We start from the raw sequence: 112,096 nt of genomic DNA, 5'->3' as shown, positions 1-112,096 counted from the left end.
AAAAACAAATGATATATTGATCTTCAACAATAATGCCCCAAATGCTTTCTGTTTGTGATGTGGTTGGTGATGGTTGTTGTCAAGACTCAAAATCAATGCATCTTGTGTCATATATGATATTCGGTTCTAGGAGATAAAAGAAGAATCAACTCAGCATCAAGACATTCTTTTAGTCAATGTCAGTTCTGGTTGGTTGGATTGTGTAGGTTTTAGGGCTTGTTTGGATAGAGAAACAATCTCATTTCCTCTCATCATTACAAATTTTTCAAATATACACAAAATATAATAAATAATTCGAACTTTTTCAAATTTTAAAATAATAATAATATTAAAAAATAATATTTTAATAATATTTTATTCAACTCATCTAAAATAATCTCATCTCATTTCACTATTTGAACAAGCTCCAGTCGTTCTTAATTTTAGTGTGACTGAGTAGATTGGAATAGAATGCTGCCTGAAATTCTATCATGTTGCCCCGGATGAAAGTGATATTTGGTGTAACAATAAACAAGTTCCAAACTATATGTTTTCTACAGCTTTAGGGAAAGACCAACCTGAATTGAGACGAGCCAGAACAAGTTAAGGTTAGCATTAAGTTGAAGGTGCCAATATTAAGACATTTGTGCACCAAAGTTTCTCATTGAGTTTGCATTGTCAAACATCCCCATTTTTTCGTTGAATCGGTAATTTTCAAAACCTCAACTTACAAAAGCAAAAGAGTTCTCAGAACCTCTTTCTTTTCCGGATGAGGGTTGTCAATGAAATCAACTGTTCATGAATAGTTTGAGATGGACTCAAGTTATGATGATTTGGTTAATAAACTCCTTTCTTTTGGGTTATAGGGTTCTGTTCAAACTAAGTAGAAGGAGAAACATCACCTCGTCAATACATTAGACATAATCGTTTGCAAGGACATGAACGCTTTTCATGAAACATCACCTCGTCAATACATTATCCACCAGAAGTATTTCGTAGGAGATCCAAGATGAAGCAATCTCTTTTTCTTTGAATTCAATCTGAGATCAAAGCTCACAAGCCATATTTCATCCAAAGAAGACATAACTGGAAGACTTGGTTTTTCTTCCATTGAAAAGGTTACAGCTGTACTAAGAATTTTAACATATGGAATAACCGGTGACCATAGCATGAAGTAACTATTATCTTATAAGCAAGTGTATCTCAAGATTTTTGGATATGACATACATTTTTTGGATTGCCTGGGTCTCGTAACAAAATCAAGATCTTAGAAAGTTATTTTTGAATTTATTGAGCTTGCTCAGCGGCGTGTCATTATGTAATATTTCTCAAATACATTTTTTCATTATCCGTCAACTTGCACGAATGTTCAAAGTCTATGATCAAAGGCAAAATGAAGGAATGCATCATTATTCGAATATAAGTGAGATAAGCAAGACATAGATTTTTATTTTTTTTTGACATATAGAGCACTTTCATTCCAATTTCATAAACATCCTTACAGGACAGCATGATCAAACCACATGGCCTGACCAACAAACTCAGGGATAGCACCCCACCACATCTGAACATCCAATACATTCCATGTGTACCTAGCTAAACAATGAGCCACACCATTACCTTCTCAATGTACATGCTCAATGATCACTTTCTGGAAAAAGGCACATTAGACTCTTTACCTCCATACTTAAATCACTATTAAAAGATGAAGACTCCCGGGCAGCTTTCAATTCTTGAACAATCAGCAAACAGTCAGACTCAACAATTAATTTAGGGATGCCCAATGGAAGGCACATTTGCAATCCCCGAAATACAGCAAATAACTCAATGGTAGATAGTTCATGCACTGCAGGTTCAAAGACAGCTGCTGCCATCACCACCTTGCCATTGCTATCATGTAAAACCATTTCAATTCCAGTCTTTTTATACTCTGTGAAGACCGCCCCATCAACATTGAGCTTCAGAAAATCAGAAGGAGGTGATATCCACCTACACAGGTTCTTCCCATCTGCAACATTAGAAACCTTTAAAACTGAGAAAGATTTGTACAAAGAAATAGCCATATTTGCTGCTGCTTAGGGAGTGATGTTCTCACTTTCCATCTTCAACTTATTCCTTCAATACCACATGCCCCAACACAGTACAAATAGGTGGGTAAAATATGCTTCACTACTAGTAGTTAACACACCTTTCACATTATCCATAAAACTTTTATCATGTTGGAGCCTTAAACCTATTGGACCAAACCGCCGCCACATCTCACTTAACTGAGGACAGAACAACAATGCATGAGTAACATCTTCATCCCTTTCTCCACAGAAACAACATCTTCCTTCCACTTCAATTTTTCGATGCCTCATATTTTTTAGTGTAGGCAAAATATTCCTACAGGCTCGCCATGCAAAAGTTTTAATCTTCTTTGGCACATTCATCTTCCATAACTTCTTCTACATGTGTCTATCTTGCACCCAGCTGGAGGGTTCAGCTATCATCTCAAACTCAAAGCTTGAAATAGCCTATAAGTACTTTTTACAGTAAAACATCCACTTACTTCCTCTGTCCATATCTATTTATCACTACAAGACATAAAAGGCAATCTAATCTTCAAGATTTCCTCAGCTACTATTGTATCAAAGAGAGCTCTAACAGTATCAAACCTCTAATTTCTTGTGTCCTGACAGATAAGGCTATCCATAGTTGCATCCTCTTGAGAAGCAGGAAGCCCATTCTCAACACTTCTTCTTAAGCTTTTATGACTTGGAACCGAATAATCCTTCCAAATAAAAATAGAGACTCCAGACCCTACCCGCCATCGACATCCCTCTAGTAACCATTTCTTTGCTACAAAGATCTCCCTCCATGCATAAGAAGGATGCAACCCCAACTTTGCTTGAAAGAATGTACTATTGGGAAAATATTTAGTTTTGTAAATCCTTTGCAGTAAAAACCCCTCATTTTGTAAAATTTGCCATCATTGCTTAGCCAAGAGAGCTATATTAAAGGTGTGTAAACTTTTAAACCCCATCCCCCTTCTGAATTTTGAAGCACATAAATGCCTCCAACTTAACCAATGCATATTTTGTTCATTTCCCCTCTGTCCCCATCAGTGCCTAGACATCATTCTTGCAAATTCCATACATAAACCCAAAGGTAGCTTGAAGCATGACACAACATATGTAGGAATCGATAAAGCTATTGGCTTAATAAGGACTTCTCTTCCTCCTTGTGATAACAATTTCTCCTTCTAGCTTTGTAATTTATTCCATACTCTCTTTTTTATGTCAACAAAAGCAAGACATATATTTCAATTAAAAACAAATAGATGAAATTCTCCTACACCAGCATCACGCAAATCAAAAGGATATGCTTATGAAGTTGATTTGTGGCCATCTTCACATTAGAGAGAGACAGATTCCCAACTCCAATCAAAACTCGTTTCACCTAGGGCAATCTTTTGTTATTTTTTCTTTTAATTAGAAAGTCTAAGAGTATGTTTGGGTAACATCAAACAGTGCCAAAATTTATCGTAACATCATTTTCAAATATCATTCAAATAGAAAATACTTATTTATTTCAAATTTTAAACTTTACATTTAATCATTACTCAAATATAAAAACCAATATAAGTTTTACAAACTTCAATATAACTTTTATAAACTTTAAAATAAAAAACATATTAAAAAATTATATTCAAATAAATTTTTTTTTCTCTTTTCTCAAAACTCAATAAAATATTTTCACTCAAATCATTTTACTACCATTCACATAATTTTTTAGTTATTTTAATCATTCCAATTACGTGCTATGTCTGGTTTTAAATAGAGAGATGCTTTCATCTCATCTCAATATTCAAACACTATAAATATAAATACTTTTCAAGTCAAACACTATAAAATATTTTAAGTCAAATTATTTTAACTTATCTCATTTCAACTCAAATATTTCATTACTATTTATAAATTATCTTAATTTATATCCTCCTAACTCAATATTCAAATACGTAAATCTCGTAACGAGAATATGCATTGGGGACTGTATAATGCTGGCAAAAGATTACATGCACTGTAGCAACTAGGCAATTCTTAGGCTATTATTGCTAGCAGGCTAGACTTGTTTTTAAGTGTCATTTTTGTCCAGCCCTCAAGATATATCATGTGTGTATAGTGTATGATGTGTGATGGTGTCATCTAGTTGTATGTGTTTGGATTAATGCCCTAATAATCCAATTAGAATGAAATTTTGCAATGATATTTTATTTAATTCATATATCATTTGTGTATGGGAATATTGATTTTCCAGATGAAATTCATAGTCTCCATTGAGATACAAAATATTGGGTTGAGATGAATTTAATGGGAATTCATTATATGGGTAAAATAATAATGAAAAGAATAAATTGGGTACTCAAGGAATTAAGATGTAGGAAAAATAAATTGTGACAATATATTAATACTTTATTTCTCTATAGATATTATAAGGGGGTTATAAGCTGCAATATTTAGTAATTGGGAAGAACTCTTTTGTAATAAAATAAAATTTTAGGTTAGTTATGAGTTAATTAGAAATCCAAGACCCTTTGTAGTCAAAAAGAGTTTGGGGTGGAATTTCTTTTCATGTGAGTGAGGAGCCCAGTCTATTTTTAGCTTATCTAAAATGAATTGAAGAAAACAAAAATTCTATATATAGTCACTTTTACGTACTCTTTATACAGTCTATTAATGTGATTAGTTACGTCATTTTTTTTTAATATAAAATAACTGTTTTGGTCAATCACATCACCAGAGTGCACAAAGAATACATAAAAGTGACTGTATGTAGTAGAACTCTTGAAGGAAAGAACTTAGTGGTAAAAAGAGCATTAGATTATAATATTTGAATATCTCAAATGAATAACTTAGAATCTTTACATTACATACCATTCACATGATATAATTTAATTTAGAAAATAAATTTTATAATTTGAATCTTACAAATCAAATTATACCATATAAAATACGAGAGCAATCCTACGTACAGTCTCTAAATAGGGATTTCATTACAAGTTTAGTTAATTTTATCTTTAAATTTTTTTTAAAATTACAATAATGTCCTTATCAAAATAGTACTTTTTTCCATTTATTAAAGGACTTACACATCTAGTCTCCATTTGAAGATTGTAAATAGAATTTCTCAAAATACGAATACTTACAAATTTACGTATAAGATTTGTTTTATCAAATTTTTTTTAAATTTAAATTTTGAATTTCAAATTTTATAATATTCAGCATATCAATAACCGACGTGTTGATACATATTATTATACAAGTAAAAATTATAAATATAAATAGTATTTTTCATCTTATTTCTACATAGTATACTTTCATTACGAAGACATGACAAAGGTGTGATCCATTTGTTAAAAAAAATATGGGCCTTCGTGCAGCCGCGGAACTCTAACATGTGTTTTTATGTATTTATTTTATTTTTTCTTTTATATATGTTTTGTTAACAATTTTAAATATTTTGAAAAAATAAAAAAATTTACAATATTATTAAAAAAATGCTTCTTTATTTCATGATTAAAGAAGTTTTCTTTAATAATTTTTTTTTACTTTCTAATTAAAGAAGTGTTTTTAATAATATTCTAAATTTATTTTATTTTTATAAATATTTAAAAAATCTATATAAAAAATAACTTAAAAAAAAAAAACATATGAAAACAAGCTTCAGCGGGAGGGAGCTCTAGCATTGTCCATTATCGAATGAAACGCATGAGAAAATGTTGCCAAGTCCACGTGTAAGTCATGTGGGTAGCTTATTTTATTGTTGGTCCACTTCATGATTTTCTCGATCTGGTCCTTTCTGTCTTATTCGTCGTTCCATAACTGCCCGCCTCTGCCCCCTTCACACCGACTGTTAATTGTTACTAAAATTCAACAATTCCAATAATTTTTTTATTTTGTTTGAAAGTTGTATTTTACTTGTTGGATAAGAGCCTATTTGGTCTTGAGAGACGTTGGGGACCGGACGTACATAAAATTGGAAAAAAACTACTTCGTCCATCAATTCTTACCGCTCTACTTAACCGCTCAAGTAAATTTTTTTTTTATTTAATGATTTTAAGAAGTGATTTTAAATATATTGATATATTTTTTTATTTTTTAAAAATATTTAAATATATTAAAAAATATGAATAGAAAAATAAAAATAAAAAATTACAAAAATAACTAGTGATCAAAGTGAGTGGGTTACTCTGGGCACACTCTTTAATAAGAGAGTGACACGTATGCCGTCACACATATAAAATAAGAAAAATTCTTCTCATCAATCACTATTCACTACTAAACATCCAACATCTTATAAAAAATACTTACACACCTTATGAAAAATACCTCCACTCTATGTGAAAAAGTTATAGGTGTGAGGTGAAGAGTGAATAGTAGCTGATACATAACATTTCTCATCAAACAAATGTTTATATAAAGTAGTATTTTTCTGCTCAAGATTTAAAGACAGTTCTTTTTCAATAAAAGAATCTCTCCCTCAACAATCAAACAAAAAAGAAATTGCAAATTCAAAGGTCTTTCCTGATCAATAGAGTATGAAAAACTTCTCAACAACCAAACATAAATCAATGATAAAAACTATAGGATCAAGTGGTTTCGTTAGAAGACGAAGGGAGTTTTGTTCAGAAAATCGAAATGGAAAAGATAAATGTCAAATAGAGAATAAGTAAAATCTAAAATAGAGCAAAATTAATTTTTTTGTTGCGTATTGGAGGAGTAAAGATCAAAGGTTAAGAGCAAGGCTAACTACTAGAGAGGTTGTTGTGACTCATAGCTTATAAATGTTATACTCTAGTGCAGATTGGTTTATTTGGGCAACTAATTAGAGGCTTATGTGTCAACATCCAATTGGTGGGTGTAAAACATGAGTTGACATTTTGAAGGTTTTCCACTTGAAAATGCTTTCCACTTAAATTAACACCTTTGATCCATCATTCACCACATAGTAAATAGTGATATGAAAAAACGGCCTCTTTACTGGTAGACACCTTAGTACTCATGAATTATGGATCAAAACATATTCCTAAAAGATTTTATAATTTGTAAATAAATATTTTAATCACAAAGAAATCTCATGAAAATAAATTTATAAATTGACGTTGTTTGATATTTTTATTATAAAATAAATTTAATATATTATATAAAATTATATTAATTTATAAATTTATTTTTGTGAGGGGAGTGATCCCCAAGGGCCGGGCCCAAGAGAAGGCCCGAGCCCAGGCCCATGGATAAGGGCTGGGCTGGGCTCAGCAGGCCCAAAAGGAGGAGGGAGCACTGGGTAAGGTACACTAACAAAAGGACGGGAGATACGACAGGACAGCCTAACACCATAACTGGCCGACCGTCAGGGACATTCCCGTCCTTGACCCTACTGTTCAAACAACACAAGAGTATGAATATACTTGACCAGGACTAAGCCGCATTTAATGGAACGGGAGTGGGCATGTCATGATAAGAGCCACACTGCATTTAATGTGTCCCGGGGGTTGCCACGCTATAACATACCTCCTAGGTGTCGTGGTCAGGCCTAACAGGTCTGTAGGGAAGCAGGAAACTGGAAAGGACACCCAATTCCAGTACGGAGCCGCATACCAGCTACCATCACCTTGGGGTTCATCTCGGCCAAATATAAATATCTCATCTCTTAGTCGAGAAGGGAGTGACTCACTCTCTTGAATACTTCTACTCTCATTTTCTTTAAGCAATTATTTTGCTTCATCTCCTATTAAATAATTTGAGCGTCGAAAGTGCTACGATCCCGAGCCTAACAACGTAGAGTTATCCAGATTGTTAAACACGACATGAACAATTTTCATGACTGACTGCTGTAATACATACAGTAACAAGGCCAAGGAGAAGAAGGCAAAGGTAATAAAAGACAATGGGGATTAAAAAAAAAAAAAAGGGTAAAAGAACTTTATTACTGCCAACAAAAGGATCAAAATTCAGATAGGCTTTTTGATCTCTTTTTTGTTTTTTTTTTTTTTTCAGAGCTGAGTGTCTTTTCTTTCACACTTTCTTTTATTCAGGGACGCATCAAAACAAAACTCGCTTTTTAATGCTCTGTTTGGTACGTTAACCGAACGGTAGCCAGCACCACACTTCAAATTCTGGTGATTGTTTGTAGGGTAATTCGAAAGAGTTTTGATATTTATAAGCAAGATTGCGTATCAATCTATATATTAATATTATTATTTTTATATTTTAAATTTAAATTAGTATTATTTTTAATAAAATCTATTTTCTGACTAATCATATTGAATAGGTGCGCGTATTAGTACATAAAATCACTTACAATTAGATTTTTTCAATTCAAAAATTCTAATTCAATTATGTTTTCGGCTCTACTCCGACTACGTTGGAGTCGAGTGGAGGTAGCGATGTACCGATTTCTATTTTGATTGTCCAACTTTGACTTCGTTATTATACATATTTTATAAAAATATATGTATTTTTTATAGATTAATCATATAAATTTTATATAACTTTAACTTATATAATTAATTAAATTTAATAATATACTAGTATGAACAAATTATTATAAAATAATATGCTTATACTATAATATAAATCGACTAAATTGACTAATAATAGTTTAGTATATGTAAACACCATACTATTAACTATTATTACCATGTAACACTAATGTATAATAACATTTTATACTAATGTATTGTGTATAAACACAAATATATAAATTTATAATAATATGTAATACTAATATATACCAGTAATGTAATAATAATCAATGTATAATAACATGTAATATTAATGTATAAATATTAACATATAATATTAATGTATAATAATATTAATTTGTATAATGATTTTTTTTTAAATTTTGATTATGTTCTAATAAAATTGAAATTGAAAAACTAATTTCGAAAAAAAATTGAAATCTGGAGAAATAAATCCGATTAGGGAAAGTTTAAATTGAAATTTCAAATTAAAAAAAAAAAGGCTCAAATTCGATTTCGTTTGGACAAATAAGAGTCAGAGTGTAATCGGAAGATATGCGAGTTCGAGCATTCACATTGGTATATGTATCTGCATATGTAAAGTCATATTTATATAATATAATTTTAAATTTCTCTACATTAAATTATGCATATCTAAATATTTACATAACAATAAACAATAACTATGCAAGTTTGGAGATCTACTATTCATTTCACAAAATATATTTTACTAATTCTTTCTCTCTCCTCCCACTCTCTCTCTCCAACCGCCAACGGAATTATTTTCATCTCACTTCTCCATCACTTCTCTCCTCTCACTCTCTCTCTTCGAACGTATTGGTTGCTAAAATTTAGACAAAAAATTAATAATAATAAAATTACAAACTTTATAAAAAAATATAATAATAAAATAATTTTTTTATTTTTATTTTACTTGAATGAGTAAGTATACAAGGGTGATTTTGAAAATGAATGTGAATGCTCTTAAGGGTATGTGTGGATGTTAAAGTGAGTTGAGTTAAGTTGAGTTGTGATGATAAAATATTATTAGAATATTATTTTTTAATATTATTATTATTTTGAAATTTGAAGAAGTTGAATTATTTATTATATTTTGTATTGAGATTTGAAAAAATTATAATGATAAATTGAGTTGAGTTAAGATAAGTTTGATAACTAATCGAAACCTTAGAGGTCGAATCCGACCTAGGACATGGTGGTCAGTCGGAGTCAAGGTAGGGCAGACATGGTGCTCAGCCCTAGTTTGGTACCAAACTCTTCGTTGTTAACTTCGTCCACTCGTTTTTACATTGAATTGACAAAGCCTTGAACGGTAAATTTCAGGGACATTGATTTGACAATTATAATTGCTGTCCCATGTACAATCCTCAGACCACTTGTTTGCACAAACTCATGTATACACGCGTGTATTCTCACAAAGAGACGTGCTATATATAAATCTATAAATTTCCATTTATAAATTAATATAATTTTAAATAATACATAGATCTATTTTATAATTAAATTTACTTTACATGACTTTATGCTTTAGCAGAGAGATGTATTCATAGAGTATGAGAACTTATGCTGTGTTATATATAATATCCATGAATTGTCTATGAACGGTATTACGGTAATGCTGTTAATGCCCACCTATTTTTTTAGTTGATAAGTACTACAAGCTATATAAAATTTTATAAAAATAAATTTATAAATTGATTTGATTTTATCTAATCTGTAAGATCTATTTTATAATAAAATTAATTTTATAATCTATTATATCATATCAAATTATATCAATTTGTGAATGAATAATATTAGATACAGTTATGAGTTTTGCAAGCGACGTGCACTACTATTAAAAAATTAATTTTTTTTCTTATATAAATTTTATATTTATTTATTTTTTCAAAAAAAATACGCGTGCTTGCCTACTTTACTATTATAAATATCATTCAATTTTTTCCTACAACCTCTTATGATGGGCCAAGAGGAAGTAACCAAGAAATTTCACGTCAAAACAAACCAAACGAGAGTAAAAGTCAAATAATTAAATTTACTTGTTTTCATCGGTTTGAATCTTTTAGATATATAATAATTTAACACCATAACGAAGTAGTGATTTAAATTGTAATTTATCTTTTTTATTGATTTAAATTTTTGAGATAAATATTTATTTAATAAGGAGAACTCTCTGATAAGTCAGTCAATCAAACCAAAACAAATCATTATTAGGAATGAAATCTCTGCTAAACAACGATTGTTGTTGGCAATAAAAGGCAAGAATTACAACACCATATTAAAACATTGATAATAGATGATTAGTAGTGCTAGATATAGTTTTAAGGTGTGCAAGACTCGATTATTTTTCTTTTTATAAAAAATAATTTTTAATGTGAGTTTTTTTTTCATATAAAGTGTGTAAGGTTAGCGTTTGCTCGTTTTAAAATTATAAATATTATTTTTCTAGAGATATAAATGTTAAAGAAATAATAAAAAAGTATTTGATTAGAGCAGAAAAAATTAAAGAAAGTGACGTAGTAATTAGTGTTTTGAAAATGTGGACGATTATAACACACTTATGCTTTATACAACATAAAAATTTTCCTAAACTTTATAAATTTATCTAATTAAAAATATTCAAAAGCAATGTAAAAATTAAAAAAAAAAAAAAAAAGAAAAAAGTAGTAAATACTGAAGTCTCCAAAGGGCGGCCCCACCATTGCGGTGCTGCTCATGCTGCTTTTCTCCCCATGTTTTGTTTGTAAATTCGAATGGACAGACAAATTAGTCCCACCAAATCGTATGGAGTAAATGGAAAAAAGAAAAGCAAAGAAAATCTGGAACTTTGTTTTGTTTTTTTTTTTTTTTTTTTGTAGTAAATCATGCATTCTCAACTCAAAAAATTGAGGAAAAATAATCAGTTTTTTCTTTAATATATTCTCAAATACTTGTTAATTGAACTTGGCCTGTTGATATATGTCGTTTTACCAATGAATATCATTATGTTGTTTTTCTATAGATAATTAAGTGGTATTAGTTATGAGTAATGCTAGATAGAGTATACAAGTCCCGCATATTTTTTTTAAGAAAAAGTGAAGTCCACTTTTAAAATAATTTTTTTTATATGAGTCTCATGTTTACTTATTTTTTTCAAAGAGATTGAGTGTGCAGGACTTAGAGCATGCACATCCGAATGAGTAAATTTTTTCCTAAAATTTAGCTAAAAATCATCTTTCTTTAAAATTTTCTTTAAATTTTACTCATTTTTTCAAAACATCCTACATCTCACTTCTTATTCTTTCTCTATTCTATTAAAATAATTTTTTTCTATTCTTTTTTTATTATTATTTTTCTCTCACTTCCCTTTATATTCTATTAAAATATAAGTTTAGAATAAAAAATATAAAGAATAAAATCAAATCTTATTTTAGGGAATGGGATGTAGCTCCCATTTTTCCACTTTTCACCTAAAATTTGGCTAATAATTGGTTATAGGGAATGGGTTGTTGGTGCTCTTACATATTCTAGAATTGCAAATATCATTTCTCATTTGTCATAAATCAATTGTCAGACAATAATATATCTATAATTTATTATTTTGGAGTATTAAGACATAATTAGAATAATTAGAATTACCTTTTCTTAACAAATTAAAATTTTGAGGCAAAAGCTTATTTAACATGATATCAAAGCAGAGATCCTGAGTTCAATGAATATTATTAGGTGCTCCAAAACTACGAATGACATAGTACTCTAATTCTATTACTATATATCATGCATGTAATTAAAAATACTTATGTAAGAACAAATCTTAATTGATATTACATTGCATGATAAAATGAGAGGATCATGTATCCATTGTTTAGAGTATCGGATAATTATTATGAATTCAAATATTGACTCTATACTTTATTCCTTATAACACTTTGATTTTGTCGACCTACCCGAGCCTCCTCGACAAGCTCTCATGCATGCATGATTTGTCCTGTAGGCATGTTAATGATATGCATTAATATCATTCTTTAACATAGAAAGTAATATGATTTACATATCTAGCAATAACAACATAATATATCACATGAATTTTTTACACTTGCGTATGGACCTAAACATGCATGCAAATATTGTAACCTTGATGATCACTTTAAAGATTCAATTATTCCAAATGAACGTGTGAATTCAAGATTGCGAGATTCCTTCACATTGAGTTGGATAGTTTCATTGCAAAAGTTGTAGCAGTTGGAGGGAATTTTGATCCAATTTATAGGAAAAGATGTTCGTGATATTGCTGTCGATGATACTTGATCACATGTTTGCATTTAGAGAGAGCTCATGCTCATGGAGCCATGAGCTTCTCTAAAAGCCTTCCTTAAAACTCTAATCAAAATTCAAGAATAAATCGAGCTCGTAATACTGCAGATAATTAGTTTTAAGAGTAATGTTAGATACAGTTATGATTCGAGAAGCACTTTTAACATTCCGAATAAAGAATCATTAAACGTGACTTTATTTTTCTTAATAGCATTTGATGAATAGAGGTTTTTTTAAATTATACCATAGAATCATAATCTTTTAGATCGTGTGAATTCTACGTAAATATTTAATATTATATTTATTATTCTCTGAATTAGATAATTCAACTTGAATAAAAAATTGAAGAGATCAGTATATGCAAGCGGGGAATAGATTCTAGAAAATCAAAATCTGGTTGGAGACACAATTGAAGTTTCTCAAGAAACTGATCACAGTCACAGGACATGAGCATCAAACTTGGAAACCCTAGACATATATATCTATACATTCATCGTACGGATTTGAATCATGAACACGTTAATTCCTTGTAACGAACATCAACACAACATATATATATATATATATAGATATATAAATATTGCAAGGTTTGTCAAACACCGTGGCGAGATTCCCGGCCGGCCTCCCTACCCTCCCTTCTCCTCCAGGGCCAACATCCTCTGTTTTCCCTCTCCTGTCTTCGTCTTTGTTTATTCTCAACTAGTACGTTGCAGCTAATCCCGCACATGCATGCCCCTGCCGGACTGCAGCTAGCTAGCTAGCTTCTGGGTAATTTTGACCTTTTACACTGCATGGTCGTCCCCAGCCTTTGCGATCTGTACTGTATCAAATCATTTGGAATCATGTGAATAGAAAAAGTTTACCCACAAGTGATATGTGTACGTATCGTTTTACCCACAATATTATAAGTATGAGGTATTTACCCCATTTTATTATTTTTCTTTATTTTTAATTTGAAATTCAAAATGTTAGTAACTGACGTATCAGCACGTATAATTATGTACATAAAATTAAATTATGGATAGCATCTTTTAAAGTTTAATGAATAATGTTACTATATCTTATAATTTATATCATTCACTTTATTCATTGATAAATTTAAAAAATATGTATTTAAAATAAAATGATGTTTGAAAGCATAAAAAGAAAAAAAAAATCTTAAATTTTTTCTTATTATTTTATGTTTATATTTTTAATTTTTTTAACAAGTCACGTATGAGATGTTAATAGGATAAAATAAGTGATATAAATTAGGTAGATAGTAACATTATTTAAGGTTTTTATATGAATGCATTTGAATGAGAAGAGCCACGTGGCATTGTCCTTTCCCCCACCAACTGCTAAACCGTGTCACCGACGTGCAGAAATTTCAAATGCAGCAGCAGCAATGTAGCATCAGCAGCAGCAGCTTGGAAAAGTAAATAGGAGGTCAAATTACGATAATCGTGTCTATTTGTTCAATTCCATACAAAATCAATATAAAAAAATATATAAACAAAAGTGAGCCGAGTAGCATTTTCATGCTCTGTTTTTAGCACGTAAACTGCAACTTTGTCCATTGTATGTAATCACGTGGGCCACTGTGGGGACATGAGGCTCCATCTTCTCATGCCCTCTCCCCCATCTGCCCATAATAGCCGTCAATTCTTTTGCCCATGAGTCATATCCTAGAGAGAGAGAGAGAGAGAGAGAGAGAGAGAGAGAGAGAGAGAGAGGGTCTGCTTGCTTGTTTTGTCAACAACATTGCAGCAAGCAAGCAAGCTAACTAGCTGGCTAAGGAGGTTTCCTTTTAATAAGTAGAGCTTGTGTTTTGAGCTGAGTTGAAGTAAAGGCCATTTTTTTTTTATAGCTTTTATATATGCATGTGGGTCTTCGATCTCTGCAGGCAATGTCTTTTTCTGGCAGCAGGAGAGTCTTGTTTTCTACTACTCTGCTGGCGCTGTTGATTATCTCGGTGTTGCAGATTTGGGTCTGGTGCGAATACTCATGCCAAGCCGGGGCAATTCGGATTCTCCCAGGAAATGGAATAGCAAAGGTCATGAAGGTGGGCGGCAGCCATGGCGGCGGAATGGTTAAGAAGAGCAGCAAGGAGGATCTGGTTAGAAAGCATTTCAATGGCAGAACTGACAACCGATTCGAGGAGAACAAACGTAAAGTACCCAGTTGCCCAGATCCTCTCCACAACTAGCAGAATTTATATTTATTTTTCGTTTCAATTTGTGATGCATGAATCTGATCCAAAATACCCTCGTTTTTCTCATCATTTTTTGGTCTGGTATTTTGATGGTAATTATTCCTAGTTCATGGGGGAAAACCGGGTGTATTTTGGAATTTTAATCTCTTTCTTTCCAATGGAAGATCCAAGAAAATGAACGTTTAATTATGATCATGTTGTGTACAGCTTCTGAAAGTTTGATTTTACAGTCACTAAAATGGCCATTTCAATGGCGCTTTCTATTTCTAGAATCTCTGTTTGTCCTTTGATGAGAAACTCTTTTGGGGTTTGCTTTGCTCTTGAGAACACATGGTGATTGGCAGAAAAGAAAATCAATCAGGAGCAGATCAGATTCATATCTTTTCATGACTGCAGTAATATACGTACAAATACTTTTCCTTTTCTTTTCCTCCATCACCCAGTTGTTGTTGCTGTCTTTGACAATTATTGTTTACCAGCCTATAAATGAATATCTAGCTAGGTTGCTTGTAATTAGTAATGAATATTCTGAATTTATTGTATGTTCATTCTCATATTCATACTTTTGGTATCTCTTTAAGTGCTGGAGTTTGATGCATTAGGTGAAGAGTATATAGAGCACTTCCAATAGATTTTCATCCTATCCTTCAAAATACATCACTAAAACTCTATTTTTCTATTTTATATATTGATTTTTATAATATAACATCTATCAGCTTATCTATTTTTTTCTTTTATATCATTTAAATATTATACTTTTTAATATATTTTATTCATTTTAAATAAAGTAAAAAGTTGAAAATAGATAAATAAATGAATAAAGAGTAAAAATTAGAGAGAGAAATGAATTAAATATTTATACAAGTGTGAATAATGTTCCATAGATGTAGAGATGATATTGTAGCAAATTAGATATTAGTTATAAAATACATAATCCATTGCATAGACTATATCGAGCTAGTTCATTCAAATTTTACAAAAACATGGGTTTTACATAACCCATTCATGGGAATGCTCTATTCATTTTAGATTTTGTCATCTTCAATTACACATATCGCAAGTATTTTTATAGAGTAATATTAGATAAAGTCTTAAAGTGTGCAAGTTCCGCACACTCTATTAAATAAAGTAGGTTTTACTATTATTTTTTTTTTCATGTGAGTGTCAGATTTACCTATTTTTTAAAGAGAGAGTATACGGAACTTTCATATCCTATGACAAATATTATTTTTTATTTTCATATGTTTACCACTTAAATAAACAGCTCCTTAAAATATACCAAATAAATAGGTGTAATTAGAAATGACATAATTTAAGATGATAAAAAGCATGGAGAAATTCAGTTTGATTACACATGTTATTCACCTATTTTGCAAAAGATTAACTATATCTCTTTAAAATCTAACAAAACTAATAGAAAACAGCCCACATGCACACAATACAGTAACACTGCCTTCGAATCAGTGGACTTAAATAGTAAGTAATGTTTAACCAAAAATATTATAAATAGTAAGTTGCGTTGACTCATCATAATAACAGATCTTGTATTAAGAATATGGACCAACTAGCTAAAGTTTGTACATATTTTATTGGATTAGACAACACTCAAACACATGGAGCCTATCTTTCTTAACACACAACTCAAAACAAAATATGGTATACAAAAAGTAATGAGGTTAACATTGTTGTTTCTAGCGACGAGTAGATGACTTTTAGGCCTCGTTTGTTTTCATAACCATTCTCGTCTCATCTCATCTTATTTTATCCCAGTATTACAATTTTTCTAAATTTTTATACAAAATAAAATAAACAATTCAACTTTTTCAAGTCCCAAAACAAAAATAATATTAAAAAAATATATTCTAATAATATTTTATTCAATTTTTAACTTTTAACTCATCTTATCTCATATGAGAAAACGAACGAGACCATAGGGTCGGTTAGCATGGTTTCTCTAGTGAGGAACTGATGACTTTCTGACTCTCGGGTCATACTGGAAAATACGAAGAATCCATTTATTTTCATTTCTTATTTGCACACAATTCTGCCATTGTTGTTATAATAGGATTGTTGTTGGGATAATGCAACATCTCTACTTTTGCCATTATTAAAACATATGATTTGCTTAAGGGAAAAAAAGGGGAATCTAAGAAAGTCAAGACACATGAATAGTTTTCGATTTAGGATTATAAAAAGGTTGAAGTACTACTAGACATGAATGTTAGATGGACTTTAGTCTTTGTACGTTTTAGCAATCTTGGAAACTTTACAGGATAGAGTTATTTAATTGCATTCTCTAGCTAGCAAACCATTTTTGTCTCTTTATGGGGGGAAAAAAGGTGAAAACAAAACAGCATTGAGTGGAGACATAAAAAGAAGAAAAGGGGGTTTGAATTCATGGAGAGCTTGATGATTTAGCAGTAGGGATAAGTGTTTGATATTTTTCCCATTTTTTTTTTTTTTTTTTTTTTGGTGTTTTGTTGTTTGTAGTTTTGGAGTCTCGAATTGTGGTTGTTTATATGAACTTAGGAACAAAAGCAGCGAAACCAATGGGAGAAAACGCCACGTATTGTGCGGCGACGAAGATGTTTGCAGAAGCTCTCTGCCAGTGATTTTGTAGCCCCGGTTGTTTGTCTGCAAGTGTTTTGGATTGGGAATCAAATTGACTCCCTTTCCCATCTTCACCTTAATTCATGAAAACTCCAAAATATTGAAAAATATTCTAAATTTTATATTCTCAAGGAAAATGCTAATATGACTTTTAAATGTGTTTACTTATATATTTTAATTTTAATTTTTTCTTACATATAGTTAAAGAAGTGACTATTAGTAAATTTATATATTTTTAAAAATTTTTTTTAATGGTTAAAGATATTTAAAAAATACTTAAAAAATAAAAAAAAATTATTTGCACTGGTGTGCATATTTGGGATACACATTTAGTGTGTGCCCTAGCATTGTCCTATTCTCAATTATATTTGTTGACGAGATACATTTCAAATTGATTCTTCTATCAACTAATTAAATGGTAATTGTGTAAGATGTGCCACATTATTGAGTATGACTGTGGATGGTGTTGGGTTTGTAGAGCATGGTTTTAATGGTGTGTCGGCCCAATTTGATGACCCGACTCGATAAGAATGCATTATGATTGTTTGGAGGAAATTTCAAGGAGGCTTGACACTGTTTGCAATCGAGAAAATGCCATGCATAAAGTTTGCTAGTCACTAGCTCGATAGGTCGCTTGAGCGAAACTCGGGCAAGGAGTTCACTCGAGGCAAGCTCGACACTCCGCTCTAATAAATAATGTAGAAAAGTAAAAATTAGAGTTTCCAATATATGACACTATAAATATGTACTTAATAAACATTTTAGTACTCCCCGAATGTTTTGAACATTGAGATTTCACCTCAAAGTACATTTTGTGATTCCTCAATATAATAAAATCATCTGCAGCTCTGTAGATGTAAGCACATTGCTGAACCATGTTAATTTTGTGTTGTGTGATTGATTTACTTGTTTGCTTTCACTTGTTTGTCATCGCCACTATGTTTTTCACAACAAATCGATGGTAATATTTATGATGAAAAAAAGTATTACTCTATTTGTTGGAAAATATAGTTCTTTATCATTGATTCCATCTTTATTAGTTATATTAATTGATATAACATATTTTAAGTTAATTTTTATTTGCATACTTACATACTTCGACATAAAAATGAACTTATACTACACCAAATCAATGATACGTCTAAGATGAAGAGTAGCATCACTTGAAAATATTACCATTCCCCTTCCTTCTTCCTCTCTTATCTTTCTTTGGATGGTCAGATGGTTGTACTTGTTGCTTAGATATAATTTAAATAGGTAAATGTAATATTGGATCCTATTTTATAAGACTGTATATATAGTTACTCTTTCAGCCACATTGATATGTAAGTTACATAGAATGGGAAAAAGGATAAGGACTGCTTTCATCTTTGTCTATTTTGCATTGCTGGCTATATCTTTCTATTTATAAATGAGGCACGTGGGTTGGTGGGCTGGGCTAGGCCAGGCTGTGGTACAAGCATCGGATTGCCTTCCAATGTGGAAGGTCTGCAGTGGAGTTGTAGGCAGCCATACTTATCAAAACAGCTGTACTAATTAATGTCTACACTTGTTTAATTAAATTTTTCAAAAAAGGTAGTCGGATTTTGAGTACCATGGTCGTCCTTCTCCTTGACAAAATGATTGGAGGATACACAGAGGAGGAACCGAATTCACAGGAGAAAAGTCAAAAGAATTTATTATTTATTTAATGAATAATGTTATACACAGCTTTAAAATGAACGTAGATTATGCTGTTATGTAGTTTGGACAATATCTTCACCTTCAGTTCCTAATGGAAGAAGGCTACCAAATAAAATATTTTAATCTTATTAACGGATAAAAGAGTACAATTCAAGAGAAATTAATTAATTTAAGAGAATATCAAACGTATTGAATAGATTTTATGTAATTGATCATATTTGATTTTTCATAACTCTCTTTTTCCTTGTTCTTTTATTTTTATCCGGTTATTTGGGATTATTTATTTATTTATTTATTGAATTTCACAATTTACGAAGCCTAGTTATCGAAAAGGTACTTGTTGTGTATAAAGAATTAAGGGCAAGGATAAGGTGAAGAATCAAGCTCAAAGATAAGACAAGTTGATTCAATATAAAATGAAAGTGTTTCATAAACTAAGTGTGACTCAATCACTACAAAAGAAAAAAGAGACTTCTATAAAAAAAAAAAAGAAATCTCCTTAAATTTGGACAATTACGCATGATGACTTCTCTAAACTCCCCTCTCCAGAAGAAAGCCATAATCTTTAACCTCTAGATCTTCAAAAAATTTCTCTATTATATTGAGAGATATGCAAGGTTATGAGAGACTATATAATCACCAACATAGTAGATTTTGCCTAAAACAACTTGTGGACGTAGGCCTTTACGCCGAATCACGTAAATCCGTATCTCTCACTTTATTTATTATTTATTTATTGCTTATTCTTATGGATGTACGTAGGAGCACCGTATCGACGCCCAAACCACAATGTGGGCATTCTGACTGCACCAGTGTGGCCCAAATCACCTCTATGGGCCAGGGATGACTCTATCTTCCTTCCTGGCCCATTGTGCAAATTTACTCCATTAACATTTGTCACTGCATTTGGGATTGACTTTTATCTATATCGGAAATAGGAGAAGGATGATTCCCCGGTGTAAGGGGATTTTCCCCTCACTCATAAACCCATTGGATGCTCAGCCAAGAGTAATGGGCTTCGCCCCGATACCCGACCCCAGGGCTCAAACTTGTCCACGAAATAACTCACCTGCAAGGAAAAGTAAACAATGATGGCTGATGGGATGAACAGGCCTAACGTTGCTCGGCTTCACCTTGCTCATGGGGACTCGTACAAGGCAGAAAGGGAAAGACGGATAACCTTTGATCTTCTAATATGGAAACATCGACGGACCACTGAAGATACCAGCAGAATAAAGCAAATTGGAAAACCACGCCGCATTAATGACACTACAATCCGAGCAACACGCCATATTAATACCACCGTCATAGAGGCACGCCGCATTTAAAGGATTGGGACATGGGCACCACAGGGGTAGGCACGATCTCCCCCCCAAACTCCAAGTATAAATAGCAAATTCCATATACGGAAACGCTCTCTAGTCTATAAACTCTCTCATTATTTACAAACTTCTAAAATACTCTATTGACTTTGGCATCGAAGACTCCCCGACCCTAAGGCCACCCTCTCCAAGCTGCTTTCTTCTTTGTCTTTGTATACCCATCTTTGAAGACCTGAGTTGTTGGAACCTGGCTCAAAGACATACAAAACATGACATTAACAGTGGCGCCATCTTTGGGATCTTTATAGATCTTACGTGTACTTTGTATGCTTGCGACAATCTGTTCCAGACAACTCAAAAGCTCACCAATAGTACTGACGAACATGGAAGCTCACCAACAAGGAAGCAAAGCTACCAGAATTAGAGGAGGAGGCACTGCGGAAAGGAGGCAAGAACGTACCTAGGAAGGGGTGCCTCCGAGTGGAGGGGAGAACGGATATGCCTTAAGATGAATGACTGCATCTTACCACCGCCGCCCGTCTGTGTCCCAGCAGAAGGTGAAATCCGAGATGAACAGAGACTTAGAAAGGTGGAACCAAACGAGTCGTTGGAGTTTGTTCCCTTAAACTCGAATCGACCAGAAGCCATTGTAAGGATTGGTAGCAAGATGACACTTGAGGTGTGGAATGCCATGTAACAACTCCTCGCTGAACACCAGGACGTATTCTCCTGGAGCCATGAGGACATGTCCTAAATAGTCCCATAAATTATATAGTACAACCTTAGCGTGGACCCAATGGCCAAAGGGGTGAGGCAAAAATGCTGAAGTGTCAGTGCAGAAATGAACGTCGCCATAACTGAGGAAGTGGACTGCTTGTTAGCCATCAGATTCATTTGATAACCCCATTATCTAGAATGGCTATCCAACGTGGTATTAGTGAAAAAACTAAGTGGCAAATGAAGAATGTGTGTCGACTTTACCGACCTCAACAAAGCCTATCGGAAAGACAGCTTCGCACTTCCCCGCATCGATTTGATAGTCGACTCCATGGTGGGCCATCGTATGCTCAGTTTCATGGACGCCTACTCTGGGTATAACCAGATTCGCATGAACTTGGAGGACGAGGAGAAAACCTCTTTCTTCCCCTGCTGAGGCCTATATTGTTACACAAAATTGCCTTTTGGGCTGAAGAATGCGAGGGCCATCTACCAGTGGTTGGTCAACTGTATGTTTAAAATTCAGGTGGGAAGAAATATGGAAGTCTACGTGGATGGCTTGTTGGTTAAGAGTGGGACTCCGGAACAACACTTGGACGATTTGAGTGAGACTTTTGCAATACTGAGGTAGTACCAGATGAAGTTGAACTTGACAAAGTGCGCCTTTGGTGTCAGATTAGGAAAGTTTCTGAGATTCATGGTGTCAGAACGTAGAATCGAAGCCAATCCCGAAAAGGTGGAGGTCATCCTCAACATGGCCCTACCCCGAAGCATAAACGAGGTGCAAAGATTGGTTGGGCGAGTGGCGGCTCTCAAAAGGTTCATGTCAAGATCCATTGACAAGTGGCTGCCTTTTTTCAAGGTCCTGTGAAAGGCACAGATATGAGATAGCGAGTGCGACCTGGCGTTTGAGGTGCTCAAGAAGTACCTCACAAGCCCATCTCTCCTCAGTCAACCCAGCTGTGGGGAAACACTGACCCTGTACTTATAGGTCTCCCCCCCGGCAGTCTCTTTAGCTTTAGTGCGCGAAGAAGATGGAGTCCATAGGCCGGTCAACTACACCAGCCGAACATATCATAGGGTTGAAGCCAGATACCCTCACATAGAGCAACTCGCCTTTGCGTTGGTGGTAACCACAAGTAAGCTATGCCTGTACTTCCAAGCTCATCCAGTAAGGGTCCTCACAGAGACCCCTCTGAAAAAGATCCTACAAAGGCCGGACGCTTCGAGCCGGCTCATGAACTGGGCAGTAGAGCTGAGTGAGTTTGACATTGACTATGCACCGTAGAATACTATCAAGGGGCAGGTGCGGGCGGACTTCGTGGCTAAGTTTACAGGTTTCCCGGCAGAGAGCAAATATGCACCTCCTGTAAAGCCCTGGCAAGTTTTTGTGGATGGTTCGTCTTGCCGGGCTAGAGGGGGAGTAAGGGTGCATATCGTTACGTTTGAAGGAGAGGAGGAGTACAATTACGCCATCAAGTTGGCATTCAACACCATGAACAACCAGGCGGAGTATGGAGCATTGCTTTCAAGACTGGTGGTAGCAAGGTCTTTGTGTGCCGTAGAAATTGAAGTGCGAGCCGATTCGTAGGTGGTGGTCAATCAAGTACGAGGGGAATTCGCCGTGAAGAGCAAAACATCAAAAAAATACTTGGCACTAGTAGAAGCCGAGTGCCCTCACTTCAAGTACTTCCAGATTCAACAGGTGTCGAGGGCATAAAACTAGAAAGCCAACAAGCTTGCGCGCGCGGCATCCGGGCAAGAAGACTCCCCCTGCCAGAGCAGGTGGTGATCCAAACCGTCGAAGTACCTGCCATAGGAATCAAGGTGATGGAGATACAGCCCGGAATCTCAGATTGGGTGAAGGACATCCTCAAGTACTTGGACGCCAAAGAGGTGCCCGATGACAGGCAAGAAGCCAGAAAGATTAGGAACCAAGTGGCACTCTACACTTTGATTGAGGGAATTCTATACTGAAGGGGCTACTCGACGCCTTTCTTGAAGTGCATCTCTCCTGAAGAAGTCCAGTATGTGTTGGCAGAAATACACAAAGGGATCTGCAATAGTCACTCAGTAGGTAATGTGCTAGCCAGAAAGGTGATGAGGGCAGGATATTACTGGCCTTATGCCTTGCGAGATGCCTAGGACTATGCGCGGAAATGCCAGAAGTGCCAAGAGTACACCAAAGTGGCCCACTGCCCGCTGGAAGAATTGACGTCGATCACCTCACCTTGGCCCTTCGCCTAGTAGAAAATTGACCTGGTCGGTCCACTCCCTCCTTTCAAGGGAGGAGTAAAATTCGTGGTAGTAGCTGTGGATTCCTTCACCAAGTAGGTTGAAGCCGAGGCCCTAGCAACCATCACGGTGAACAACATCAAGCGGTTTCTATGGAAGGTGGTGGTTTGTAGGTTCGACATCCCATGCACTATCATATCGAACAATGGGAGACAGTTTGATTCTAATCACTACCGTAACTAGGGCCTGGAGCTGGGGATCGAGTTCTAGTACTCTTCTCCGGCTCACCCCCAATCTAACAGGCAGGTGGAGGGAACCAACAAGACGTTAATTAGAATGCTAAAAAAATGACTTGACGATAGGAAGGGCGCGTGGGAAAAGGAACTTCCCGGTGTCTTGTGGGCCTATCGGGTCACAATAAAGACACTAACATGGAAACTCCTTTCACCTTCACTTACAGCCACGAGGCGATGCCGCCAGTAGAAATCAGGATCCCTACCAAAAGAGTTCAGCACTTCGAGGAAAACTCCAATGACAAACGGCTAGAAAAATAATTTGATTTGTTGGAAGAAGTCAGACTTGAGGCAGAGGTAAGGATCATTGCCAACAAAAGGAGGGTCGAACGATGTTTGTAACACCGCACTTAATTAACTCTTGATTAACACTTAAGTACTCTAGATTAGGCTTTTAATTATGGGTTAATCACTTTTATTAAGGTTGATAGTGAGATTAGCATTAATGTTGGTACTTAGTGTTAATGAGTTAAGGATTAGAGAGGTAAGCCCATAGTAATTTTGGTGAGGCTTTTTAGGACCCAAGTACATTCATGGGCCTAGCCCAAGAAAAATCTTGAACCAAGCCCTTAGAAAATCAAGACTAGTCTTGGCCCAAGTATAGGAAAGCATAAGGCTTTGGTGTAAATTGGATCCTTGGCCCTTTTCAAGCTCATATGGCCCAAAGCCATGTTTGGACTCATTTTATCATTCAAAGACCAAATACTCAATACACCATACCATTAGTTTCCTTAAGCCCAAATCACACTCAAAGTACCCAAGTTAAGTTTTAAAAATTGGCTAAGGCCATTAACCATCATACTTGATGTTAGTGCACTTTAAGCTATGTTTTGAAGCTTAATCATGCTTAATCTTTTCTTAAATTTTGTAATTCAATTTTTTTTGAATTAATACTCTCTTAAACCGTGATTAGACATGTTAATAACTTAGTTAAACCATTCCACATGTCATTAAGAAAAATGACATAACAAGCCCAAACCATGCTTTAATCAGTTTTGTGCATTGCCCTTTGTAATGCTTGGACTGTTTTGCTCTTGGGTCCAACATTTTTGTGGTTTATCCTCAAGGGTAATTTGGTCCTTAAATACCTTATGAAATCCTCCAAAACTCAGTTTGAGCCTTGGACGAAATTGGTTGCATAAAGAACCAAACCGGGTGCACCTTGGTCTAGTTTGTGTAGGAACCATTTGGATTGAATTTGAACCAGCATCCTGCCATGGTTTGCACCACCCACCACCACCCCACGCCACCTCCTTCTCCACCAAATCACCAAGAAGTCTCATGACCATCATGAAGGATTTTGACTCATTTTTGCTGCCCAAAAAGATCCAAAACCGAATTGATTTTCTGCCACCACAAAACCACCTTCATCCACCTATTTTCAAGGGTGATTTGAGGGATCTTCTGTCATCCAAATGATGCTCCAAGACTTGGATTTATCTACAGAACCCTTTCAGCTACTGTGGAGAGGAAATGATGGTGGTTTGGGGCACTATTTCATTCTGCAGAAGTGACCTAAGCTCATGCAAGCAAATCTGGAAATTTTCTAGATTTGAGCACCTCCAACTTCACCCAATCACCAAGCACCCAAGCCAACGTCCCTCACCCCTTGACCACCTATAAATACTTCCTTCCTATTCTCATTTCACCTATACCATAGCTTCAAGCATCATCTTGAGCCTTGAGAGCATTTCCCCCTCTTAGAGATCAAAAGAGTGCAAACTGAGTGAGTTTTGGTGAGTTTTTTAGTGTTCTTGTGTAAGGTAGTCTAGAGTGCTTGGAAGGCCACGAAATTTGTAAGTTTTCTTCCTTTTGATCTTAGCTAACATTTCAAGTTTTGTTTCCAAGTTTTGGTATGAAATTTAGTTGAGCTTTGAGAAGGTTATGATGCTTAATGCAAAACCGGGTCAATTAAAGGAAGGTTTGAATGATTAAATGTTTTTAATTGGAAATTTAGCTATGGCATGTCCTAAGCATGATTTTATATGATCTATCATTATCCTAACATCATTATGGAAGGTTAAATTTGTGATTAAAAGCATGTCATGATAGGTTTTAAATCTATCTTGTTTTGATCATCAAGCATGAATCGGTTTTAAGCATATTGGTGATTAATGATTTCTTAGATTTGATTAAGTGTTGGGATAAACTTTATTACTCAATAATTAGACTTCATAATGTCCCTAAAGATGTTAGTGATCATTAATAATTAAAGAAAATCTCATATGCATCCATTCATAGGGATCGATAGTTGAAATACAGATAGGCATAAACTAAGATGCATGCCATGAGTTGGGACTAATTGGACAAGTTCCACTTTGAATTTTGGAAATATAAGGGCATGGATGGTTTTAGAATGCCAAAAATATAAAGTCCATGACATTTGGTTAAATTTGGAGTTCGTTTGCAATAAGTGAAAATTTAGGGCCTAAATAACAATTTTTCAAAGTCTAGGGGTATTTTTTGTAAATACCCAATTTTTTTTGAAGCCTTTGATTTTGAACCTATCCATAAGAGTATTAACCCTAACTTAGAATACACACGATTTATGTAGCTACGATGCTAATTTTGAATTTTTTCGAAAGCTTGTAAGTTGGCCTCTAACTTACACATTGATAAATTTCTTATGAATTATTGATAAATGCTTCATTTATTCTTTAATTATCATTTTGAACATAAATTATCATGTTATATGACACATCGAGTGCATACTTACATAACATATGGCATTTTCACCATTTTTACATATTACATTTATAAGTGTCATTTTTGCATGAAATTTACTATATATGTACATGTAAAAAAAAATTTTTTAAGCATAACATGAAAATCATTTTGTCAAGACCTCAAAGGCCAGGATGGGAAATTATCCTGGTGAAACTTCTCTGTCCACTCTGGAGTGTTTAATAATGGAGTGGTAACCCCTGGATTGACAAAGAATAGTTAACAGGCTTCGAATGGGTTCTTTTTAAAGAACGCCAGAACGAAGTCAACATGTTAAGACACCTAACATTGGCAGGTGTACACGTTATGAATTTTATGATGTTATGTTATATTTACCAATGCATTGAGAATGAGTCTATAGATAACGTAGTTTCAGCATAAGTTATACTACGGTCACCCAAAGGTAGTCACAGTGCATATGAGGAACTGTGACATTATCACACGTTATGTTATTAATTAAGATAATGATGTAAGTCTATGATGATGAAAGTTTATGATGAAATTTTTATGAAAAAGTTATGTCTTTTCAAAAATGATGATGAAATTATTTATTGAGTAAAAACCCGTGTCTCCATAGTTTTAAAAAATGTTGAGGATTCTGGATGAGAGACATGTATACTGATTTTCTACATCTCATGTATTGCATATTTATCATTTTCCATAATTGATTTATCTTTGTGTCAGTTAGTTGTTTAACTTACTGAGATTTTGAGTGAATCTCACCTTTTTATGGGGCCACTATCATTCCACTCAGAAAAATAGAAGTTATATCAGGAATCGACCAGGACAAGATTAATGGAGCACTGGATTCGCATGATTGAGGAGGAGTCGGATTTGGAGAGAAAGCTGGACTTAATTTTGATGTTCATAGCTCAAATCCTTTATGCTTTAGATCGCATTAAGAGAATGTTGTGACTTTGTATATAAGTCTATGCTACTTTAGTATTTCGAACATGATGATTATCTAATGAAGTTGAGATGTTTTAGTTATTCTAGCATATTTTTCACCTTAACCTTTTATTTCTGCTGCGATTATTGCATACTACTAGTTGCATACTAGGATGAATTGCATATTAACTGTCATGAACGGGGGTATGTAACATTTGTTACATGTCCCGACGCTCTAAGTCTCCGTTCCATCTCAAGTGGGGATTGGGGATGTCACAATGTTTCAACAAACGAGTGCGCTCGATAGCATTTAAAGTAGGAGACATCGTACTCAAAGAAACAGAAACAACAACGCGACAAGGGAAAACTGGGCCCTAATGGGAAGACCCCTACGTGGTCACCGCCACCAATCGCCTAGGCTCCTACAGACTCTAGAACTCCTAAGGAAACGAGCTACCACACCACTGGAATATTGAACACCTATAAAAATTTTATTGCCAAAGCTAGCTTAATTATTGTAAATTTACATTTTTATGCATGCACTACAAATCCTAATAGAAGAGGTGTTGTGTTTCAATGTTGAGTTTCAGGAACATAACAGAATCTTCATCAACGTAATCTTTATCAACAAAGTCTTCATTGACTGTTAACCTCCTCGTGGGAGACTAAAGGGACAAGTCACGCTAGAGACTGCTTTGTTTCTCTTGCAAAGGAGTGTGGGCCGGCCCTCGGCCACCAGAAGAAAAAATTTTACCTTCCTCGTGAGCATCAACAGGAGGGAGCAGGTCCAATTACAGATTGCCTGAACAACGTATCTCCCGCGGGGCCAAAAGGGTTGGTTGAGCCAAAAGCCACCTTGTCCCTCCCGCGACGAAGAGTGGGTCTAGCCCCGAGAATACTCGAAAAACTAACCCCGACCTCCGCCACGACGAAGTGTGGGATCAGCGCCAGTCTGACCCAAAATTACCCTTTCCTGCGATGTCAATGGGCGGGAGCAGGTCTAGTCCTAAACAGCCCAAACAGCCTATCTCCCCACAAAGGATGATAGGTGAGCATGAGACTCAACCTCCTCATTTGGGAGAGTGGGATAAGACCCCTCGACGGCCTAAAAAACTTACCCGGACCCCCATCGAGGTGAAGGAGTAGATCAGCCACATTATTGTCCGAATTACCTCTCTCGCAAGATACCATAAGGAAAGGTAGGCCTAAAGGTTGCCTTATCCCTCCTACGGCGGAGTGTGGTTCAGTCTTCAATTACCCGAATGGAAAGACTTACCTTCCTCGTAAGTGTCAACTGACGGGAGTGGGTTCAGTAACAGATTACCCTAACAACCCACCTCCCTACGGACCTAGGAGACGGGTCGAGCTAGAGGCCGCCTTGTCTCCTCGGGATGGATAGAGGGACCAGTCTCACGGCTATCCAAATAACTTACCCCGACCTCCGCTAAGACGAAGAGTGGGTTTAGTGCCAACCTGACCCAAAACTTACCATTCCCAGCAGTGTCAACAGGAGGAGCGGGTCCAGTAACAGACTGCTCGAACAACCTACCTCCCGTGGGGAACAAAGGGACGAGTTGAGCTAGAGGTCGCCTTGTCCCTTTCGTGATGGAAAGCGGGTCTAGCCCCGAGGTTGCATGAATACTTACCCTAACCCCATTGCAACGAAGGGGCGGACTAGCCACATCACAGTCCGAATTACCTCCTTGGGGGTGCAAAGGGGTGGTTTGGCTTGAGGCATTCCGAGTCACCCCTCCTCGATGGAGTGCGGGTAGTCCTCAGCTACTCGAAGAAGAACACTTACCTTCCTCGTAAGCTTCAACAAGCGGGAGCGGGTCCAGTTACAGACTGCCCAAACAATCTACTTCCCCAAGGGCCAAAGAGACTGGTCAAGCCAGAGGCCACCTTGTCTCCCCGCGACGGAGAGCGGGATCAGTCCCTGACTACCCGAATAACTTACCTCGACCTCCGCTATCCTTCACTACGATGTCAACAGGGGGAACGACTCTAGTAACAGACTACCTGAACAATCTACCTCTCACAGGAAACAAAGAGACGGGTTAAGCAAAAGGCCGCTTTGTCCCTCCCATAATGAAGAGTGGGACTAGCCCCGAGGTTGCTCGGACACTTACCTCGACCCCGATCGCGATGAAGGAGTGGACCAACCATATCGTTGTCCAAATTGCCTCCTCGAGGGGCAGAGGGGCGACTTGGCATGAGACATTTCGACCCTTCCCCAATGGAGTGCGGGTTGAGTCATTCGACCGCCCGAATGCTACACCAAGAAATGTGGACATAAACAACATGCTAAAAAGTAGCAAGCACATCCCGTCATAGGCCAAAGGGCCCAGGTTTACGAAGTCCTAACAACTACGAAGCTAAGAATAAAGTTATGATAACTTGCTTATTTTTCAGTGAGTAATTACATACACAATGTCAACGGGCGGGAGCGGATCCAGTTTAAACTATCTAAACAACCTACATCCCTGCGGACCAAGGGGATGGGTCTAGCCAGAGGCCGCCTTGTCTCCCTGTGGCGTAGAGCGACACCAACCTCACGGCTACCCGAATAACCTACTCCGGTCCCCATTGCAGCAAAGAGCAGCACAGATTATTTAATTCGACTCCACGGCCACGGTGCTACTCAGAGGGACATAGAGGCGGGTTAGCAAAAAGCTTCTCAACCTCTCCCCCCCTGAGGAGGCAACCAAAGTTTCCCTAATGAGGCTTAACTCTTAGGGGGGATTTCCATCCCCTCCAAGCCGATGACAACAAACGAGGGCCGACATACGCTGATGACATTTCTTTCTTTTTTTAGTTACATATCAAAATAAAGCACAACAACACAAAATGGAAGAATTGAAGGACTAGACGAGGGTAAAGCGCATCCGAGAGATCGACGTTAAAAAAAAAAGAATAAAAAAGAAAGGGGAGACCCCGAAAGTGAATGGGTACAAAAGATAAACAGAAAGCAAAAAGGATAATGTTGTTCACATCATGCAGTGACAAGTTACGACATGAAGCACTAAGCTTACAAAGGACAAGTTACAACATGAAACGACAAGTTACAACAAGAAGCCGTAAGCTTACAATGAACAAATTAAAATGTGGAGCGACAAGTGAGAACATGAAGCCGCAAGCTTACAAAGGACAAGTTGCAACTTGAAGCAAAAAGTTACAAGCTTACAATGGCATACATCATAAGTCAACTAGATACAATTGAAAGTAATGGAGGCACAAGCAAATCGAAACCTGATCAGATCATATTACCAGTAGAAGTAGCAGATAGGGATCTTTATCATTATGACGTGCTGGTAACGCCAAAGGTTACCTCGAAGAAAATCAATAAAGGATGTAATGAGGCAGCTAATTAGGCCTTACGGTGACAACAACCACTAAGACACTACCAAGAGTCACCCACTTGCTATGGAGAGGTGCGAGAAATTTTTGGAGGGGGTGAAGACAGGAGGGCGATATGATGATAGGAAGGTAATTTTGGAGCTTAAGACGAAGCGTCGTGTGCTCAAGTGTGCGAAAATGGAGGCTGAAGGCGAGGTTGAGCTTTGGAGGAGAAGGTTTGGAATTGAAACCTCGAACAACAGAGAAAAGCAAGACTCATCAGAGGAGCCAGTCGAATTGCAGCTCAGGAGAATCAATCATTAGCGGGCGAGATTACGTCTGGCAGGGTTACCCCTAAGGGCTACCTTGATGTCTCTTTTCCATGCCCTCCCTCCTCAGTACCTTCCAATTCCTCCCCTCTATTCAAATCCCAAATCCATCTCACTCTCACTGGACTCAACAAGATCAAATTATTCTCAGCACTATCTTATCCTCTCTCTCTAAAAATCTTCTTACTTAAGTAGTTGAACTTCATACCTCTCGGGATGTCTGGCTCACACTAGAAAAAATGTTTTACTCCACCTCCTTTGCTCGCAGCACAAGATTTCAATTTTCTACATGCAAGATAGGATCTCTCTCCATTATTGACTACTTCACAAAAGTAAAACAATTAGCTGATATGTTATCTGCCATAAGCCAACCCCTTAGTGACCGCTCAATTCTGAAGAGAGGAGAAAAATGCTATTTTAATTTATTTTTAGTTCTTTCATGAAGAACTAAATCTTGGGTAAAGCCTAGGGTGAAGTTGATCGGTGAAAATACTTTGACTTTATTTCAATTCATAGATTAAGCTTTATTGTTTTAACATTCTACGATTCAATTCTCTATTTGTTTTTGATATTATAAGTTTAAGACAATTACATTAAATCTTGCTATGGTTTGATTTTGTTGAGGTATAGGATATGAATATATGATTGTGACTTAAACAAGCTTTTCATGTCATTGATATGATCTCTTGCTACATTATTGTTTGAAAACATAGTGTTGTCTTTAGATCTGATATTTATTTTTATATATGAAAATTGTGGCTTGTAAATGGAGAATAGATTCTAGAATTAAATTTGAGAAAGTAAATAAATATAACGCCGTATTTTTCAAATAGGAATTTGGTACTATAATTTTTAATTATGTATATAGTTTAGATTGAAAAAGTCAGAGTATTGAATCCGGTTGATGGAAGCCCAAGGCTTTACTTGTCTTTTTATCCATACCCTAATCTCATTTTAATTACATACTTTAGACAGAATTTTAGATTCTTGTCATATTATAATTTGATCTTTTCTTTCAAGCTTGAGTCCTGCTGTGTTTCTACCGACTCCATGTGAATTGACACCTTGAACTATACTATAACATCACGTACTAGTTTGGGCGTAATCAGGAAGCTTGGGCAATGAGATGAGGTAAGAATTTTGTGATAATAGTAAAATTTTTTGTCAATAGTAGTGAAATTATTTGAATTAAGATGTTTCATTGAGTTTTGGGGAAAGAGAGAAAGAAAGTTGAATAAAAATATTATAAAGTTCAAATATTGATAAAATATAATTTTTGTTTTGAAATTTGAAAAAAATATTATTTTGTGTTTTGTTTGGAAGTTTGAGAAAGTTGTAACGATTGTGCCATGATTATATAAAAAAGTTAAAGACATCAAATTGACAAGTATTTGTGTCTGAGTGACATTTTAGAAAGAAATTATGAGAAATTGTTTAGATGAAAAGAGATGAGATGGAATCATCTCACTTCCTAAACAAGTTGTTAGTGTCAATGCATACCGTCACCTTGGTCTCTAAGCTGATTATCATGGCTGCCACCATTTTAGTCAATTAACTTCTAAGGGATCTTCATCTAGCGAGACAATGAATTTTGCACCTTTTATTAACTCATCACTCACGTTATTGTTATTGAAAATTATGTACATAAATTTTGCACCCTCGCATCCCAGCAGTGTGGTAGTCAAATATAAAGATTTTCGAAATTTTTTTTGTACTTCTTTGAGTTTTGCAATTGTGTATGCCTCTTGAAATTGCTTCTCAAGAAGATAGTGATTGATGCATGAAATGTGGGTGTTAAATAAACTGAAGTCAGCAAGAGCTTCATTCTCTACCTTCCTCTGAAGAGCTGAATCATATTGGTCTACAAACTGCTTCAATGTTTTCTTGGAGTTAACGTAGTCATCGAAGAATGCATTCATGCCTTCACTCCGTTGTGTAGTTGACATTCCAGCCTAAAATGTGTATTAAATGTACGTCAGCACCCAAAACACCTATCACTATGTAATGATCGCAACCATGCCTTCACATGAAGATGATACATATCAAGTAAATTGAACCAACTCTCTTAGATCTCCTTCTCACTTAAAGAGTTATATATACATTTCTGTAAACTACTCTTGATCTACTTATATTGAGAATGTGATCCAAACCTCTCAGGAAGTTTTTTTATAATGTGCCATAAGCAGAAACAATGACTAAAAGTAGGAAACACCCTCGCAATTGCAAGCTGCATTGCCTCGTCTTGGCCTGTAATAATTGCATTTAGTGCTTGGTTGTTCATACACTTCAACAATGATTCAAAACAACCAATCAAAAGTTTATGTATCCTCATTGGATATCAATCTACACTCAAATAGGATTAACTGACCATAATGGCTGACACCCACAAATGGTGCAAAAGGCATCTTATAGGCATTTGTCAGGTATGTTGTGACAAATATAATCACATCCTCAAACAATTTATACACAACTCTACTTCGAGCATCTGTCCAAAATACATTCTTTAACCTCAAGTCATTGTCCACATCCATCTCATAATTAAATTCTATATTTTTTATGCATTTCTTTCAACTAATGATGAAGAGCTTCAACATCTCCAATCCCGAGGTGAAGTTGTCGTGCTTTGTTGATATAGCTTCAACACTCATTCTTCTCAAATGACACATTCTCGTACCCCCATTTCAACAACTAGAGACTTGAGATTCTTTGTATTCCTGCCTCATCATTTATTTCAAGCATGTTAGCCACATGAGCATCTATCTTCTTAAGTATTTGAAATGTCATGTCTTTCTAGAACTACAAACATGCAGGTGGTCCAATAATACACAAGACATGGTAAAGCAGCATTCATCGTTTAAAATTGCATTAAACCTAGACCATTTTTTTTTTTTAAAAAAAAAAGAGCTGAGGTCACATGTAAAATAATGAACCCTTCCCACTTTTATTAAAAAAAATTTCACTTATGACGGAGGAATACCAAGGAACAAAGTCTCTGAGAGCTTAATCCCTTCGGTATCAAAAAATCCCCAACAAACCCAACAAACAATCCCTCAAACCCAAAAAACCAATCAACATCTAAGGAAATGAATGCCAACTTTATCCATACGAATAATTCCCCGAATAGGGCCTTGAACGAAAGTATCATCACCAAAATCTGAATTGACCCCTCGCGTCCCCTGCTTAGCTACAAAGTCAACCACCATATTTGCTTCTCTAAAAATATGGTGAAATTGAACATTGAGCTCCTCAACAATAGTTTTAATTTCCTCCCAAAAATCCCAAAGAAGCTAATATTTGTACACACCCGACCATGACCATTGAATCAAACTCTACCAATACATCCCTCAAACCCAAGTGCCTGCACAACCGAAGCCCATCAATGAGAGCTCTACACTCAGCGATGGTATTAGTAGCATGACCATATGAATGAGCAAAACCAGCCACTACTCCGCCTTGAAAGTTCCGAATAATACCACCTCCACCTGAATTTCCCGAGTTATCGCAAGATCTTCCATCTACATTCAACTTCACCCTCCCTCTCTCCGGTGGTCACCTTGCAATTAACTTAATTTTCCTTATAACAATAGGAATAATTGGGCAAGCTAATTCCTCCAGATCGTCCGCTTAAGGGCGCCTTGCCACCAAAATGGTTTTATCTTGCTCGACATTTCTCTAATTAAAGTTTTAACAAATCAAGTAATAATATTTGGATTAAATTTCGTACCTTCCATTATGGCCGCACATCTAGCTCTCCATAATGCCCAAGAAATTACAAAAGGGAGAAAACTAAGCCAACCAACTTGCATGGACATGGAAGCTCGTTGCCACCAGAACCTCATCATCCTCTCCTAGTTTCGAATCTGTGGTACTCTCATTCGACATGTATCTGCAAAAAATTTCTAGACTTTTTGAGCTCCTCCTCCCCCACATAAAATATGATGCAGAGTCTCCATTTGTGGCTGATCACAACACTCGCACTTTGATTCAATCGGAATGCCTAACTGTTGAATAATGCCATCCACCGGTATTGCCTTCTTCTTAGCATGCCAAACAAAGAATGACATCTTCTTTGGAAGCCAAATCTTCCAAAGCCATTTTTTTACAGGGGCATATTTCACTGTGTTGATGAACCAGATGCCAAGCGGACTTGGTGCTAAACTCATCACTAACTGTTGGCTTCCATACACGTTTATCCACTCTCGAACGTAGCTTGATGTCAGCATCACATATTTTTGCAATTATCTATTTTGGAACGAGCTCCCGCAACACATGAATATTCGGCCCTGAAGCCATGAAAACATTCGCCACCTACAAGTCAACACTTCCAATAACAGGTATATTAGCAATTAAAGGCCCCTCTCCTAGCCAATTGTCCAGCTAGAACTTTACTTGGCCTTCCCGGATAATCCACTGTGAGTTATTTAAAACCTGAGACATGAGGTCCATGATCCCTTTCCAAAAACGAGACCCTTTTCTACATTGTCTCACTGAATAAATATGGGAGCTTCCCATATATTTGGAAGTAAAAAAGTTTGACCACATCGAATTATCATTAATTAGCTTCCACGCAAATTTCATAAGTAAAGATGCTTGCACCTCATGCAGACCCAGAATACCCAGCCCACCCTCGTCCACCGACACACAAACTTTGCTCCATGAGATCCACTTTTTTTTTTTTTTTTTTTTCCAACAACAAGCCCCATAGAAAGTTTGAAAAAAATTCTCTTTATCTCTTATATCACTCCTTTTGGTAAATTCAAGACATAGAGCATATGTATAGGCATACTATTCAAAACATATTTGATTAGAATAATTTTACCTCCAAAAGAAAGAACCTTGCTCTTCCACCAAACCAACTTTTTTTGGATTTTTGTCAAGAGCAAATCAAACACTTGGATTGTCATGCAACCCACGATCAATGGTACGCCCAAATACGTGCAAGGCCAACTACCTTCCTCAAAACCCGAAATCACGTTCAATTCATTTTTGCGGACAGCCAAGATAGAGGAAGAGAAAAACATTGAAGACTTGCTCGGATTAATCAATTGACCAGACATCAATTCATACCTGTGCAATACTTCCATAAGATTCTGAATAGAAGACTTTCCCCCATTAACAAAACTCAGTATATCATCCGCATAGAGCAAATGAGAAACCAAAGTACCTCCACCAAGATGGAACGGCTTAATCTGACCCAAACTAAACTCTTTATGAAGCATTCGAGAAAGGATCTCCTCCGATAAAATAAATAAATAAAGAGAAAGAGGGTTACCTTGACGTAGCCCACGCAACGGCTTGAAAAAACCTTTGGAGCACCCATTTAGTAGAACCGAATAAAAAGGGGAGGAAACAACATTAAATACAATATTAGGGCACTTATCTGAAAAACCCAACCTGCATATGATCTCTAAGAGAAAACTCCAGTTGACTCGATCATAAGGTTTGGCTATATCAATTTTCAGCAAAACATTTCCCCTTTTGCCTTCCTATTAATGGTTTGAACAAGTTCCTGAGCCAACGATATATTCTCAAAATTGCTTTTTCCTGGTATAAACGTTGCCTGCTCAGGGGAAATAATTTTATCCTGTATCGGCGCCAAACAAAAAACCATAATCTTCGACATAATTTTGTAGACAACTGAACATAGGCTGATCGGTTAAAACTGTCCAAAACCCAAAGGCTCATCGACCTTTGGAATCAGAACCAAATTTGTAGCCCCAAAGAAAGTAGAAATCATCTGACCTTCAAAAAAATCTTTAGCCATTTCCAACAGATTGTCTTTCACAATATCCCAAGCCAACATGAAAAAACTAGCTGAAAAATCGTCTGGACCTGGGCTATTATCTCTCGGAATAGACCATAAAGACTTCTTCCTGTATAGTGGGAGTAGCACACAAGGCCTCGTTATCCTTCAATGGACACCACTAGCTGTATCAACTCCATCTCATCTATATTACTCTCAATCGGTGTCACCATAAGCAAACGCTGGAAGAATAAAATTGCCCCCTCATGAACCGCCTCTCCTGAATTCAGTGTGTTGCCATCGTCAAGTTGCATCTTCTCATGTTTTTTACTCTTTCTTTTGAGTCGCAAGGAAGCATGGAAGAAGCTTGAATTAGCATCCCCTTCGTCAAGCCATTTAATTCGTGACTTTTGACATGCCAAACTTCCTCTCCATGAACCCACTGCAGGTGCTCTTGTTTACACATCAACAACTCATTCTCGGACTGAGGCGAGTAAGAACTGGACAGAGTTGATTCCAACCCAGTGATGCGATCCTCTAGAGTTTTGATCTCAACCTCCACTCGACCAAAGACCTCCTGGTTCCACATCCGTAAAATGCGTATCATCTTCTTTAATTTTTTGCTTATTCTCATCATAGCACACCGTTCCACTCTCTCATTCCAAACCGCCCACACTAAAGGGAGAAATACTTCTTGGTTCGGATTTTTCCAGAGCTTCCTGGTCATCTCCCTCATCCTCCACCTCTGTAATTTCAAACTAGTTTTCTTGTTGCTTAGATGGCGTCCTTTTCGACTTATCAATAACCTCCAACTCCTTTTCAATCAAAGGATCGTTAGACATACACACCGCCATCGCCTCAAGAAGCAAGACCTCTAAAAGGTCAAGTCGGAGCTCTACCATAAACTTATCAAATAATTGTCTCTTTGGCAAAACGGACCAAACACCAATGACCTCCCCAATGGACTCTTCCCTTCTCACCCGGATGGACTCTAAAATCATCACTCTTCTAGATTTTGAAGATTCCCCCACCACCTTCTCCTTAACAAGAATGGGCTTCTCACCATCATGGTTGCCTACCACTTTCCACTGATTTTTTTAGGACTGTTTGTTGCCTTTATCCTGCATCAACACCTACTTATTTTTCTTTCCAACCACGGAACGTGCCTGCTTGGAACATCTAGCCTCAAGATGCCCTTTTTTTTGCAGAAAACACAAAAAGAAGGAGTTGATTCGAAAATAACCTCCTGAAAATGGCTGGACACAAGGCCCGAGGGACCCAACCAAAATGATTTACACAAAGGTTGAGAGACATTTACTTCAACGCAAATCTGCGAGGCCTCAGGACAAGTCAAACACGTCGTAGCATTATCCCTCTTCAGGTAACGACTGAAACCATTCCCCATGCTTCGTAACATTGATTCCTGAAAATAATTTGGCAGCAATCTCGGCAAAGTAATCCATACTGGAACCCACGGAGAATCCTCGTCTTCCACAAAATCGGGAGTCCAGTGAAAAACCCGAAAAGGAACTCCATGAATCTCAAAATTGCCTCTCGCCATCACACTAATAAAATCTTCCTCCTTCGCCATCTGAACCAGCACATTCCGTGGGTTACGCAATTGCCCAACCACTGAAATTGATCGCAATCCCCGACAATTTTTTATAAAAGCACGAATATGATCGAGGGAAGGCCGTCGATGAAGGAATTTTAGATCCACTGAAAATTGAATAGGCTCAGCCGACTGTTGAATCTCAGCCTTCGAAGAACATAGTGCCATCCTAAAACCGAGGCTCCCTCGGAGGTAGAACCACCTCTGGCAAAAACTGTGGCTTTGCAGCCACCACGTTCGCAAACCCCATTGCACCTGCAGCAGACGCACGCTCAATGCGCGGCAGCAAACCCAGCGTCCTCCCCTGATCCATGGCCACTCTAGCCTCCTACCTTGCCGTCAAAGGCAATGCGCCGGCGGCTAGCGCCATCATGAAGCCCTAATCGCCTCCCAAAACGTAGAGAGAAAAAAAAGACCTTAATTAATCCTAGCCTTACAACCAATCTTCTTTATTTTTCTTGGCTTGAGAACATTGGTAGCCTAAATCTTTAATGTGCCTTATTGTGCATATACTAAGATAAACCATCTAATCTTTCCATCTTCTCCCTGTCTAGAATTCCTTATTCACACCCCAAGGTAAAACATTAACTAAAAAACTTTTTTCAAAAGTTTGTTTCTATATTTGAATCTTAAATTGCACATCTAACATGTATATTTATCAAAAGCATTGAGGTTTCCATTTGTCAAAAGTGTCCCAAAAGCATCTGACATGTATATGTATCAAAAGCATAGAGCAAGATGCAACTTTACATGCCAATGCACTATTAGGCAATGTTCCATTCCACTATGAATTTTTTTTTTCTTCTTCTGTAACTAACTTTAAGCTATGAAATATGGCAACAAATGAAATGTGTTTGATTGGAAAATCAAGATGTAAACCCTTACAGAGGATTCCTTGTGGAGACTCAACGACAAGTTCAACAACCTCTTTGTACCTCGTTTGGGCAAATAATTCTTGGAAATGTTGGACAAACCAAGACACAAAACCTTAAGAGAGTTGTACAAACATGAATAATTAAAATCGTTAAATTTAATCATCTGAAAAGATTTTTTAATATTCATATAACTAGCAGTTAAATGCTCTAGGGTTCAGGTTGTTCAATACCTCGGACGGAGTGGGAAGGAAGAATCACATCTGGTGAGGTGTCCCGATACCTTAGACAAAATCATAGTCGATAAGCTGATTTAGTTTCAAAAGCTCTAGGGTTTCAAGCAAAATGGGGCAATTTAGCAATAATGTGTCTGATCTCGATAGCTTGGGGATGTAGTGGGAAGGAGGAATCATAGTCGGTGAGGTAGCCCGATACCTTGGATGGAATCAAAGTCGATAAGCCGATTTAGGTTTCAAATGCTCCAATTTCAAGTAGAAGGGCACAATTTTGAAGGAGTTGTTTGGTTCTTGTTTTGAGCAGTCTGGTGATTGGTCTCTAGATGTTTGTTTTGTTTTTTTTAAATCACTTAACCAACATGGCCACCCTGTCTCATTGCCACGTCGAGCGGTAAGATTGAGGTGGCTCTGTAGCTCCATAAAATAAAATGAGAAATGATATAATGAAGTCTTACACTACACATCTTCATCTAACCAACATGTGATTTGTCATTTTTGTCCTTCTATTTATACACACACATATTTAAGCATGAAAATAGGTAAAAATTAGGGCTGTAAATAATTCGGTCCGGACCGGTGTCGAACCGAATTCTGGATCGGTCGGTCTCAACCCCAAAATATGTGAACCGATGAAATTCGGTTCGGTCCCGAGGTCTACAAATTTTGGACCAAACAAGACCGAATCGGACTAAACCCCTATATATATTTTTAAAAAATATTTTTAATAATTAAATATATTCTTTTTATATATTAATTATATTAGTTAATGATATAATTTTTATCTAATTTATTATCATTGACCACATACAATATAAAATAATATATTCTATCAATTAATAATAAATCATAAATTATGTGATAATTTATATTATTATATGTAAATAGTTAATACATCATACATTCATACATACTCTACTATTTACACTTAATTAAAATAATTAGGTAATTTTTTTAAAATACCTAAGTTGCAAGAGCATGAATAATCTATATATAATGAAATTATTTGATATTTATTAACCATATATAGAATGTTTAATAATTACAAATACTAAAGAGTAAAGTCTAAGTTAGTAAATGATAACTCTCAATATCATAAATATAATTATAGTAAAATATTTTTTTAGTGAGTTAGTTACATAATCTACATTAATAATCCACTTAATTTTAATTTAGTAATTTAAATAATTTTTTTTATTAATTTATTTGAAAAGAATATGAAAAGAATAATAAAAAAAAATAGGTCGGATCGATCGATAGCTATCAGTTTAGTCCAGTCTCTATGGATGTTCGGTCTGGTCCTATCCGATTAGGAGAAAATGATGGATCAAAAAATTACCGGATCAAACTGATTTATACATCTAGTAAAAATTATAAATCATATATTGATTAAATAAATATGTGCGATATAAAGCTTCCGTATAGAATTTTTCAAATAGAATGGGTGTTAAAATTTCAAGAACTATTTTTTTTTCCTCGAAAAAGAAAAAGATAAGAAAAGATCAAAAGCGGTGGGTAAGGACGTCATTCAGAAAACCCAATGGGCAAGTAGGGCAGCTGCGCTCTTCAGCAAGCGAGACGCGCACATCCTTCCCGTCGGAAGATCGTAGAGGCTCGTCTTTCTTCTGCAGCTCTCCGTCTCTCCACAGCCCTGTAAGTTATCCAATGTCCTCGTCTACAAGGATTACCTTTACCTAATATAGTACCCCTTATCTTGTTTCCCATAAATTTTATCTCATGTTTAGTGTTGTTCTCGTTTGAACCGTAAACTAATTGGTATAATGCTATCATTTTTAATCTTTCATGTTGCTATTGTTAATGGATTTCGCTCTCTGCTCTTTGAAGTTCATGTGTGTTGCAAATATGTTTAAAACTTGGGCTGTGCTTGAAAATCATTGCCCAGAGTTTTTTTTTTTTAATTTGCTATTTGATAGATCAAAAAATTATATTATTGTCGCTGAAATTGTTTTTTTTCAGTTTAATTTTGGAGGGAAAAAGTTTGTATTGCAAATGCTATGGTATACTCTAGTCTTGAGTGGAGCGTACTTGTATATTAAACTCTGTTTGCATCATTAACTTACTGAGAAATCTCATTTTATCTATTCAAAGGTCTTTGCCTATAGTTAATGTAGTGATAATGCCGTTTTCTGTTTTTTCTAAAGAGGCCGATTGCATTGTTGTTAGGTTCGGATTTATTCATGGGTTTGCTACCAGAAATGTAGTTCTACATTCACTTAGAAGATAAATGAAAATATGATTATAAGAACTTCTTCTGGTTATTGGTTTGATTCGTAGAATGAGTGAAAGAAGTTGTTAATAAAATAGTAGTCAGTAGGGTTATGGAAATGATGGAAACAGATTAATGGTACCCAACCAAGAGTAATTGGTTGGTTCATTACTCTTTTTTTTTCTTTTTTTTTTTTTTTTTGCATTCATATGAACACAAACATTTGGAGGGTTTTCTTTCTTTTTCTTCATTGAGGGAGATGAATCATAAATTATAAGTTAGACACTAAGCAGGGATTTTCATATTGATGAAAGATTATGTTTCATAAATGTTGGTCAGAAGGTTAATTAGGGTGATGCTATTGTCCTCTTCTTTGGACTTTCATGGAGTATGGTTCCATGTTTACTTTTGGCAGACAAAGATAAAGAAGGGCCATTGATAAAGATAAAATGAACATAATATTGGTTGGAAGTTTAACTAGGGTAATCCTGTCATACTCTTCCTTGGACTTTATACTTGAATGGAGGCAAGTTCCATGTTTACTTTTTTCAGACAAAAGATAGACGAGACAGGGACTGACTGATAAATATTAACTACTTGAATCGTCTTTACAAGATATTGGGAAATATAAGGGTTGAAGACATGCATGAGCTCCTTTTTAAGATGCTAACTATAATTCTGGTGGTCTACAAATATAAGAGGCCATTTTTTCATTTTTTTTTAAGTTTATTTGCCTTATGGGAACTGTCAAATAAGTCAATAGAGAAGCAAGAATGTTTCCAAACCTTTTATGTATAAATATGCCTTTCTTTATGAGTAGCTTGGATTGCATGGAAAACATGTTATATCCTGTAGGTGATGATAGTGTTGTTTCTGCAGGAAATCGAGTATGGCTGGGAGATATCATATGCCTCGTCAACCTGAAAACTTCCGCAGTTCACGTGATGGCCCTCGGCTTGTTGTGAACCGAGGACCAGGACCCCTGCCTATTCACCCTTCTGCTTTGGAAGAGGAATTTCAAATGCAGCATAGAGAAATGAAGAGAACAGTTGTTGAGAATCGTCTTGTTATTAATGATAATACACATCTTCAAAGGGAATTAACAGCTGCAAAAGATGAGATTCACAAACTGGGGCAGGTCATACACAAACTCCAGGCTGAGAAAGATGCACACGTCAGAGAGTTGATTGAGAGAGGATTAAAGCTAGAAGCTGACGTCCATGCTTCTGAGCCTCTGAGGGCAGAGGTTCTGCACTTAAGAGCTGAAGTTCAGAAAATGAATTCTTTAAGACAAGATTTGTCGGCCCAAGTCCAAAGCCTCACACAAGACATCAATCATTTGCAAGCTGAGAATCAGCAGCTAATTGCCATGAGGGGTGATATTGATCTGATGCACAAGGACCTTATTGAGGCCAGGTTTGAAAGAAGAGTTTCAGATATTATCAATTTTCTGCCTATTCATTATCTGTTAGGGAGGTTGAAGGTTGATAACAGAAACTAGGACATTTACAAGATATATTTATTATTTTGCTTTTCTCAATAGTTAAATTTATCATGTGACACTTCTAGGAGGGCTTACGAATATGAGAAGAAAGCTAATGAAAAATTAGTTGAACAGAAGCTAGCAATGGAAGAAAACCTCATTTCTATGGCTCGTGAAATAGAGAAGCTGCGAGCAGAGCAGCTAAACACACAGAGGAGAACACGGGCACCAGGTGAACTCTCTCTTCTCTCCCTCTCCCTCTCTCTCCCTCAGTCCCTCTCCTTATAAATTAACTCTTTTTTGCTCATTAGTCCATGTGTTGGGTCATTGTAGTGTTAAAAAACTCTGGAAAGTAAATTAGTATGACCCCTTCTTATATTTGTATAGATGTTCGGGGTTATGGAGTGTTGAATAGAAGCCATGAAACCAGATATTCAAGTGATGCATTTGCTGATGGCTATGGCCGTAGTTGGGGACATCACGACAAGCATAGTTCTCTTCGACGTTGATTCTTCAAAAAGGTGTCTTGAGATGCTCTGGTGTTGGGATTCTTCATGATAACCTTCTTTGCTTCTTGGTGACTGAGCATAGGGTATTCTTGGTGAGAAGAAGAAAGCGATAGGAGGCTCATGTAGAATGATTATTTTACCACTTCTCGAGTTGAAATTGTATCTCCTGCATTTTAAATTCAAGAAACATTTTTCTTTTAATGCGTAACACAGATTATACAAACTGGAGAAAAAGTGTATTATCGAATGCCTCCTATATTAATGTTCTCCCAAAAATGGAAGTTTTGTAGAGTAATTGTGTTTAGAATGTTAACCGTTTGCAGTTGATTATACATGGGGTTCGAGCCATGCACTTGGTCGATTGAACTGCTTTATGTTCATGCCTGCCCTTGTTAAAGCTCCCACCTTACGGCACTATATACTTCTGTAACACCCGTTCCCAAATGTCAGGAGCTTGGTCAAGAGATTTGTTATCATAAAAATCTTGATCAGCATCTTATTTTATCATAAAATATCTTAACCTGAAAAGTCTTATAAAACTAAGGTAGGTCTAAGACTGACTTTGTAAGGACTATCTGCCCCATTGTAACGAGAAATAAGAATTCCAGGTCATCCTTCCTACCCCCATCTTTTATTTGCCTAGCAATCTCATATAAAGCCTTGATGCTACCAGAAACTTGTATTGATGACAAATATTTCTGCCATATCTGTTTTAGTAGGACAATATTATAGAGCATGAAATGTATCCTTGACTCTCTCATTACAAAGTTGGCATACTTCATCTATGATGACTTTCTTCTTCTTTAAGTTTTGTTTTGTCGGCAAGCAATTTTTGCAGGCTTTCCATGCAAAAACTCTCACTTTATTTGGGATTTTCAAATTCCATAGAAACCTCAAAAAATGCCTCTTCGTGTCTGCATTTGAGCATTCTTCTTCCTGTTTATCTTTCCTATTGCTCTGAACAATCTATAGGCACTTTTCACACTATATTTCCAACTTTCTCCATTGCCCATATCAGTTTGCCTTCTTGATTTCCTGGGCTGAGAACAATATTCAGAATTTCTGCTGCGATATGGGGGGAGAATAGGGATCTAATCCTATCTTTATTCCATCACTTGGTATCATTATCAATAAGGAGTTCAACTCGTTCCACTCTTTCCCCTTCCCCCATTCCATCTCTCTCTTCTTTCAAGCTCCTGTAGCCAGGAATCGAACCATCTTTCTAGATATCAATTGATTTCTTATTCCCCACTCTCTAGTTGCATCTTTTTTGCCAGTCCATGAATTGCCTCCCATATACCTCATCATACATAAGAGGGGTAAAAGAACTCAACGAAGAATTCACAAAAGAAGAGGTAAAAGTGGCATTACACCAATGTGCCCGACAAAAGCTCCAGGGCCAAATGGAATGGCACCATTAGTTTTCCAAAAATATAGTCATACCTCTTATGTGCATCTTTCTCGTGGTGGAAACAGAATAAGAGGGAAAGACACGGCCGACTAGCCCAAGACTCGAGGTCGAGTCTTATTTAAAGAGAGAATGGGGGAGTGAATCAAAAGGCTTCCATTTTTGTTCTTGGTTTGCGGGCTTTTGGACCCCACTAGATCTTCTTCATAGTTGAGAAGGGGAAATGAGTGTAATCAATGGACATTAATGAACTATCATTAGTTCATTGAGGGAAGTTGCACATCCTACAAGAGTTATCACTCTCCATTTGGATATTCACTTGTGCCAAGAGAGGAATCCCTTTAAGTGTGTCAAAAACAGGTCCATATCGTGTTGTAAAAGAACCAATTAGCCTCTTTTGGATGGTTCAGTTGCCAACGCATCAAGTTTTGATCTCCCAAAGACTAAGGGACAATGATCAATCCCATGGAACAGATTAAGCATCACACACACACACACACACGACCAACAATCTGCATCCTTAAGAGCATCCACATCCCCGTTGGTATAAATTTTTCCTAGATTTTAGCTATAAAATGTTATTCCTAAATTCTTATCCTAAATTTTACTCATTTATCAAAAACCTCGTATATCTTATTCCTTATCATTTTTCTCTTCTATTAAAGTAATATTTCTCTAATATTTCTTTATGTTTTTTTTTCTCTCACTTCCATTTATTACCTTAACTACTCACTCTTTTGTATTTTTCCTTATGTTTTGAACTATCACATTCTAACTATTATTTTAAACACAAAGCCGATTGGTTTTGTGGGTCTGATAATAGTTTTGAAATTATTACAATTTTAAAATAATAAAAATTTTCCTTTTGCAACGGTATTTTATTTGTAACAGATAAATAAAAATCAAGATTACGATTTTTGCTGAGATCAAACGATGATCAAAAGGATTTAAGCTTTAGGCACACCCGATAGAAACAAATAGATAAATTTGCTTTTGTCATACGTGAAGATAAATTTGCTAATAATGTGTACATCCATAATATTTTCTCAATTATTCGTACAAGTACTGAAATTACCCATACACCAGCCCCAAAAGTTCATTACATGTGCCCATAATATTGCTCAGAAACTTCCAAAATAAATTCTCAAAACAGTTAACCACAACAATGAAATTGCTATAATGAAACTGGTTTTCTTGAGTTTTCTCTTGCGCCTCTCTTAAACAATTTCTAGTCGATGTCAACTAGTTTGGATATCTATTAATGATTATATCTTTTGAAGTTCAGTTTTTAATCAGTTAAATGTATTTTGGCGATATACTGGTATTTCCGGGTTATACCAACAAAGAAACCTGCAAGGATGCCCAGCCTGCAAATTGACAAGTACATATTAGTAAACAAGACTACCAACACATATTAGCAAATAAGACCACCAACAAATTACGTACCTCACAGTTTTGGCAACCGAAAAGTCGGCACCCCTCATTATCCTCCGTACGAACAGTTATTCGACTTGCTTTTTTAATACCACAATAACATATTGGGTACTCATTTTGGCGATAGTTTCCTAAGCATGAGATATTGCTAGTGTTACTATGTGACCCAGGCATTGGGTAGTGTTGTCTTTTCTTTTGCTTCAAGTTTGTACACAAACAATGAGCATATTCTTATCTTTAATACAAACTATATTCCAAAGTTTTTTAGCTTTTTATTATAGTTTAGAGAACCTTGATGATGTTGGCAATGTCCTCAATGGCTACAACAATCAGTTGCCAATATTCACTGGTCATCCGGGTTACCCTGCCAATAAGTATGTGTCAGCTCTCCTTTTCCTCACCCAACTTTGCCATCATCATAGCCGAAGGGTATACAGTTTAACTTCCGACAACTCAATCCAACCAACAATCAGAATGCATGGGGAAGAATAAGAACATGCCAAATGGATGAAAAACAACAACAGATAGTGACACTAAACAACTTGCTAAATGGAAATGAATAACATGGTAAATGGATAAAAACCAGCAAGCATTAATGATAGAAAACAGTGGGCTAAAACAGCATGCAAAAAATACTACTAATAAAAAACAAACAGCATGCATGCTAAATGAATAAGAGCAGCCTCATCTGCTTCCCTAAAGAACAACGTAATTTAAATTTATAGTATGTTAACCTCAAATATCAACCAAGTATTTAAATATTTTCCCATGGAGCATAGAATGATTTTATTTATTTATTTACAGCATGCTTCAAAAACAGGAGATCAAGCTCGAATGGTTGCAAAATCTTCAACCCCAGTTGCCTTTGTGAAAACTATCACAATAACAAGGTGGTCATCCAGGATAGGATTAGTCTGCCATATCGATCGAGCCCCATTGACAACACTTGTGATTTTACACTTCGAATAATAATTAGAACCATAATCATAGCCTTACGCTGGACATGTAGCCCTAACAAGAGCCCTAAATCAACACCAAAAGCTGCAAAAGACAAAGGTCGAACACAAAACAACAAGGTAATTGAAATAGGTGTAGAAGAGAACCAGGTAAGCCATCAACACAAAACAAGTGTAGAAAAATAGAGTGCTAAAATATCAAAATAGTTGAAATTACAGAGGCATAGGAAGAAAGAGTGGCTGAACTCAAACTCAGAATAAGGACCACGTATCTCATTTAATAATTCAACACATAGAGGTAAAAAATGACAGCATGGTTTTAAAGAACAATGGTTGAACTCGAACTTAAACAACATAGAACAACAGAATCACCAAGATTGTCAACAATTACTGACATTACAGAGGCACAAGAAGAGGTTTCCATCCCTCACAGAATCAACATAGCAAGTATCCCATTCAATTCACAATAAACATTTGAATCACAGTGGCTCAATAGAGATTACATAGGCTTGAATCCAATCCAACCAATATAGAATGACAGTGCCTTAACATCAAAGCATCATAGTAGAGGCAAAAACAGAAACACTAGAATTACAGTAGCAACCGAGGCATAGAACCAACGAGAACCACATTTCAAAAAATAGAAAATACACAAAATCTCATAGCCTCAAAATCTCCCAGATTTATAGCATCACCAAATCTCACAATGCCTAAACATCGAAGCATCACAGCATCCCAGATTCATAACATAAAGGCTAAAACATAAACACCAAAATTAGAATAGCAACTGAGGCATAGAACCAACTAGAGCCACCTCTCAAGAAACAAAAAATACACAAAATCTCACATATTTATGACATGAACGCATCACAGCATCATAACATAGAGGCTAAAACAGAAACACCAGAATCACAAAATCTCAGAACCACAACGAGAGCCAAATATCAAGCATCACAGAAAATACACGGTGGCAAAAACTATCTAGTAGCTCACCAAATGCATTTTCCCTCAATGTGATTTCGAAATATGTAAGAAAGTCTCAGATTCTTGAAACCTTAGAGAAGCTCACAAACAGAGAGATCCGAGCCACGAAATCCAACTATACAATGGTAGGCCTCGGTGTTCAGAGAAAGGCCTAAAGCCAAATCCCAAGTATCAAGGATGAGGTCGTTACGTGAAGATCTCATTGTAGGCATGCGGCGTGGATTGGGTCATTACGTGAAGATTTCATATGCATGCTTCGGAGACTGGGTCATTGGCAGTTAGAGGATGTTTTCTGCATATTTACTTCGTTAGTTCATGTACTCTGTTTTTTACATGTTTATTTCGTGTGCTCTGTTTTCATGTTGTTACGTGCATGTCATGTGTTTCGGTTACTAGCTACTCAGTTGCATGTTGTCATTTATTTCGACAATTTGTTTGTCATGTATTTTCGGTATTCTTGTACGTGACTTTGCTTATTTAAGCAACCAAAAGTTATCAATGAAAGGCATCAAGAAATCATAGTATCCAAAATCGTGGGGTACTTTTATAATACCGAATCCTACTACATGGGTTCTTACGTCATTTATTAATTCTTTAAGTTAAATATTTTGAGATAAAGACTTTTATTCATTTTTAATTAGTATTTTATTTTAAAGATGGGTTTGTTTTTATTTTCATGTGGGTTATTAAATAATTCAAGGGTATGATATTTTTATGACCTTATAAAATTTTCTTTCAAGTTCTTTAATTTTATTTACTCAAAAAATGGCCCAAACCCTCTCTACTATTGAATGGGTAAGTAAAGAAAATATCTCCACATATTTGATCTCCACCAATCATTCCCTAGCTTATGGGACAATTTTGATTAAATCCCTTTGACTATTCTCCCCATGAACCCATAGCTTCCTCCATAAGCCAACTACAATCCCCTTTCCTTCTCCTACACGTCGGCTTCCAAGAGACAAGAAAACAAATCATTTTCTTCCTCTTACACTCACCGACAGCTAGAACAAGGGAAGGAAGAAAACTCTCTAGCCGTCACTGTGCGACCAACCCACTACTCTTCCATTCCATTTCTGTTCCAATCTTTAGCCAAGCATTCATTTTCCTTCTCCTTAAGAGGAAAATAACAAGGTAAGAATACCCTCAATCTTCTCCCTTGTTTATTTTGAAATATTAGCCATGGTTTAATCAATGGGTTTTTCCTTTTTGTGAATGTTAATGCTTCGGTTTGAACTTTCAACCAAGGGATTCGTGTGCCCTCTGTTTCCCTAAGCCGAATCTACCTTCTTCTTCCTCATTTTCGAGTTTTGGGAAGGATTTCACCAAAGGTTAAAAAAACCTTAACTCGACCCACTCAGTTTTAGTTGATTTTGGGAGACCCATTGAGTTGTTTTAGCTTGGATCTTAATTTTTAGTTGTTGTTTATGTATTAATAAACATTAAAGCTCTGTTTTTTTGGCCAAATCGAGTATGTTGAAGTTGTTTGCCGTGTATCTCCTATCATTCGAAAATGGTATATTTTCTTATTTAACTTGTTTAGTCTCAAAGGATGATTGGTTGATCTTTGATATGTATATATAGATGTATGAAGAAACCGTGTGTGTGTATGCTCTGTTTTGTATGTTCCAGCCGTGTGTTTGCAAGGCAGATTTTGTAGTCATTTTCTTGTGTTTTCTTGAGTCTAAGCCATGTTTTAAATTATGCATCAGGGTTGAGGTTTATAATTTTAGATATACTTTCCTAAAGTTTATGGCTAAGTAAGCCACTAAGAAATTCTAGTTAAACTAGTAAGCTTGCTTTAGGATTTTAAATTGCCAAGAGTTGTAGCCATTTTTATTATGCTATGTTTTCAGAAAATATAAGAGGTTTTCTTAAGTTTTCTACAACTCTTGTATTATTTAATTGTATAGTTGAGATTTTGGTTAAGAGAGAGATGTCTAAGACCATGAATGTACTAAGATTTGCTAGCTGCACATGTACTGTAAAATTTCTGAAATATGTTCTATTTTGAAGTGTAAATTAGCCCGTTTCATCCCTTGCTCAACTTCACCCTTTTGTTTACCAAAGATAAATTTAGTATGAAAAACCTTTGAAGAACAAATGACAAAAATCAACTCTCTTGTGAGCATTGCCTTTTGTTGGTTTTATCTTCCACATGATGTTACAAAGCTGTTAAAATGCCCTCCTTGATGAAAGTTCCAGATTTGTAGCAGTTCTTTGTTTCCTTCCCTTTTTTAATAAATTCCTAGCATCTGTATATTTCTAACCTATGTTTCCATCTATCCTTTATATAGAAAACAATGGCCTTTAAAAAGGGACAGCAAGCAAGTTATGTACCTTCATGGGTTTCTTAAATATTGGAATGAGGATACTAATGGTTGACTTAGTGCCATGTATGTAGCTAAATGGGTTAAGGAAAACACTCTAATTCCAATTTGAAATTTAAGTGAGCAGATAGGGGTGTTGGATAGTAAGGCTTAATATGAAATGAATATTAATATGTTTATTGAATAGGAGTTTATTTTCAAGATTCAAGGAACCTACTTGTAAAGCATCAAGGTAAATAGCTATGACCATGCTTCTTACACAAAGCTTTCTTTTGAAAGAATGTCTCTCTCTCTCTCTCTTCAAATGTTCTTCTAGAGAAAGAATAAATGTATAAATATTATGTACAAGCCTTTCTTAGTAGCCCTTGTTAAGCACCGTTTTGATTATAATTATGTGTATGTAAGGTAATGCGTCACGAGATTTTTATGCATGCTCTCTCTTAAATAGCTATGCCTTACTTATATGTAACATGACATGAAACACTATTTTCAAAGAAACGCATATGCATTTAGACTAAGGAAAAGATAATGAAAACATTTGACTACAAAGAAAGAAATGAAAGCATGAAAGTACATAACGGCCTTATGAATGAAAGGGTACCAAAGGAATGGACAGATTGTAATACCGGGTAAGTAGTACTGGTAGTGCACCCAGTGCTGCCATCCATGAAAGGGATTCCCAACCTGTGGTCGCGGGAGGAATTCGGGTCCAAAAGACCACTAACCCCAATACACGAGGCATAATCGTGTGTACCGGCCAAAGAAAGCGAAACATAAAGTAAAGTTATTTTTTAAAAATGTTTATGCATGAAAGTATAGCTATTCTTTAGACTATTTATGCATGAAAGTATTGTCAAGAACTAGCAAATGTTTATGTATGCATGTTTTCAAAAGAAATATTATGTGATTAATAAGTTAATAGCATGGTGTACTGCTTACTGAGTATTAGACTCACTTTGTGTTTATGTTTTAAACGTCCAGGTATGGATGAAGAGGCTGTGGAGCTAGGCACTGCTGTGGAGTGAGGGGCCAATGCTTTGGGTTCCCTGTCAGTTTGACTTTGATGATGATGGTTTATGTTTTATGTTTTTATGATAGGTCCCATGTTAGGGTGTTTTGTTGGATTAACTTTAAACAATATGTCTTTGGGCATGATGTAAATACTATGGTGGAGTGATGGTAACCCCACATACGATGGTATAATGCCTTTTTGTATGTGTTGTAGAGACTGAGTCCCCTCTTATTTAGGACTAGTTATGTTTGGTGAATTAATGATGGACTCTGAGAGTCCTTTAGTTAGAATATTGAACAGATCGTTTATCAGGTGTTTCTTTTAAACTAGAAGTATAGAGTACATGCATGACATGTTCACACATATCCTTTATTACCCTCATAGAGAAAAAAAAAAAAAGAAAAAAAATTAAATAAATAAATAGAGTACAATAATAATAAAGAAAGAACATGTCATGGGTCACGGTCTTGTCCTAGGTTAGGGTGAGGTTGTGAAAACTTTCTCACCTGAAGAGAAATCAATTCACTTAGCCTTTGAATATCTGTGTTGGGACCTATCATACAACATTGGCTGGGGTTTTGATTTGCATCTCACAAAAGTTAAATCAATACATATCGCAAAGAAGCCCAAAGTTCAAAGCCTAATATTTATCTCAGAGGAAATCCATGGCAAAACGTGAGAGATTTCGAGTATGTCAAGATACTGTTTGAGAGAGAAGGGCATAGACTTAGCAAAGGTGCAGATCGAAGGGGCTGCCATCGATGGTGGTAAACAATACGAGAGAGGGTTAATACGAACGACGGAAAGTCGAGAGAGAGTTTCACGCATGACCAACAAGAACCAAATAGAAAAAATACGAGATGAGGATGTACAGTTGGGAGCCACTGTACAAATGCTAAATGAGATCCCTAATTTAGGGATCTGAATGGGAGGAAAAAACTGGGTTTCTTCCAAATATTTTTTTTAAAATTTGGAGCATATAGGATATTAGGGAAACGGATGAGACTGCTCTAAATTAACCTAAGACCATGCTATCGAAGTATCAACAATGACAATGGCTAATATAGATAAATTTTGTTGTAGATGATGACCATGCATGCATCTCCATTTTATAAAAATATCTTTGAACTTTAAATTTGGTCATGATGATGCTCCGTAGAATGTGAAGATCATCATCCATATACATTCCTTTAATATATCAAATAAACGTACCTAACTTCTTGAAAAACAATAAACAAAACAACGTTACCATTTATTAGTAGTACTCCTGGCTGATGATCCCTTTAAAAATACCGTGAAGAAATTCATATCTTGTCCCCACAATTCCTTGGCCTCATATGCATGTTGGTTTCATTATTTTGTGTCACATGTGCATACATACATACATGAAAAGATCCTTTAACAAAAGACTCTGAAAAACACAAAATATTCCTTCTCTGGCCCCGCTAAGAAGAAACCACCCAAAAAAAAAAAAATGTTAACTTTATTTAAAAAAAAGCTTACAAAAAACTTATAAAATGTCAATTTTTGCAATGCTAAAAATTATAAAATTTAAAACTCAAATTTTGAATTTCCAAATAAAACTGATAAATGAATTTTGTACGTAAAATTTTAAATAAAATTATAAATATATGTAACACTATTTTAAAACAAAAACCACTGTCTGATTTCAAAACCTTTTTAATGTTCGGTTGGAAGAGAAATGATATTTGTAGTTATATAATACGTAAATATAGCATAATTTGTTTTTAAAAAAAAATAAATACGAAATTTATATAAAAAAAATTAATTTTTTAATAATAAATTTTATTCTTTTTAAAAATAAAATAATAATTTTATAATACTTATCTACTTCATAACTGTACGTAAAATTAGTAAATTTTGAACCAGCAAACTAGCAAAGGGTTTCTTAATTTAAAAAAGATATATGTGGATCCTACGTTGGTTTCTGGGCAACGATTTAAAAGCTTGTTTTTTATACGAATTCACTGATGATGAACAAGCGTAATGAGTACATGCGGTCTCAGTACAAATTGATGACTACAGTTAGCATTGGCTGCAATCTGAATGCACTCTGCATTCAAATAGGGACACATGTCAAGCTGTACTAATCTTTTAATTAATAATTGAAAGCTATTCCCACCGACCAATGTCCTACTTCGGGGGATATCGTTAAATTCCTGATGCCCAAGGTACTGTTTGCTTTTATGAGTATTTGATACATTTTTTAGTCACAAAAAATTTTTTAAAAATAAATTTATAAATTAATGTGATATAATATAATACATTAAATTATAAGATTATTTTTATTTTAATATAAATCTAACATATTTTATAAATTCATATTAATTTATAGATTTATTTTTATAAATTTTCTTTATAGCTATAACAAGAAATAAAGTCAGGATTATAAGTTTGAAGGGATTGGATACTTTAAATATAAAAGAAATAGTTGAATCGAAAATTTTTAGAAATACATTTAATAAATTGATAAAAAATAAACAAATTTCAAATTTACATTCTTCCATAAATAACGTTAATTATAATTTATACATATAAGCTTTTCATCTATTTGCAATTAAGAGAAGTTGGACTATCGAGGTAATATATACAAACCATAAAGTAAGCTTTGTATTTTGCTAAATAATATATAGTAGTAACGTCGCATATTTAAAAGTTTTTTAAGGAGCTCAATTATTACATATTGCGTAGCTAGCTATTCAATGAACGTGAGAGATTTTTTGTTAAATATATTTCACGCAAATAATTATAAATTTTAAAAGAGAAATAATTTAATTTGAATATTAGATTCGAATTTAATTTCTTAAAATAAAACAAGAAAATAAAATGTATTTAACATAAAATTTTAAATGAGACCAAATTCTAATTTGGTGATTTATAAGAAATATCTATTTAAAAATTATTGACAATTTGTAAGGCACCCCTGTAAGAGTGACCATTTAAGAACATTGACCAATGCCAGTTATGAAGTGTGGTAAAAAATAAGAACAAAAGTATAAAAAATTAAGGAGGAATGATATAAACACAACATATTGTATAATTTATTGCATAATAATATTATAAAATGAAGATATTTTTATAAAATGATGTTATTTTTATAAGATGTTTTATAAAAATATCTTTCATTTAAAATATAGTTATATAAAATATTATAAAAAATATTATGTATAAATCATTTTCTAAAACTAAGATAAACAAGTAACACTAGGTTAATATATATACTTCTTTTTTTTTATTGGTAAGAGCCTTGGGGGGCCAAGGCCCCTTGCCCATGCCCTTGTCCTGGCTGTAGCAATTTCATGTCATATTCTACTTGTGTCATGGGTTTATACAATAAGTAATGTTATATACAGTCGTAAATTACATAAATGTCATGTAATAATTTTAAAAAAGAGCAGGATCCATTATTAAAAAATTAATTTTTTTATATGAATTTTGTATTTATTTACTTTTTTCAAAATGATTGTACGGTACTTACAGATTCACGACTACAATTATTATTTCTGATCTTATACAATACTTGATCAACTTGACTATCTGTCCATTTTTATCCCATAATCCCACTACGTAGAATGATAAGAAAGAAACGCATCAATGGATATTCATGGAGATCTCAATAATCATTTCAAAATAAAATAATTTTAAAAAAAAATCTAAAAATGATATGGTCGATATTGTTAGTTGGAGCAATATTCTATATAAAATAATTTTTCTCATCATTTAATATTCACTATCTCATACTTTACATTTTATAAAAAAAATTATCAAATATAGAGTATAAAAATAAATAGTAACTGATGTATAGATAATGGTCGGATTGCTTTGAATCATCTATTGCAAATGATCCCGCAATAAAAAAGTCGATATTCAATCTAACCATCATGTTAAGGTGATCATGTTTAAATATCTCCCGTCCTACGTACATTATTTGTATTCTTTAATACGATAGAGTTAGACTAAAGTCAGTTAATTTCCAAAAAAAATATAAAAGCATCTGCGAGCTCTCGAAATATGCTGTAGCACTACGTCCGAGCATCAAAACATTATTTTACTTCCGTTTAGATATTTAGGATATCTCAATATATTTATAAATAGTAGTAAAATAGTTTATAATTATATAATAATGAAATGATTTGAGTTAAGATATTTATTAAGTTTTAGGAAATAAGAGAAAAAAAATTAAATAAAAATATTATTAAATTAAATATTGTTTGATTATAATTTTTCAATATTATTTTGGTTTTGAAATTTAAAAAAGTTGTATTGTTATTTGTGTTTTGTTTGAATGTTTGGAAAATTTATAATGATTAGGTAATGATCAGATAAAAATGTTGAAAATTAAAAATTGAAAAGTGTTTTGTATTTGATTATATAGTCAGGTAATAAAGATCCATTTTGTTTATTAATTCTTGGTTTAAATAGGATGATAGGATGATCCAATTCAAACTGATAAACGCATGTATATACATTCTATAGTATTGTTTAATATTAATATATATAGGTGTCAGGATTTTGAATAAGAATAATATTATTTACAGTCTTAGATTGTGTAAATCCAACGTACTCTTTTTGAAAAAAAGTTGGAGTATACTATTAAAAAAATAATTTTTTTCATGTAGGTCCTAAATTTAATCACTTTTTTTTTAAAATGGGTGCACATGGCTTATACATTCTAAAACTGTAAATATCATTTTTTTTTTTAATAATGTGAAGTTTACATAAGTTCATATTCCACATTTGCCTCTATTTGCACAAGTCAACTTGGAAAACAAAAAATATAGAGGATTTAATTTTTTTTTTTTTTTAAAAAAAAAGAAATTGTAAGCACAAATGATATTACGTTTTCATGGTTTGATAAGGCATGAATTGGTGAGTGCAGCTAGAATATTGGAAGGGGATCATTTTATGTGCATATATATATATACCATCATCTTCATATACCATACTTATTTTTATTTTTTATTTTTTGTTTTATTCTTCCTAAACTAATTAAGTTATTCTACTCATCATCCATACACTACACATTTGATAAGAGAAAAAAATTAAAAAATCATATGTAGTATGTGATGTGAGGATATTAAGTAGAATTTTTCATACACATACACACACACACACACACACACACATATATATATATATATATATATATCAACATCTTTTAATTCATGATACTAAAGAGAGCGGGAGCAAATCCATTGCTTTAGATTTTGGGCATGTTTGAGAATACAATTGTTTTTAGATATTATCAAACTATTTCACTACTATTCATAAATTATTAACTACTTTATTATTATTATTAACACACTATTTTACTACTATTTACAAACTATTTTACTAATAGTCTAAGATATTTTTATTATCCGAACCAACCCTTCCTCTTCTATATTTTGGACAGGGATTAGGGTTTGAGTCCACTACATCGGCCTATTTCTTGTCCTTGGGAAAGGCTGCAGGTGGGGGATAGTGGAGGTAGGTTTGCATTTCTATTGTAAGGGGATTTTTTCCACTTCACAAAGCCCACTAGACTTCAGCCCAATACCTGGCCACAAGGTCCCAAGACTACCCATGAAGCAAGGTGCCTGCTAGGGAAAGGGATCAAGTGATTGATGAGACGAACCAGTCTGACATCACTTAGCCACGTTTCGAAACCTGGGAACTGATACGAAACATAGCGGGAAATACGAAGAACCCTTGATCCACTGATATGGGGACATCAATGGCTCACAAAGGATAAAAGTAAGGTCAGGGAATCACACTGCATTAATGGCATCACTACCGACTACACGCCACATTGATGGTGCCGTCGCAGAGCCATGCCACATTAAAGAACTCTAACGGGAGGAACAATATGAAGGGCACGAACTCCGTAGAGACAAACACGACCTGTCCTCCCCCCCCCCCCCTCCCCAAAAAAAAAAAAAAACTCATGGTATAAATAGTAAGCCCCAGGTACAAGAAATTTTCTCTGATCCCTACACTTTCTTATTTATTTACAAATTTTCAAAGAATTTAATAACTTTGACATCGGAGATTCCCCAACCCCAAGGTTGCCCTCTCCTAGTTGCCTCATTTCCCATCTTTTCTAGGCCTAAATTCTGAAGACCTGAGTTACCGGAACCTAACCCAAAGGCGTATAAAACACGACATTTACATCTACTATTTTAGTCTCTTCACTACATGCAGAATTTAGGATTAAAGTTATCTAGCCCGTCTTTCTTTTTTTGTACGTATGATATCATTTTTTTTTTAAGAAAAAAGAACTTCTTCATTATATCATTCATCAAATGTAATCAAGAATACAAGAGGGAATACTACCTACATCAACAGAGGATGTAGAAGACAAAAGAGCATTCTTGGCAAGCACATGAGTTATCTTATTACCCTCTCTTCGAATGTGTAAGACTAACCATGAATCATAAACAATTAACTAACCCTTAATATCATCAATGATCATACCAGCTGCAGACCAGTTCTCTACTTTGTTGTTAATAACTTGAGTAACTAGGAGTGAATCCCCTTCTAGTATTATCCTTTTAAGTCCCAGGTGAGAACCAAAACAGGCAGCTTCCATAACCCCAACAGATTCAGCTAGCTAGAAAAAGATCAGGATAAAGTGACCTAAATTGTCTTGATGCTACCAACACCAACCCATTCCAATCTCTTACAATCAGACCAATACCAATTTTGCATCTAGACTTGTCAATTGTTGCATCCCAATTAATTTTGAAAACCTAAAGAGTTGGGGGTAGCCAAGTTGAGATTATCTAATGCTGCTGTCGAGCCTTAACTAAATCCTAGCCTATGAGTACAGATCCAACAAGTCCGATCCTTTAAAATAGACTTGCCATGCTCAGCAACTGAATTTGGACCCTTAAATTCTTTTTGAAAAACATAAGCATTAATTCCTTCTAAACTATTCTAACTAATACTAATAACATAATAGCTAGGTGTTACTGTCGTTGTTAGATATCAAATAGTAATGAGGATATTCAAGAAATTGATTGATGTATTGACCAAAGACTAGTAATAAATAAATATATAAACTAAATATTTTTGATCCATCTATTTTTTTTTTCTTTTGAAATGAATGCATTGATTCTAGTACGGCAGTTCCTCCATCAGTTTGCCTTATATACATAAGAGAAGTGTTATATCTACAAAAAAAATTTTATAAAAGTAAATTCATAAATTGGCTTGGTTTTATGTATTATATAATACATTAAATCTACTTTACATCCTGATGTAAAATATCAAGTCATATTAATTTGTGAGTTCACATTCGTGAAATCTCTTTGCAGCTAAAATATATCTCTATAAATTATATCATATAAATTATAAAAATTCAAGAAAAAATTATTACATAATGGCATGCATACATGTATTATCTTGCTCTTTCTTTCTTTTTTCTCTGATTATAATATTAAGCCTTCAGAAATATTATTCAAGCTTCACGTGGATATATACAGCATATTCCAACTTCACATAGATACATGCACAAGACGTAGGTCACGGATTGATCTCATGATCATTTAATTTTCAGCAGAAGGCTAGCATGCAGCTCAATCCTGGCCTCAAACGTTTTGTACTGGCATTGTTGTTGCTTCAAAGTAATTAATGTATTCGCATTTGTGGATCACATACAGCCATGAAATTCATGAATATATAACCTTTTCCAGCTTGTTGCGCCTGTCATATTATATATGTAGCTCATCAATGGAGGAACAGCAACATTGGCCTATGATAAAGCTGCATTCACACATAGAGTGGGGATCAAATTAAGATCAATAAATACTTGCTAGCATGGAGGTGGACATGAAATTAGGTAAGGTTTTTTTTAAGTTCATTTTTTTTTTATCAAATAAAGAGCATTAATTAATCTGGATGTATGACTAAGTACTGATTATCAATTGTATGTAATTTTTTAATGAAGGGTTTATTGCTAATTAAGCTTGTAAAAGCTCTATTAGCTAGCTAACTAGAACATGCATCGATCATGTTTTGAAAGGTCAGGGATTTGGTTTTAACTATATAATTAACTATATAGATCTGGCAATATTTATACATGAGCCTTTTTCCTAGTGTCTTAATTTATTTGCTACATTTTAATGGACCTATATATACAAGCCATGTGACTCATATATACTTGGATGTTCATTAGATGATCAACATGAAATTTTAAAGTCCCAATATAATGGATCTTTACTATTCTAAGTAGAGCATGCATGACTATTATGAGTTATGATGAGACAAACACCCTTCTAGGGTTTGTGGCACTTGTATAATATTTGATGATGTTCTAGCTAGTGAGGTAAAACTCCAAATTTCCAATGAGTTACTCAATATTTTGGTTATCTAATATTGAAGTGCCATTGCGGAGAGCGGAAAGAAGGTTGGATGAGTAAGGTACGAGATAAGATAAGATTGGGTGGATAGAGTTTTCGGCTTCCTAATAGGTTGGAGATATTTTTTTCCAACACATTTTATAAAGAGTAATATTGCAAGGTACAAGCTCTAAATATATAAGTTTTGTGCAAGTCCTTTGTAAAAAAATGAGTGCTCACACTAATTAAGAATAGTTTTTTTTACACTTTTTTAAGGTGAGATTCACTTTTTTACAAAGGCGTGTGCAGAACTTATCTATTTGAAACTTGTACAAATCATTTCTCTTTTAAAAAACTTATATGTATCACCTGAGCATATGACCACCACAATGTTTTAAGAAAGGGACACATGATGGTCAATATTTTGTATTAGAATTTTAGAAAAACATATTCTTGTCATATGCTTAATAGATACTTCCCATATTTAGAAATACAGGAAAACTTACTCCAACCCATTTCGGAGAAAAACTCTCTCTAACAATTAGATTATAGGGGCACTAATAAGTAGGCAAAGTGAAGGACAAATAGAACTAACCTTTCTATTAAATTAATAGTAAAGCTTTAAACACAACGGAAATTAATCATAAACATGTTTATAAATCAATTGTAGCATTTCCCACCAATTTATGCTTTATTACAAGACCCACAAACCCTCAATTTGTATCAAACCCGAACGTTAATAATATTTTCCATGTATTTTCCTCGCAATATCTAAGACATTGATTTTTCATTTCTTTTTACTCCAAATCAAAGGCATTGGGTTTCTATGCAAGTAGACAAGAAATATACATTTTAAAAAAAATAAAGATAAAAAGCAAAAACAAAAGGCGAGAGAGGGAGAAGGAGAAGGGAAGGTGGCAGATCAGAAATGAACAGCTATGGAGGAAACAGTACTGTAAATGCCAGAACCCAGCAGCCTGTTAAAAGCAAGCAAAATGACTTGAATCAAAGAAGCACAGCACCATCACGAATCAGAAGCAATTCGTACGTAGAGCGCCTCTAGAGCTTCACAACCTCAGGAATATGAACTGGGTATCGATCAATGCAATCTGCCCAAGGTCCATTGATGGGTGTTTTGATGGTTCTGTTGCACTTCCACACTGCACTGTTGCACTTGAACCCACTTCCGAACGCAATCTGCCAAACTCTATCCCCTTTCTTCATCCTCCCCTTTGCCTCTATATAGCTCAGCTCGTACCATAGCGACGACGACGACGTGTTCCCGAACCGGTGGAGTGTCATTCTCGAGGCCTCAACGTGCTCTGCAGAGAGCTGCAGATTCTTCTGCAATTCATCAATCACTGCTCGGCCGCCGGCGTGGATGCAGAAGTGCTCGAAGGCTTGCCTGAAGTCGGGGATGTAGGGCTTCCATTTGGGGTTGAAGATTTTCCGGCCAATGAGGGTGAGAAGGAAGAGGAGTTGCTCGGAAGCGGGAAGGACGAGTGGCCCGATGGTTGTGATGTTAGATTTCAAGGCCTCGCCGGCAATGGCCATGAGATCTTTGGAAAGAGAAATCCCGACTTTTTCTTCTCTGTCTTCTTCCTCGAAAACACAGCGGAAGGCTTTGTCGTCAGCTCCTTTATGCGTTCGAACGACGTGAACTAACCGGTACTTGGCTCGTCGTCGTTCCGACCTCCGATTTGTTAGCAGAATTGAAGCTCCGCCCATTCGGAAAAGGCAGTTGGGAAGAAGCATAGCTCTCTCATTTCCTTGGTAATAGTTGGGAGTAATGATCTCTGTGCTCACAATAACAGCATTCGAATTGGGATGAACCTGAAGAAGATCACGAGCTAAATCAATGGAGATAAGCCCCGCACTGCACCCCATCCCAGAGAGGTTAAAGCTCTTGATGTTGCTTCTGAGCTTGTACTTGTTGATCACCATGGCCGACAGCGATGGTGTAGGAGAGAACAGACTACAATTCACGATGAGAATATCGATATCTTTAGGCTTGAGCCCTGTTTTCTCAAACAAAGAATCCATGGCGGAGAATATAACAAGCTCAGCCTCTCCTCTCGCGGCCTCCATGTTAGGGGTCGGAGGGATATAATGAATTGCAGGAGGCAAACACGTCTCTTCACCCAAACCAGACCGCTCAAGGATTCTCATTTGAAACTCAACGCTCTTGGGTTTGTCCTTGAGAATAAGCCTCGAATGCTCCATGAACGTAGCAAAAGGAACCCTGCACGTAATCGGCGGCTTGAAGCAGGCGTAATCCACGAGAAAGATGCTGCGCGGCTTTGACATGAAGTAGAAGGTGGCGATGAAGATGATGAGAAAAGAGCAGCAAAGGATTTGAACAAGGTCAAACTGGAGCGACCTCCATAGATTCAACATCTCCTCAGGCCCCATGCTGAGAACCTCAACAAAGATAGCAGCCATGATGGGTAAAAGCGTGAGTGTCAGAATATGGTTGACAAGGTATTGGTATCCAAGCTTGACATACTTGAGCTTGACTGAGTTGGAAAAGTCCGGCAAACTTGGAGGCATGTTTACTAATTACAAAGAGATCAGATCAGGTCAAGAGGAAGAAGAAGAACAAGACGAAGATGAAGATGAGGATTAGAGTTTGGTTGGGGAACTATTAGTTGGTGGGAGGAGAGGAGGGAGTTGGGGATTTAAAGGCAAATGGGACCAGGGTGCAATGAAGGAGGCAGATGAAAGGATTAAATGAAAGACGACACGTAGCTCAACGCTCACATTTAACTTTTATTTTAATATGATGCATAACTATCCCTTTCCAAATGTAACTAATCCCAAGGCTACTTATGCAAAACTTGTATGTTTTCTTTTTGTTTGTTTGATTTAGCTAGCCTTATCAATTCATTTTAGACCCTTTTTTGGGTAATTATCTTCTTGTTTATTGGCCAATAATGGGCTTCTTTAACTTCTTTTGCCCACTGTCATGATATGATTGAAATACCCATTGGAGAGGAATATATCCATATGGTTGGGAAAGACTGACACATGCATGCAATATCATAGGTTAGAAATATAGATTGTTGGTATCAATTTATCTTTCAATTAGACAAGTGTGGCTTACATTCTTTTAAAATCTTATTGTATACATCATATTTAATAAAGAAAAATCCTATTTGTAGTCCTGAATAGAGGACTGCATATGCAGTCTCATTGATAAATTAGATAAAAAGGTAAAAAAATCATTTTAAAAAAAATATTATTGTAATTTTAAATTTTTTTAAACAAAATTGTATGGGTTTGCATATGCAGTTCCCATTTAAGAACTGTATATAGACTAACTCTTTAACAAATAAATAGACAAGATTATTATAGGTGAAAAAATAAGTTAATTTTTTTTATCAATCTTTTAATATTGTCTATTCACTTTTTAACAGGACATATCCAGTAAATTTTTAATTATAAGATGGTAAGTTAACTCTCCATTAGATTACTATACCAAGTGTTTTTAGGATATTATTATAGCAATTTTATACATATTTAGAGTATTCTAGATCAAGAAATTTTGAAGATAGCTTCCGATCCATCAATCTATGCAAAGAAATGAAGTACATCATCATAACTAACGTTGCTAGGAGCCACTACCACGTGTCACCCATGTGGGGGCAGGAATTATTAACTAATTGACTTCATCCAGCTATATCGGGAAACTATGGAGAGATAGGTACGGATCATAAAACTCCAAAATTTAAAAGTCAAAACGTTTTTTTTTTTTTTTTTTTTTCCGAGGTTAGGGTTAGTAAGGGGTTGGGAGCTGAGTCTTTAATCAATCCGGTCTCATTGGTTTTTCTTTTCCTTTTTCTTTTTTTTTTCTTCTCATATTTTTCTTTAATAGAAAAATAGACTACTACAATTCATTAGACAAAAAAATCTATCGCTGCAAAAGAAATCAAAGTCGTTGTGTCCATTGCCCGGCCCTTGCCTATCCCATGTGGGAGCGAGGGCCCCTATTCGCATGAAAAAAGAGTGCAGGGGCGGGGCGGGCTTGACCTAGGCCCGCCTCCTTCCGCACCCCACACCCTAATATATATATATATATATATATATATATATATATATATATATGAAATGACGTTGTTTGGAGGGTTAAGCTAACCCTCATTCCCCCATCTACATGAAGTCTATTATCTCTTTAGTCTCCAACCTCTATCTTTCCTTTTTGGCTCTTTATCCATGCTGCTACCCTCTCATAGTTGTCACTGTGGCACGGCCTGCGTCCTTTTCTTTTTATCCTCCTCGCCTCTTCTTCTCAGTCTCTTAGACCCTCTCTCTCTCTTACAATCGATGTGTATTGTGTTTAGATTTTTGTTTTTGCTAGTTTAGATTTTTTTTCTTGTTTCCTTCGTTCCGATTTGATATGTATTATTGTGGATTTGATTTCTATTTCATAACTTGGTTCATTGTTGTGTTGTGGTATTTTGTGTTGTATTTTGTATTTTGTAACTTTGTTGGTTTGTTCATTGTTTCTGATTCAATGGTCTGAAGGCTAAACTCCCCCCCCCCCCCCCTTCCCTTCCCTTCCCTTCCCTTCCCATGCTGGGGTGGGGTGCGGGATAGGGGCAGCCTCGTCCCAGTAAGGTGCGGGTAGCACCCATAATTGTCACAAGATCTATTCATAAAGGCTGGATTCATGTGGGTTTAGAACAAATAAATAAATAAAAATAAAAAATAAAAATTGGGGTGGGAGGACATACAATATTAGATAATATACATATTTGAGATTGCTCTAGAAAATAGAGTTTTTTATAGCAACACTATTAAATTGTAATTTTACTAAAAGACTAATTAAAAAGTTGATTACTGTTTGGTAAACAAGCACTTTCCTAAAGTGCTTTTAAAGTTAGTTGATGTGGTTTTTTTAAAATATAGCATTATTTGCAGGAATTTTTCAACAAAAGTGTGCATTTTTAAAAAGTGGATTTTTAGCTTTTTTGAGGTACTTAAAACACTTTCTATAAATTTATTAAACATACTATTTTAAATGAGCTTTTTAAACTGTTAAAAGCACTTTTTAAGCTCCCAAACTCAAATCGCACTATATTTTTTTCTCAAATTGCTAGAATTTTTTTTTTTCTTTTGTAGGAATAGAGACTCTAATAAGAATTACTAAAATTTCTTATAAGATGTTTATTTCTAGTTGTTACTAATTTGCATTTTTATCAATACAGTTTAGATGCCAAGGACTCGATCGCCTTCTATCTTGTAGAGTGGTCCTGCGCAGCAAATAAATCTTGCTATGAGTATTACTGTTTGATGTGGGGAGACTCCAGAAGCACATGACTTTTCTGTTGTTCGGTTTGATTCTATCCAGTAAGGACATTGAATGATTCTTCAAGATCGGCAGCGTAATTTTGTGAACTTTCCTTGCTTTTGTTTACCAACCATTAGTAGATCTCCCATGCAGTCTTAACATTACTTTATAGTAACATAACTCAATCTCTATTGATTATGAATGTAGTCTTCTCCCGATTGCCGACCACAACTCCTCAATCATATATCTGCTTGCTCCTACAGTACTGCAGGTCCAGCTCGTACTCCTCCCTTAGTAAATGGTTTTCAAAATATACAGTTCCGACCGATAAAGGGTTAGAAATGCATAATTAAGTTGTTTAAGTGAATGATATGTTTCATCAAATAAGAGTTAAGCAACTTAATTACACATCAAATTTTAGTATCAGACTCCAAATCAATCAATGCCCATAACTTGCACACAAAAGTTTCACATTTGCCTCCAAAATAATTAAACACTTATATCATACTTATATGTGCAGGACATTTTTGAAAAGAATGAAAGCAGAGGGCATTATTGGAGTTAAAGTGTGCTAAGTCAAGAAGGATGGAGAGTGAGACAGCCAACTGCATTGTTAGAACATAGTGGGATTCTCGCAAGTACGAGGGCATGGAATGGAATAACGCTGAGCATGTCTACGGGGCTACATGCTGGAAATCAAAGGGTAGGCACTTGATGGAAGGGAACGTGCAGACGTGAACCACTCAGCAACTCTTAAAGCTGTGGAAATCAAGTGACGTGCGCTGGACGTGGAGCACGGGACCCAGCAGCAGAATCAAGCGAAAGAGTAGCACGTTGAGACGGTTGGAGCAATTTTTATTTTCTTGCATTATTTTTCTGTGGTTTAAGTAGCACGTTGAGACGGCGAGACCGGTTTTTCTTTCTATCGGCAATTGTTTTGGAACGTGCCCAGTTTTTTCTTTAATTTCAGAAATTTGTTTTGTTTTGGGGGGGACTTCCTTTTCTTTTTCGGCAGTTTTCTTTTAGAGAGAAACTTCAGATGTTACGGTTTATTCTTTTCGGGCATTTTGCTAATCTAGAGATGATAAGCCAGATTTTTAATTTGGAATTCAAGAAGTAACCCATGACTGTTTGGGGTTGGATTTTCTTCAATGTTTTGTATTTTGATGATTAACTTGTTGGATTATATTTCAATTTGCATCTAGAAAGGATTGAAGTAAATCCATCACCAAATCAGTGGGCAAAAATCACATCCCAAGTGTTTGTTTTACTATTTCTTACAAGTTTACTTCAATTTCTATACATTTATTCTAAATCTCTTGGTTCTTGGTAATTTTAGAAACATAGATTCACATTTATTTTCAATTTTACTTGTGCTTGAACTTTCAAAACAGTCAATAATTTTACTCTTAATTCAGTCCACACTTCCTTAGTAAATAGCCCCCATTTTTGTGTCAATATAGTTAGTGGTCAACCTTTGAAATTTATTTCTCATTTCTTACTTTTTTTGTTCATTGCTATATCTTTTAGTTTAATGCTTTCTTATCCTTTCGAAATTTCTTGTCACCATAAATGGTAATATGTTATCTTACGAATATGAAATGTTTACTTAATTCTCATTGTCCCTGTGAATTCGATCTTGGGATTTACCCTGATATTACTTTGACAGCTTTTGCGTTTGGAAGTCGAAATTATAAGTTGATCAAGTTTTTGGCGTCATTGTAGGGGACAATTGGCGTTTTAAGAAGCATTCTTTTTGGTTAATGCTGTAAACCTCTTCACAGTTTGGGTGACATCTAATTTCTTTTATTTTTTTTTATTTTTTTATTTTTGCTTTTGTTTTTTTTTTTTTTTTTGGTTTATCGATCATTCTCTTTTATTTTCTGCTCTTGTTTGTATAACTGGTTGGACTAGAGACCAAACATCTCGATTGGTTAGGACAGAATCACTAGCATTCTTTAACTCTGCATCCCTTTCTCTTGTATCATCATCTGACACTCATAGCAACATGGCTGAAAATGAGCATCATGATAGGGACATGGTAAATCAGGACAGGACACTTAGAGATTATTAACAACCTGTCAGAACTAGCATACCCTCATGCATAATCCAACCTGTGAATGCAAACAACTTTAATTTCAAATTTAGAATGATCCCATTGATTCCACATTTTCATGGCATGGAATCTGAGAACCCTTACCTTCATATCAAAGAGTTTGAATAGGTTTGTTCTACATTCCCAGCCTTTAAGGAAGTCTTGTTTGATGCTTCTCACCCCGTTAACATGATTTCTAAGCCTTTTTATGCACCATATTCTAACACATATAATGCAGGTTGGAGAAACCACCCTAACATCAGTTGGAGAAATCATCATCCCACGAGTTCAGCACATCCGAGAGCTGATGCACCTCAATATTCAGTTCACACCCAGGAAAATGCACTAGTTCCAGCACCTAGAAAACCCATGGATGACCCATTTTAGCAAATGGCCGCCACCCTTCAACAGTTCATGCAAAGTCAAACCACCATAAATAACCAAACTTCTCAAGCCATCAATGACATAAGGAATAATTTGACCAAGCTGAACACAACCATAAATGCAGAAGAGAAAGGAAAATTCTCATCTCAATCCCAACCAAATCTTCAAGTCCAAATTGTTGCTATAGAGTCTTCATCATCTTCTGAAGCAAATGTCAAGACTTGCAAGGCCATAATAACTCTCCGTAGTGGTAAGGAGGTTGATACATTGAGTAATGAATTTGGCAAGAAAGGTGAAAGTTCCGATTCCAATGCACAAGGTAAAAATTCTGATGTTGATGTTTATTTGGAACCAAAGGTAACTCTTCCGACACCTTTTCCTCAAAGATTGGTTCCTTTACATAAAGATAAACATCATGCTGAGATTTTAGATATTTTTAGACAAGTGCGCATTAACATTCATCTTCTTGATGCCATTCAGCAAATTCCAACATATGCAAAAATTTTGAAGGATTTGTATACGGTTAAAAGAAAACTTAATGTGCAAAAGAAGGCATTTCTCACGGAACAAGTCAGTGCCATTATCCAATCCAATACTCCTCCTAAGTATAAAGATCCAGGTTCTCCAACAATAGATTGTGTTATAGGAAGCTCTAAAATAGGCCAAGCACTACTAAACTTAGGTTCTAGTGTTAATTTGCTTCCTTACAACACATATGAACAACTTGGTTTGGGAGAGTTGAAACCAACTTCTATCATTTTGCAATTAGATGACCGTTCAATTAAAAAGCCTAGAGGAGTAGTAGAAGATGTATTGGTGAAAGTGGATAAATTTTATTATCCCGTTGATTTTGTACTATTAGATGTTCAATTAACTCCTCATTCTGTTTTTAAGCACCCATCATTTTAGAGGGGCCATTTCTGGCCATTTCCAATGCTTTGATAAATTGTCGAAGTGGCATCCTTAAATTGACTTTTGGAAATATGACGTTGGAGTTAAATGTGTTCAACACTTGTAAGCAACCACAAGATTTGAAAGAACCCCAAGAAGTGAATTGTTTGGAATCTTTACTTGTTGAAGAATTTTTTTTATTAGAGCAAGAGAATCAAATGGAACATGTTTTACCTAGAGCCTTAGAAAATATTGAGATGTTGGATACTAATGCAGTAAATTCTGGTGCAAATAAAAAAAAGGACTCATTGTGGCGACTCAAATTTAAAGACCTGCCACTTCAACCCATAAACCAGCAACCATCAGATGAAGTCCTTCCATCTCCAGTTTTGAAACCACTACCTGAATCGCTGAAATATGTTTTTCTTGGGCCAACTAACACTTCTCCATGTATTATCTCATCTTCTATGTCGATTGAGCAAAAGGAGCAACTCCTACTGGTCCTCAAGCAATATAAAGGAGTACTTGGATGGTCAGTTTCCGACATCAGAGGAATCAACCCCACTATTTACACACATTGAATTTTTCTAGAGGTAAATTCATCACCAACTCGAGAGATGCAAAGGAGGTTACGATGAAGGAGGTGGTTAAAAATGAAGTCTTGAAGCTCTTGGATGTAGGTATCATCTATCCCATATCGGATAATCAATAGGTAAGTCTTACTCAAGTAATTCCTAAGAAATCTGGGATTACTATTGTAAAAAATGAAAAAGATGAGTTAATCCCCACTAGGACCACCACTGGATGGAGATATGCATTGATTTTAGAAAATTAAATGTTGTCACAAGAAATGACCATTTTCCATTACCATTTTTAGACCAAACTTTGGAAAGAGTTGCGGGCCATAGTTTTTATTGTTTTCTTGATGGTTTTTCGAGATATTATCAAATTGAAATAGCCCCTGAAGACCAAGAAAAAACTACTTTCACTTGCTCGTTTGGAACTTTTGCATTTAGGAAAATGCCCTTTGGACTTTGCAATGCACCCACCACATTTCAGCAATGCATGTTAAGTATTTAGTGACATGATTGAGCATATCTTGGAGGTGTTTATGGATGATTTTCAGTTTATGGTGATTCGTTTGATGCATACCTTACTAACCTCACTGTTATCTTAGCTCGATGTGAAGAGAAAAAACTGCTTTTAAATTTAGAAAAAATCTCATTTTATGGTGCAACAAGGTATTGTTCTTGGTCATATCATTTCAACCCGAGGCATTGAAGTTGACAAGTCCAAAATTGATCTAATATCGATGCTACCTATTTCAAAATCAGTCAAAGATATTACATCATTTTTAGGACATGCCGGGTTCTATAGGCATTTCATCAAAAACATTAGCTCCATATCGAGACCTTTGTATGAGTTGTTAGCTAAGGATTGTGTTTTTAATTTGACTAATGCATGTCAATTTGCTTTTGAGTAACTTAAATCGATGTGGTCATTGCACCTATAATTCAACCAACTGACTGGTTATTGCCATTTGAAATCATGTGTGATGCTAGTGATTTCGCCATAGGTGTTGTCCTTGGTCAGCAAAGAGGTAAGCTTCCATTTGTGATTTACTATGCAAGCAAAACACTTGATACGGCTCAGAAAAATTACTCCACCATTGCGAAGGAGTTGCTAGTAGTTGTTTTTGCTTTGGATAAATTTAGAGCTTACATTTTAGGCTCTCCAATCATTATATTCACTGACCATGCAGCCCTTAGATATTTGCTCACAAAGAAAGATGTCAAACCTCGACTAATTAAGTGGATTTTGCTATTGGAGAAATTTAATATCAGCATCAAGGATAAGAAGGGAGTGGAAAACGTGGTTGCCGACCACTTATCTCGACTCATTGTTGAAAATTCTGAACCTTCCACTCCTATTTCAGATTCATTTCCTGATGAACAACTTCTAGCTGTTGATTCCTTGCCTTGGTTTGTTGATATTGTAAATTTCTTGGTAACAGGACACACCCCACCACATTAGAGCTCTCAAGACATCAAAAAGTTCAAATTGGAGGTCAGATCTTTCTTTTATGATGACCCTTATTTGTTCAAATATTGTTTCGACCAAATTTTAAGGAGATATGTGCCTAATTCTGACATTCCACACATATTAAATTTATGTCATGCTAGTGCGTGTGGATGCCACTTTTCAACTAAGAAAACAGTGGTTAAAATCTTGCAATGTGGTTATTATTGGCCCCAAATTTCAAGGATGCTTATAATTTTTGTAAAGCATGTGAACCATGCCAAAAGTTAGGTGGGACCTTTTCCATCTTCTTTTGGCTATCTTTACATTTTTTTTGATGTGGATTATGTTTCTAAATGGGTTGAGGCAATACCATGTACGACCAATAACAATCGGGTGGTCTAGAAATTTTTGAAAGACAACATTTTCACTCGGTTTAGGATACCAAGGGTTTTAATTTGTGATGGAGGTTCCCACTTTTGTAATATACCATTAGCGGCGTTAATGAAAAAATATGGAGTCTATCATAAAATTTTAACTCCTTATCATCCTCAAACCAATGGCCAAGCTGAGTTGGCCAACCGCGAGATCAAAGGCATTCTTGAAAATACAGTCAACCTAAATAGGAAAGATTGGTCTTTGAGGCTTTCGGACACTTTATGGGCTTATAGGACAGCTTTTAAAACTATCCTAGGTATGTCTCCCTATCATTTGATTTACGGTAAAACGTGTCATCTCCCTATTGAGCTAGAACACAGGGCTTATTGGGCTGTCAAATACTTTAACTTTTCTACTAACAATTCTAGTGTTTTGAGAAAATTGGAGTTGAATGAATTAGAAGAGTTGAGACACGATGCCTACGATGACGCCAAATTTTACAAGGAGAAAACTAATGCTTTCCATGATAAGCACATTCTGAGGAAGAGTTTTCTCCCCAATCAAAAGATTCTCCTCTATAGCTCTAGACTCTATGTGTTTGCCGGTAAATTTCAATCCAAATGGAGTGGTCCTTATATTGTTCATACAGTGTTTCCCCATGAGGTTGTTGAAATCCTCAATCCACACAATGGATTATAATATCTTTAAGGTTAATGGACAGGAGATCAAACCTTTCCTTGACAATTTTTCACCAAAGGATACCACTATCCATTTACTAGACCCTGACCCTCCAGTCGAGTCTTGATGTTTGACTTATCTGTCATTTTATTTCGATTATTTCTTGCATTTTTCTATTTTTGCTTTTTAGTTTCTGCAAGTGTGTTTTCTCTCTTCTATTTTTCATTGTTCTTCTCTTGTTATCTTTTTCTTCTCAGACAAGTACCTTTTCTTTCCCCTTCACTACCACCTTTTTATTGTTTTTTTGACATTCTTTTTTCTTTTATCATTGAGGACAATGATCATTTCCAGTTGGGGGTGGAGAATCTGATTTTTCTTTCACATGTTAGATGTTTCTCTTGAATGTTCACTTTTATGAAACTTTTTGGCTAAATTTTCACCTTAAGGTACTTCCATTCCCACCACTTGGTCTTCAATAAATTAGAATTGTGGAATCTAATTTTTGCAAAGTTACTGTTTTTAAACTTCTCTACCTAAGATCATACAATGGCAGCCTTGGGCTACACTAATCTCCATTGGTTCAGATTTAAGTTCAACACAGGAATTTGTAATCATCTTAGCAACTCAAACTTAGGCAATGTAGTCCAAAGCTATTGATTGATGACCCCAATAGACACAAGCAAGTACTTTTGTTGTTTTGTTCGATGTTAGTCAGTGGTCTTTGTCCAAACAACTAGCAAGAACTACAATGAACCATGTCTTAACGGCCTAGGAGAAGTGAAGGAGAAACTCCTATGAAAAAAAGAAAAAAAGAAACACACACACACACAACAACAACAACAACAACAACATTCGCAGGTACATTGAAAAAGACCGCCTATAATCGGGATTTTTTTTTCTTGTAAGAAAGGAAAAAAATCTTTAACGTGTGATAGCGTGAAAGCCACCACTGTAATGGTTTTGAATTGGAGGAAAGGTCTTTTGGCTTTTCTTGAAAAGTTGCTAGTTTGAGACTACTATGAGAAATCTTGAAAACAACGAATGGTAATCTGTTCACACACTTGATGCACTCAACAATCTGTAACTTAAATACATTTCCCTAGTTTAAGTTCTTGAGAATTTTATAAACCTTTGTGTTGAGCTATAACCTGGCCTAACTACGTTCTAATGCCCAAGACTTCAATACGATTTGATCTTTTGTAGAGATTTTTGAGTTCAGTGAACTTGGAGGGCAGCTTAATCCTTCATTTCTTTTTGTCGCATTGTTTGCTATAGACTAGCAAAGAGCTAGTTTGGGGGTTGTGATAAAATGTTAAAAATGCATAATTAAGTTGTTTTAGTGAATGATATGTTTCATCAAATAAGAGTTAAGCAACTTAATTACACATCAAATTTTAGTGTCGGACTCCAGATCAATCAATGCCCATATTTTGCACACAAAAGTTTCACATTTGCCTCCAAAATAATTAAACATTCATATCATACTTATATGTGCAGGGCATATTTGGAAAGAATGAAAGCAGATGTCATTATTGGAGTTAAAGTCTGCTAAGTCATGAAGGATGGAGAGTGAGACAGCCAACCACATGGTTAGAGCAGAGTGGGATTCTCGCATGTACGAGGGCATGAAATGGAAAATAACGATGAGCATGTATACGGGCTACATGCTGGAAATCAGAGGGTAGGCACTTGATGGAAGGGAACGTGCAGACGTGAACCACTCAGCAACTCTTAGAGCTGAGGAAATCAGGTGAAGTGTGTTGGACGTGGAGCATGGGACCAGCAGCAGAATCAGGCGGAAGAGGCCTCGTTTTCTCTGGGTCGGTTGGCATTCTAGTGGTGGAGCAATTTTTATTTTCTTGCATTATTTTCTGTGGTTTAAGTAGCACATTGAGACGAGGGAACCAGTTTTTCTTTCTATCGGCAATTGTTTGGGTCGTGCCCAGTTTTTTCTTTATTTTCGGAAATTTGTTTTGTTTTAGGGTGGACTTCTTTTTCATTTTTGGCAGTTTTCTTTTAGAGAGGAACTTCAGATGTTAAGGTTTATTCTTTGTGGGCATTTTGCTAATCTAAAGATGATAGGTTAGATTTTTAGCTTGGGATTCAAGGAGTAACCCATGACTATTTGGGGTTAGATTTTCTTCAATATTTTGTGATTTTGATGATTAACTTGTTGGATTATATTTCAATTTGCATCTAGAAAGGATTGAGGTTCTTGGTTCTTGGGTTAGCTCAGTTGTAGGCATAAATGCACAATTGATACTTGAACAAGTAACAAGACTTTGATGGTTTTCTTTCACTATTTTATAGTTGTTATATAATCTGTCAAATAGTTTTATTAGGCTAAAACAATTGTGGTTCATTGTTATATTATCCGACCATAATTTCTAGATATGAGAGAATGGTTGAAAGAAGATGAAAATAGAAGTAAATCCATCACCAAATCAGTGGGCGAAAGTTGCATCCCAAGTGTTTGTTTTATTATTTCTTACAAGTTTACTTCAATTTCTATACATTTCCTCTAAATCTCTTGGTTCTTCATAATTTTAGAAACATAGATTCACCTTGATTTTCAGTTTTACTTGTGCTTGAACTTCAAAACAACCAATAAGTTTACTCTTAATTCAGTCCACACTTCCTTAGTAAATTGCCCCCATTTTGGTGTCGACATAGTTAGTGGTCAACCTTTGGAATTTATTTCTCATTTCTTACTTTTTTTGTTCATTGCTAGATCTTTTAGTTTAATGATTTCTTATCCTTTCGAAATTTCTTGTCACCATAAATGGTAATATATTGTCTTGCGAATATGAAATATTTGCTTAATTCCCATTGTCCCTGTGAATTCGATCTTGAGATTTACCTTGGTATTACTTTGACAGCTTCTGCACTTGGAAGTCAAAATTATAAGCTGATCACCGACATCTGGCACTATAGTAGGACTGCCATCTTGAGATTATAAAATCTTAGCAAGTTAATCCTAAGACTACATGCATGATCATATGCAATGACAGCTACAATGATAATCAATGTATGAAAATGCAACGTGAATAACCCACATTCCTCAACATCTCCATTCCCTTTCTCCAATTTATCCTTATTAATCATATGCCATGGTTTCCCTTAATTATAAACCCATGCGCACATCCCAGTTCTCTTCATCACAACTCCGTGTAACACTCTTCAGTTTGATTTCTTCTCAAGAACACTTAGACTCTGTGTGACCATCCTCCACCTTAAGCTTCTCTAGACTCAACCATCGAGAAGGCAAGCCTAGCAACCCAAGACCGTTACATCTCTTCCGAGGATGTCAATAGCATAGTGTCAACCCTTCGGGACACCACTTCTTTTTGTTAACACCAAAGTGACTAGAGGAGTTAAACTAGGATAATTCTTCATGCCAAACTTGGGGTCATGATTTACCCACCAAGATGTTTTAGAAGAAAGCTCGACAATTTTTGCACATGTTGTTAATAATTAGTACAATGGTGAGAGTATTCGTGGAAATTCAGATATGTTATCAAAAGGGAATGATCCTAAAATGTTAACCACATTCATGAATCATATAATTAATAAGTATAGTCGAGAGGTAACTTGTCTAAGTGTACGTACTAAGTGAAACAGTGTATTGTGAAATTCAATCCTTATGAGAAAATAAGTTTCGTTCAAGTTATGCAACGGAGAAGTAAGTTTCCTAAAGAGTGAATTAAGAAAGTAAGGAAATTTGTCCAAGACTCTTGACTTTGCAACTAAATTACTTAGGAAAATAAAATATGTACTATAATAAGCTTTGATTTTTTACCTAAATTGTAAATTAACCCCAATTCCTTATAGACCCCACCTAGTGTCTAAGAATCTCAAGAAAAACTCACCCTTTGGAACTATTTCCATCCAACATCGTGCAAATCACTATTTTTCCAAGTGAGGGGAAGGGTTGGCTGGTAAGGAAGATTCCCCTATTATTGCTATTGTTGTTCATATATACCTCATGTCTCATTGCAACATTTAAGCTTGAAGATAACACTCCCTAGTCACTATTTTTTTGCCTAATCACATTCTACCTACCCTCGCACTTGTTGGGAAGTTCTTCTTCATATGGTAGGTTCAAGTTATGTCCATCATCTTGTTCAAGGTAATCAGGTGCCCCTGGATTGCATAAGATCATGCCAACGAGCCTTTTGCTACTAAAAACCAACATTACTGTCACAATATTTGGCTAACTTATATAGTAACCATTAAAGTTATGGCTCCCTGGTACACCTTCGTGCCAACAAGCTCATGTAGCAATGCTGGTGGTGATGATAGTATATCCTCCTCTATCTTCATATGTTTTAATTCGAATTAGTACAACATGAATGCGGAGGGTTCCATTGTCAACCAACATCCTCTGTCAATCATGTTCTTGGTTAACAATAGATTTTTTTCTTTACTCATAAGGAACCCTTTAATTCTTGTTAATTACAATTCTTATCACCATTAAATTATAATCGCAAACCATGTGAAATGAAAATTAAAGAAAGCATCGCATTTCACTATAATTGTAAATTTAGTCCATCCATACAATATGTACGTCACTACAAGAAAAATGAACATTTATAACAAATCATTTGCGATGAGAATGACTATTTCTAATGAAAATATACTCATTTGGGCAAGAAATCGTCCTTTTAATAGGAAATAAATAGCCACAGATAAATAGTTTTCTTGTAATGTGTATAAACAATTAAGGTAAACAAGATTAATTATTACTTTAAATTTGGTCATTATTAATTCTCCTCAAAAAAAGTTGGTTTTGAGGGTGAATAATCCTAACACCAAACAATACCCCAAAAGACTTTTCTAATATGAAATACTCTTCTCCTAGGAGTGTCCTTTAAGGAGCCTTTGGCCCGTTCAAACAAAGATGGGAAGTACTTTGGAGCATATAGCATTACTCAAATACTTTGTCTTTAGAGTTTTGGAGATTCAAACTCAAAGAATCTTCCATGCCTCCATCCAAAGAGTCTTATTAAGAAGATGATCCTTGAAGATGGGAAAGAACTACAATCACCACAGGAGATTCATGAGGCTGACTGCAATTATTTTTTAGAGGTGATGTCTTCTGATGGGGAGATAACAAACTTTAATTGAGCACCATCATTTCTCCAATAATTTTAGATGAGGACAACATAGTGTTGTGTCAAACTCCATTGTTGCTGGAATTTAAACAGGCCTTAGCTGGCAAACCTATTGATAATAGCCTGGGCCCAGGTTTGTAGCTCAGCTTTCTTCTTATATTGCTGGTATGTTGTAGTAGATGACCTTTTTTAAAGGCAATTCTCTACCACCCTTTTATTACATCCTCCTTTATAGTCACTAAACCAAAAGAAGAAATTCCCAACAATTTTTCTAAGTTTTCGTCTATTAGCTTATGCTTAGTGGTTTGTAAGATCTTCTCCAAGATCTTGGCTGGTAGGCTAGCCTCCTTCCTGCCTAGAATGATCTTAGTCTATTATCTCTAGCCTCTAGGGTTGAAGTATGCATGAGACAATATCTATTGCCGAGGCAATGATCCAGAGCATGAACAAGAAGGTGAGGGGATGCAATATAATGATTTAGGTGGATATGACTAAAGCTTATGATTGAAAGGAGTGGGGTTTAGTAATGATTGTATTTGAGGCATTTCATTTTTCGGAATTCTAGAGAAAACCGGAGTATGGCCTCTCCTTCCCTTTCAGTAGATGAATGGAACATATAAAGGTTTCTCTATATCACCTCTGTATCATTTTATTATTGCAATCGAAGTACACTCAAGGTTATTGCATAGAGCTTTTGAAGAGGGCATCATAGTACCAATTCAACCAGAGTAAATGTGCACTAATCTCATGTCTTTTATATGAAATGATGTCTTCATTTTCCTCAATGGAGCGAGATCATCCTTGCAGGGTTAAAGTCCTCTAGCTTTATGAAAGAATATCATGGCAAAGGGTCAACAAATCAAAATCTGCTATTCATTTTCTAGCTAGAGCCACGAGAACTAGGTAATCGGTTGGGATTAACTCCATGGGATTTCAAGAGGCCAAATTTACATGCATCTACTTATGAGCTTCCCTCTATACAAGACAAATCAAATCCTGATTGTTTGAACTTTAGTATTGAAAGTTGGGAAAAACTGGCAGGTTGGAAGTCAGCTCTGTTATCAAGTGGGGGAAATGGAAAATGATTTATACAACATTTTTTACAATACTTTATACAACTATATTTTAATTTAGGGGTATTTTTGTAAAATATCTTATAAAAGTAACATCATTTTACAAAAATACCCTCATTTTATAATATTATTGTGCAATATGTTGTGTGTATATCATTATTCGGGAGAAATTGGGCCTCATCAAACACATCTTGTCAAGCATTCTTGTACATTTATTATCAGTACTTAATGCTCCTAAGAAGACTATTAAAGAATTATTCATGTTGTTTGCAAACATTTTTGGGAAAGCTTTGAAGGAAAAAGGAAAAAGAAGTGGGTAGCTTGGGAGAAAATGAGTATGCCTGTCGAGAAAGGTGGTTTGTACTTTCGGGATCTAGATGAGAAGAAAAAGCTCTCCATATGAAGTTTGCTTAGAAATTTCTCTGAGAAACCCCAATGGTCTATGTTCTTCATGTGCAAATACTTGCATCAACCTCACCCATTCTTGATTGCACCTTCATGAAGAGATTCCAATATGTGGAATATAGGAAATTAGTGAGAACCTTGATTCCAAAACTTATTAAAGGCACAGGCTGGTTACTTAAAGAGGAAAAATTCTACTCTTTGTATGAAAGTTGGACCAACTTAGGTCCCCTGGTGGAAAAAGTGGAACATTTTATCCTTATTAACTTGCAAGTAAAAAGGGTGATCACTTAAAGTGGTTGCAATAACTCCAAATTGATCAAACTGGTGGGAGAGCCTTTTGCACAGCAATTGAGACAAACAAATATATCTAAAAGAAGGATGTGACCAACTAATATGTCCTCCCCTGGCAAAATCTACATGCATCTACAGCCTGGTCAACCTCTAGACTACACAGGCCAAGGGTGCAGGGCACTATGTGGGTGTGGTACCCAAAGTTTTAAAAATCGTTTCGTACCAGCCGGTACGGCCGATATTTGCCGTACCGGCCACTGGGCTGGTACAGATACTATTTGTATTTCGTATCGGCTTAAATACCGGCCGTACCGGCCGTTTCGGTCTAAATTTCGGCCTGTACCAGCCAATATTTCGGCCTTCATTTTTTTTTTTTCCATTTTTTCAAACTACAAGTTCATTTTTTGACCCCCAATTTAGACTAGATTATTTATAATTTATATATATATATGTATGTATTTATATATAATTTATTCATATATAAACTATTATTTTAGAATATAATTGTTATATATATTTATATATATAATTTATTCATATATCGACTATCCCGAAACGGTACCGGTACCAAAATATTTCATTCCAGTGCCTTGACCGGTACGCCATCCGGTACGGTATTCAAAATATTGGTGGTACCACATATGCCTTCAAGAATATCAATATTCATGTGAAATGTTTGTTCAATGGACTGGCTTTTGATTGCAATATCCAGAAATTGACCATACTCTTGGCCTCAAAATGTAACTACTACTAGCACTCGAATGTTGAATCCTTGGACCATGTATTGTAGTCAAGCGAACTAGGATTTTCCCTGTGGGATTTCTTTGCTAACTCTTTGGGCCTGAGACTAGGAGTATGGAACTAGGCAAGAGGGAGTGAAAGTAGCATTAAAAGCCCGAGTAATTGTAGAGGTGGTGGAGTCATTAGAGATGAAAGAGGTTTTGCTATGACTTTGATACAAGAAAACAAATTCTGCATATCATACTCTCATCTCACTTTCATTCCACTGCATAAAGTATTGCCACATTTTACGTAATAGGATGGGAGTGTGATATGTAACATTACTCTTGGTACTCCAAGACTATGACTGAATCAAGGGCGTTATTGAATGGACTACTTCTCTGCTAGTGCTTCAACCTTAGAGACAAGTGGAAATAGAAATGAATTCAAAATTGGTGGCACAAGAAAGGGTTGGTACAGAGGAAGGGGTGAGGGAGATTTGGTACTATATTTACTCAACAGCACAATAGTTCACATCAACATTTTCCCACATGTAATAGGTTGCAAATTGGATGACAAAAAAGGGAGCAATACCAACTTCATGATAGAAATGTTTTTGTCGAAGTGATAGAAAACATCATCAACAACTGCATGCTTAGTGTCAATATTTTAAAGGAAATTTTCAACAACAGGTGTCTGATCCGGCCACCAAATTGTGGCAAAGATCTGACCACCACTTAGGTTAGCAAAATGTAGCCAACCATGTAGTGCTTAAATCCAACCAACCGCATGATGGTTGAGATCAAGCAACCCCATCTTGGCCACCACATGCGTGGCCAAATCTTATAATGAGATAGCAAGAGTTGGCCACCAAGGGGCTGCTGAGTCCTAACAACCCCATGGTGGCCTAAGGTTGGCTAGTCCGATTTGGTATGATTGTTGGATTGGACCGGTTGGTCTTGGTCCAATATTTAGGAAAATTTCGATTTTCAGTCTGGTCTCAAGGTCAGATTTTTCCACCTCGAACTAATCACACTGGACCTCATAAATATATATGGTTTGTTTATAATTTTTTAAATAGCTTGTTATAAGACAATTTTTATGTAATAAGTTGTAAATTCTAAAATGATGTAATTTTTTTTAACATCATTATTTAATATAATCCTTACTTATGTACTTGTTACATTTTATATATAATTAAAATACATACAAAAAAGTAACAAGTATAGCCGGGTATATTTTCAAAAATACTTAATTAGAATATTTAGTTAATATATTTAATTACACTACACTTCACTTCTTTAAAACACTTGAATATATTTTATATACTATTAGCTATTATTGGGCTATTAACTATTAGCTAATGTTTCAAGTTTCTAAAATAAAGCACCCACTTAATTTATGCTTTTATGTACAAATTACTATTATTTGAGAACAGAATTGAACAAATAGAAAATCACACTTGTGTCTATACTGAAAGCGGCCTCATTTTAGAGTGATTGTGCACTTAAACACATCTCTTTGATACTAAATTAAATTGAACACTCTTTTATGAAGGGTGTATAATCCCTTCCTCCCTTAGTTTCCCCTTTCGTTTCCCCCAATTACCTTCTCTCACTATCTCTCCCTACAACCTTGCCCCTTGAACCCAAGCTCATTGTTGCCACACCAATTTAGTCTTTGCTTCCTCTGTTACCGCCTCTCTCTATCAACTCAAGGTGCCATATCACTCCTCCTAGACGTCTTGATTTTGAGCCTCTAACATGCATGAACCTCTATATATATACGAGTAATGTTATATACCACACTGTCATCTCACTTTCATTCCATTATATAAGATGTGGCACGTTTATCACTATTGGATGATAAAAATAAAAGTAAGACGGTAGTGTGGTGTTTAGAGTTTTCCTATATATATATGCTACTTAGTCATCCCATATGGACCACTAGACCTAGCATGTCATATTAAAAAAAACATAAATTTATTTTTTATTATTATCACCAGTATTAATTTGTTATCATGATAGTAAGCATCTGTAGAATGATTCATTGATTACAAACAATTATCAAATCCCTTAATAAACCTCCCAAAATGTACCATTCTGTTCAAGATCAAACAATAATGTTGCCAATAGTTTCAATCAATCAACCTTGTTTCCAAAATCATAATTTCATTTCTATTCTATCGCACTAAAGAAATATCACAACCTACAATTGATGGGCCTTGTTTTATAATCATTGCTGTTAAAAATAGAAAAATGGATCCGAAGAGAATATGCCTAGTAATTGAGGAAAAAAGAATCTTACATACGTTCCTTTTTTTTTTTTTTTAATATGACTTGACATTGCTACGTGGCTGGCTGGCTCCAAAGTTAAATGGTATATCTGAGCGGTAAACTCGTATGGCTAAATAGCATTTTCATATATATATATATATATATATATATATATATATATATACATACATATACACACTAAGAAGTTGATTGTACGTTAATTGTGAAAGGTTAAAATAATGGTCAGAAGTTATCTCGAATTAATCCATACATCTTGTTCAGGACGTGTTTCATTGCTGCACACTCCCGACCTCTTGCAACCAGAGTAAGAGGACTTGGGGGCTAAAAAGGGACCTTCTGATACTTAAGTCTGTAATGATATGTGTAATCTCAAAGCCAAAAGTATTCCAACCCTCCTTAACGTATCTGCCCCCTTTAAATAGAGGATTTGCCTTCCTGGGATCATCCGGATTAACGGCCTCACCCACTATCCAAAATTTGAATCTTGGTTCCTTTGAGTTATCCATCCGTTTTAAGGAATATCTTAATAATCCCAAGATAAGTGGGTGGGCATTCCCTTTAATGATTCAACATGAACCACGTTGGGTCAGGGGGTGTTTAGGCCTTAAGTGTTTTGTTGGGCCGTAAAAGCCCAAGCCCAACGTGGCACCCCGCGGGCCCTTATGGTGGTATTAAAGCCCTTCCAATTACCCCGCGAAATCTCATCACATATTATGTGATGGGACTTTCATGTTAGTGTCTTTAGGCTCCCTCAGTTGTTGAATTGATTCATTCCTCTCTAGTTACCCCACGAGCCCTTGTTGTGTGTCACGCGGTGGGGCCTTCGAATCCATGAGGCGTTGGGCCTTGCGGTTTTTTGGCTACCCTGCGAGCCCTTATTGTGTGTCACGTAGTGGGGCTTTCATGTGCATGAGGCGTTGGGCCTTGCAGTTTGGGACTGCACTTCTTCTGGCTACCTCGCGAGCCCCTGCCATGCACAACGCATTTCTGGAGCAACGCTTGGGGTTCTACTTCGTGATTCCCCCACGATGTCTGTCAGAAGTCAATACACTTTCCCCCTTATCAACTGCCGTCAGTATTTATTACGAAGTGTTGCTTGTTTTTCTTTCCCCCTTCCTATCTTTTCGCGCACTTCTTGATTTCTTACATCTGACCTTTCATGCCCTTTGGCTTTCTTCTTCCTCTTCCTCCATCTCATTCTTCTGTTTTTTATGTTCCCATGGCTTCCAGCAAAGACCAAGTTGTAGGCTCCTCTCACAGTGGTGATCATTCACGACCCCGTGAGCCTTCTACCCTCTCATAGTGGTGATCATTCGAGACCCCACGAGCCTTCTGCCTTGGTGATGGTGCTGCTGCTAACCCTAATATTGAAGGGGGCGCATCTCGTTCTATTTTCAAGGGTCACCGCTGGGTTTCCTCTAGGGGTGCAAATCGGCCGGTCCGGTCCGGTCCCTTGATGGACCAAACATTTTGGTCCATTATTTTTTCGGACCGGACTGGACTGAACACCCATAGGGATCGAACGGACCGATAGCTATCAGTTCGGTCAATCCATTCAGTCCGGCCTATTTTTTTTTTCTTTTCTTAAATCAATTAATAAAAAAATTTTATTTAACATACTAAATTAAACTAAGTGACTTATTAATGTGGATTATGTAACAAACTCAATAAAAAAATATTTTATATGGTCAATGATAATAAATTAGATGAAAATTATATTATTAATTTATATAATTACTATATAATTAACTAATTGATATTATATATTAGTTAATTCATAAAATATTAACAAGTGTTAATAACATATTTAAAATTTTATATTATTAATAGTGATAGGTTAGATGAAGATATATATAAAATATTTTTAATTTATAGGATATTAACAAGTATTAATAATATATTCAAAATTTTATATTGTTAATTGTACAATTATTATATAAATAATATATATATATATAATATTTTTTTATTTTTACTTTTCATTCGGTCATGTCCGGTTCGAAAAAATCCTGGATCGTGGACTGGACCGAAACTTTTCGGTCCTCTAAAATGTGGACCGAGACCGACCGGTCTCAGTGTCGGTCGGTCCGGTCTGGACCGAAATGGTCGGTCCGACCGGACCGTTTATCACCCCTAGTTTCCTCCTTCTTGCGTCGTGAACTGGATGGTGCAAAGGATCATTTCAATATCCTCGACTCGGTGGGGTTGTTGTTGCCTGGCCAGCGGCAAGGAACGGTTGACATTAGAGGTATGGTTATTTCTGTCATCCTCTACTTGGCTATGTTTTCAATGGGGCTTCGTCTACCCTTTCGTACGGCCTGTCCGTGACTTCTTAGGTCTTGCTTCGGCCCAATTGGTGCCCAACGCATGGCGTATTTTGATGGCCTGCTGCGTTTTGTGTCAGGGAGTTCTGGAGTCCACTGGTGATGATTATCCTGATCTCACTATTCGGGAATTCCTTTCTCTTCGTGGATTTAGGCATTTAAATGGATATTTGTGTAGCTTCAGATCCCATAGCAAATTGGTGCAGCTTGAGCATAAATATTCACATGCTAAGGATTGGTCAAAGAAGTTTTCCTTTGTTTAAGGAAGGGGGTGGGAATTTCTAGCAAACGAGGTTTCACACTGGGAATTCCCAATCCGAGCAACTTGGTGCTAGTTCCCGACGAACTTGACCTTGAGGTCATACTATCTCTCTGAGAAAAAGCTCGCATTCGCTTGGTTCAATTTTGGGCGATGGTAAACCTTAAGTCTACTTGGTCTGACACCCTCTTAATGCCCATCAATATCCATAGATTCTTGATGGTACCCAGTCGAGCCCATGTACTTAGCCGTGAGATCCTTGGTGCCCCTCCCCAATAAGCACAGGAGAGGGGTACATGACAGAGATAACCCGGTTTGATTCGTTAGACACCATTATGGCCCAAGCAGATGCTAAGTTGGACTTTATTCTTGATGCCACGGAGGGCTTGAGGTTAAAAGCTCCTTCTGGGTGAGTAATCACTCTGGAGGGTGCCCCTCCCTAGGAGGGGGAGGATTTTATCTCTGTCATGTACCCGGATTTTCTCAATGCACACCATGTCGACAACCTTCCTTCCTTGCTGAATATGGGGACTCGTTTCAACCTAGGGATGCTGGTGAGCCATCTTCTGCTGCCTCGACAGCTTTGGGTGGGAACACTCCTGAACTGCCCTTTATCTTCTCGAATTTATCATTTGCTAGGGGGAGCAAGCTGTCAATTCCTCCCCCCCCCCCCCCCTTTAGCATATCTCCGTGGGGGAGGGGGGTGGGGAAACTTCTCTGACCTTTCCTGTTGGCTATTGTCAGAGTGGACATACCAACAGGTCTCCATTCGGGGAGGGTGACACCATTCCCTCAGCCAACCAAACAACCGAGACGTCAACTCAAGCAACCATTGACCCTTCACCTCCCTCTACTCGGGAGTCGTTGACCCTGGAGGGCATGGCTGGGATTTCCTTCCAGATTCCAAATGCTTGGCGTGGTGCTTCCTCTTCTCAACCAGAGGACTCTTCTCAGACCTTCAGATCACACAGTGATGAAGCTTTCCATTCCATCGTTCTCAACTTACGTAGCATTCTTTCTCCAGTGACTTTATTTTATTTTGTTCTGACTTTGCCTGGATCATTGTTGTTTTATTGGGCTATGATTTTCCTCGTCCTGATTAGGTTTTTGCAGGGAGTTGATAAGTTGGTTGCGGTGCTTGTGGAAGATTGCATGGAGCTCGAAGAATAAAACAACTCCATGCATTCATTCATCAGTAAGGCTCATGGGGCTATTGTTTCTGCCCAGGAGGAGAAAGAGAAGCTGGTTGTGGAGCTTTCTCAAATTGAAGCTACTTACCGGGAACAAGTCACCTCGCTCCAATCCCAACTGGCGAGCACATTAGACGAACCCGCACTGTACATGGCTAGTGCCGCTGAGAGGGAGACCGAACAAATCAGCCTAACCACTTGCTTGAGTGAGATGTGGAGAAAGAAGTGGAGGATCTGCGGATGGAAAAAACTTACTACCTCGCATGCTTAGCTACTTTTGAGGATGAATGGCAAGAAATCAATATCCAACTGAGCGTTGCTCAGGGCGAAAAGGTTAAAGCAGAGCAAGATTTTGCCGTAGCCAAGAGAGCTCTTAGAGAGCACAACCACAATCTCTTGACGCTGAACCAGAGTTGGGAGACTAACAAGAAAACCTTGATTGCTTCTGAAAAGAAAATCTCCAAGCTGAATCAGGAGCTGGGTCGCTTGCAAGAGCAAATTGATCGCCTTATCCCTCAGATTAACTCTGCCTGCGCAATTCGAGACCGTGGTTTTGGGCTTGGCTTCAAACTCGATATCAAACATCCTGAGACTAATCTCCGAAAGTTGAAGTGGAGAGAGATAAAAGCCAGTCCCGCCCCCTCCTCATGTTCCTTGATGTTTTATTTTTAGCATTTCTTGACTATGTTTAAATTTTCGAGTAAAGTGCCCCTAGTAATTGTATATTTTGATACTCTTGGGTTTTGTCAAGCAATATGAATGTTTGGAATTAAAGACTTTGTTCCTTTGTTTTAGTAATGGAGTTGTACATGTATGGGTTGTAAACAAAACTTGTTACAATTTAAGTCAAGTCAAATAAGGGGCAAAGAAAACAAAAGCAAAGACGGACTTAACTTATCTAAAATTCAATTGTGTGGTTGGGCCAATCGTGTGGTGATTTACTCAACCGCGTAAGCCTGGGTGAGTGGACTGTGACAAGAGAGCTGCTTGATTGTTTAGTTATGGCGAGTGGCGTAACAAGAGGGTTCCTCGACCGTTTAGCCTTGGTGAAAAGGTGTAGCGAGAGAGTTCTTGACCGTGTAATCCTGGTGAGTGGAGTATTGTGGGAGAGTTGCTCTACCGCTTGACGTTGGCGAGTGGCGTAACGGGAGGGTTCCTCGACCATGTAGCCTTGGGGAGAAGGTGTAGCGGAAGAGTTCTCGACCGCATAACCTTAGCAAGTGGAGTATGGCGGGAGAGTTACTCAACCGCTGAACTCTGACGAATAGATATAAGAAATAATGAAAGCGAGAGTATGATATGAATAACTGAGCTTAATAAAATCCTTCAGCAAAAATAACGGTACTGTAAAAAAAATGTCTCAAGCATAACAATATCATAACTAAAATTTAAATGTAGAACTGTCTTGGATGTTTAGCATTCCACGAGTGAGGCAGGTCACGCCTTGCTGCATCCTTTAGGCTGTAAGATCCCTGGCGATTGGTTCCTATAACCACATATGACCCCTCCCATCTCGGACCCAATTTTCCTTCTTCCTTAGTAGTCACCCCCGGTCTCTTTTAGCACCAAGTCACTAACTTTGAGGGAGCTCGATCTTACTCTCTTGTTGAAATACCACTCCATCTTCCTCTTGTAGGCAGCCACCGTTGTCTCAGCATTTCCTTTTCTTTCCTCTAACAAGTCTAGATGCTCTTCCAATTTCTTTTCATTTTCATCGTTGTCGAAGTGGAGCTTCCTATGACTTGGTACCCCCACTTCTACAGGTATCATGGCCTCGGTTTCATATACTAAGTTGAATGGAGTTTCTCCTATTGATGTCTTTGGTGTTGTCCTGTACGCCCATAAGATCTCGAAAAGTTCATCTACCCACGCCCCTTTCTTATCGTCTACCTTCTTCTTCGGTTCCCGACTATGGTCTTGTTGGTCGCCTCAACTTGTCCGTTTGCCTGTGGGTGTCAGGGGGATGAATATTTGACCTTGATCCTGAGCTCTGAACACCACTTACGATAATGTACTGAATTAAATTGTTTGCCATTGTCAGAGACAATGCTTTGTGGTATCCCAAATTTGAACACGATTGTATTCCATAAGAATTTCTTCACATTTTGAGCAATCACCTTCACCATTGCCTCAACTTCTACCCATTTTTTGTGAAATAGTCGACGGCGACGATGATTAATTTTGTACCTCCTTTACCCAAGGGCATAGGGCCCACCAGGTCTATCCCCCATTGGGTAAACGGCCATGGGGCCGTCATCGACTTCAATTCTTCTTGTGGCATACTCAAAACCAGTGCATGCAGTTGGCACTGGGCATATTTTTTCACAAACTCCTTTGAATCCCGCAAGGCGTTGGGCCAATAGTAGCCTGCGCTCATGACTTTCACCGCCAATGACCTTCCCCTTGAATGGTTCCCACAAATGCCTTCATGTACTTCTCTCATCACATATTCTGTCTCCTCCTTCGATATGCATCTTAGCAATGGACTTGAGAAACCCCGTTTGTACAATGCCCCGTCTATCAAGGTGAACCAAGCTGCTTTGTTTCTTACTTTCCTCGCCTCATCCCAAGAAATGGGTAGCTCCCACTCCTTCAAGCATTTGATAATTTCATTTGCCCATCCAGGAAAACTTCCATCGATACCAAAAATTTCTTCCCCTATTGCTGCCACATCTACTTTCTTAAGGATTACTTGCCATGGCAACATCTGCTTCTGCCCTGCCGAGGTTGTTCATACAGCCAATCCGCCTTCCAATTGTACCCCCCCCCCCCCCCGGGAATTCGTTCACTCTAAAAATACTAGAACTGACGGGATTTCTCTTGGACGTGATGAAGGTACCTTACCAGTTTTGGTCCCTTTGTTGAATATTCTCTCGTGACCTGGTCAACTACTACCTGAGAGTTTGCTTTCATTGTTATCGACCTTCCTCCTGATATCTCAGTTATGGTCAATCCCATAAGTACTGCCTCGTACTCTGTTTCATTGTTTGTTACCTTGAAATTCAACTGGATCATGTTAAAGGATTTCGCGCTGTCGTCCACTATTATATGCACGCCCGCCCTTCCTCCTGCCCGACAGGATAAGCCATCAACATATACCAGCCATGGTTCCATTTCGAGCATCTTTGGCATCTCCTCGGGAAAGTTCATTAATTCCACCACAAAATCGGCTAGGACTTATCCTTTGACAGTGGTTTTAGGAACATAATTGATGTCATATTCGCTCAACTCGACTGACCATTTCACCAGTCGCCCCAAAGTGTCTAGCCTTTGGAGTACCTTCTACAAGGGTGTGGATGTGATGACCCTTATGAGATGGGCTTGGAAATAAGGGCGTAATCATCGTGCCGATGTCACCAAAGCGAAGGCGATCAACTCTATCTTTGGGTATCTTCTCCGCCCATTTTAAGGCTTTACTGACATAATACACCCTCCTTTGCTCTTTACCATCATCTCTAACTAAAGCGGCAGAAACAGCATCCAAGGTGGCGGCCAGATACAGTGACAAGGGTTCCCCCTGCTTGGTTTAACTAAGTAGTGGAGAGTGGGTTAGGTATTCTTTCAACTGTGCAAATGCTTCCTTACATCGCGTATCCCATTCTTGGGCCTTCTTTAATTCCTGGAAAAAAAGGATGCATTTTTCCGTTCAACGAGATACGAACCTGCTGAGGGCCGCTATTCTCCTTGCCAGCTCTGGACCTCATTAAGGGTTGTGGGTGGTTTCATTTCAATGATTAACCTGAGTTTCTCGAGATTCGCTTCGATGCCTCTCTCAGACACTATGAAGTCCAAGAATTTGCCCGACTGAACCTCGAACGCTCACTTAGTTGTGTTGAGCATCATTTTGTACTAGCCTATCACATCGAAAGCTTCGTTCAAATCTTCCAAATGCTACTCAAACTCCATGTTTTTTACCAAAAGATCTTCCATATACACCTCTATGTTCCAGCCTATCTGATCCTTGAACATTTTGTTAACCAGTCTTTGGTAGGTAGCTCCTGCATTCTTCAATCCGAAGGGCATAACCCTGTAATAATATCGGCCCCGGTCAGTTATGAAGGACGTTTTATCCTTGTCAACATGGCTCATTTTGTGGTTGTACCTAGAGTAGGCGTCCATGAAGCTCAACACCTTGTGACCAACCGTGGCGTAGGCTATCAAATCTATCCTAGGGAGAGGCAAGCTATCTTTTGAGCAGGCTTTGTTGAGGCCTGTGAAGTCCACGCACATTCGCCACTTGCCGTTGGACTTCTTTACTAAGACCACGTTTGGCAACCATTCTGGGTACTGAGTCTCCCTAATAATCCCCTCTACCAACAATCTATCCACTTCCTCTATCATTGCTTTGTACTTCTAGGTGCTGAGATTCTCTTTTTCTATTTAACAGGCCTTGTGTCCAGGTTAACATTCAGCCGGTGTTATATTACCTCATTGCTGATTCCTGGCATATCTTGATGATTCTATGCAAAGATGTCTTTGTGCTCCAAGAGGACCTATATTAGGAGGGTCTTTTCATCGACTTCTACTTACCTCAACGTTTCCTCATCCCTCGTATCTGCCTTCATCATAAAAACCTCAGGAGGAGGCGGTGGGTAGGTCCCATCGCCAATATCTCGCGGCTCTACCATTTTTACATCCTACTCTCCTCTTTTTAGTTCTTGCACATAGCACTCTGAGGCAACCACCTGTTCATCGCGTACCTTGCCAACTCCTGCTTTCGTAGGAAACTTCACTTTCAGATGGTAAATTGACGTGATCGCTTTCAAGGCCTTCAAAGTTAGCCGGCCTATAATGGCATTATACGATGATTGCATTCTAACCACCAAGAACTTAGTCATAGCGGTGGCGAGGTGAGGATCAGTTCCCACTGACTCAAGCAATGTGATGGACCCCATAGGTTGGACTGAGTCTCTCGTAAGTCCATTCAACGTGGTTAACGCTGGACGAAGTTGACTTGTATTTATTTAACCCCTCATCTTCGTAAAAGCATCCCAATAGGATGTCTGTCGAGCTCCTGTTATCTATCAATATCCTCTTTGTCATGTAATTTGCTACCAGCATTGTAACCATTAATGCGCCATCGTGGGGTATACCACCCCACTGAAATCTTCTTTGCCAAAGGAAATTGGGGGCAAGGCCTGCACTTGAGCCTATTTTACCAACCTCTCCACACTGTAAACTTCTTCATAGCTTGCCCATCTTGCATAGGCTTTTGTTCTTGCCGAAGTTAGGCCACCTCCTGCATACCCTCTGGCTATGGTACAAATCTCTCCCAAAGGCGGGTTCCACCGATCTATATCTAGCCTAGCTCGGTGGTTTCTCGGCTCCTGTGATCACCTCACCTTCTTGGGTGATTCTTTCCTCCTCGAGCTCTCACTTCATTTGAGCTTATGCTCCTGTCTCCTATCGTTTGAATGCCAGGGCGGAAAGGTGTTTTCGGCGACAATGCGTTCTAGCTCTTCATTGCCCTTCATTTCTTCAATTTTTTGTTTTAGCGTATGGCAATCTTCAGTTCAGTGGCCATTCGTTCTGTGGTACATACAATACCTTTGCGTCTGCCGCCCGTGGTCTTCCTCGCGCCTAGTGTCCTTCATATTGTCCTGATCTTGCATACTGGAATAATGTACATGGTTGTTGCTATAACGTCCCATGATTGTTTCCTGCTTTTTCTCGTACTGATTCTTTCTTGGTCTCCTAGGGCCTTTCTTTGACGCACTCTCCTCCTTTCGCCCTGGCCTAGTGGTAAAGGGGATCAATGTATCTTCGACATTCATAAATCTTCCTCCCAAATCATAAATTCCTACAAAGTGGACATTGTTTTCCTTACTAACTCGGTCATAAAGGGACTCCTTGGCCAGATTCCCCTAAGTAGTGCTGTCAACATGATCTTTTCGTCCTGATCGTTAGCAATCATTCTTTCTTTATTGAACCACGCCAAATACGCCTTCAAACTCTCGTCTTCCCTCTGCTTTACTGTCCATAGGTATGTTGTCGGTCGTCTCCTTCGTCGACTGGCCATGAATTGAGTGATGAATTGCCTGCCTAGTTCATCAAAATTCTCAATAGAGCCTGGTAGTAGTGCTCTGAACCATCCTCGGGCTACTCCTTTTAATGTCAAAGGAAATGCTCTACATGCAATCTCTCCTAGGAATCCATGGAGAGTCATGTGGGCCTTAAAAGTCTCCAAATATTCCATCGGATCCTTGATCCCGTCGTACATGTCTGTCGACGAGACCTTGAATTTTGGCGAAAGTGGCACCACCATAATCTCCGAAGTGTATGGTAAGTTGGTGCTGGTTAGCAACTGATCGACGGAAGACGAGGTCCCTATCTTCTTGGTCATTTCCACGTATTTATCCATCAAGTTGCGTAGGTCATGGTGCATCTTCTTTGTTTCCTCATTCTCTTGGGGAGCTTTACCTGCTCCCGCACTATGAGCCTCCATCTCTACCCTGTCAGCTGACTGGATGTCGTGTCTTCTCCTGACAACCATTTCTTTGCCTTGAGAACCTCATTCTCCTTTCACAACGATTCGACCTTGGTGGTGAGCCTCCTAACTATTTCTTCCATTTCTGCAAGTCTTCCTTCCATGTTTCACAATGTCTCCTCCTGATCTCAAGTTGTCTGAGATCGAGTGGTGGTGGGCATATGAAAAGCACACTAATTGTAAGATAATCGATTATCCCATAGACAGCGCCAACTGTTAAGGACATGTTTCACTGCTGCACACTCTCAGCCTCCTGCAACCAAAGAGTAAGAGGACTTGGGCAGTAAGTGTTTCCACCGCAGGCCCTTACGATGGTATTAAAGCCCTTCCACATCTCATGTACTTTGTAATTTTCATTCAATGAAACTGTAGTTGTTTCCCTTCATTACTCTCTGCAATTTACAAGTATTTACACAGAGCATCACCCCACTATTTTCTCTCTGCTATTTTCCTTTTTAAAATGTTTGAATTTTGTGATTGGTTTTTTGTTTGGGAATCATTCTACAAAGAACATTGACTTTCATGCTCCTATCATGAATGTGCAGCAAATTGGAGATAATAGCATTGCAAATGAGTGAACACTGAACATTAAATTTTGGATAGTGAAATGGTTTGTGAATAACAGTGAAATTGTTTGTGTTAAGGTGTTTTATTGAGTTTTGAAAAAAGAGAGAGAGAAACTTGAATAAAGAATATTATAAAATTAAAATATTATTAGAAAATGATTTTGTAATATTCTTTTTATTTTAAATTTTGAAAAAATAGTATTATTTTGTGTATTTTATTTGGAAGTTTGAAAAATTTGTAAGGGGAGTGCTACTCACACTGGTACTGACTATTTTTTGTGTTTTTTTTAAATACAAAATAAACAAACACAACACTAAAAAATAAATAAACACAAATGCTTGAAAAAAACACAATTCGGTACAAACTTTAGGTACACTTTGTCGGTGTACCTATTATTTTTCAAGTTGTAATGATTAAGTAATGATTAAATGAAAAAGTTAAACCAAATGGTGTAATATTAATTTTGCATAAGAGTCACCTCTCTGGCGATTTCTCCAGGGGTGGTGAAAATAGTCTACCGCAATGAGGTTAGATTTAGGAGGAAAGCTCGGTGGGGGTCTCCGTGGATGAAATAGAGGACCTGTGTGGAAATCTATGACCAACGAAAGAAGAGGAAATAATAGTGGATTGCTATTCTAGCAGTGATGAGGAAATTCAACGGAAGGGTGCAAGGAATTTGATAGGGAGGATTTGTGCGGATCGGATTGTAGGGAAGGACATTGTTACAAGCACAATGGGGAAAATTTGGAGGATTAGCAAACGGGCCAGTTTTCATGAAGTTGGCAAGAACACTTTTATAATCACTTTTGCAAATCATGTAGATAGGCAGCATGTGCTCGAAGGAAAGCCGTGGCTTTTTGATAATTTTCTTTTTATAATGAAGCCTTATGAGGGTGATCTTCAACTTGGGAAGATAACTTTCAATGTGGAATCTTTCTGGCTGCAGATTTTTAATCTGCCATTGGGCCATATGACTAAGGATTGGGGAGAGCATATCAGGCAATCTATGGGGAAAGTTCTTGACGTTGATGTCGATGAGGATGGTATCGGATGGGGGAAGTTCTTGCGTGTGCGGGTTAAATTAAATCTGTTGAAACCTATAGCACGAGGTCGAATTATCAAGATATAGGAGAAGAAGGTTTGGTTGACTTTCAAATATGAGAAACTCCCACGGTTATGCTTTAGTTGTGGGTGGATTGTACATGGTGCTGATGGGTGCTCCGTGGCTGCTGATTCTAATTACCCATTTGCACCACAGTTTGGCCCTTGGCTTCGAGCAGATGATAATTATAAGCGTAGGTCATCTTTCTCAAACATTGACGTAAGCTTTGAGGGGAAGATAGGAGGATTGAAGGGCCTGAATGATGAGAATCGAGCAAGTGAGGTTGCAGGTTCACAGGGTAGGACTGATTTTGGGTGGCAGTGGAAGGATTCCGATCAGGGCAATTATGGTAATTCTGCAGTGAACAGGTTGGATAATGAACTTATCGGAGTACATGAGGGACAAGATATTATTAAGATAGCAACTGGCCCGAATGTGGGTTAGTGGTTACATGTTCTCAACGGACTCTGCTGAAGGAGATAAGGGGTGCGCCAATTACAGTGGAAGTATCTTCAACACGACAGACTCATATTGACTCAACTCCTGACGAACAGGGAAAGTCGTTGGAGGAAGTTACTAGGATGGTGGGCTCGAGTGACATGGGCTATACAAGAGCGGTTGATAATGAGGCCTTGGCCCCTAAAGAGCCCAATGAAAACAGTGGGTATAAGGGCAGCCTTCGTTCACAAACAACTACACCGGGGCATGCTTTGATTTCGGCAATTCCCAACTCCTGTACAGATCAATCACCGAAACATACTAAGAGCAACTCGCTGTGGAAACGGAGGGCTAGGGGTCAACCCACTATGGTTTATGATCAGGAATTTCGCTCTGGAGAAAAAAGGCCTGCTCAAACGGCTACAGATGCGGGGACTGGGGGGACTGGGTCTAAGAGAGGTAAGATCACTTATTCAACTGTTGATGACGAGTTTAATTTTGATATGGCACAGGCTGGGGTCCATCCTCGTCGAGCACTATGAAAATCTTCAGTTGGAACTGTCGGGGGCTTGGGAACCCCCGAACAATTCAAAGCCTTAGTTTCCAACTAAAGGCAAAAGCTCCCACAGTGGTTTTCCTCATGGAAACCAAGTTGAACACTGTTAAGGCTCTAAGGGTATCGAGGAGAGTGAATTATGAAAACTATATTGTGGTGGATGCAGTAGGGAGGAGTGGTGGACTAATGGTTATGTGGAAACATGATATACACTTGGAATTGGTTAACTTCTCCCAGAGGCATATTAATTTTATTGTAAGACCAACTGAAAACAAACATTGTTGGTTGTTAACTTGTTTCTATGGGCATCCGGAGTCTAGTAAGAGAAAGGAAGTTTGGCAATTACTAAAATCCTTTAATTCACGGAATATGGGGTGGTGCTTCATAGGTGATTTTAATGAGATTTTGGCTCACAATGATAAAACAGGAGGTAGAGTTCGTTTAGAATCTCAAATTAATATGTTTAGAGAGGTTCTTCAGGAAGAGAGCTTATACGACTTGAGGTGGAGTGGAAGCAAGTTCACATGGAGCAATAGGCATGATGATTCCTCATTCACAAAAGAGAGGTTAGATCGAGCATTGGCTAATAAGTTGTGGAGGGAGGAGTTTTTTAGTATTAAAGTTGAAACATTGAGTGCTTTATGTTCAGATCATTGACCAATTGCTTTAGAATATTCCTACAGCAGTGGCTCAACAGTAAGATTTTGACCTTCTTTTAAATATAAAGCCAATTGGTCTAAAGAGGCGGGGTGTAAAGAGATCATTAGAGTCACTTGGCAGGAAATGGGTGGTTTGCATTCAAGTCGTGGGATGGTACAACAGAAATTATAAGCATGCAATAGAGATTTAAAGGCCTGGAGCAAGAATCTTAACAAGAATAGAGCAGCTACGATCAAACAAAAAGTTGAAGAAATTAGGAAGCTGGAATTGGATGAAAGTGCAGAAAATATGCAGGCAATTAAGAGATTTCAAAAGGAGTTAGGAGAGTTACTGGATATAGAAGATCTGAGATGGAAACAAAGTGCGAAGGCTCATTGGCTGGCTAAAGGTGATAGAAATACTAAATTCTATCACGCTTGTGTCAATCAAAGAATGAAGAAAAATATGATTAAGATGGTGGAGGATGGGTTAGGGTAGATTTTGGAGATGAAAGAGGATATTGCAGCTGGTTTCTGGAACCATTTCAACCAGATATTTCAATCCTCTCAGCCTTCCTTAGACTCTATTCAGGCATGCCTACAAGAGGTGGAAGAAAGGGTCACTCCTGATCTAAGGGAACAACTGGACCGAGTTTTTGTTGAAGAAGAAGTTGTTACTGCTTTAAGCCAAATGTCCCCTTTCAAGTCATCAGGGGCAGATGGATATAGTGCAAGTTTTTTCCAAGACCATTGGGATGTGGTTGGGGCAAAGGTAACAAGGGAGGTTTTGAGCTTTTTAAACAATGGCAGCATGCCATTGGGGTTAAATCATACTCTTATTGCTCTGGTCCCAAAGGTAAACTCTCGAAAAACAGTTAATGAATTCTGCCCAATTAGTTTGTGCAATGTGTGGTATAAGCCGATTTCTAAGGTTTTAGCCAATAGATTAAAATCAGTTTTGACAAAGATTGTCTCTTGGAACCAAAGCGCCTTTATTCCTGGGCGTTTGATCACTGACAATGTAATGATAGCTTATGAGCTTCTTCACTCAATGCATGCTAGGAAGAAAGGCAGAGAAGGGTGCATGGTCATTAAGCTAGATATGTCTAAAGCTTATTATAGGGTGGAGTGGGATTTCTTGGAAGCAATGCTCATTCGAATGGGGTTTGGTGCTCATTGGATCAAGTTGCTTATGGCTTGCATTAAGTCAGTCACCTATTCTGTTGTGGTTAATGGAGAACCAGGAGATGTATTTGTACCCTTAAGGGGGCTAAGATAAGGTGACCCGTTGTCTTCGTACTTGCTCTTATTATGTGCAGGGGGCCTTAGTAATTTACTCCAACAAGCTGAAATGAAGGGAATGATTAAAGAGGTGGCTGCTACCAAGGGAGGCATAAGGATCAACCATCTCCTTTTTGTTGACGATTGTGTAATTTTTTGCAGGTCTATGGAAGTAGAATGGTTCAATTTACTCCCAATTTTACATATGTATGAAGAGGCTTCTGCGCAGGTGCTAAACAGACAAAAAATTTCAATTCTTTTCAACTCTAACACAAGGGCTTTTGTGAAGGAATGTATCCTCCAACATGCAGACGGATTTATTTGCAATAACTACAATAAATATTTAGGTTTACCTATTGTTGTGGGCAAATCAAAATATGATACTTTTAAAGGGCTAAAAGACAAGGTTTGGAAGAGGGTCAAGAGTTGGAAGTCAAAGCTTCTATCAACAGCAGGGAAGGAAGTCTTGATAAAGAGCGTTCTTCAAGCAATACCGGCATACACAATGAGTGTATTCAAACTTCCAAAAGGTTTACTCAAGGAAATTAAGTAATTGATTGCAAAGTTTTGGTGGAATCATAGCAAGGGAAACAAAGGGATACATTGGAAAGGCTAGTCAAAACTTGGAGCTGTAAAGAGTATGGGTGGTTTGGGTTTTCGGAATCTCAATTGCTTCAATAAGGCGTTACTGGCAAAACAGGTATGGAGGTTCATTCAGGATCCTTCTTCCTTGGCTGCTCAGGTTTTTAAACAAAAATACTTTCCATCTTGTCATGTACTAAAGGCAAAAGTGGGGTATTGTCCTTCACACATATGGAGGAGTTTCCACTCAGTTTTGGACTCGGTAAATAGGGGGTATGTTTGGCGAGTTGGCAATGGGAAGTAAATTAAGATTTGGAAAGATAAATGGATCTCAATCCCATCAACTTTCCAAGTTCAAACACCAATATGTCATATAAATGTTGAAGCTTTCAAGGTAGGAAGGGAGGAAGCAGACTGTATTAGTAGAATTCCCATCAGCTTTCAAGGTATGGAGGATAAGGTTATATGGGGTCTAACAGAAAAGGGTTTGTTCTCAGTGAAATCTGCCTATTTTATTGATTTGGAAAAGAAGAACCAGGGTATAGGTCAGGCTTCTATATCTTCACATGATTCTAAGATGTGGAAGAAGGTGTGGATGTTGGACTGCACAGGGAAGGTAAAACAACTACTATGGAAGGCTCTAAATAATATTCTACCTACAAAAGAAACTTTGTTCAAAAGAAGGATAGTTGAGGATTCAATGTGCCCGATATGTCAACTGGTTGAGGAATCTGTGATACATGTTATGTGGCAATGTCCCGCATCTATGGATGTTTGGGGGGAGTTGACTAGTCCTCTACAGAAGTGGAAGCAGAGTTATGTTGATTTTAAATCCTTATGGGGTAATCTGGGTTTCAAACTAGATGATGGTATTATGAATAGAGTGGCTGTTGTTTTTCATGGCATTTGGAAAAGGAGGAATAAGTTTGTGTTTAGTAACAAATTTAGAAGCTCTTCTCTCTTATTTCAGTTAGCAATCCAGGATGTTGAAGTGCCTGCCACACTTGGTTCATAGGTCCCGAATGAAGATTTACAGGAAGTAACAATAGTGACAGACAAATTGGTTTCCTAAAAGTTAATGTTGATGCTACTTATGTCAGAGAGACTGAGAGAATGGGTATTGGGGTTGTAGTGAGGGATCATTGGGGTGAAGTACATGCAGTTCTAGCTGCCTCCAGAATTGGTATCCAATCTGCTACTATAGCAGAATGTTGGGCTCTGCTTAGATTTGTAACTTTGTGCCATGAGCTCGAGTTGAGGGGTGTCCAGTTCGAGGGTGATGCAAAATTGGTTGTGGATGCTGTCAACAGAACTTCATTTGATTATTCTTGGCATAGTCAACTCATTGAGGATATAAAAGGCTCTCTGATGGCTCATCAACACTGGTATGTTATGCATGTAAACAGAAATCGAAATAGAGCAGTGGATGCCATTGCAAAGTTAAGCTTAATGTTAATTTCTGAGTAAGTGTGGTTGGAAGAGGAACCTCCTGAGATTACTCCTTTTATTATTCTTGAAAAATCATCATGTATTCTTTGATTTATGAATGGAAGTTTCATTGCAAAAAAATGAAAAATGAAAAAGTTGAAAATATGAAATTAAAAAGTGTTTGTATTTAAGTGATATTTAAGAAGAAAATTATAAGAAATTTAGAAATGATATGTGTTTTCCAAACAAGCCCTTAGTCTTAATTGTGCATTTCATCATGGTTTCCACACTCCTTGAGTTTCCATTAATGTGTTTTCACATTAAAGGAGAGGAAGTTTGGAAAGATTTTTCATCCCATATCATCATCACATCTCATTATCATCCCAAATATCATTCAAATACAAACACTTTAAAAATAATCATCCCAAATATCATTCAAACACAAACACTTTAAAAATAATCCTTACAATTTTTTCAAACTAGTTATTACAACTTTTCTAAACTTTTAAACAAAAAACAAAAAATAATTCAACTTTTTTAAATTCCAAAACAAATATAATATTAAAAAATTATATTATAACAAATTTTAACTTTATAATATTTTTATTCAACTTTTTCTCTCTCCTTTTCCAAAATCCCGTAAAACATTATAACTCAAATTATTTTACTATTATTCACGGATTTCTTATCTCATCTCATTTCTCAAGCATCCCAGTCTCACTTATCTTATGCTTATTTTTTATAATAATATATCATGATAGAATATCTCTTTCAATTTATCTTATTTTCAGTTTGCTTGAATGTGTACTAATATACTTTCATACTTAGATGGATACTTCAAATTAAACTCTTCCTAAATCCACATTTAACAATATTAAGGAGAAAGGAGAAAGGGCAAGGAGTTCCTCCACTCTCACGCAACATAAGTATCAAGTCTAGCAAAGTGTAGGGGTGCTACCCCCACCGCCCGTGTATGGTGCGAGTAGCCCCCTTCCCGCCCCCGCCCACTTCAAAAATGGACTACAGTCCATTAGACCTAAAAATTATTCATAGGTCCAAAAGTAATCAAAAACATATTTTTGGACCCAAATTGTAAATTTATAAATTTATAAATATGACTATAATTTAAAAATTATGTAGTTTTTAAATTTGCTAGTGCATATTTTGTGTAAATTGTAATATAGTATGGTGGCCTCTTTATAGATTGCCTTCACAATACAAGTCTCACACTTAAGCAATATGAGACTCTTGTATTGCCTTGACAATCTATAAAAGGACCGCCCTACTACATCACAACTTATACAAAATATTAAGTAAAAGTTCTATTTAATATATATTACCATATTTATATATAGTACAAATAATAAATATTTATAAATATGTATAGTATAAATATATATTTATATAATAAAATATATAAATACGGGGTGGGATTGGGCCCTCCCCGGTTGCGGGTTGCAGGGGCCCGCTGTCCACCCCTAGCAAAGAGCATAGAACAAGATTTATGATTTTGGATCATTTCACAAGAATAACAAATGGAGATCCACATAAACCCGGCACCAAGCGTTGCATTTAATTATTGCGGTGCAGATTATTTATATGATACGAAAAAGAATAAGACAAAAACCAATAAAGTATCATATTTAACATCAATGTAAAAAAAATAATAAAAAAAATTAAAAAAAAATGTTTAAGAATATGGATAAGAACCAAATTATCTTAGATTTCAAGCTTGAAGGAGATACTAGTAGTATGAGACTTGTTATGATAATGTATAGTGTTTAGACTTGTAGACAAATCGTAGCAGAAGATAATGCTTGATAAGTTGTCATTTAGATTTGTTGAAGAAGAGGGATTAAGAAGACTATGCTTGTCATTCAACCTAAGTGTGATAGAAATCGCATCTTGTGTAACAGTAGTGAATATTGCCTTACAACAAATGCATGGACATCTTTGCAAAATGTAACCTACATTTGTCTCTCTGCACATTTAATTGACAATAACTAAAAACTATACAAAAGTATGCTAAACTTTTATTTAGTTGAAAATCATAAGGGCTAGACACTTAGTAGTTGAGATAGACTTGATTGATTGGAGGCAGCCAAAATTAATTTCAATTACTCTTGATAATGTGTGTTTAAGCAATGGAGCACTCAGGGGCGGAACTATGTTGTAGGTTGGCCCCCGCCCAAAAATTTTAAAAATTAGTCTTATATATTATATAATTATAATTTTAAATATAAATATTCTTAAAATATTTAACGTTGCCCCCTAACACTCAAACACACAGTATATCACTCAAATGTCTTTAAGTCCATTAACATAATAGTCTTGATTTGACATCTCTATCTCTCTTTATTTGTCTTTGGTGTGCATTGTGCGGTTTGTTTAGTTTCATATCAATGATATCATATAAGTTTTTCTTGTCTTTCTAAGCTTACATATATAGTTACATGATTTTTTTTATTTATTTTTTCATTTGGGTCATTCTCAACTTCATTAGATTTCTTGCCTATCACTTGTACATAATCTTCCTTTAAAACCTTTGAAATGTTTTTAACCACGTATTAATCAGTTAACTAGCTAGAAGTTTCAAGAGAGTTTATCTAATAGTTAAAACAAATTTGGAAAATTCTTGCATATGAGGGTAGCAAATTTATCTAGTTAAATGATTGATGAGACGTTTCTAGAGAGATAGAAAGAGTATGTGAAGAATTCATTTTTTTTGTGAAGAATTTATTAGTTATTCACATGCTTTTTTTTGTTTACTTATTAATAGTAATACAATTATACAATAAAAAATCTAACGACTTTTATATTATTAGATAATTTTTCAAGTTTATTCTTGATCTATAAATTTTTCTTAAAGCTTAGAAAAATATGAGTAAATCAAGAAAAATTGTATAATTTTATGACGTATGATTATTTTTTTATATAGTCACGTGCAAAAAGTACATATTACTTATGTTGACACATACCGCACACTTGCCGATCACCCCCGCAGACACCAAATCCTAGTTCCGCCCCTGGGAGCACTCACTTTTTTTTCCAAAGAAAATTGCTATATATATAAACAGATTACATAAAATAAATCTATAAACTGATGTGGTTTAATAGGATCCGTTAAATTTACTTTATCATAAAAGTAACTTTAGAATCTAACGTACAACATCAAGCTACATCAGTTTATGGGTTTACTTTTATGTAATATTTTTGTATCTAAAGCATTCCTTTTTCAAAAAAAAAAAAACTGAAATAAGAAAAATTAAGCTGTCACTCAATACATATAGTGTTGTACATAACGTTGTGCGTACATGTTGTTAGGCCTGTGCATGAAAGGGCTTAAGCCCGATCAAACCGAAAGGCCCGACATGGGGTTCAACGGGTCAAACCCAATACCGGGTTCATATTTCATCTAATATCAGTCGAAACCAATCACTCCCGAGCAAAATGAAAAGAACCAGCGCCTGCTCAGATTCTTAATCATTTTATATCCATGATTACATTTCTATTCAATTCGATTCGATCCGATCCGATCCCTTATCTCATTCCGTCACGATCATGTAATTCTCACAAGCTCTACTCCTTCACGAGCTGAGTTCTCCTAAACGTGCCAGTTTGTTGTATTATAGATGTTATTTATTTTTTTGTTTAAACTATTTTAGGGCTTCGATCAAGCCTCGCTCTTTCAATTTTTTGGTTGTGTTATGCACTTTCTTGCATTTAATCATGGATTGCGCATGAGTTATTATTTAATTTTTTACTGTGTAGTTTCAGATTATCAAACAAACAAACCTTCATTTTTTACCCGGCCCGATTGGTTCGGGTCGGCCATGATTATGGTCTAGTCGGGTCGGGCCAAAACAGTTCTTGGGCAGGCCAATGTGCAGGCCTCTGCATGTGTACTATTCCTACGTAAATAAAGGCAAGAGTTCTTTTCTTAAGCAGTGTTTCAGCCTTACGTAGAAGCCTAATTTAATCATGCGTGTAAAATTATAAATATAGATAGCATTTTTTGCATTTAAGTGATTGGTTTGCAAAGATAAACATTACCAAGAAAATTCAAGTATTTCGGAAGATAAAACGCTAACAATCAACAATGATTAGATAGTTAAGATAATTGGCTAGGGCTCGGTTTGGATACAAATGTCCTATCAACTATCTCGTCTAATCAATACAGTTTTTTTAAATTTAAAAATGATATTTTATTCAATTTTTATCTCAATTCATCTCATCTCATATCAAATGACTATCTAAAAAGTTTTAATAATATTAAAAAATAATATTTTAATAATACTTTTCTTTATTCCAAAAAGTTTCAAACTCCTCTGCCTAAAAACGTAGACTTATCGATAAAACCATGCGGGGATCATAACTCGTGTTACTCTGTTATTTGTAACCATAGATGCAATTAAATTAAACTCTAAATTTCAAATAAAAATTTAATTAAAATTAACTCTGAAAAGAAAATTAAAAAAAAAAAAAAAAAGCAATAGATCAAACGACTCGTGAATGGACTATAGTCAATAAATCATGTCTTTTGATAGAATTTTGATAAGATGAATGAAGATAAAATTTGAAAATTGAATAAAATATTATTAATATAATTTTTTTAATATTATTATTATTTTAAAATTTAAAAAAATTAAATTATTTATTATATTTTATATAAAAATTATAATAAAATAAAATAAGATGGATTAAAATTAACTCTCAATCTAATCCAAGATTAGAGGATTGCTACGTTCAAATTCACATTCAATGTAAAAGGAACAACATAGAATGAAAGATTAGTTTTGAATTAATTAAATCAGTAACAATGATTGGCTCGTGAGACTCACGTGTTGGTATTAACGAGGTTGGGTGGGACATTCATGAGGTCGAGATTTGAGTGGTGCGTGAATATAATGGCGCGGCGCATTAGTGTAAGACGAAGATAACCAAAAAGTAGTAGATGAGCCTAATTCAGTGTGTTAATGCATAAATTCGCGGCCGGATTGGAGGATATAATTATTTCCAATTCACGATGATGATTTTGGTATTGATATAGTATTCTTCAGTGTTTATCTAAATAATAAATACATCAATCAAAATTAATAAAGAGAGATAGAGATTTATATGGTTCGGCGTAATACCTACGTCCATGAGTTGTTTAGAAACAAATTCCACTATGACAACTGATTTGACATATATCTCATAACCTCACGTATCTTTTAATACAATAGAAAAATTTAAAATTTAAGGAGGTTGAAGATTATGCCTCCCTTGAGAGAATATCATAAGGGCTGGTTTGGTTATACAAAATTATCTCATCTCATATAATCATTATAATTTTTTCAAGTTCCCACATAAAATATAATAAAAATCTAATTTTTTCAAATCTCAAAATAAAAATTATATTATAATAATATTTTATTCAACTTTCAACAAAATATCTTATCTCATCTTATCTGAACTGCATAACTAAACGAGGCCTAAGGTCACTATGCGTGGTGGACTTTGTGCCTAGAGAATCTTGGATTTGTAGAGATCTCCTTATTTTATAGAGGTCTTTTTCCTTCCTTCTGAATAAATCATACTTGCCTTATGAAGCTCTTTTCTTATACACATCTGAGTCTGTTTATTTTATCTCTTCTTGATCTTATCTTTTAGCTTTATCTTTTTTTCTTATTATTAACTATACATTTTCAATAAGCTGAATCCAATGAAGTTTATCATCCCTAACAAGATCTACACTCTAAAGTCCACAAACAAATAGAAAAGCTAATGAATAAAAAACTCAATTTGTGAGGGGAAGGAAAAGGTGTCATCTACAGTAAAATAGACAAATGGAAGATTGTGATATTCAGATTCAGATTTATATAAAAAGGGAAAAATTCTTACATTTTATAATAAATAATTACGGAAAATCCAAATGTTGACTAACTTTTAGTAATTAAGGCCTTAAATTTAAAACCTTTAATTAAGCAGAAGCCAATTGCCATTTTCCACAACACAAAAGCACAGATATCATTTCAACAAAGAAAAAGTTAGAGAAAATTGGCATTGCCAACTGTATTTTCTTCTGGAAAAGAGCAAAGATATCCAACCAATAGAGGAAGAAAGTCAGACCAAATGAAGTAAGGATAACCCAAATTAAATAAGTTTAAAACCTTCCAATCACAAAGAAATACATAAAGCAAAAGCTCAATGACTCATACCGCATTAAGCACGTGTCGTATCAAGACCAACTGCTCTCTAATTTTGTCTTTTTATTTACTTATTTTAATTCATTTCAAATTAATTATAGATCGAATCTATCAGATTTTTTTCTAACTTTTTATCAAAAATTTAAATCCATCTCAATTTATTTCTTATATTTAAATACATCTCAATCTAACTATATTTAAAAACATCTCAATGAGACATTGAGCCACAAAACATTACTTTTTATAAATAAACTCAAATTATCTATAACCAGTTTAAATCATCTGAGATTATCTCAACGTAAAAATGTAAATTTAATCTCTTGGCGTATCTATCTCTATTAGAAGACCATTAGATTCTCACTCTAGATTGACTGTATATTTCTTTTGTCTTTATGCTAATCAGAATCTATCTTCAAAAACATCTTTCTTTCTTTTAAAGAAAAAAATTATAAAAATGTTTAGTAAATTTATAAAAATATTTTAAGCACCTTAAACGGGTTTAGAATATGTTTGGATATTGAAAGTATCTGAGATCCTCTATAAATAGTAAAAAAATAATTATTAAAACTGTTTATAAATAGTAATAAAGTAATCTGATAACAATTATTTCACATACATATCTTAAAATCAACTTTTTTTAAACCATCAAATTGAAAAGCTACGGCTTATAACTACACATTTTTAGACTACCATAATTAACTTTTAAAACGTTTAAGATGCATGCTTACTTTTAAATTGCAGAACTTTATAGTAAGCTCTATAATTAAAAGCACTGCTGCAGTCCCAGTTATTTCTACTTTTGCTTTACGACAATTCAATTCTAGATCATGGCTTATGCTACGAAGAGGCAAGCAGTAGCATCTTTTCTTGACTTCATGTCAAGATACATAGCACTAATTTTGTATAGACATTTTCTTTTTTTTCTTTTAATAAAAGATGATACTTACAGTTTTAAGTACATAAATACTGCATAATTATTTTTAAAAAAATAAATAAATATGAGATTTACATAAAAAAAATTAATTTTTTAAAAATAAACCTTATTTTTTTTTCAAAATAACTACATGACGCTTCCATATTCTACGACTGTATGTAATATTACTCTTTTTTATTTATTGTTAGGTATTAACCTTTTACTATCATTTTGTTTAATTTAATGTTCATATTATACTAAAAAAAAATTATGAAAACAAAAAAAATCAAAAGCTGCGCTCTGAAGGACCCCAAAAAGAACAAAAAACAGAACAATGAATGTAAGAAAGCCACATGCAATTAGGCTGTGTCACCAAACGCCCTTCCCCCTTGTCACTACAAGCTCGATTTAAATGGGGTCAGTGGCAGGAAGGGCACTTGGGGAGTGTGGATAGATGGGGGAATACAGCTGCTGCTGCTAAAACTTCAGCAGCACTCAAAAATGATTAAAAAAAAATAAATACTGTTGCCCTTGCAGCCACTAGTTGCAGATAATGCTGGCTTTGGTTGCCAAAAGAACTCCAACTTTGGCCCCCACTCTCTCTCGTACAACCTCGTGTACGTTTTCTGAAGAATGAACGCTCGGCCATACAACAACTTTACAGCTCTTAAATCAATGCCAAAATGTCCCCAACTTCACTATTTTTTTCACCCCAACATAAAGAGAATAAGCAGAGCTAAAGAACAGAACCAAGGATTTACACCGGCAATCAAGAACAAGTAGAGCATTCTTTCATCCCAACAGGAAGAGATCCAATTGAAAAGACCTGAGCATATGGCACGAGGTTTCTGCTTTTTATTTTCAGTCTCCATGAATGTATTAAGAAGAAACCACTTAATAACAAAAAGATAATCACATTCTCCAATCTGTCTGCACAGAGATTAGGTTACAAGACACAGCAAAAAGAAAAAGCACAAAGGAAGGCCATAGAACATATACTTCAAGATGCAAATCACTTTAAACTTCGTTTCATATTTATAATTCATACTCTCGTCACATTAAAATGAGCCAAAATTTTCGGACTCAATCAACAGGAAAATCTCTCTCGAGAACAGTTTTGAGAACCCTCTGGACTGCTCTTAAAGCACAGGAAAACCCAAAGGACTCTTCTCAGCACAATGTTGGCTCATCTCTTTCCCATCTCTCACTCTCAACAACAAAATTAAAATATGGTATAAAGCAGCAAGAAAAGCACTCTCTCAAGGAACAGATCTATCTGTGTACCATACAACTTCAACCTTTTTCAGACTAAAACAAAACCGCTAATAGAAATAATACTCTGCTATAGATAAATCCTAGGCTGCAAAACTTATTGGCAGGGTATTTTATTGAGGGGTTCATTCATCCAGCCCATGTCATCGCTAATATCAGCAAAATCCCAGTTAGGAAGCTCACTGCCTCCATTTTTCTCAGTCCCACAAACTTCAAAGTCATCAAAAAACTGCCCAATATTATCTAAACAGAGAGAATCAAACTCTGTTTGGCCGAATGGAATATCACCAAATAGATCTCCGATGAGACCCAAATCGTCAGGCAAGTCCAGCGCAGCCAAATCAATCTCAGAATTAGTTGCAACACCTACTTTGACAGAACTGACATTTTTCACATTGGTGTTGGACGCCGAGGTCTCAAACTCTGGAACGGAAGATGGAGAAGTGTGAGACAGCACACTCTCGGAGTCCCCGGAAGATCCCAGGTTATGATTGTTCTGTGACTGAGACACTGCGGCTGAAGACGCTGCCGCTTTGTTCTTGCTCTTCTCAGAGTTGGCATTGGCAGCCATGGCGGATTCAAACTCGAGCCTTTTTTTTTCGTAAGCCTCGGAAGCCTCCTCAGGGGTATTGAAAGTACCCAACCAAATCCGGGCTCCTTTAAACGGATCTCGAATCTCAGCGGCCCATTTTCCCCACTTCCTTTGCCTAACGCCTCTGTACTTGGAAGAAGAGGGTCTTCTACTGCTCGATGGGGTTTTAGCCAAAACCCTTTTCGTCCCGGCTTTAATGCTATTGGTGGTTCTGCCGCCATTGTTACTGTCCTGACAAGAACTCTCAGTCTCGAGAGACTTCAGTGACGGTTGTAAAACCATGGGAATATGAATTTCCCGGACGAGTTGTTTAGCCTTCTTTGCACGCTTTTTACATTTGACGGACTCATCTTCGCTCGAAGATGAATCTGTGGCATAAGGATCTGAACAGATTATACGGACTTTCCTCATCATCATGCCGGACTCCATTACAGGGGCTTTGGCTTTATTCGACTTCTTGCAGATCTTTTGATTCGGAACTCGTCTGCGGGACTGGGTCATTTTTTACAAGGGAAAAACCACTCGCAAACCCCTCTAAATACCCCAAAAATTTCTCAAGAAAACGCAAACAAAATCGAAGAAAACAAAAACTGGCGCAAAACTCTCAAAATCACAAGGGTATCAAGTTAGACCCCTCTCAGGAACAAGAAGAGGGAAAAAAATCGTTTTATGTGAAAAGCTCCAAAACACTTCACTCCAGAACAAGTCCTGCAAAAAGAAAAACCCACAAACGAATCTGAGATCCCAAAGAGAAACGAACCATAAACCCCAAAATTAAAAGGAGGTTTAGCACATACTTAACAAAAGAACAAAAAAGTTTATACCTTTTTGGCCTCAAACGCATCGAAACGGAACAGTGCACCAGATTCAACCTCTGCCGGAAAAAGCAGAGAAGCATGCAGCAGCAGAAGAGAGCAAACAACGCAGAAAAAGTAGCAACAGAGAAAAGACAGAGCTTCAACAGAGCCCCGATCAGAACCAAATCAAACCCAGCCGACATAAATCCGCTAACACAACCTCGCTTGTTCTCTCCCGCGATACCCCAAAAGACCTCTCTCTCCCTCTCTCTGTTTTCGTTGTCGTAACAGAGAGATTGAAAACCAAGAGAGAAAAATCGCAAAACGAGTTGCAGATAAAAATAGCACCAACAGATACCAATAAAGATCCAGAGGATTAGAAATCTAGGGCCGAAGTTTTCTTTGCAGATACAAAGCGACAAGGTCGGTTAAAAGTTCTTTCCAGGGAAAATTGCAGAAACAGTGACATTGACCGACTCGGAGACCCAACAAGAGACGAATGGAGTGGAGTGAAAGACCCACAACTATTATACCCCCCAACTATTCGAACGAAGGCGCAAATCGCTATAAAACCCTACTCAGAAATAAAATAATCTAAAACAATAGCGAGAAACATGCACTACTTTGTCAAAAAAACCCTATTTTATTTCTAAATTAATATACGACTCTTACCTAAATTCAAAAGCAACTCAATATTTTTTTCTTTTTTTTTTTTTTTGGAAACTCAATATTTCCTTCTTAATTTCTTCAAAAAAAGAGAAAAATATATTTCCTTGTTAATTCCCATCACAAACGCTAAGTAGAATACTTTTAGTATTAAATAAGAGAAATATTTTGAAATAATATTTTTTTATCAGTATTTTATTTTTGAATTTAAATTTTAAAATTCAAAATTTAAGATTTTCATCATTTTTAACAACTGACATGATATTAAATAACAGTCTTATTTTATCAATATTTTATTTTTGAATTTATATTTTAAAATTTAAAATTTAAATTTTGAGATTTTTATCATTTTTAATAATTGATACGTCAACTTATATGGTTATATATGTAAATATATAATTTTTTTTATAAATTAAAATTATTTATAAAAAAAATATTATTTAAAACATGCGTAATGAGAAATATAAATATAAGTAATGTTATTAATTATCTTAATTTTTATTATCAAATAATGTAAACTTAGATAATTAATGATTATTTATTATATTTTAGATAATTAATGATTATTTATTATATTTTAGATAATTAATGATTATTTATTATATTTTACTTATAAATATATTATTTAATGTCATATTATTATGAGATGATTAAAAATAATAAAAAAATAGATGATATTTTTTATGAAAAAAAAACTTGTAATGTTTTTGAAAATCTTAACAAATATTTTTGTGGATGAGCTGTCATGGCCCTTATGGGCATACACATTCACTGAGCATGACCATCCATCCAGTGTCATGCAATGTGTTATGTATCATCAATAGCGGTGGGGGCCAGTAAAGCAAGATAGAGACCCTATCTCACATCCAAGCTCAGCACGTGGTTGCCAATCTCCAAATCGAATGGTTGATAACGGCGTTCACGGAAGTATGTTTTACACACGCCTTTTGTCGGAGCGTGGGGTATCCTATGTTTGGTTGCCGCGAATCGATTCAGCGGACGTGTGGTGAGTATGTCCGGTTCTTATTATTCAGATTCTCGGGGCCAAAGTTAGCATTATTCACGGAACTGCCACTGAGCTACGTAGCCTTGCTGGCTTTACTTCCTTCCCAAGTTGGCCCCGCCCCCGAATCAAGAATCAATCACGACGGGTTCCATAAAAATAAATAAATAACGGCATATGAAATATCTGCTCAATTATTTAATTTCTTTTTTTAAGGAGATTTCTTTCTTTATTTTTTTTTTGACAAAACATTACCTAAAATGGATTTTTTTATTATTATTTTTAATGTAGTATATATAATCAATGTCGATTCTTTTAAATTTATTAACTAGGTCTAAAATTAGAAGGTATGGAAAAATAAAAATAAGGTATTGAATTAATTTAATGAAAAAAGATAAGAATAATATGTAAAAAAAGATAATTTAATGAACAAAGAAGGTTGGGTTGTGCTGTGATTTTAATTTTTTTTTTTTTTTTTTTGTTATTAGGACTAAGGTATTGAATTAATGACTCAATTTTCGATCATTTGCTACATATCAATTACTTTGCATTTGCCAAGAATCTGATGGTCTAATAGCATATAGCCCTGTTCTATAAATGAAAAGTCCGATACCCCTACCCCTTTTATATAAAAAAAAAATTATTTTGCAATCATTTACACTCCAAATAAATACATAAACAAACTCCTAACTACAAAAGATTAGTGAGAAAAATAAAAACTAAGTTGATGAAAAAATCAATATTGATTATATATTTTTCATTTGTACCAAAATTATTTATCATCTTTTTAACTTTTAGTTTTCATTATTTTTTGTTTTATGTTATTTCACATGATTGATGATAGATAATAAATAATTTTTCAGTTATTTCACACCATATCATAAGATAAAAAAAAGAATAATCATAAAGAAAATGTGAGAAAATGACTAATTTATAGCCTCATGGCTACTTCAAAATTTCAAGTAGCACTCCTGCCCACTATAAGAAGTCGTCGATATAAAAAGGTAACAAGATAATGCTTCAATAAGATAGATGCGTGAGTCTAAATACACCAATTTTAATCGCGCTTGGGTTTCATGCCACATCTATCCAAAGGTTCTCACGCAATTATCACGAGTAATATTATATATAATCGTGACGTGCATAATTATTATATAATTTTTTAAAAAAGATTAAAATTTAATATTAAAAATAATTTTTTTTTATGTGAATCTCATATTTATTTACTTTTTTATATGCATATATAGGGATGTAAAAATAAACTAGAGAACGGGTCCGTTTTAGACTAGTTTGGTCCAGAACCGGTTCCTCCATTTTAAAAACTGGTCATAACCGGTTCGGTCTCAATTTTATATTTTCTAGCACCAGACCGGACTGATTTGCATATTTATATATTTTTAATTAATTTTTTATATTATATAATATTTTTATAAATTATAATTATATATGAAATAATGTTATAATATTATAATTTATAACATAAAATTTTAATTTTAAACATGAACATTTATTTATTTATTTATGTATTTTGATAACCAAAATTTTCATTAATAATCACCAAAACCATTACAAACTTTGTTTATCAACCCAAACAATAGAACTAATAAGATCAGGGACAGCAAATTCCCAGACATTCATATCTTCAATATGCCAAGCATACTTGACCAACTTGTGTGCTCCTTCATTGCCCAAGCGCCCCCACATGTTGGATATTGCACTGGTTGAACACCCCCATCAGCTCTTTAATCTCCTTGAGTACATTACCATGCACAGACACAGAGAGAAGGAATCATCAGTCTGAATAGCCTGAACCAACACAAGTGAGCCAGATTCTATAATTAGATTTGGAATGCCCTTATTATGTAAGCAGACTTGTAGCCCTCCAACCAAAAACTTTCACTTT

General features: G+C 36.0%; 5 protein-coding genes across 5 annotated transcripts; 3 read left to right on the top strand and 2 right to left on the bottom strand.

Annotated features, from left to right (window-relative positions):
- The first annotated feature begins 14,687 nt into the window (after positions 1-14,687).
- LOC121244209 (CLAVATA3/ESR (CLE)-related protein 27-like) lies at positions 14,688-14,987 on the top strand. The gene has a single exon (XM_041142232.1). The coding sequence runs from the start codon at positions 14,688-14,690 to the stop codon at positions 14,985-14,987; it is 300 nt and encodes a 99-aa protein (XP_040998166.1).
- Positions 14,988-41,096: 26,109 nt separating this feature from the next.
- Positions 41,097-44,098, top strand: LOC121244934 (protein FLX-like 3). Its single transcript, XM_041143183.1, has 4 exons — positions 41,097-41,243; positions 42,697-43,233; positions 43,387-43,532; positions 43,688-44,098. Exons 2-4 carry the CDS (start codon positions 42,707-42,709, stop codon positions 43,807-43,809), a joined length of 795 nt encoding a protein of 264 aa, XP_040999117.1. The 5' UTR covers positions 41,097-41,243; positions 42,697-42,706; the 3' UTR covers positions 43,810-44,098.
- Positions 44,099-60,851: 16,753 nt separating this feature from the next.
- Positions 60,852-62,940, bottom strand: LOC121244807 (3-ketoacyl-CoA synthase 6-like). Its single transcript, XM_041143015.1, has one exon. The coding sequence runs from the start codon at positions 62,823-62,825 to the stop codon at positions 61,335-61,337; it is 1,491 nt and encodes a 496-aa protein (XP_040998949.1). The 5' UTR covers positions 62,826-62,940; the 3' UTR covers positions 60,852-61,334.
- Positions 62,941-68,050: 5,110 nt separating this feature from the next.
- Positions 68,051-68,953, top strand: LOC121244208. Its single transcript, XM_041142231.1, has one exon. The coding sequence runs from the start codon at positions 68,051-68,053 to the stop codon at positions 68,951-68,953; it is 903 nt and encodes a 300-aa protein (XP_040998165.1).
- A 37,922-nt stretch (positions 68,954-106,875) lies between these two features.
- On the bottom strand, positions 106,876-109,058 carry LOC121244541 (ethylene-responsive transcription factor ERF118-like). The gene is made up of 2 exons (XM_041142653.1): positions 108,552-109,058; positions 106,876-108,435 (listed from the first exon to the last, which is right to left on the bottom strand). Exon 2 carries the CDS (start codon positions 108,226-108,228, stop codon positions 107,233-107,235), a length of 996 nt encoding a protein of 331 aa, XP_040998587.1. The 5' UTR covers positions 108,229-108,435; positions 108,552-109,058; the 3' UTR covers positions 106,876-107,232.
- Positions 109,059-112,096: the final 3,038 nt, after the last annotated feature.

Source organism: Juglans microcarpa x Juglans regia, chromosome 8S (genome assembly GCF_004785595.1).
Source record: "Juglans microcarpa x Juglans regia isolate MS1-56 chromosome 8S, Jm3101_v1.0, whole genome shotgun sequence".
Taxonomy (NCBI): domain Eukaryota; kingdom Viridiplantae; phylum Streptophyta; class Magnoliopsida; order Fagales; family Juglandaceae; genus Juglans; species Juglans microcarpa x Juglans regia.
This window is presented reverse-complemented; position numbering and strand designations above follow the sequence as displayed.

Bases quoted from the DNA above. Each gene is read 5' to 3' on its own strand.
- LOC121244209 (XM_041142232.1), top strand. From the start codon at position 14,688: ATGTCTTTTTCTGGCAGCAGGAGAGTCTTGTTTTCTACTACTCTGCTG.
- LOC121244934 (XM_041143183.1), top strand. From the start codon at position 42,707: ATGGCTGGGAGATATCATATGCCTCGTCAACCTGAAAACTTCCGCAGT. The intron at 43,234-43,386 runs GTTTGAAAGAAG...TGACACTTCTAG, and splicing joins AAGGACCTTATTGAGGCCAG to GAGGGCTTACGAATATGAGA. The intron at 43,533-43,687 runs GTGAACTCTCTC...ATATTTGTATAG, and splicing joins GAGGAGAACACGGGCACCAG to ATGTTCGGGGTTATGGAGTG.
- LOC121244807 (XM_041143015.1), bottom strand. From the start codon at position 62,825: ATGCCTCCAAGTTTGCCGGACTTTTCCAACTCAGTCAAGCTCAAGTAT.
- LOC121244208 (XM_041142231.1), top strand. From the start codon at position 68,051: ATGGCCGCCACCCTTCAACAGTTCATGCAAAGTCAAACCACCATAAAT.
- LOC121244541 (XM_041142653.1), bottom strand. From the start codon at position 108,228: ATGACCCAGTCCCGCAGACGAGTTCCGAATCAAAAGATCTGCAAGAAG.